The 144,179-nt window shown below is 38.6% G+C and overlaps 6 protein-coding genes, 1 long non-coding RNA gene and 1 pseudogene across 16 annotated transcripts in view; 6 read left to right on the top strand and 2 right to left on the bottom strand.

Moving 5' to 3' along the window:
• The window catches only part of LOC104602188 (uncharacterized), a 15,379-nt gene extending 10,215 nt beyond the window's left edge, over positions 1 to 5,164 (top strand). For both annotated transcript variants that reach the window (XM_088901847.1, XM_010265790.3), the window contains one exon: positions 4,540 to 5,164. In XM_088901847.1, coding sequence (XP_088757973.1) covers positions 4,540 to 4,979 — 440 coding nt within the window. In that variant the 3' untranslated portion in view covers positions 4,980 to 5,164. The remainder of the gene's footprint in view (positions 1 to 4,539) is intronic.
• Positions 5,165 to 24,666: 19,502 nt separating this feature from the next.
• Positions 24,667 to 25,684, top strand: LOC104602187 (uncharacterized). 2 transcript variants are annotated; one of them, XM_088901785.1, is made up of 2 exons: positions 24,671 to 25,133; positions 25,176 to 25,684. In XM_088901785.1, exons 1-2 carry the CDS (start codon positions 24,797 to 24,799, stop codon positions 25,349 to 25,351), a joined length of 513 nt encoding a protein of 170 aa, XP_088757911.1. In that variant the 5' UTR covers positions 24,671 to 24,796; the 3' UTR covers positions 25,352 to 25,684. The 2 variants fall into 2 exon arrangements, with proteins under 2 accessions (XP_010264090.1, XP_088757911.1); XM_010265788.2 differs by having other exon boundaries at positions 24,667 to 25,684.
• Positions 25,685 to 32,094: 6,410 nt separating this feature from the next.
• Positions 32,095 to 32,681, top strand: LOC104602186 (uncharacterized). The gene has a single exon (XM_010265787.2). The coding sequence runs from the start codon at positions 32,176 to 32,178 to the stop codon at positions 32,428 to 32,430; it is 255 nt and encodes an 84-aa protein (XP_010264089.1). The 5' UTR covers positions 32,095 to 32,175; the 3' UTR covers positions 32,431 to 32,681.
• Positions 32,682 to 35,571: 2,890 nt separating this feature from the next.
• LOC104602185 (uncharacterized) lies at positions 35,572 to 38,489 on the bottom strand. Its single transcript, XR_736046.3, has 2 exons — positions 37,934 to 38,489; positions 35,572 to 37,804 (listed from the first exon to the last, which is right to left on the bottom strand). It is a non-coding gene; the product is annotated as an uncharacterized LOC104602185 (long non-coding RNA).
• Positions 38,490 to 40,833: 2,344 nt separating this feature from the next.
• Positions 40,834 to 41,190, top strand: LOC104602235 (protein FAR1-RELATED SEQUENCE 5-like). The gene has a single exon (XM_010265849.1). The coding sequence runs from the start codon at positions 40,834 to 40,836 to the stop codon at positions 41,188 to 41,190; it is 357 nt and encodes a 118-aa protein (XP_010264151.1).
• Positions 41,191 to 49,385: 8,195 nt separating this feature from the next.
• Positions 49,386 to 50,021, top strand: LOC104602184 (uncharacterized). The gene has a single exon (XM_010265786.3). The coding sequence runs from the start codon at positions 49,580 to 49,582 to the stop codon at positions 49,853 to 49,855; it is 276 nt and encodes a 91-aa protein (XP_010264088.1). The 5' UTR covers positions 49,386 to 49,579; the 3' UTR covers positions 49,856 to 50,021.
• Positions 50,022 to 74,444: 24,423 nt separating this feature from the next.
• On the bottom strand, positions 74,445 to 127,633 carry LOC104602181 (putative serine/threonine-protein kinase PBL26). Of its 8 annotated transcripts, none has more exons than XR_016083910.1 (7): positions 126,645 to 127,627; positions 108,566 to 108,765; positions 108,264 to 108,453; positions 107,658 to 108,049; positions 87,947 to 88,295; positions 77,062 to 77,198; positions 74,445 to 74,753 (listed from the first exon to the last, which is right to left on the bottom strand). XR_016083910.1 is itself a non-coding variant. In XM_088900701.1 (6 exons), exons 1-5 carry the CDS (start codon positions 126,790 to 126,792, stop codon positions 87,957 to 87,959), a joined length of 1,269 nt encoding a protein of 422 aa, XP_088756827.1. In that variant the 5' UTR covers positions 126,793 to 127,627; the 3' UTR covers positions 74,445 to 74,753; positions 87,947 to 87,956. The 8 variants fall into 8 exon arrangements, 6 of the variants coding, with proteins under 6 accessions (XP_088756827.1, XP_010264085.1, XP_010264081.1 ...); XR_016083911.1 differs by having other exon boundaries at positions 77,087 to 77,198; XM_088900701.1 differs by lacking the exon at positions 77,062 to 77,198.
• A 1,074-nt stretch (positions 127,634 to 128,707) lies between these two features.
• Positions 128,708 to 129,766, top strand: LOC148801252 (uncharacterized; annotated as a pseudogene).
• Positions 129,767 to 144,179: the final 14,413 nt, after the last annotated feature.

Raw genomic sequence — 144,179 nt, 5'->3', positions numbered from 1 at the left:
CCATTTACACCGAGATTTTTGCCTCCAGCTAATTTCCTCCTTGTGCAGGCAATCCTCTAACTGTCTTCTCAATTCTCTCATGAGGTCATTGTCTTCCTCTCCAAATTCTCCCCTTTCCTCTTTAAAGTTAAGGCTTTCAATCTTATTCATCAAGTCTCCCTTTCTTTCTTCTGTCCTCCCAAACTCCATCAAGTTCCACTCTTTAATTCTTGCTTTCAGGAATTGTAGTTTCTTATGGAATTTTATCCCCTCCCACTCCACCGACGGGTTACACTCATGCCACCACTCCCTCACTTTGTTAGTAAACCCTGGATGCAGTAACCACATATTTTCAAATCTAAAGGGGGTAGGACCTCCACACCTTCTTTCTTCCTTGTATAACACTATGGGCCAGTGATCCGAGGTCACCCTTGGGAGAGCCCTAGCATCCAAGGTTCCCCAATGTTCTTCCCAATCCAAAGAGAACAACAATCTATCCAGCTTAGAGCAAATGGGTCTAGATTGGAGATTTGACCATGTAAATGCCTTATGCGCTAGGGGAATCTCTTTAAGCTCAAAGGCATCCACAAAACTGTTAAACTTCCTCATGCTTTTTGTCATCCTCTGGTTAATCTTATTGGACTCTTCCAAGAACCTTATCACATTGAAGACCCCACCCATGCACCAAGGCCCATCCCACAACCCTCTAACATCAGCCAGTTCCTCCCACAACTCCTTTCTCTCTCTGTAATCATTCGGTCCGTAAACATTTGTGAGCACCCACATATATTCGTCCTCTTGCTGCTTAAACTTCATGTAAACCGAGTACTTTCCGATCAACTCCTCCATCCCTTCAACCACATCCCTCTTCCACATTGTTACAATCCCCCCGGAAGCACCTCAGGATGGAGCCGCCACCCAACTAATCCCCCTAGCTTTCCATACACTCCTTGCCCATTTGTCACTAAACTCCATTCTCTTAGACTCTTGCAATAGCACAATGTCTGGGTCATACCGTCTTATTACCTCTTTTATTGTTGCTCTCTTCTTCACACTCCCGATTCCCCTCACATTCCAACTAAGTCTCTTCATTCCGCTTCTTTTTACAAACCCCTTGCCACCTACCCGCTATTTTCCCCCTTTCCTTCTATCTCTTTTTACCTCGAGCTTCTTGTCTCCTACATCTCTCTTTAGTCTCTCTACTTCACTCAACCTCCTCTTCTTTGTTATGATCTGCATCTTCCTCTTCTGTAAACTTTATTTCAACTCGTTCAAATCCTCTAGCCTACAACCCAACTTCCCTACAAATTCTGCTATCGTGTCTTCTCTCACCGATTCCACCACCCCTACCCTTCCTACAGAATCCCCTTCATCTCTGTCCACCTGCCTTTCCTTCCTCTCCTCTATTCCTACCTCAGTTCTTTCCTCTCTAACCTTCCTCCCCTTATTGTTACCTCCCTCCTTCCTTGCTTTCTCCCCGTAAACCTCTCCATCTCTACCCTCATTCCTGTCCCTCCTCTCCATTAACCCCTCCTCTCTTCCTTCCTCCCCTTCCCTCCTCCATATCAGCTGCCCTTCCACATCCTTAAACACTCTTTCAATGATTTCCCACACTTGTCCACTTCTATACCTTTCTTCCCGCACCTCTCTACAATCCTTCCTTCCCCTCTCCCCCTCCTCAGAGAGCCCGCCTACTAGCTCGGCTGCATATTCATGGGCTATAGGACATGGTACAGGTACGGAATCTGGAACCAAAGACACATGAGACACATTAGTAGCACAAACCGAAATCACATGGTTACCTGGGCCTGAAGGACAAGCTAGAATAGGACTGCTCCCGGCCTCCTTCTCTTGTTCCGAAGGTTGGTAAATAATTATCTTCCTGAGTTGGTTGGGAAGTACTTCTGTCCTTTGGTCAACCTGGTGATCTTTCCACTCTACCCCTGGGTCACCCCTAGATAGCATATTCCTGCTCTGCTTCCGGTTCTCCCAATTTTCTCCTTCCGAAAAACCTTGCGCACTCTGTGGTCTTGGGAATGAGATAATCCGATTGCAGTCTTCACCCTGGAATAATCTTCCAATATTCCACCCTTCCATATCACCTCCAACACAACTGCCTTCATCGTTTACACTGCCCATGCTAGAGCCATCGACAGAAAAGTCCTCCGGTTCACCATCGTCTTCAGCGCACTGCACCCACCCTTCAAACTTCTCTTTCTTCTCTTCAGTTCTTCCCCTAGTGAAACTTAGCTCCGGCCTCTCTGAGAAGCCTCGCACGGGGCTAAGCTCCTTCAAGCTGCGTCGGGAGACCCATTGTAACGCCCTCTTCTTTCCTGGTTTCCGACGCTGCGCGCATTCCCCCTTTTGGCTCGCGGCTGGGGACGATGATAGACCGAAACCGAAGTCTATCATAGTTGAAACCCCAGTCACGTGTTTCTTTAGTGTCTCACGCGCCTTATAAACAATCTGGGTCGGACCCGCTGGCCTGTTTGAGCCTTTAAGAATACCCTTTGCAGCCCACATGGGCTTTTGCTTTGGCCCATTTGTAAGCACCCGCGAGATCATGTGACTTTTAAGAAGGTCACGCGCGTCCAGCCCCGACCCCAGTTTGGTTCTAACAGGTTTAAGTTCAAATCTTCCTTGGCCCAACCCCTTTTCCCTGTTCAGAACAGTCTTGGCTCCAGTTACAACCTGTGCAAAGGACCTGCCACCCTCCAGACTGCTCACTTCTTCCACACGCGAAAATCCCACCCCCTGCCTACTACCCTTTTGTTTCTCCAGCAAATGTTTTTCCATTTTAGTGAAAGTGCTTTTCTTGTTTGAATCCTCCAACCCTTTCTTGCCACGCAGCTCTTCTTCTTCAACCTTCTCATCTCCCTCTATTCGAGCCTTTTTCCAGAGCATCGATTCAGTGGATGAAGCCAGCTACACTGAGTAGCACTGCCTCTCGACTAGCACCTCTATCTTCCGAGGTATCTCCTCAGGTTTTACTCTATTCAATAGAATGGAAACTGAACAAAGGTCTCCCCAAAAGGCCCCTCCTAGTGATCCTCCACACATCAAAGCAATGGCTTCAGCAGTTTCTTGCTTCCACAAATGAAAGGGAAGACCTAGCAGACGCACCACCACTCCATCTTCAACAAAGAGATCTTTGGAGTTTGAACCCGGACACCATCTTGATACTGTGAAATTTCCAAGTTTAGCTTGGATGTTTAAAGCCTCAACTTCTACTCTGTTCTCAAACAAATCCAGCAAAGCCTTGTTCTTCTCAAAGGATGTTAAAATAAATGTGCTCTTCAACTTTAACCTTGCTGTTAACAGATCTGCAACTTTCCTCCAGTCAAGAATGGGATCTGAAGCTTCAACTATCAATTTTCTTTCCCAATCCCCTCTCTGTATGTTTACTCCCATTCTGTAATTACCTGCCCCAGCTAACACTAAAGGAGGCTCTTAGTCTTGTTCACCAAACTACTAGACCTGCTTATCTTCCTTTTTACTATTGCTTCTCTTTTTACACTCGTGCGTTTCAGCAGTTCACATAAGGCGTCAAGAACTGCCTTCCAGCCCTGACTCTTCCTTCTACCCTTGCCAAAAAATTCTATCAAGGAAATAAAATAACCTTTAAGGTTTCTCTTACACTCTACAACAACCCTTCTTCCAGCTTCTGAGAAAAGCTCTTTCCAACTATTTTGCTTGCCTTTGTTACTTGCACCTTCCACAAACTCCTTGAGCCCTTCAATTACCCCCAGTCTTTCTAACAGCACCATCCCTCTCTTTGCTTCCCTGATCTTCAAGCTCAGCTGACCATTTAATCTCTGTTCCTCAAATAGGAGTTCCTTAGATTCAATCTTCAAAACTTTTTTCCAACGGCCTACCTCCACAAAATCTCCCATCTCAGCTCCTCCCCTTCTCCCCCTCTCACCAACTCAGACAATGGCACCAGATGAAAACACAGTTCCTCTCCCTCTCACCCTCTCAGCAACCTTCTCTTTGCTTCACCCTCTCATCCTCTCACCATCTCATTTCTCCCCTTGCTCATGTTTAGACTTGATGATGAGGGTGAATTTCATTCAGGTGGTGTTGTGGGACGAGTTGATCTTTTTCTTCAGCATAAAGAGGGTCTAAGAGTATTCTAGCAATCAGTTTAATTAAGAGGATCCATGTAGAAACTAAAGTGCATGCCCTTCAAACTGGACCATTCCATAGAATTTTCTACAATATGAGAAGAAGAGAATCTTAAAATAGCTTTGACATTTACTCTTAAGTTATAACTTCTTTGCTTCAGCTCCTTTGCCCAATTGGATCTATAATTTATTGCGTTTATACTTGCATCATTGTTGCACGATTAGAGGCAAAGCAAACAAAAGAAAAGTGAGCTGATCATCTTATCGTTCCATGGAAGAACTGGTTTGTTTGCATGTTTGGGTTGGGAGGAATTAAGCGCCTATCATTTTTCTTTCATTAGCAGATTTTCTCATTTTATTCGCAAGTAAAAGTTCATCTGCTTTTATTTATTTCTTTAATTCTTTATTTACTTGTGTTAATATTGTGAATGTGCAGTGCCCATGATACAGCAATTGGAGGCAACTTTGAGGGTTGGTGCTGTCCCACAAGCTCCTCGGTTTAGACCTACCTTGGTGGAGTCCTCCCAGAAGACATCGGCCGTCAACTCAGACGGTAGCACCAACATGCCTACAAGGGAACCAACCAACAATGATACAAAGGTCCCTTCGAAAACAGATGAAAATGTGTCTGTAGATTCTGGAAGGACTTCACAGGAGGTTCTCAGTTCTACCAACCAACCTACTGCCAAATCAGCTGGAACAAAGGTCAATGGGGTTCCCGGGGATCCTCTTGGGGATGCCCGGAGCAAGGTGCAGGAGGAAATAAGCAGTGAATTTGCTGCAATTATGGCTACTGGAACACTTCGAGCGAGCGAGGCAGCTGCACTTGCTACTAGAAGAGTGATGGAAAGACATGGGAGATTGAACGTCGTCTAAAGGAACAGAGAAGATCCTTATAGAGAGCAAAAAAATGCAAAATTTACATGCTGTGTCTCGGTAATTGGTGACATGGCACACAAAAAAAAATTCATTTTTCTCTTTTCATCATGTTCCGAATTTTCTCTAAAAAATTGACAAGGTGGATTTTGTATTACAAATTAAATCCATAAACAGTTCTTGCCCATTGTCATCCCTTAATTCTCAAGACAAAACTAGTAATTTTATTGTTGAGGATAGATACATACATAAATGTAGATGGACAGGCATACTTATGTAATGTTCCTTTCTCATTTGAGTATGTATATGCTACAGACGAAAAGTATACGCGCATTGTAAAAGGTTGGGTCCGTTTGGCTCATAGGCTGACTTGGACCATTCTCAGGCTATCCACAGCCTTACGACAAGCCCAAACTGACTTGGCTGGGACCAAACAAAAAAAAAAAAAAGCAAAACCATAGGATTGGGACCGGGAACAGGCGAACAGTCGAGTTGGGGTATGGTTGGTGCCCGTTTTAGCAATGAATTCACGTATAAATCAGGCTATTTATCTTTAGACTGATGTTTAATCGGACGATCGGGTTGGAACTCCATTAGGATTTCACATCACTTTTAGTTTTATTTCTTTTTTCTCTCGCTTTTTGTTCAGAAGCTTACAACTTGCTGCAATTTTTGTATTTAATTCTACTATTTTCTACCTAATAAAAAAGCGGAGATATAAGACCATAAGGGTTGAGATATGATCAAGCTATTGTTTGGCTGAAAGTTACAATTTAGAGTGTTTGAGAAATTTAGAGTTCAGTCCACCTGGAGTTAAGATTTCTACGGTGGAATGACTGATTGTGGATTGATGTCAAATCTAGGGCAGGATACGGTTTATAGGGGGGGCTACTAGTAGACTAGGAGGGGGCTGCAATTTCAGATTTCTGAGGTGGATTATAGTTCACCTAAAGGTTTTTATGGGGTAGACTGAACAATGAAAACCCGAATTTTTAAGAGTGAAATGGAAAACTCATCATATAACAGTTTCTGAAATCAAACAAAAACGTGCCGGAATAAGCTTGTTCATATGTTACAGGGTTTGTTCTTACAAGTTTTCTTCAGTCGAAAGGAAGCGGTATTTCTGTTTTAACTAATACATTACATTAATAATAAACATATTCAGAGAAGAATCTTAAAAACATACCACTTTACCATTTAGGATTTATGGCGATTGAGCTTTTCGACCATCTTAGAGAGAAAAGTTGCCCCTATCTACACTTGTAAATGAGTTGTATCGAATGTTTTAGCTTCAAAACATGTTTGAATTTTTACTTGGGTTTTACTAACAATCGGTGAAATTTGATTCACCTAAATCTTGTTTCACTTTACATTTTGGCAAGTCAGGGCTTTAGGTCGTGTCATGCATCCTGCCTTCCTAGATCTAAATTGTTCTATTTTGATTTGCATCCTGCCTTGTTTTGATTTACATATATGAGGTTTCTAGCAACGCCCCTATAATTTGATTTATAACAAAATAAAAAAAAGGAATTACGTATCCAGTGTTGTAAGACTCGAACCGGACTAAAAATCAGAATGCCCCACAGGTCCCGGTTAATTGGGTGGTTTACCCGTTCAATCCATGAAACTTGCCAAAACCATCATTTAACTGAGACCCAGAAAGGTCATCAGTTCGAGACCGGATCTGCTCCTCACAAAGGGCGCCTCACACCGACCTTACATGCACATCCTACCATGCATTGGGAACATCTCCCGTACTTATAAGTTATTATTTACGGGAGATGTTCCCAATGCACGGTGAATGTTCCTGTGAGGCGCCCCTGTGTGAGGAGCACCCATCAGTTCCTGATTTTCACAATCCGATTGTCCAGTCTAGACTGAGTCTTGCAACACCATCTTCTAAAACTTGTTCTTTTTGGTGCTTTGATTTAGGGGTGTTCATTTGTAGGTCCACAAATTTCCGGGCTTGGGCCTAAGTTTTGAGTCCAGGGCCTCCAGGCTCAAGCTCACATCAGGCCTGGAAATTCAGCCTGATTGGTTATCACTTCTATGAGGCCCGTTGGTTGGTTATAAGTTTTTTAGTATCATGTCTTTCTGGTACCATACTCAAACTCATATATGCATGTATATGTATGTTTTATTTTAGAAAAACATATACCAGAAAGACTTATAACCAATCAACAAGCATCATAAAAATTGTAATCAATCAGATGGGTTTTCATCAAAATCCATGGGGATTTTCATTGGTCATAACCTTTCCAATATCGTATCTTTCTTCCTGCAAGTAAAGTGAGGTGAGGTCAAATGACTTTTGAGTCTGCTGGGCTCTTGTTTCTCTCCCAAGTCTAATAGAGTTCTCAACCCAGAACCACTAACCAGGCCGTCACTTTCACCTTTGCTTTGTTATTTACTATTGCAATTGTTATTAACAAGGAAAACCATTATCAAAAAGACAAATCCATACATTACGAGTCGCCTTTTATTTTGCCTACACTGAAAACTTTTGATGAAAAAATTAAATATGATGTGATCTAGTACCGAAAATTTGAAAAAATTGAAAATACTTCAAGATTGTTAAACCAGAATAAACTTTCTCTCAGAATTGAAGCAGAACACAATAATTAGTTATATCAATAATTAGGTGGCAAATTGATGAGGGCGGATTTGGCCCTTCAATGATATTGTGACACATGGCACCTCAGAACAACTATGTGACACCCGAAACCACTTTGGCAACAACTTGCCTTAGCCAAGTTGATGGTGTCCCACCTGGCGGCCTGCACATGCACAGCCTGGCACAGGCGCGCCCTGGCACAGGCACAATTTGGCACAAGCGCGACCTGGCACAGGCACGAGCTGGCACAGGCGTGACTTGGCACAAGCACGACCTGGCACAGGCGCGACCTGGCACAGGCGCGACCTGGCACAAGCACGAGCTGACAACCTGGCCCAGGCACCGACCTGGCGACTTACAAGACGTGCACACCGACAAATTCGGAATGCATGTCCTAACACTCCCACGATCCTTGGAAGTTGGACCAGGTGCTGAACGATCTGGAGGGTGGTCAACGTGCATGGCAGTTACCTTCAGGAATCTCGAACCACTTAGATGACCTCGCAGAAATCTCGGATATGGTGCGTGAGTCCCACGCCAAACAATGCCTATATAAAGGTACCAACCCCAAGGGCAAGTAAGCAAGTAGGCATATCCTAGCTCTCATATTTTATGATTTTTAGCTCACAATCTACAATGAGAGTACTGACTTAAGCATCGGAGTGACCTCGCTGGGTTAGCTGCCCCGGGTCCTCTGACATTTGGTTCCTTGCAGGACTCTAAAGACCAAGGAAGCTCGTCACCTAACCTGCCCAGCCCGACACTTGGTCAGTTCGGCACCTTCCCGACACTTGGTCAGTTTGGCACTTGCCTGACACTTGGTCAATTCGGCACCTGCCCGACACCTCACAGGCAGCTTGACACCTCATAGGCAGTTCGCCACCAGGTAGCTCACCACCAAGTAGCTCATCAAGGTAGCTCACCACAAGGCTGTTCGCCACCAGGTAGCTCACCACCAAGCAACTCATCAAGGTAGTTCACCACCAGGCAGTAAGCCACCAGGTAGCTCACCACCAGGCAGTTCGCCACCAGACAGCTCACCACTAGGGAGCTCCACTTCAGCCACTGAGTCACAGGCCACTTGGGAACAGACGTCACTGATGAGGTACTTACCCAAAAAATTGATACATCACAAAAAAATTGATACGTGACCAGGAACAGTTACATCATTTGGCGTCGTCTGTGGGAATCGCTACAAAAAGCTAAGTTCTCCTCCTCTAAAAAGCTAAGTCATCTTCTTCCAGAAAGCTAAGTCCTCATTCCTTAGAAACAAAAGCTCTCGCTTCATACTTTCCATTTTTTATGAACTCAAAGACTATGTAGGGAGCTAATAGACTAAGCAGCTCTACCAACTTTACTTTCAATTCAGATAAAATCTCATCAATCATCTTTGTGAGGTCTCCTCTACAAAGATGAGCTCTTCATGGCTTCCGTGGAAGTTGGCGGCCAACAGACTACATGGGCGCCCTTGCTGGTCGAGCCTTCCAAGGCTCCCATGTGAGCTGGCGACCCAAAGTTAGTAGTGCTGCCCCCGAAGGTCAAGCTCCTAGTAGCTTCTTGTAGGAGTGGGTGACCGGCATTACGAGGCTGATGCAACACCGTCATTAGCTCTAAGGCACCCTCCCGGTGGCTAGCGCGCGAACCGTTGCGGCCTGGTGGCCTGACAGCCTGGCACATGCGCCGACCTGGCGCGGGTGTCAACCTAGCGGCCTGGCTAGGCGCGAACTGACGAACTGATAAGAGGCTTCCTCGTCACAAGACCTAGTCGCCTCTTCGGCATGGGCAAAATCAAATACCAAGGAGAGTGGACTACGAGTCGCTCCCTGAGCCTAAGGGCCAAAATACCAAACAAGCGAAGAACTCCTCACCATATAAGACCCAGTCGCCCCTTCGGCATGGGCAAAATCAAGGAGTGGACTGCGAGTCGCTCCCAGAGCCTAAGGAATTGAATTGATGCTTACGAGCTCATCGAATTATTCATTCCGGGCCAAAAGGAGAAATCTACTCCCTTCGTCGAGTTACTTTCGGCTCGAGAGTGGAGGGCAAATGATGAGGGCGGATTTGGCCCTCCAATGATATTGTGACACATTGTTACGGTTCAACACAAGGCTAATCTTCAGGCGAACAACCAAAAGCTTTCGCCTGTAAGATTTTTGGGAGAACTGATGTCATCTTCAGGCGGACCACCAAAAGCTTAACGTACTCTTTGAGGAGGGGTGGTCGACCTCCTTGGGTGCCTAACCTTGGCACTCCTAGACCTTCATCCCCTTGCGGGGCGGCCCTGGTTAACGGCTAGCATGGCTACCAGGGTTCCTCATGGGCGCACACTTGCTCATGGGGACAGTGTTGGACCGACACTGTGCTACCGATACTCAAGGGAGGCTTGGCATGCGGGCTTGGCTCAAACATGACCCTTCACCATGCCAGCCCCTTGCCCAAGCTGAGTGGGCTATCCCGTTGCCTCTAGCACACGGGTGTGTTTCGGCCCAAGCGGTTGCCTATCATCATGGCACATAGGTGCCTGTCATCATCGGCATACAAGAGACCCTTCACATCGGTGCCAAGTCACCTCATCGGTGCATGGTCGCCTTGCATTATGGTTGTCCCCCTTTAGCACGTAAGCGGCGCCTCCCATGGACCGGTCTGAGCCAGGAGAGTGCCCCGGCCATTGGACTTGAGGTCATGATCCAGTGCTACTGACTTTGGTGGAGCCATTCCATCAGGCAACTCCTAGCCTCTAAGTGCATAAAGGCTTGTCCTGGCCTACCTTGGCCTGGACGCCGCACGGGTTTCTTCCACTGTAGAACTACCCCCGTGACAACATGGCACCTCAGAACAACTAGGTGACACCCGAAACCACTTTGGCAACAACTTGCCTTAGCCAAGTTGATGGTGTCCCACCTAGCGGCCTGGCCCTGGCACCTGGCACAGGCACGAGCTGGCACAGGTGCGACCTGGCACATGCACGAGTTGGCACAGGCACGAGCTGGCAGCTTGGCATAGGCGCGAGCTAACAGCCTGGCATAGGTGCGACCTGGCATAGGCACGAGCTGGCACGGGTGCAACCTGGCACAAGCACGAGCAGGCAACCTGGCCCAGGCACCGACTTGACGACTTAAAAGACGTGCTCACCGAAAAATTTGGCATGCATGTCCTAACACTCCCACGATCCTTGGAAGTTGGCCCACGTGCTGAATGATCCAGAGGGTGGTCAATGTGCATGGCGGTTACCTCCAAGAATCTCGAACCACTTAGACGACTTCGCAGAAATCTCGGATATGGAGCGTGAAACCCACGCCAAACAATGCCTATATAAAGGCACCAACCCCAAGGGCAAGTAAGCAAGTAGGCTTATCCTAGCTCTCATACTTTATGATTTTTAGCTCGCAGTCTACTATGAGAGTACTGACTTAAGCATCGGAGTGACCTCGTCGGGTTAGCCACCCCGGGTCCTCTGACATTTGGTTCCTTGCAGGACTCTAAAGAGCAAGGAAGCTCGTCACCTAACCTGCCCAGCTCAGCACCTAGTCAGTTCGACACATGCCTGACACCTCACAGGAAGCTCGACACCTCCCAGGCAGTTCACCACCAGGTAGCTCACCACTAGGTAGCTCGCCACCAGACAGCTCGCCATCAGGGAGCTCCACTTCAGCCTCTGAGTCACAGGCCACTTGGGAACAGACGTCACTGACAAGGTACTTACCCAAAAAATTGATACATCACAAAAAAATTGATACGTGACCAGGAACAATGGCGTTGTCTGTGGGAATCACTACAAAAAGCTAAGTTCTCCTCCTCTAAGAATCTAAGTTCTCTTCTTCCAGAAAGCTAAGTCCTCATTCCTTAGAAACAAAAGCTCTCGCTTCATACTTTCCTTTTTTTATGAACTCAAAGACTATGCAGGGAGCTAACAGACTAAGCAGCTCTACCAACTTTACTTTCAATTCAGATAAAATCTCATCAGTCATCTTCGTGAGGTCTCCTCTACAAAAATGAGCTCTTCGTGGCTTCCATGGAAGTTGGCGGCCAACAGACTACATGGGCACCCTTGCTGGTCGAGCCTTCCAAGGCTCCCATGTGAGCTGGCGACCCAAAGTTAGTAGTGCTGCCCCCGAAGGTCAAGTTCCTAGTAGCTTCTTGTAGGAGTGGGTGATCGGCATTACGAGGCTGATGCAACACCGTCATTAGCTCTAAGGCACCCTCCCGGTGGCTAGCACGCGAACCGTCGCGGCTTGGTGGCCTGACAGCCTGGCACATGCGCCGACCTGGCGCGGGTGTCACCACCAAGTAGCTCATCAAGGTAGCTCACCACAAGGCAGTTCGCCACCAGGTAGCTCACCACCAAGCAACTCATCAAGGTAGTCACCACCAGGCAGTTCGCCACTAGGTAGCTTGCCACCAAACAGCTCACCACTAGGGAGCTCCACTTCAACCACTGAGTCACAGGCCACTTGGGAACAGACGTCACTGATGAGGTACTTACCCAAAAAATTGATACATCACAAAAAAATTGATACGTGACCAGGAACAGTTACATCATGTGGCGTCGTCTGTGGGAATCGCTACAAAAAGCTAAGTTCTCCTCCTCTAAAAAGCTAAGTTCGCCGAGTTACTTTCGGCTCGTGAGTGGGGGGTAAATGATGAGGGCGGATTTGGCCCTCCAATGATTTTGTGACACATGGCACCTCAAAACAAATAGGTGACACCCGAAACCACTTTGGCAACAACTTGCCTTATCCAAGTTGATGGTGTTCCACCTGGCGGCCTGGCCTTGGCGCGACCTGGCACAGGCACGAGCTGGCAGCCTGGCACAGGCGCGACCTAGCACAGGCATGAGCTGGCACAGGCACGAGCTGGCACAGGCGCGACCTGGACATGCACGAGTTGGTACATGCGTGACCTGGCACAGGCACGAGCTGGCATAGGCGCAACCTAGCACAAGCACGAGCTGACAACTTGGCCCAGGCACCGACTTAACGACTTAAAAGACGTGCTCACCGACAAATTTGACATGCATGTCCTAACACTCCCACAATCCTTGGAAGGCTGCCCACGTGCTGAACGATCTGGAGGGTGGTCAACGTGCATGGCGGTTACCTCCAAGAATCTCGAACCACTTAGACGACCTCGCAGAAATCTCGGATATGATGCATGAAGCCCACGCCAAACAATCCCTATATAAAGGCACCAACCCCAAGGGCAAGTAAGCAAGTAGGCTTATCCTAGGTCTCATACTTTATGATTTTTAGCTCGCAGTCTACTATGAGAGTATTGACTTAAGCATCGGAGTGACCTCGCCGGTTTAGCCACCCCGGGTCCTCTGACATTTGGTTCCTTGCAGGACTCTAAAGAGCAAGGTAGCTCGTCACCTAACCTGCCCAACTCAGCACCTGGTCAGTTTGGCACCTGGTCAGTTCAACACCTGCTTGACACCTCACAGGAAGCTCGGCACCTCCCAGGCAGTTCACCACCAAGTAGCTCATCAAGGTAGCTCACCACCAAGCAGCTCATCAAGGTAGTTCACCACCAGGCAGTTCGCCACCAGGTAGCTCACCACCAGGCAGTTCGCCACTAGGTAGCTCGCCACTAGACAGCTCACCACTAGGGAGCTCCACTTCAGCTTCTGAGTCACAGGCCACTTGGGAACAAATGTCACTGACGAGGTACTTAGCCAAAAAATTGATATATCACAAAAAAATTGTTACGTGACCAGGAACAGTTACATCACAAATGATTCACAAATTCACATTTAATTTGATTGAATCAGATTTGGATACCCATTTAGTCATATAATCAGATAAATCAGATATGAAAACATGATTTGTTTATTCATTGTATCTAAGTCGGATATTATTTGATCCAATCTGATTTGATTATATAAATATATAGAAATATTAAGAATTAAGTTGATGGATTTGGGATTTAGATAATGATTCGACTATGATACCAGAAAAACTTCTGACTCTCGTATCAATAATTAATGCACCTAAAGGAGGGAGATCAGATTCAGTGCTCACAAGTCCATGCTCACACTGTTCTGTGCATTGGGAATATCTCCATATTTCATGGGAAATATTCCCAATACAAGGCCGCAAGAAGCTTGACAAACGGTGTGAGCACAAACTTGTGAGCACTGAAGCCGATTTCTAAAGGAGAATAAGTCTATGGGAATGGATGTGGTTTGATGATGGGTAATTCTTATCAAACTCAATGTTGATGGGTAATTCTTGCTCCCCTAGGTAATTTTTATGGGAACAATGCACTAAAATAGAGGCTGAAATTAGATTATTGGATATGGTTCGAATAGCTCAAGATCTCAGATTTAGTTTTGAGAGTTATCATTGGAAAGGAGACATCTTGTAAGTTGGGTTAATGGTAGCAAGGGGTGTCCATGAAAAACCAAAAAATTGAAAAACCGAATTGAACCGCAAAATGCGGTTAACCGAACCGGTCGGTTCGGATTTTTTGAAAAACTGAAGGACCGGTTTGGTTTTCGGTTAACCTATAAAAAAACCGACGGTTAATCGAACTGACCGGTATATATATTTATATGTATATTATATATATATTTTTAATATATGTCACATATTTTCTATGTATTTTATATAAATATATATTTATTATATATAAATATATACTTATATTATATTCATAATGATCTATTTATAAATATATTATATATTTTTAAAATATATTATATATCATTTATTATTTATAATATAATATTATACATATATTTATATAATATATTATAAATATAAAAAACCAAAAAACCGAAGAACCGAACTGATAAAAAACCGAAACTGATGGACCGGTTAACTAATGGTACCGGCTCAGTTTTGATTTGGCGAAATGAAAAAAACGGTACCACCGGTTTGGTTTACAAAAGGGGCCATGGTTCGGTTAACCGAACCGTGGACACCCCTAATGGTAGCCTAAACCCTGTGGAACTTGCCTTGAAAATTGAGTTCTAGATTATATAAACATCTATTATCAAGTGTAGTACAACTGAAAGTGAAAGTAATAAATTGTAAAGAATCTACTATCTTCAATCTAGACATTCTCTAAGGAAAAATCACTAATTGGTTTTTCTTGAGTAAAGCTCATCTTCCTAGCATGTGCAAATGATCTCTTATTTCCTCATTTCAGAACAACTATCCCTTGGAAAATTCACCTCTCTCTCTGCTGAATAGTTTGTAATGAAACATCTAATGTACATGGTTTTCTAGGAAATTGAATAGTTTCAATTGTATGGATTGGTTTGGTTTTCTAGAGTATTAATCTCATATTTTAGATTATATCATTTATGAAGTCTTAAAATGAATCCAAAGGCCACTACTAAAGCTATAAAATGTTTTGGCACATTCAACATTTTACTTTGTTTTTATGTATATTTTACTTGCTTTAATAATTTATTATTATTATTATTATTATTATTATTATTATTATTATTATTACTATTATTATTGGTAGTAGTAGTAGTAGTGGGGACCCGTGTGATGCATGGGATTTGTCAAGGAAATGTGAAACAATAGAAATTGATAATTATATTAATAATTTTAGTAATTTGTTACAAAAAATAATTTTGTAATTTAAATTAATTATATTAATAGTTTTTAACAAAAATAGTTAATTACTACTAATTACTTAATATATAATTATTTTTCATATTACTCGTTAGTATTCTATTTTATTTATTTTACCTATTAATAATTAAATGATATAATTAAAATAATCCATAGATTAACCTTTTTAGTCATAATTAAATTAATCTAAGCCCAAGGTCAAGGTTTAAGACTTTAGGTTAGGCTTTGGTTGATACTTAACTTGACCCAACCCCTTAAGTTGCACCCTTAGGAGCAATGTGAAATTTGTAATTAGATTGAATCAAATCTAAGAACAACCCATGCATGCATTATTTTTTGGGTTTTTTTAACTATTTTTAAATAAAAATTATTAATACTGAACCTGAAGGAGCTATGGGGGTTGGGCTACCCCCATTGTGTAGCATAATGAACGAAAAAGATAAAAGATCTCAAACCAGGTTTTGATAATTTATTAAAAATTTTATAGGTTGCGTAGCCCAGCCTTGCCCACACCCTAAGCATAACAATACTTGTTTGGGCTTGGGATAGGGACAAACTTGCCCATTTTAATTATAAAACTATGGGCAATGGGGTGGGGACCATACTCCCTGTCCTTGATCCTGGTTCGAAACAAACCCCCATCCTTGACCTTGATCCCTGCCAGTAGGGCTACAAGTCAAACTAGGTTAGGTCGGGTTGAGGTCAACCCTAGCCCAACCCTAAGTTCTAACCCCCCAACCTTAACCCTAACCCAACCCAACCTACCTAACCCTAACCCTAACCCAAATTAAATTCCTTCAACCCTAACCCAATCTGAATCAACTTCGGGTTGGGTTGGGCCCAACCCAACCTTCTTCCCATCTCTTAAAACCTCCTAGAACTTCTCAATTTTAGATCTTAACTTTCACTACATATATTAATCTTATTTTTTTTATTAATATTTGTTTGTTGACATTTTATTGGTTCTTTTGGTATAAAATTTAGAAAAATAAGTGTTTGAAATGACTATAGTTTATTATGAGTAATGACTTATGATAGATCTCTTATGGGTTGCAAATAAAATATTCAGGAAACATAAAATATGTTAAAGGTTTTAGTCTTTACTATTAGGATTAAGTGAAGTGATTATCTTAAAAGAAATACATCATACTATGTGGTGGGGGCTATACAATTATCATGCATCTAAACAAACCAATGTATGATATATTACATATAACATATATTTATATATGACATGTACTATAGACCTGGGTTTGGGTTGCCCGAGGGATCAACCCTAACCCAACTCGAAGTAAAGTCAGGTTCATGAATTTTAACCCTAACCCTAACTTGAGCATCAACCTGACCCAACCTAACTTGACTTTTTCAGGTTGGGTTTAGGCCAACCTGGCCCAAGTTGTAGCCTTACCCGCCAGGCATAAATATGACCCTCCATCCTTGATTCCTAACGGAGACGGGTTCTTTGTTGGGAACCTGAATCCCCAGAATTTTTAAATTAAAATTATTTTCATAAAACATATTTACTTAAAATAAGGGATTTTTTAATATAAAAATATTTTAAATAGATTTTGATGTAAAAAATATCATAAATAATATTACATATATAATCAGGGTTAGAGCGGAGTGAGGAATTCACTCCCCCATCTTCGTCCCTATCCCCAGTTGGGTATCACTATCAATTATTGTCCCTGCCAAGGCAATCTCCATCCCTGACCCAATGTTGAGTAACCAATATGACTAAAACAACTAATCTATAGATTAATTATGGCTATAACTTAACTTTATATATTTGTTTATATTCAAGTATTTGAAATATTTAAGTAACATTTACAAAAAATTATAACATTTATTCATTAATAAAATAAAATAAATAAAATAGAATAATAATTTATTAATAAAGTAAAAAATTAAAACATTTGATCATTAGCAATAATTTATTATTTTTGTTAAAAATTATTAATATAATTAATCAAAATTAATAAATCGTAGCATTAATAAAATAATCATTAATTATTTTAAACAACATAACATTCCTTATAATAGTTATCATTTTCCATTATTTCACTTTTGGTTAACAAATTCTATGCATCACAAGGGTCCTTTCTAGTAAAACATAAGCTAACAAATTTCTTAATTAGTGTTTAAATTTCTTATTTTTATTAGTTTTCATTAAGTTTGATTTTTAAGTGAAATTGAAACACTTTTATTTAGAGCTTTAAGGAAACCAAATAGATAAATGGTAGTGAGAAAGGATAGCCATGCTACACTATATGTCTTATTATATATAGGGCATATCTGGATCCGATTCAACCCAAAGATCCGGTTAGATCTCACATATGGTGATTCAAATTTGAATCCATTAAGGAAAGTCAGATACTCAATTTGGATCCAATCTTTAATATGTTGAGGTTAAACAATAGAACATAAAACAACAAATTTCTTAATTAGTGTTTAAATTTCTTAATTAGTATTTATTAAGTTTGATTTTAAGTGAAATTGAAACATTTTTAATTAACATTTGAAGGAAACCAAATTTCTTAACTTTTATTAACTACTATAAGATAAATATATTTTTAATTTGTACTAAGTTTTATTAATAATTGGTACAATATTTTAAAAACAGGATTGGAATCAGAAATAGAATTGAAATCGGAATCAAAATTAGAATCACCTATTCCTAATGCCTGTTTGGTTCAATTAGGAACTGAAATTGGATTTTCATTGTTGTTGTTTGATTCATTTGGAGTTGTTATTTTATTATTACTTCAATACTTTATTATTTTATTACGTTTTATTTTCTTATTAGTTTTGTAATATTCTGTTAATTTATACTATTATTACTTTTATTATATTATATCAGTATTATCATTATTACTTAATTATTATATTAACTATATTATATTAATAATTATATTATATTATTAGTAATATTATTACTTTACATTGTATAAATAAAATATTTATACATTACTATATTTAAAAATTCATATATTTTTTCTTGTTATTAATTTATTAATATTTTATTATAGTACCATTATTTTATTACTATTTTACTAATATTTTGTTAATAGTCTATTAATACTTTATCATACTTTTGTCATAAGTCTCTTTAATTAAAACTCTTGAATATGAATTCCATTCTCTAGGGGGGCCTAAAATACCCAAATGTCCCTCTCTAATAACATATTGCATTATTGCTCTCTTGAATAATGAGAATTCCATTCCCTCGGGGGCCTAAATTATCCAACATCTCTCTATCTCTCATTAACACACTCTTAATTCTTTCTTTCTCTTTCTCTCTCTCTCTCTCATTAATACACTCTTAATTCTCTCTCTCTTTCTTTCTCTAATAATATAATCTCTCTATCTCTAATAATATAATATATTGATAATAGTGTAAAGCTTTATTGATGACATGATAATAGTGCACAACTTTATTGATGACAATTATTATTTTTTTTATATTTTTAAAACAAAAAAAGAAAAAAAATATAAAAATTGAGAAAATAGATAAATTATTATTGACATGACACGTCTAATTTTATTATATATAAATTATTATTATTATTCGTGTTTCTATATTTATGTTTTTTTGGGTATTTTTCTATCTTATTTAATTCCAGAGGGTTTTTGTTTTGGTAAGAAAAGAAGCTAATCCATTAAATCTGAAAGAGCGTTCTGGATACAAGAAGAGAAATTAAACTGAGAAAGCAAACCCAATTCCAGAGGGTTTAGAAAGTGATCCCTTGGCAACTGATTTATGGGAGTTGGTGGTGTTTATGTCTTATAGGTAGGTAGAGGCAATTAAATGCATGTGACATTTTGTTTTTCTTTTATTAGTAGTGGAGTCATTAATGGTATTGTTTTTTTTTCCTTAACCTACTTTCTTACTTTCTTTCCTTTGTAGGGGTGTTCTTCAATGTGGAATCATTTCAAAAACAAATAGGGTAAGTTGCTGAAACCTACTTTGAAGTTTTTGGTTGTTTCCGAAACCTTTTTTGAAGTTTGGTAATTGTAATTATCTCTCCTGAACTTTCTAATATAGTTGCAAGTAGACTCTCTTTGTTAGAATCTTCTAAAAAGAGACATGGAAATGTCCAAAATATCCATGCAGTTACTTTTCACCAAAATGTTTAATTTATTTTTCAATTTTCTATTCATATGAATTGTTAGCCCAAACCCTTCCAATCTATATTTTGAAATTGATTTGCTTTTTTAAATTTGCCCTTCATATCAATTGCTCAAATATAAAGCTGCAACTTTAAACTCTATTTTTTATTGCCTATAAAGTTTGTACTTTTTCTGTGGAAACCAGCTTCAATAATAATTGCATAGGCATTTTGAATATTTTTGTGCCTTTTTTTAGAAGATTCTAACAAAGGGGATCTACTTGCAACTGTGTCAAAAAATTCAGGGGAAGTGATTAAAATTACAAACTTTAGAGGGGGTTTCAGCAATTTAGCCAAAAAAAATAAAACCAGATGGATTGAAAATAAATTAGTTCTTGAAACAAACACACAGAAAGCGTGTTATATATATTGAAGGAAGGTTTCAGCAATTATGTTTTTTGTTTTCAGAACTGAAACCAAAATCCCATGGTCGTCAATTCTTCATAGTTCATACCTCTCCTTCAATAATTCTTTGTTTCATTGTTTACAGCACTGTTTTCAAAACCGGATCGGACTGGATGGTTGGACCAGAAAAATCGGGAACCAGTCACCTGACCTGACCGGTTCCGTTTTCCTCCAAAACCCCTTTTTCCCCCAAAACTGTTGATTTTGATCAGTAAACCGTTGAACCGGCTGGTTAATCATTCGAACCGATCGAACGGTTTTAACTGTTTTCTAATTATTTATTTATTTTTTTAATTTTATTATCAGAACAGGTCAGCTATTCAGATCAAACGATCGGACCATTCGAATCGATAACCGGACCCTTGACCGGTTCGTTTTTAAAAACCATGGTTTACAGAGTACTTTCCAATGGGGTCCTTTTAATGCTTTCATTTATGGCTCCTGTACTATTTCTCAATGGAAGTATGGAACCCACCTGCCTACCCGTGATAATAGACTAATGGGACTGTTAATTAGTTGGTTGTCCACACTCCACACTACGTACCATACCAGCACGGCCACACCACAAAGCCTGGAAATTTCTAAAGCCTGGGCCCATATTTTTTCTGTAAAGCCCATCCCTGTCCAGCCTGAGTCCAGATGCTTAGCCCAAAGCTAGGCCGGGCTGGGACTGATCCTGTACCCCCCCCCACCCGCTACAAATCTTGGCCCAGACTCCACCCCAGATCTTGATTACATCCTTCCTTTAAACATACCTTGATAGGTGCAATGGATTCAATTTCTCAACTATTTGGGTTCATAAGAATAAATTCAGGAGCAGTTATTAAGATGATTCAATTCTGCCCTAGACAAGGCAGAAAGCTTCACCAGCCATGGTAGAGCAATACCTCCCATGGATGAGGATATTGAGAGTGGTCTATGAACTATGAAGGCAACCCTAAGGCAGAAGCTCATGTTGTGAGTTAGAGAACTGTCCATGTTGAGAATCCAGAGGTAGAGAACTGGCTCATTCCTTCATGAGCCAGAAAAGCCTCATTAATAAAATAACAAGGTTCTTATGTCAAACCATTAATGGAGATATCTCATTGATGGAACTGTTCTTCCTTTTCCCTGTTGCAATGTATATGAAAACTAGAATTCTTATTCTAGGGTCTCAATCCATTTCTATCATCATAAACCAGAGATAAATTAAAGCGGCTGTACAGCCCAGATGTTCATTGTATTCTGCTGAACTTGAGAAGCATGCCTCTTTAAATTCAGAAGGAAAACTCTTAATAAATCTTTCCATTTTCTACTTATTACACACTTTTAATGTCTTGAATTCATCTCTCTCTTGTTTCTCTCATTGTTCCTATACATAATTAATTCTACTCTAAATTCTATATTTTGTTCTTAAAATTAATCTCCACTGCCGATTTTGCTGTTTAGGGATATTGGGAACAGGTTGGCTCCATTCATTTGGGATTTCGGATTTGTATTCTTAGAATATATAAAATCAATAATCTAAATATAAAAAACTATAAGGTACTACAAAGTATCAATAAAAAGTAATTAAAATTTATAAAGTTTTGCTTTTGAAAAGATAATTTATGAACTAATGGTCTGAAATAGCCGAAATTTTTGAGATTTAAAACCATGCTTCTCATAGAAGACAACGCATAGAGAAACAATGGTGTGGTTGTCATCCACAGATTGCCAAAGACATATATCCCTATTCCAATCTTCTCAGCTATGGAAGAGGATCAGAGAAAGAGTTAGCAAAACATATAATCACAAGTCACAACCTTTCTGCTTATCTACTCTGATATATAAGAAGTGCTCTTCCATTTGCATGTGCAAAAGACATGCTGCTTAATTAGTCCTTGCATTAGGGCTGTTGATAAGAATGTCCAATTCGACCAAATCGATCAACCCGGACCGACCCAATATGAGTCGGTCGGTTTCGGGTTGGGCAAATATATAAACCAATATATCAGGTTGGTTTCGGTTTTTTTGTATGAAAATCGAAACCAACCCGACCCGAACCGAATTAGTCTTCTACTAGTTCGGTAGTTCCTAGTTTGAGTAGTTTTCTACTTAATTATAACTAATCTTCTACTAGAACTAGAAGGTCCATTAGGCAACTACAATTAGAATAGACAATCTATCATAGTTTCTAACTTTCTATAATCTTTTATACCAAATAGGCAACCCATTAGGCAATTACAATTAGAATTCAATTAGGTGTCCTTTTGTACAGGAGCAAAACCGAAACCGACCCAAACCGATCCAACCTGACTCAAACCGACCAGGTTGGTTTGGCCTATCAGTGGGTCGGTTTCGGTTTCCACCTCAAGTAACCCGACCAGGTTGGGTCGGTTGGGAAAACCCCAATAAACCGACCCAACCCGACCTGTGAACACCTCTACCTTGCATGGAAAATGAGTATTCTTCTTGGTTGTTTAAAGCAAGGTTTTTAAAACCGATTCGAAGAACGAATTGGTCAGGGGTCCGGTTCTTGGGTCGAGTGGTCTGACCGTTCAAACTGAACGGTTGGTCCGTTTTGACAAAAAAATAAAAAAAATAAAAAAAAATGGTCAAAACCGTTGAACGGTTTAAACAATTCAATCACCCGGGTCAGTGGTTTGTTGATCAAATCAACATTTTTTTGCAAATATCTAGTTTTGGGGAAAAACAGAACTGATCACCACGGTTTTTCCGATCTAACTGTCTTGTCTTATCCGGTTTTAAAAACCATGGTTTAAAGTTTTAAATGAAGCATAAAATGTTTTTGGCTTGCAAACATGTTAAAGAAAGAAAATATAAGTAGACTCTGTTCTTTTAAAATTTACATTCGATAGGTGGGAGTATTGGTTTATTTGGAGTTCAAACATCTAATCTTCTACTTGTTTTAGTGCCCGTTTGGGAGGACTTTTGGGATGCGGCTTCTGACATTCTGAATTGGGCTCCACATTGAGATGCTAGAAGTTATCATTTGTGAAGATCTAGAAAGCCAACATGGGCTATGTATGCGTAAACTGCAACTAAAACAATGGCAAGATTTGAACCTTAGTCATTAGGTTTCAACAACTGTAAGTCACTACTAGGCCAAATTTATATACTAATAAATATTAATATAAATTGATGTATACACAACATTTATATTGGTTATTTGAAAATTGATCTATACACTTCATATTTTAGTTTTTCTTTTGTTTTCTCACATTTTATTTATTCCATCATTTTTCAACAATTATTAATTGTAATTATTTACAATTAAATGATTGTAAATATGGATTTTTACATTTAAGTAACTTATTTGCAATTATTTAAAACTTGTAATTATTATTAATAATATATTTTTAGCATATATTTGAATTTCCTAACATATCTGTATCTATGCGTATCCAAAGCGTATCCCAATAGATCTCTTAAAATTTTCTTTTCAATACACCTTGTGTTTCCGATATTTTGAATCCTAAATACTCATGACCAAAAAAGTCAGTTTCATCCTTTCATTATCATTTTTTATTGCTATAAGTATTGGTAACAAAATGAAATGTTAAGCGAAAGATCCTTAATTACATTAAGAATCATCAGTTCGCCATTGTCTTGACTAAAACGAAAAATTATTACAAATCTAAACTTTGAACACCAAATCCATTACCACAAAAAATCATGAAGTCTATAGAAACGAGAAAAGATATGCTTCATGCATGCTTAAATAGCATAATAACCACGTGTAATTACTTATCGAATTACATTTATGCAAATATTTTATAGAATTTCAGTTGTTATTTAGGTGAGAGAAAAGCTATAACGCTTTGTTTGGTAGAATAATTTATATATCATTATCCAAAAATAAACAACATGAATGAAGGAAAAGTTTACATGCATATTAGATAGTATTCACACTTCTGCACCTGATCTTAATATTGTAAAATTGAGTAATTAAATAATACATCCACCTACATTGAGAATGACATAGCAAACTGACGTGGTTTCATTCATCACTTACTATAAGAAGGCAAAGGTTAAAAAGCATTTATTCTTTAGGCTCAGTTTGGAACCATCCAGTCATTAAGTAGTTCCACGTATCTGTATCCCAATGGGTCGGGCCAAATTACCTTTCATCACTACCTATTATATATACTCAGTATTTGGCTAATAAAACTTTTCCTCCAAACTCCAACCTAAGTTTATACAACATAACCAGCAATTAACCGAGGCTTTGAAAATTGGAATTTCGGTCATGTTTCAATTATGGTCCAAGATGATTGAAAAATAACTATTTATGGTAATTTTTCATAAAATTTAATTATTTTGTAATATTTTTATAGTATTTTTATATTTGGGGGGTACTCTCCATTAATCCTGAAATAGTTATGGCCTGTTATGGTTATTTTTGGTTTGTCCAGACTAGAAATTTAATTATTTTGTAATAGTTATGGTCTGTTAATTCAACATGCTCCGTCTTGGTTAATCTATTACTATTAGGTGGGACCAAATTAACAATGCATGTGTGGTGCAATCTCATACACTATGAGTGAACTACCAACTCTACTAACTTTCAAATCCCATTTTAATAAGTAAATTAATAATAAAAAAAAGAAAAAAAAGGTGATAGGTTGTTGGATGATCACGAACGCCATTAAAAAAAGTCAGTTAGGAGAGCGAAGCTTTAGTGTGTTCAGCTTCAATTCCATGTCTCTTTTTGTGAAAATTGGCCAACTACTGGATCCATCAGTTAACTAACTGAGGGGTCCGTGGAATTTAAGAACCCCCAATACAGATCGTTTTTAATTCTCAGTGTTTGGAGTGGAGTAGGACGGTTGGAAAATAATTACCTGTCCGTTAACAGATGAAGATTCATTTACCCAGTACTGGTGGGTGATAGAAGACTCTCGCAGTGTGTGAGTGTGTGTGTGGTAGTAAAGGCGTCCATCTCTCTTTTCTTTTTTGCCCTCTATAAATAGTACTACAAGACACCCACAGTTGCATCACATCTTGAAATTACTTTGCTTTCTTGTCTAGGGAAATTGGGCTTTGTGCTTGGTGGTGGGGATGGTGCTAATTAAGATGAGAGTCGGTCGTTATGTTGCAGCTTTTGTTTTCCTTGCTTTTCTTGTTACCGACGTAGCTTTTGCTGATGCTAATGGTGTTGGGGATGATAAGCACTTCTTTGGACGTCGGTTTGGCTTTGGGTACAAGGGGGGTTTAGGCCATGGGATTTATAAGAAGGGATTTAAGGGGTTTGGTAAGGGTGGTGGACTAGGGGGAGGTATAGGTGGTGGTGGCGGTCTTGGTGGAGGAGGAGGTTTAGGTGGTGGTGGTGGTCTTGGCGGAGGTGGTGGACTGGGTGGTGGTGGTGGTCTTGGCGGAGGTGGTGGACTGGGTGGTGGTGGTGGTCTTGGTGGAGGTGGTGGACTGGGTGGTGGTGCAGGTGCAGGTGCAGGAGGTGGATTTGGGATTGGAGGAGGTTTTGGAGGTGGCGCAGGTGCTGGCGGGGGCCTAGGTGGTGGTGGTGGGTTTGGTGGAGGTGGTGGTGGAGGTGCCGGTATTGGTGCTGGATTTGGAGGTGGAGCAGGCTTTGGTATTGGTGCTGGTGGTCGTCATTGACTTCTTCGTCATTTAAAATATCAGTCATATTATGTGAAGAAATTAAAGATACGTAAAGTAGATGCATGCATGCATGGTTCCTACGAATAATTCATTAATCGTCGTCGTTAGATATCTAAGAAAATTAGGTCATCAATCATGATGACTAGTCCCCCACAAACTTCCCAGCAGCATTTTGTCATAGAATTCATCTTCATTATGTCATATTATGTGTTGACCTTCTACTTGGAGTGTTTGAAAGAAATTTGTTGTGAGATGGGTTGAATTACCTAAACTGTAACAAATGTATCCATTTCATCATCAATAAATTAGTGCCTCTAATCTTTTGTCTAATTACTATTACTTTTTATTGATTTAATGATTAATTAATTGTGATTCTATGGCAAGATGGATTGAGTTTGGTTTGTGAATCCAGTTGCACTAACTATGGCTATTCATAGAAAATGCAGTTGTGGTAACTGCTGCAAGGCTCAGTTTGGAAAGAGTACAAATACAAAAATATGTATAATACAAAATACAAGGTTTTGCATCTTGAGGTGCAATAAACCCCGAATCTGGATCTATTCACATAGCATTCAACTATGCATTAGAAATATCTCTCTTACATGTAAGGTTCAAAAAATTGATATGTATTAATCTGTATCAATTGATGCGTATCGTATTGAGAATACTCCGATATGTCCTTATAGAGGATGTATTGGGGTTTTGACCGGTTCAAGAGGTGGAGAAACCTTAAACTGCCCCTCCTCCCAAATTGAATTTGTAAAAAGTTAAAAAAAGTATCGATACTGCCCGATACGCCTGATACACACCCTTACTGGCGTATCGGGCATGTTGCTATTTAGAACCTTGCTTACATGTATGCCATGTTCATGGTAAACTGCCTGTGGATTGGAAGCTGTTATTGCATGATGTATAAAATCAGGGTTCCAAAAGGATCTCTCCCTCTCCCCCTTTTTTTAGGTGTGGCACATTTTATGTAACAGATTATTTTGTATGGTCCTCTTGGCATATGAATGTCCAACCCTTGTCTTATATATGGACAAACAAGGAAATTCATCATTCATTGTCTAACCATATGAGATCGGCTACATGACTAAGTGAAAAAGTACAATCTTTAAATCTCGCATGGAGTGTGGAAGGTTTTGATTATTTTGTTGTGTACAAACATCTCTTCTTTATGGTGCTGATATTAATTAAAAAAAGTACTACAAATTGTAAAACTTACACAATCGGTTGTAGATGAGATGTTGCATTGCCAATACCATTATCGATCATTGTATGGTATAACCTCTATATAGACAAACATGATTAGACTTCAATGAGAATCCTCTAAATTGGGACTTAATTATGCCAGTTTTCTAATCTATGAAAATACCACACTCCAAGACCCAATCTTCAATCATTTCTTGAGCACTCATAGGTTGAACCCTAGGGATCAAGTGCCCAGCCTCTAAAACAACATGAGTCAAACTCCCCCATTTATAACCCACAAGTAATCCATCTACTTTCTAATTAAATCTTCTTCCTAGCCATTAGGAGTTTCTTTGATTAATCATCCCATTTGAATTTATTAATCCATGCTTTGTTGGACCATGCACTTTTCATATGATCTTCTAGCAAAGGTAGTTCACATACATCAATGTTGCATGCTTTTTAAATTATTTAAATAATGATCATTCCTAAGGCAAAACCCATTAATTAAAGTCGAACTTTTGTTTTTCATTAATTAAAATCGAGAAATAAATAGTTGTGGGAATTTCAGCCAATTGGGTAATAGGGTCTGTCCACTTATTACCAATTACAATTCCCCTTAGGCTATGTTTGGCTTGAAAGAAAATAAAAAGTTGAGGGAAAGTTCTTAAGGAGTTTCATAAATTTTGTTAAAAACTTTCTCTTAACTTTTTTGTTTCACTTATTTTTATCAAACCAGACATAGCCTTAAATTTAATTGGTGGGAAGTAGTCACAAGAGAATTTTGTTGTAGAATATTCGACCTGATTGCAGAAATATACTTTCCAGTGTAGCTTTCACCATTGATATAAATTGGGACAACACTATTCATATCCCTTATTATTTCTTTAGGCCGGTGTTAAAGTAATACTTACACTTGTCCCAATTGGATTATCACGGAAAAGTAAGACAAAAATTTACAATTCCAAGCATTAGAATTTGATTTCAAACTTGGATTAAATAGTAGGAAGTCTCTGCTTGGGTTGTTCAAAATCCATGATCCAAAGGACGATGTCATAAAGGTTATCAAGCATGGAATTGCAACCTGGGCCACCTTGGAGCCAAGTAAGGAGAGGTGATTGAGATAGAGTTGAAATTGGACTTTGGGTTTCATAGAATGCATAAAACATGGAAAAACTAGACTTTGGGTTTATTGGAAGGTAGCAACTTTTGGTGGGAAGCGCTTCTTTGGGAAGACAAAGGTACCTACCAAAGAAATGTAGAAAAAGGAATAGAGAATAAAGGACAAGAATCTAGTGGTGAAGTTGGGATTTAACTCCATTTGTATATGTTATTTGGTGCAAGGAGATAGGTTGGTTTGTTGGTAGAATGGAACCTACAGATGCATAGAAGAGATTGATATTATTAGTAGCAAGTGCTTTTAATTATAAAATAAATTATATTTAGATGGATATTTTTAAAGATTCAAGAAGTGAGGACTATTAAGATGTTAGAAAGTGTATAGCCTTAGCTCCATAAGAATGATGTATACTAACAATTATTATTTCAAGTTTATTTTGGCGTGTTTTTATGCAGTAGTTCTTGTCTATACATTTATAAGACTAAAAGTTCTTAGTAGGTTGATAAATATGAGAAGTTTATCATGCCAAGGTTGGCACTCTTATGCTATCGAATTGGTGAAGCAGTTGGTTTCAATTAGTTGATTTAGACCTAAGAAGGTACAATAAGTGGATGTTTAAGAAACATTGAATGGGATCATTTCTAGTTTGACCCTAAACCATGGAGACAAAAGTAAAAAATTGGAAAGTTGCATTTAATCTCCTGACTTGATAATGGTACTTTACTTGATATCAGACTGATTTGCTTTTGATATGCTAACTAGTAAGATCATTCTAGGATCAAATACTAGGTATTTGGAGTAGATTGGAAAGACAACTGAGCACTGTGATGGGATCAACTATTTTGTTAGACAAAGAGAATACCTCATAGTACATTCTTTTTAATGGAAACCTAAAACTATGTACCACGATTTTACAAAGTTTTGAAATTGTTTTGTAAAATGTATTTATGTAAATAAATATTTTATTTTGATAAAAGTTGCAATTTGGTTATAATCATGGAATCCATTTGAGTAGAGGGTATAACACTTTATCTTGCAGGCGCAACTCGCAATCAAGGAAGATGTCCTTCCCTGTCTATAGTGTCTGGATATTATTGGTTGAGAGATTAATTACAAATTTCTTATTGGGCCAATAACCTATTGGGCATTTCTCAATTCAAACTATTGGACATGGGCTCATATGTTGAAACCCAAGTTAAAGTTATAACACTTTGCTGGGCTGAATTTGGGCCTAACATGTATTAGGACAACTCACTAGTATGACCTAGTGAATTTCGTTCTATTTATTTTAATATGTGGACTGAACCCTTAGGATTTGGATTGGGAGTTGGGACAACTTAATAGGTAAGTTAATTTCCAACTTCCTAGTTTGACTAGATGGTTATCTAGTTAGATTAGATGGTTAGTTGGAAACTTGTGGTTGAATTAGGAAACCTATTAGATCTCCCTTATCCCAAGTAAGTAATTAGGGTTGTTTCCTATTCATCTAGGGAAGTAATAGGAAACTCCTACTTGGATTTTAAGAAATCATAGCTGTAGAAGTTATAGAAGAGGGAGAATAGGTTAAGCAATCCTTGCCATGATTAATTGCAACATTAATTTGATCAAAGGGAAAAGAGAGCTTTTTTCTTCTCCCACCTCAGATGTTAAATAAAAACTACAGCCTCTTTAGTGGATAAAATAAGAATACCATTACTGAATTGATCAAGCCTGGAGAGTGCAAATTAAAACTCTACATCGATTCTCCTTCATAGCTAGCAAGTCAGATCTCCTTTGTCTGTGCTATGTTCAGCTTGGGATAGATCTTGGACCCAATTCTTTGAGTGTGTTAACCACTTAGGAGCTGCATTTGTGTACTTTGGATTAGGTAATACATTTTCCAATTTGTTGGAAACCTATTTGGCGTGATTGTTTTAAAGTAATTTTAGAGAAAACCAGTTTTCTTACATGAAATACTGTTTTCTATTTGGGTCGATTTTGGAAAATTTGAAATTCCATGTTTTCCCCATAAAGATCCCATCTTTATGTGAGATTATCAGCCCATTCTTCAGTGGTACCAGAGCATATGGTTCTGATTTAGAATTGGAAATTTGGAAAATTCAGTTTTGTCAAAAAAGCGCTTAGAATGGTTCTAGGCAAAATGCTAGTTTTCTCCTTTCTCTTTAAGAATTTGATTCTCTACTAGTATATACAAAAGTTACATCCACATTCTCTTCTTCTTCTTCAAATTTTACAACATCAACATAATTTTCTGTGTAGACAGATAAATTGGTCTTGGATTGAAAGGGAAACAGAATTTAGAGAGGATTTTCCACAATTTCTTTCTCATTTTGGGGTTTCATTAATTTCATGGCACCAAAATATACCAAATCGATTGAAACCCTTAACTTTTCTCCATCTTATTTTCCAATTTGTTAATATTGGTTTCTTGTAAACTGACCTGTTGGACATATATTCTAGCATCTTATCTGTGTTTACAAGACAATGTGTCCATTTTTTTTTCTTGGTTAAATAACAGAGAAAAATATCATAATTTTTTATTGTCTGATGTTTTGTTTCCAACAAGTGATGAACACCATAGGGCAATCATGTTTTAGATGGTCTTTGGTAAGGGAAAATGTTAATTTTCTCAGGAATCACAATTTCCTGTTGCAATCTTAGAACATTTCCTTAGAAAATATTTACACATTTGGTAGAAAGGATTGCTGATGTGGCATTTTTCTGTGTTTTCTCGAGAAACATGTTTGGTATGAAAAATTTCAGTTGATTCCTGAAAATTTCCACTTTTTGATATGGGTTTTCCACATTTGGCAGAGCTCCATCTTTTGGTGCTTCAAGAAATGCTCTTGGATATGAAATTCAAAGTGACTGTTCTCTCTACTGATTTCTGAGGAATTGGGCATTCCAAATATGATCTATATCTCAAGTGTTTTGATGAATCAACTAGATGTATGAAGTTGAAAAAGTGAAAATATAAAGAGAACTTTTTGTTCTTACCAAACAGCATAGAGTTGAATTCACTAAATCATCACTCTTTACAATAGGATAGTATCAATAGTGCTAAAATAATCAATAAAATTATTAGTCATATATGTACGGGCATGCATTTGGTTTTTCCTGCAGTTCTGTTTTCTGGAGAATGTTTGTCATCTCTCTAGATCTGCTTGTATGAGCAGGATTCAGTGTTTATTTTTTTTTCCCTGCAGAATGCTTGATTTGCTGATTAAGATTTAGTGCAATGTTATATAATAGCTACAGTTCCAAACACCATCCTAGTGTACCAAAGGCTTTGCAATTTAAGTTGCATTTGGAAACAGTGCAAATGTGTGAATGTAAATATGTAGAGTGTAAAACGGTTCACATAAATTATAAAATTGGGTTAGTTTTGCATTAACAAATTCACCTTCTTACCAAACAGACTTTTAGCTGTAATGGATGCAAATACGAATTCCAGTAAAGTATATGTTTTTTTTTCTTTTTTTTATCAAAAGCAGAAAGCCCACTTGAATGCAAATTTAATTCTTTTTTATTGATGTACTTCTACATCTTATTATCAATGTAAATATGCATTAGTCTGTCATTTGTCAATGCAAAAATGTAATACTGCTAAATACAAGCAAAAGTGAATCAGACTATAAATTTACCCTGAACTGGGATTTACACTCTATTTGCATCATTTCCAAATACAGTCTTAATTGTAATTGAGAGATTTACTGGTTGGATGAACTTGGTATTATTGTAGGGCTTTATAGACATTGTCCTCTATATTCTGGTTTTTTTTCAAAATTGGCCTTTGGTGGACATGAATCGTCCCGAAAATGTTGGAAAGAAGCAGGTTATAAGAGAAAACCATGAGCTAGTTAATACCAATAGTACACCATGGTCCCCCCTCGTCTACTTGTTTGTTTGTGAATTGTGATGCCACTGTTCAATGGCTGGTTATTTCCCTCTTGCTCTTTCTTTATTTCCCAAAGTCATTTTGAATCAATTTTGAGCAATAGTATATGCAATAATGCCATTTTTTTAATTTGATTTTTCAATGCTATTCAATACCCATTTGTATCCAAACTGAATTTGAATCTGAATACAAACAAACCAAATTTGGATCTACATATATTTGATTGATCCAATCCATTTGCTAGCTAAGCCAGCCCCACTTCTATCTATATTTTAAAGGGGTTCACTTCATTAAAGTGAAGCTCAGGCATGTGACTCTCTCTGCTTTGGTGGATAGTTGTGTCCCCATTTAAAGACAACAACTGCTTTTAGTACCTTTGTGGCATATAATTGAATGCATCCAAAACCAAAACCGCTTGCTTTTCCAAACCACTGATAAAACTGCCCCTGGTTTTTACAAGAAGTTGGAATTCCCAAGAAGTCATCATCTTTATCTTCTTCACCATCTATATATATAGCAAGCTAACAACTTTCTATCCATATCAATCACCACCCATCAAAGACTGTTTCACAAACTTGAGAGAGGTTGCACCTCAAGAAAGAAGAAAGGAAAATGAGTTCTACTAGAAGAGCATGGATTGTAGCAGCTAGCGTCGGAGCTGTTGAAGTATTGAAGGATCAAGGGATCTGCAGATGGAATTATGCTCTTAGGCGTCTCCACCAACATGCCAAGAACAATATGGGATCGTTCTCTCAGGCTAGGAGTCGTCTCGCTTCTCACAAGGCCCTGAGAGACCATGAGAAGATGAAGCAATCTGAAGAGTCACTCAGGAAAGTAATGTATCTAAGCTGCTGGGGTCCCAACTGATCTGGCGGAGAGAACACCCCTCTTTACAGTTTTGGAGTGTTTAAATTGGGCAAAGAAAAGAACAGGAAGAGAAATTGGAGATGACGAGTTCTAATTGAAATGCCCAAAAGCCTCCTTGGCTCTCTGCAATGAGAAAACAAAAGCTTCCTTGACTCGGCATGAGATCTAATGTGTCACTGTTGTAAATTATTGTATATGCCCCTTTTACACAACTATATATATATATATATCTCCACTTCTTCTTCTTCAAATTCTATCATCGGAATCGGAATGGGATCGGAATTGGAATGGTCTATTCCCCTTACCTGTTTGGTTCAGTCATGATTTTCAATTCTGCCCCTAATAAAAATAAAAAAAATGCAGAAAATTTGCAGATTTGAGGAAGAATATACATTCTCGTGATTTGTATATCCAAGGGTCAATTATAAATTGAAAAAATTGGATTATGAAATCGCGAAGCATAATTTTTTTTTTTTTTTTTGAGTTGGATCAACATTTCCAATTGAACGAGTATGAATAAAGAATCCATGGATAAATCTTCAATTTAAAGTTCCGAATTAGTGGATGCTGCCAAAGGGAGTGGCGATGCCATACGCAGAATGGAAGAGACTCATAGAATGGCAGAGACAAATAGAGCTTTTGCACATTTTCGTTAATCCATGAACAAGATCTATATAGACACATAGATCCATGGATCCATACATCTCGATCGAAAAAGAATCAATAGAGAAAGAAAGAATCAGAATTGATCGATATCTTTCTCGAAACAAACGAAAGATGAAACATAAATCATGGATCAACTAAGCCCTCTCGGGGAAAAGGAGTAAAGAAAGAAAAAAAGAGTTTTTTCCATTGATTATCAATCGATTTGGCAATAACCAAAGGATAGTAATCCGTGTCGCTCTCACTAAAGTCCATATCTATTTGGATATCAATATAGCACTCGTGTCTCTTTTGCAACAAACACGGCAATTATAAATCGAAATGGTTTGAATGAAATCATAAGAATATGTATGCTGTACACCTTTCAAGGCGGAAGCTGAACTCTGCGCAAAGTTTCCGCCCGTGATATGAGTTACCACCCCTTGATCATTTATACTACCCCAAACATCCCATTGCATTTTTCAACTGAAATGGAATATTACTACCGAAATTGCATTGTACATCCAGAATAGACCTAAGAAGACATGATCCGCTAGAAATTACAATAATTTTGTAGCAAATTCAGAAAAATGCATGAAAATACTCAAAATTGTAGAAATTGCAAAAAAAAAAAAATGTAGAAATTTTGCAGGAAAAATGCAGAAATTACAACAATTTTGCAGCAAATTCAGAAAATGCATGAAAATACTAGAAATTTTGCAAGAAATTGCAATAAAATCGGAAAATTGCAGAAATTACAATAATTTTGCAAAAAATTCAGAAAAACGAATGAAAATATCAGGAATTTTGCAAAAATTGCAGAAATTGTAAGAAAATCAGAAAATTGCAAAAATTACAATGATTTCGCAAAAATAAAATCAGAAAAATGAATGAAAATATCAGGAATTTTGCAGAAAATTGCAAGAAAATCAGAAAATTGCAGAAATTACAATAATTTTGCAAAAAAAAAATCAGAAAATTGCAGAAATTACAATAATTTTGCAAAAAATTCGAAAAAAAAATGAATGAAAATAAATGTCTAGGATGCTTGTGAATCATTTGAAATCATTACATAAATATGTCTCTGTGTGTGTGTGAAGATTCACAGCATCATACATATGTACAGACCGTCATGAAAATGTAGTGTTAATAGGAACTTCATGATTGGTGAACAAAAGGGAGGAATGGTGCACATGCTGAAGATGAAACTTAGACCAAACAGAGTCCCTAGAGGTGGGAAAGGTTGCAGAAAATTATTGGAATTTAAGATTTTACAAATTACAAAATCAGATAGGACACAAAAATTGTATTTCTTGAAGTCTACAGGGATGTTAAATGAGAAATGAACAAACTCAAAAGTACAACTGAGAAATATAAATGTGTAATGTGTAAGTAAAAATATCGGGCAAAGCTACTTTTGTCAATCACCAAGAGAATTTTACAGAGAAAGAAACAATAAAGTGCAAGCTCCCCTACCAAAAAAGCAGTAGGGGAAATGAGCAAATGCATATTCCAATTTCCTTTCATCCCAGCTTAGTGAAACTTTAAGAGGTACAAACATCTTTATCTAGACTCAAGTCAAGTGTGGATGGACAAGTTGTTGCATACACAATTTACACCAAAAATCGGAATATCCAACATGACATAACACTCATATACAGGTATCCAGATTTCATAGGTGACAAAATGTTTAACCATTAAACCGTGCAAGAGACACTTTTCAACTAAACCTGCAAAACAATTGTTTTCAACAAATACCATGTAAAGCATAGAGAAAGCTACTGACTAGGGCTTCTAAGAAAACCTTGTGCCAGAAAAGCAATTTCTGAAATTGAGAAATGGAAATATGTGAAGGACAACCACTCAATCAGGATCTTGACCACAAAAGGAATTAAAAAGGCTAATACCAGTTTTGGAATCTCAGGTGGAATATCCACCCTGGATCCCTGGTTTCCAAAAAGAAGCATTGTTGAACTGCATTCTCTAGTTGATTGATCAGTCAGTTGTTACTTAACTGAATATAGCCCATGATTTGAGAATGTAACTCTTGCTCTTACTGGGCAATCCAACAGAATGATGCCACACTAGTAATGTCAAAGTGGAATAGATTCTAGAACATTGACCAAGAATACGTTTGATAAATATAACCAACTATATTACACTACAAGCACCAAACATAGCTGACCAACCACAGTGCAACGACTACAAATGTAAGGGAGTAATAGTTTTACAGGATTCCACTAACCAAATGGTTATTATCCTTCCATTATTTTGGAACTGAAGGGTGTTACAGAAACCATCTAATTAGTTAGTTTTTGCTGTCACATACTCTCAGGATCAGGAGCTGGGATAATAAGTCCTACACCTACACGGTAGATCAGGAGTTGGGGTTGGCACCAAAGGACACAAAGAGTCAACAGTAAAGGAAACAGAATTAGAAGCAGCAGACATTAAAACCAAGAACTTCAAAGCTTTTTTTTTTTTTTTATTTATTTCCACTTATTCTCATCAGATATACAGTGATATACATAGAGAAAAGTAATAGACACACCCTTCGTGAACTGCCCAAACCATTTGCTATGTGGCATTCTAAAACTTGCTGCCTAAGAAATACCAAATTAATAAACAAAGGTTTTCTAAAATTCCAAAACAATTCAAACCCTTGGGTGGGGATGCTGAACTATACAGATAACCTTCTATATCTCCAAGACTTTCTTTAAGAGATATTGAAGAAATAGCATCTGCAGCCTGTGAGTTGATATGTTAAGGCTGCTGGCTTGATCTTCATAAGTTTGACCTTGGGTTTCCACAAGTTGCATCTAAGCTTTTAGAATATACTATATAGTACTAGCCAGTGATAGATAAAACAAACTGTTGCTAAATGGAGCAGTTTTATCATATGCAGTGATATCAAAGCCCATGAATTCTGCAGTAGATTATCATCCTCTTCATCATAATGAGCATTTTCTTTGTCAAGAAAGATAATTAACCCCAGAAAGCTCATTCTTTTGAGCTTCCTTTGATCTGATCCTGAACAATTTAACAGTGCTGAAATAAACAGAAAAAGTAGGAGACTTAGAGACTGGACTCAAAATGAACTGGATGCTTTTTCTGTTTTTTTGAGTATTTTGTATCCTACATTCTTCATGCTCATTTTATATTTCATGGCTGACTTCAAGAGAACAGTCCCTTTCTTCTTCATGACATTATTCTCAGTACTATTGATTGTAATAACAAGCCAAGTAGAGAACCTACAAATAATTTAACTGGTCGTCATCTGTCAAGTCAACAACTAATCTGATCTAATTCTGTACTTAGGGAGCAGGGGAACTCTTTGGTGCTGCTGTTTTAAGCATCAAAAGAGCTGGGATGATTGCCTCTTTGGTCCTAATGTTGTTTCTCCTCACTGGAGGTTACTATGTCCAGGTATTCAATCATACTTGTTTAAATATACCATTCCGCTTCTTATTATGTCAGTTAAAATTTTCCATTATTACTGTTGTTTTCCATTTATTTCATCCATGGCCTTACAAAAACTTTGGACCTATCAATGAAAATTCATTTCTATATTGGCCTATTGAAACCCTAAAGGTTAAAAAAAAATCATTCCCCATTCCTTAAATGCCTAAGGGTCAATTCCTTTCATGCTTTCTATTTTATTTGTTATCCTTTTTTGCAGCACATACCAGCATTTATGCAGTGGTTGAAGTATATATCCTTCATGTACTATGGATTTCGCCTTCTATTAAAAGTTCAATACTCTGGAGACCAATTATATGAATGTGGAAACAAAGGTGGATGCCGAAGCTTACAGAGTTCACCCACATTTGACACAGTAAACTTGAATGGTGGCTTGAAAGAAGTCTGAGTTCTACTAGCGATGGCACTGGCTTATTGATTGTGTGCTTATGTTTGCCTTCGCAGAAGAATAAACATGTGTTATCTTTGATAGATTATTACAAGAAAAAGACTGATGTTTGAACTATTTGTGTGCCTTATTTGTATCAACAACAGTAAATGAAAATTTCCTTAACAAAGAAATATAGAAAAACAATGTTCCAAATAAGGGAACAAATACAACAGCACCAGGCCCCCAAAGCCAGATTTCCCTTGTTATCTTTCTTATTGTTTAATTGTTCAGATTTATTAAGAAATGTATAAAGAATAGGTTTGATTACAAAGGAAAGTTTGCCTAGAACCTGTAAAGATACAGACCAGCACTGATGGCTAACCCAAAAGTTCCAATTTTTACATTCCTGCAACTCCAACCCTTCTGCTCACTTCCTGCCTAGCTAATGCATGTCATTCTGTTCATTGATCTCAAAGTCCATGAGAAAATTACTCTTAATTCCCTAGCTAAACTTTCTACTTCCCACAATATATGTCTAACTGCCATGTTCCAATGTTGTCGTTTTTGAGCCTGCCAATTGTCCCTTGCTAACCCTTCTGCACTGCTATTTGCCGCTTTTGGAGTCTATCAGAAGGAGCCGTTCAGGCTTACAGTCAAGGGGATAAGGTGCAAAATAGGTCATAAAACCAGAGCTATAATCAAACCAAACAAATGTATGGAAAATCCTAAAACATATGTACCGGCCGATCTCCCAGAGCTATAATCAAACCAAACAAAACATATGTCTCACCAGAGTAGGAAGCAGATTAAAACGAACAAAAATAGGGCAGCTCTGTAAAATGAATCACAGCAGGGCAGATCCGAAGTGGAGATGGGGCGGATCTATAAAATGAACCACCATATTTTACAATAGTTAAATAAAAAGGATGAGGAGGAGCAAGAAGAGTGGTAGCTGATTTGGAGGAAGAATGAGAGGAGGAGGAGGAGAAAGATGGTTGGCAGTGGTCTTACCTCACCGGAGATGGCAACGACAAGTGATTCTTCCTTTTCACAGCAACTCAATCGCAGGTTGGTTTGGAGGGGCTTTTTTGTCAAAACTAATGGCGGAATGGGAATCACATTCCGAGGGAGGGGGTCGGGAATGGCCATTCCCCATTTCACCTATTCATTCCCGTTCTGGTCGACCAAACATTCAGAATCGAAATGACCCATTCCAATTCCAGGGTCTTATTCCCTCGAACCAAACAGATCCTAAATCTATTTGATTGGAAAATTTTATTCTTCAGAACTGATAAGTTGTATCGAATTTGTGGCTTGATACCAGATTCCAATACAACTGTTTCAGTAAAGAGATTTAGAACACAATATACAAATCCTATATTCTGTCTCGAAGAGAATATGCAATTGGGAAGGGAAACAAACTTGAGCAATTCAACTCCCACAATTTTGAATGTTTTTGGGCTTCATTTATTTTGGCTCCAACATATGTTTAGTCCCATAAGAACTGAATACACCCCAAGTCTCATTCTTTACAGTAGGATAGGATCAGTAATGCCAAATAAGTGACAAAGTCACAAGTCACATAAGAATGGGCATTTAGTTATTTCTCCACTTTGGTTTCTTGGAGAAACCATTGAAGAAGGTAGCATAGAGTGAGTGATCTTTTAATATAGTGTATTTATCCTCTTTTTTTCTTTTCTAGTAGGGCTGTTCATGGGTCGGGTTGGGTCGGTTTACTGATGTTTTTCCAATCGACCCGACTTGGTCGGGTTACCTGAAATTGAAATCGAAACCGACCCTGTGTTAAGCAAAACCGACCTGATCGGTTTGAGTCGGTTTGGGTCGGTTTCGGCTCTACTTAGTGGTGACTTAGTTGCTGTTCAAGTGTTCATTTCTGGCTCTACATTCCCAAAGAAAACCAACGTTTCCTTAATGTTTTGTGGCCCATCCATGGATCCAGTTGTAGAGGGAGCAGAGTTTGAGAGACAACTTAGTTAAGTAGGTTGTAACTAGGATAGAGACAACTTAGTTAAGTAGGAACTAAGTATGTTGTAACTACTAACTAGGAACTAACTACTAAGTCGGTTCGGTTCGGGTCGGTTTCGGTTTTTACACATGAAAATCGAAACCGAACCGAATCATCGGTTTATGATTTTTTTATAACTCGAAACTGACTGGTGCTGAAGAAAACCCGACCGACTCGGGTTGGGTCTTCTTATGAGCAACCCTATTTTCTAGTTTTCTGCAAACTAGTTGGGCCCTTAAGCTTCAATCTAGGAGAAGAATGAAATGCAAACCGTAGGGATGCAACTTTAGCGAGCCAACCAAAAAACTGACCCGATGGCCATTAGCTTGTCCCGTTAGCCCCAAAATGAGTCCAAAAACATCTTCATTTCAACATTCCTGCCCCCTCAACCTCAAATCGTGCCTGACCCTATTCTACTCCCCTCCGCCCGAGCTTGGATCCAACTCCCTCTCTGGCACTGACGATCGTTCCAGCCAATTCACCGTCACCAAGTACTCTCCAACCCTCGTATTCTATTTTGATATTTTGTTTTTTCATTTTAAATCAGAGAAACCCTCTTTCTGATATTTTGTTTTTTCATTTCAAATCAGAAAAATCACCGGCCATCAGTAACGACCATTGACAACAGTGCTTTTTTTCTCCTCTTCCAACTCCCTCTCCGGCACCGGCAATCGCTCCGGCCAGTTCACCATCACCAAGTACTCTCCAATATTGTTCATTTCAAAGTTGTGTTGTTGAAAGGTACTCTTCCATCTATTCATTTTTTTCCCATTTGCATTGTCCCCAAATTGTTACTCTGGGTATATGTTGCCAAACATAGAGCGGAAGAGGAGACAATCGAGTTCAAAATCAAAAGACAACATATACCCAGTGTAACAAAAAGATTCGTTGGTGTGTGTCTCTGTCCAACTTTGTTTGCTCTCTTTATATATTTATCTCCTGCCTCTATTTAAAAAATAATATCTTTTTCTTCTTTTGAAGAAGAGATTGCTCAATAGTGTAGTACCATTGCTAGATCTGTAAATATACAGAGCATTCTTGCTTTCTTTAGCCCAATAGTGTAGTACCATATTTCATATAGATTTCTATGTTGTAAATTATTTAATAAACCACCTGTATGCAGTTGGGTATTTGAATGCTTCTACAAGGACCATATCATTTGTTATTTGACATGTTGGTTGTATTTATAGAATATGATCAATAGTTCTTTGATGTTCCATTGCTCATTAGGAAACAATCCATGTTTGAGTCTGCAACAAGAAGCGATATTTTTTTTCCTCCTTTTTCTTGTATAATTATGCATGAGTAGAAACTTTTTTCTTTTGCTTTTGAAAAAACTATGCGCATCTTTTTGTTGATTTATGTGCTATCTGAATTCCATAGTTTTTTCAACAAGAAATGGAAGGCACACCAAACTCTATGCGAAGGTTGGTGTTTGAACTTGATGGAGATGAGGGTGAACCGTCAAAACCTTCATCTAGAATGGGTAAAATGTAGGGTACCAACATTGTCAATGCTTTTGATGAGGTAAAATATTTACCTAACATAAGTGAAGAACTAGATAAACTCACTAATGATTTGCCTACATGTGAGGAAACTAAAGGCATTGATGCAAGTTTGAAAGAAAAGTTAAGTGCTATTCCTAAAGAGTGTACTCTAAAGGTTGGCATGATATTTGAAACAATAGAGGAAGCATATGAGTTCTATAATAGATACGCTGGGAAGGTGGGGTTTAGTACTCGAAAAGAAAATAGAGTTGTTGACAAGCGGATTAACCAAGTAAGATATTGCAAGTTTTGTTGCTCTAGAGAAGGCAAACGTAGAGCAGATAAACATACGGTCAGTGTAAAGACCAGTAGACCAATGACAAGATGGTATGGCAACTATGAAGATAAGTCGTGTGAAAGATGGTTATCGTGTCATTGGTTTTGATGAGATGCATAATCATATAGTCATAACCCTTTCCAAGTCGCATATGTTGAGGTCACAAAGAAAAATCAATGAAGCACAAGGTAATCAAGCTATAATGGCAGATGATGCAGGAATTGCTCCAAGAGCAGTAATGGAGTTGATGGCCAACGAGGCTGGTGGGTGTGAAAATATTGGGTTTACTTCAGTGGGTTTGATGAATTACTTGCGTACATATCGGACTAGAAATATGGAGAAGGGGGAGGCAGGTGGTGTTTTGAAATATTTTGAAGATAGGCAATCACAAGATCCATCGTTTGTTTATGCAATATAACTTGACCAAGCTGAATTAGTTATAAATCTGTTCTGGGAAGATGCTCAAATGATTGTAGATTATACTCATTTTGGTGATGTGATATGTTTTGACACAACATGTAGAACAAACAAAGAGAATAGATCATTTGCAGTATTTGTTGGGGTGAATAGTTATAGGCAAATAATAACTTTTGGTGCTGCATTGTTGTACGATGAAATTGCAGATACTTTTGAGTGGTTGTTTAATGTGTTTGTCAAAACCATGGGAGGAAAAAAAGCCTAAAACAATTCTAATTGATGATGATGCAGCTATGTCCAAAGCAATTGGTTTAGTGCTACCAGAATCACATCATCGGTTATGTGCATGGCATATGTTCCAAAATGCTGCGAAACACCTTATTGGTGTGTTTGAGAAATGTAAATCATTTTCTAAAGATTTTAGTAGTTGTGTGTATGATTGTGAATGTAAACACACAATGTTAGGATAGTAGTACTTATAGGTTTGCTAGGGCATGCGTAAAATAATCTTTGAGGGTTAGTACATGTCTCTGATACACGAAGTATACATTTTTTTCCACACTTGTAGATATGGATTGAGAACTCATTCCTGTATTGATAGATGAAAATTAATGCTTTATGTCTCAATTTTATCTTCCAAAGCTCGAAGCTTAAAAGCAAATGCTTATCCAAAATCCAAATAGAGCCTTAGTTACCAAGAAACAAACATGCAAAGATAGACATCTTATATCGACCGTAGTGCATATGAATTCAGCATAGTAGAAAACATGAAACCAAAAGTAGATATTAGCAATAGGAGTGCTATAAAACAGCTTCAGCTGCACATGAATAAAAAATAAGGGCTATAGAAACCAAAGAAAGGAAATGGAGGAGAAGGAGGAAGGCATTTCTCTAAATTAAATCATTATGATATCAATGTCATGTTTCAGACAAACTTTCGTTCAAGAGAAACACTTAACTTTCACCAAATCTCTGAAAACAAAACTAATAATTAAAATGAATTCATCTTTTTGATGAAGAATAAGCACGAGGAACTCAGTTTTGGACTATAGTGCTTGAATAGGGGTAGTTGTGTTCAAAATGATGAAATGGCCGGAGTGAAGATGGTCTGTTTTCTATTACTTCATTTTCCAGGATCCTTTCAACAACACAACTTTGAAATGAACAATATTGGAGAGTACCTGGTGATGGTGAACTGGTCGGAGCAATCACCGGTGCTAGAGAGCGAGATGGAAGAGGGGAAAAAAGCAATGTTGCTGGTGGTCGTTATAGATGGCCGATGGTTTCTTTGATTTGAAATGAAAAAACAAAATACGAGGGTTGGAGAGTACCTCGTGACGGTGAAGTGGCCGGAGCGATCGCTAGTGCCAGAGAGGGAGTTGGAAACGAGCTCGGGCGAAGGAGAGTAGAACGGGGTTCAGACACAATTTGAGGTTGAGGGGGTGGGAATGTTAAAATGGAGTGGTTTTTGGGCTCATTTTGGGGCTAATTGGACAAGCTAATGGCCGTCTATTAGCCTTGCATGTGGGACCGTCCCACCGCGTGCAACTAGACTTCTGGCAACCACTCGTTGTGTGGGGCATTTGTGGGGCGACAGGCGGTGGGGCGGAGATTTAGAGGGAGAGGGGGGTGATTTAAAATGAGGCTTTTAAGGAAAGAAAAATAAAAATAAGTGGGAGAAGCATTGCTATAGGAAACATGCCAACTAAGAGTGGATAACATTTTAGGAAATTAATCAAGTGGGGTTGATTAAGTGAAAGAAAAAAACAAAAGAAAAAAAATCCAAAAAGTGAGAAATAAGAGGAGGGAGAATGGAGCAAGGAGAGAGCATTTGATGTAGCTCTTCTTCTATCTATAATATAGAAAGTGCATACTTGCCTAGGTTCCACAAAGATCATAAAAGCTAAATCCAAATATCATGTATCTATCTATAACATATAAAATGGGTACTTGATTTGGGTTCCATGCAAATCTTAAAAATTAAATCAAAATACCATATCTCATATGGGTAATATTTGTTTACAAGCATTAACAAAAAAGAAAAAGGAAAAGAAAAAGACTTACTTGCACATGTGCTACATAGGAATGACAACGGGTAGGGTACCCATGAAAATTGCCCTTCCCACCCAAACCCACCTAAACACCCTTACAAACCTGTCCCATCCCAAACCTATCATCCCAAAAGTGAAATGTGGTGTCCCTTTTAAGCAAAAATGGCATGGTATGCTAATGATGAAGACACTTATGTTGCAAAACAAAGGGAATAATTTGAATCCTCATATATACATATATATATAAAATCAAACATATAAGGTATATTTATTAGGGTTTGACTATGATATCATAAGAACTTATGACCAATCATCTAGTATCATATAAGCGGTTAAAAATCAGATTCTTTGTATTAAAATTCATGGGTGTTTGGTATCATGACTTTCTAGCATAGATTTTTCCATGCTTAATAATAATATGCACGTGTTTATAATCAGGTAATGGGAGACCCACAGAGTCTTTTGGGTAGCCTACAAATAGGCAACGACTGGTCTTGGATTCCAAATTGTTTGCACTCGTTCTTTTAACGTGTGTTGGACAACCCCAAATCTTCAAGTGTTTGACACTTGGTTTCTTTCCGGTCCAAAGTTCATATGGAGTGTTCGGAACCGATTTGGTTGGAACCCGATTCAGCACGTAAATCGCAGTCTCTAATGCATAACCCCAAAAGGATGTGAGTAACTCTGAGTGTATGAGAAGTGACCGGACCATATCTAATAAGGTCCTATTCCTCCTATCTGAAACACCGTTAAGTTGAGGTGTAGCAGGAGGAGCCAACTATGATACTATCCCATTATCCTTTAAGTAGTCCCTGAATTCGTTAAAGAGATACTCGCCACCTCGATCTGATCAAAGGGCTTTAATTTCTCTCTAACTGTTTATTGACCTTTTGTTTGAACTCTTTGAACTTTTCAAAGGATTTAGACTTGTGTCTCATTAGGTACACGTAACTATATCGTGAGAAATCACCGGTGAAGGTGATGAAATACACGTGTTGATTCCGTATCCTAACACTCAGGGGACCACATATCAGTATGTATAAGGTCAAGTGTGCCTGTACATCTTTCAGGCTTACCGTTAAATGGCCGTTTCGTCATCTTGCCTTGTAGGCAAGGCTCACAAGTGGGAAGATCTTCTACGGTTAGAAAATCCAAAGGACCATCATTTACAAACATTGTGATTCGGTCAACACCGATGTGGCCAAGTCGGTAATGCCACAGGCACGTGGGATTAACTGTATCACAGAATCTTTTCTTGCGGATTTTAACCGATGTAGTTTCGGTTATGTTAGTTTCTAGAAAAGGATGTAGAACATAGAGACCGTTCTCCAGTTCCCCGTATGCGATGAATCTGTTATTTCTTTTAATAGTAATCGTATTACTAAAGAAGACAGAATAACCATCTGCACATAGTTTTGAGACAGAAATCAATTTTTTCTTAAATTTTGTACATAAAGACAATCTTTTAGTACAATAGTTCATTCTCTAAAAATTAACTCCACGGTTTCTATGGCCGCAACTGCAACACTTAGAGAAGTACCCAAGTAGAGCGTAACTTCTCCATCACTCAGCCTTCTGTTTACCTTGAACCCCTACAGTGAGTTACACGCATGAGTTGAAGCCCCGGAGTCAATACATCAGGACGCAGAAGCTACCAATAAATTGGTTTCAACAAGCATAGCTACAGGCTCATCCTTTTTAATCAGTTCTTCCGCTCATTGCAACATATTGCTGAGCTCTTGTATGCTGACATTCAGCTTATTCAGGTTATAGTTCATGATGAACGGATTAAAGGAAGGAGGCAAAGAATTAAGGATAGTGTCTATCTGGGTCGCAAGGTCCAATTCGGATCCAAGAGCTTCAAGCTCATTGATGTAACCCATCATCTGAAGACAATGGTCATGAACTTGTTACCCTTTGGACATTTGTGTGGTCATGAACTGTTTCAAGACCTTTTGTCGAGTAGAACGATTCTGCTCTTCATACATCATTTTGAGACTATCCAATATGTTCTTGGCAAGTTTGATCTGATCGAACTGCCTCTATATTGGATTGTCCAATGAGGCAATGATGTAACATCGGGCAAGGGAGTTTTCTCCTCCCAATCCTGATAGTCTCTCCTTCGGGCCTCAGAAGTCCTATCACCCGAATGCTCCGGGGCAGGATTTTTAGCCACTTTGTCTAACTTTTCAGATGTTAGGACTAGCATAAGGTTCCTATACCAGTCGGCATAGTTTGGGCCCTTCAGCTTGTTGTCATCAAGAAGCTTTGCAAATTGTCCGTTTGCCATTTTCTGGTAAAAAAGCAAACATTAGTCCCCAACCTAATTTGATTCATGTTCATTACATAGATATTGATTTTAATCTACGTCCCATTCCCATTTATTCATCTTTGAGATTTCCCTCCCATCTTAGTGACGGAGACTGTGAGTTGTCTCTGGAAATGTGGGAAATCACATAGGGTGCATGGAGCCAACTGTTTCAGCTGCATAACCCCACCACTTTTCTGTGAAGGATCACATCCACTCATCATATGAGCTTTCCCTTTGGCCTCTGTCAGACAAGGTTCAGAGCCGTTTTCAGGTAAACCTTTCTGTCCAGTGAGTGCTTACCCATCATATTCGTGAACGCCAAGGTATCGTGAGAGAGTTCTCATTTTCTGGTGAAGCCCCTCCCACATCGGTCTATGACGCCTCTATCATCTTATGAAACACTCAGACAAGCTCAACAGCAAATGGATAACTCATTTTCTGGTGCGTTTTCTCATTACTGAAGGATCCATCCTCATGCTATTGATGGAAGGCCTTTAGAGAGTTCATCATATGAATCTCCCTATCACATGCACTTATATTAGCTGGAGGGAATAGTAAATTTTGCCCTATCTTTGATCTAGGTCAAACCAAAGTGGCTCCTACTGACTTTCATAAAGCCAGATTTTGGTGGGCCCAAATCGGCTAGGGTTCCGCACGTAACCTCTCCATGAGGTGTGGGCCCACCACTGAGGGAGGTCATCTAATGACCAAAAGGGACACTATGGCAATGATGTGCATTCAGCCATGGTGTGCGTAAGAGCCACTATCGATTCAGCATGGGCCAAGTACTTATGGCCCATGTACGTAGCACATTACACATCCATACATCACATGAAAGGATAAATTGATCCAATCAATTAAATATATGTAAAGTCCATATGAAGCCCATGTTTAATCCATAATATTAACCATTAATATTATCTAGGTATATGGGCTAAATTAGGGTTGATCAGTTCGGCCCATATAGCTTAATCCGCGAAGTGGGCTTTTAGTAGTTTTAACAACTTAAAACTAGGCCTTTATAGGTTGGGCCGAATTAAACATTCAATTAATTATCAATCCTCAAGCCCATTTTGGGAAAATTTAGGGCTGACATTCAGCCTTGATCGAACCCTAGATTCGGTCCAAACAATTTGAACCAATCTTGGTTCGAATGGGTCTAGGGTTTGATCTTTAATTAAATCTTTAATTCAAGAAAATAATCTGAAATTAAATAATGATAAAAGAAAAACAAGAATCAGTTAAACAAGGATGTTCGTACAATCCATCCTGCAAAATAGAGGTTAGATCACAGGTTGCAGTTTCACAAACTGCAAATCGCAGATAGCGATTCTCCCATCTGTGAAATCTCCTTCTCTGCGCCGCCATCTTCGATCCAAAATAATAAAATAAATAGAAAACCTAATTTCTATTAATAATTACATTAGATCGAATGCCTATACATTCAGTCTAAAAAAATAAAAAAAATATTTTACAGACCAAATGTAATAGAATAATCATGAAACTGCAAAAATCGCAGGTTCCCTGCACAAATCAAGATTTCGATCTCCTTTTGTACGAACAACCCATAAATCAAGAAAATCATAAAGAACAATTCTAAATAATAATTAGATTTATATAAAAAATTAATTTCAGATTATTCGCCCATAATTTTGGGAACAATTTCCCAAAACCCTTATCTGCGCAAATCGGGTAGAACGCCTTCTGCCCATTTGCGCAGGTTCAGATCTGAAATAAATTCGTTCAAGATTTGAACTTGGCTCTGATACCACTGAAGTGATGAGAGATCCATCGTATGGACACCCCAATCTTGCGGAATAAGGTGGGCGAATTTCAAAAAAAATTTCTTTCCCTTCAGTTGGGAATCACATTCCCTATTTTAGAAAATCATATTTTCAAGGATCAATCTTGAACCATAAACTGAACCAGATCTGAACAAAAGCGGTAGGAGAGGATTATACCTGATACGGAGAAATAATATCTCCCAACGAAGGAGTTCACGCCCAAGGAAGGATCCAAAGACTGCTCCCACTGAAGATGACACAGTGTAGAATGGAGTAGAATCAACAGTGTTCTCTCCAAGAACCTAGTCCTTCGCAAGAAATAGCCGGATGACACGTGAGCACAACTTCCTATCAGTCCCTTCACAAGGAACTGATGTCAAGATCAAACCTTGATTTCTCCCACTGATCCATTCCCAGAATTCGCCCCTTATTTAACTACTTAAATTAGCCCAGTTCGAAATGGGCTTTAGGCCCATTAAAGTTATGTGCTCACTTAGCCTTCGTAACTGCTGCCCAGTTGGGCTTCCTTATATAGCGTGAGACCCAAACATTGATCTACACATTAGCCACATGGGTTCGGCCCAACCTTTGTTATAAGGCTTAGCCGAATACACTGTTATGGACAGTACACCCCTGAAACCCATCACATGGGCTTTATAGGCCCAACACTTACCCTAAGTGGTCCCTGGGCCAAGCCACCTTGTAACACCCAGGGATTGTGGGCAGATGCAAGATTAGCCTATCAGGTATTACCCTCTATGGTCTTACAGTTAGCCTCTCAGCCCATAATGATCAAACACTACCTGACAATAGAGGACCTCTCCCTCGGCTACAAGGAACAATGTTGCACTCTCTGCTTATATGGATCCCGGGAATTAAAACCTTTGCAAACATTTTAGAAACCATAATATGTATATACTTTTATATCTCGTATAAAATATATTTTGCAAAATAAATCTCAACGATTGAAATCGGCTGCCGGCAGTCTTGGTTTCCATCAGAGAGAGTGCATCCCGATCATCCGACAAAGGGGCTGATCCTGTCACTATGATAACCCACTTAGATGAATTCTCAAACTGTCCCAACATACCCAGGTTTTGACCCCCGCTAAGGATCTCACTGATTGGTACATCAGGTTTTGACCCCCGCTAAGGATCTCATAATCGAGTGTAGGGGACGAGTGTAACTTTCCAGTTTTACCCATTAATCTCCAAGGTCCAGGGCAATACTGGAAATCTGGTCCGGTTCAAAGATTCAATTAATCCTACACTGCATGTGCCTTGGGTCTCACCCTGGCAGTTGAGATAGGCCACCCCAACCGACTTGGTGACACATCAGGATAGGTCTCTCCAGACCGACCCACTGGCTGTGAACATTCTAAACTAATACGAGTCTCATTAAGTGTCCAGTTTAAGGGTATTACACAGAAACACACCAAAGGAACATGAATCAAATATATACTTTATTCATTTACAATAAACTCATAATGTACATCATTTTGATTGAAGCTAAAGATACACAAAAACTGTCTAACAGTCATTCCGTACTGGCTCGTAGACCTGAAACCCCAAGCCCAACACGGCCAAGACCATCATGCTAGGCCTAGCATGGCCCATGTTCCGTAGTGCCGACGGCCCAGCCCGATTTACACCTCTACGCACCTTCAAACTTGTCCCTTAGAACCAAACCTTCCCATAAATGTAAGGAGACTGTACGGCTTCGCGTTGTTTCTTTTTTTTTTTTCTATTTTAGAAACAGATACTGTTGTTTATTTTCTAATTTTTTTACTTTGATCTTGGATATGTATCGCTATTGGGCAAAAGTGGATTATAAGATAAGAACAAAAAATCAGGATAAAAGCAAACAACCAGGAGGGCTGGTCACAGGTGGTACACCTCCCCCCAACCTCCCACGTACTCGCTTGTTTTAGACGTCACGTGAATTCAATGGTTGGCTTTTGCCCTCTGGCTTTTTTTTATTTATTTTCCTCGGAACCCACCCAATTCTTAATTCTCATGTCTCTCTCGACCCAACCTCCCACGTACTCTGGTTTCTTTCTGAAACCACTGGAATAACAGCCACTGGTTTTCTTGAAAACTAATTTCATGAGCTTATTTACCTCACTTCTTCGTCTATATATAACAACTCTTGAAACCAAACTCAGTCAGATCATCAAAGATTTACCGCCTTATCTACTGAAAAAACAAAGATCTCTCAAGAAAATATTTTGATAGAATTAGAAGGATGAATTCAACAAGCAGAGCATGGGTTGTGGCTTCAAGCATTGGAGCTGTAGAGGCATTGAAAGACCAAGGCATCTGCAGATGGAATTATGCTCTGAGATGTCTCCACCAACACACAAAGAACAACCTCGGATATTTCTCTCAGGTTAGGAGGAGCCTCTCCTCTTCCTTCGCAATGGCTAATTATGACAAGTCTTTGGAAAGTGAGCAGCAGATGAAGCAATCTGAAGAGTCTCTCAGGAAAGTTATGTACTTGAGCTGTTGGGGTCCCAATTGATCCTTCTGCAATCGACATACTGAGAGAGTTTGTATAAAAGTTTTGGCCACAAATTGAGAAATGGGAAATGGGGGCAATGAAACTGTAGAAGAACCCATTGAAAAATTATATTGTAAAAGAGAAATACTGAAGCAATTTGTTCGCTAAATCAAGTTGAGACTGAAAATGTTCCATCTGGCGTTTGTTCTTGAAGATTGAACTTTTAAAGGATTAGTTCATCCTCCATACATAAAACCATTAATCAAAATTGCAATTAAAATTGAAAATTCTATGGTAGAATTTAAATGGAATTAGATCCATAATCGGTTTCTTATTGGGTCTTGGGCGTTTGAGTATCCTGGTAGACTGTTCAAATTAATCCAGAAAGTTTACTACCACACCAATAACATACCTCAACAAAGACATGAACCATGAACCATGACCATATTATTAATTAAAGTCCGGTCATTCTCATTTCAAAAGTTACTGTAAATGATGAATCCGTTTTACACTATATTAAATGGACTAGAATTGGGGAAAAATAAAATCATTTAATCCAAGTACTCCCTAGAAACTTGAGAAAGAAAAAATAAAATCATTTCGACTAGGGCTGCAAATGATACTCGCTCAGTCGCTCATCCAAATTTGAATTCAATCCTGTTAAGTGTGATCTGGATTTAATCCCTTTATAATTGAATTTAATATCGATCTGCCCCTATTCTGTTTTCAATCTCTAATATCTTAAAAGCAAAAGACTTCAACCATTATTTTTTTTTTATAATTCTTATTTTTCAAACATCAAATATTAGACTTGACAACATTTTTATTATTTGTCCCCCAAATACACTTTGTGCATTCTTATTCATTATTTATTATTGGTAACACAACTCTTACTATACTAAAAGTTTATAAAAAAATAATACTAAAATAATATTTTCATATTCATAATGTATTATTCAAATAACAAATATTATTTATTAGCATAATAATATTTATTAATAAAATATGATATATTATTATTATTATTATTATTAGTAAAATAGTAAGAACTCCAAAATATTTCAATTATTTAATTATATTTTATGATTTATTTATATAATTATATTTTTAAGTTTTTTTAATTATTTTCCATTTAATTAATATTTTTATTGTTTTAATTATTATTCCATTATTTTATTATCATTACTATTTGTTTCATTATTATTCAATTATTTATTATTAAAATGATATTATTTTCATACTATTTTATATATGATTTTATTATTTTTCTTTATATTTTAAATATTGTAATGGTTTTATGAATTTTACTCTTATTTGTTTAATTATGAATATTTTTTTTATTATTTATTATTTAAATAATAGTAGTTTAATATTATTTTATTATTACATTAATTTTAGTAATTATTTTAAATATTATTTTGTTATTTTGATGTTAGTAATTATTTATTATGCACTTAATTATTATTGTTATTATTATTATTATTATTATTTAGTGATTTATCAATAAAATAATAATAATTTATGATTATATTATTTTAGTATGTTAATAATTATTTAATATTTAATTGTTACTTTCATTATTAATTTTATTATTTTAAATTATTTATTATAATTATATTATTTTTTGTATTGTCATTATAATTATTTAATATTAATTTTAGTTTAAAAAATGATTAATATCATTTTATTTTTGTTAACTGTAATAACATCTATCCATTCTCTTAATCAATTGTGGGGGCAAAATTGTAACGTAACCATATTCAGCATTCGACATTCAGGTTTCAACTCAACATTCTCTACATTTAGATATTAGATAAAGCAAAAAAATACCAATTTCAAAGTACTTTTTTAGAGTGCTTTTGCTTTTTAGACCACTCATTACTACAAGTAAAGTCATTTTAGTTCATTTTATTTATAATATATAATAATTTTGATAGTTTTTAATTGAACTTAGTAATTCTGTTCAATATCTGATTAGAATCTAATTCATATTTGGCTATTCTAAATATAGCTCAAGGAATCATTCAACCTAAAAACTTAGGCTGTTAGGTGAGGTCTCTAAATACATTTTTATTCTCTAATATACCCCATCATGTGTGAAAAAAGCCCATCGAACTTGAAGAGGGGACAAGTATAGGCCCACCAATATCTTGTGCTGAAATTTAATTAATTATAGCGGTGATGACAAGGATCAAACACTGCACTACTTTGTCAAAAAAATAAAAAACTCAAATACCATCTTAAGAAGCCGTTTAACCTAAAAATTAAGTTGTTAGGTGAAGTTCTTGAATAGGATTTTATTCCTCAGCAATATAAAGAATCAAATTTAGATGTACCCTATATCACATTTAATTGGACCCATTGGTTCTTCTAGCCTTGGCCCCTATGTTCTTTTAAGGGGAGGTAATTCATTACAATGAAGCTTGAACCCAATAAAACCCATACGGGTGCAGGGCGCTCTATTACCCAATGTTTTGAAACCACTATTGACCTGACCGATTGAACCGTTTAAACCCTCACCCGACCTTGATTCTAGGTCTAGTTCTCCCAAAACTAGCATTTGGTCAAAAAATGTTGACCTAGCTAAAAATCATCTGACTTGGGTGGTTAAACCATTCACTCATTTGACATAGTCACCAGGTCACTTGTTGCATGTACAAGCTTTAAGAAACCACAACTTTGCGCTCAATTGTCCAATTGAAATGACTTTTTTTATTATTTTGGATAACTTGTTAACTTCAAATTGCAATTTTTAATATTTTTATAAATAAAAATTTAAAACTGAATTAAAAAATAAATTAAACATAAAGTAATATTTTTATATACATATATTACAATTAAAAAATAATTATACAATTTTATTGATAAAATATATGTTTAACCCATTGGACCGTCCCACGACAAGAGGCAAAAGTCATTGGACTTCCCTAATCAAATTTTAAAGCATTGTTATTAGCCCATTACCCTTATTCTGTAGTCGAGATGATCATTTACCCTTCTAAATTGGAGTTCTAGCATAAAACCCGCAAAACCACATGGTCTCAGAGGACACCAGTATGGTCAGTAGACGGTAGACCACACGTGCACCCTTCTCTGCCCCACGGCCCACCCCACCATTCTCCATATAGAATTGGGATCTTCTCCTCACATAAGGCGCCTCATCTCATGGGCACATCTTACCATGCATTGAGAAATGAGAATATCTCCCGTGTATGATAACATATGCCTGTAAGATCGGTGTGAATCTCCCCCATATATATAAAAAGACACAAAACAAAAAAATAAATAAATGTTTATTCCCATTCAATAACACAGCTGTTTTTTAACCTTTTCTTTTCATATAATTGAATGCATCCAAACCCAAAACCACTTCAATTTCCAAACCAATGGCAAATAAGCCACTGGTTTTCACAAAAAGTTAAAACCCCCCAAGTCATCATCTTTATCTACCTCACCCTCTATATATTGGAAGCTAACAGCTTTCTATCCATATCATCTTCACACAAGAAACAAGAAAGACAAAATGAGTTCTACTAGCCGAGCATGGATTGTAGCAGCCAGTGTGGGAGCCGTCGAAGTATTGAAGGATCAAGGGATCTGCAGGTGGAATTATACCCTTAGGTGTCTCCACCAACATGCCAAGAACAATATGGGATTATTTTCTCCGGCTAGGAGGAGTCTCACTTCTTCCTTGGCAATGGCTAATAACAAGACCCTGAGAGCCCAGGAGCAGATGAAGCAATCTGAAGAGTCACTTAGGAAAGTTATGTACTTGAGCTGCTGGGGTCCCAACTGATCCATCCTCTCAATGATGACTGTGATCTGGTAGAGAGAACACCCCTCTTTACAGTTTTGGAGTGTTTGAATTGCGCAAGGAAAAGAACAGGATGACAAAATTGGAGATGAAGTCCTAATGGAATTGCCCAAATGTCTCTTTGGCTTGGCATGAGATCTAATGTTTCGCTGTTGTAAATTACTGTAAATGCCATTTTTTTTTGGAAAAAAGAAAAAAGTAAATTTCAGGCACATTCTATTTGATGTCAGATTGGAATTGAATGCAAACATTTCAAGTTAACTGATTTATAATCATCATCATCATCATCATGGGATCATCTACATCATACCATATCCATCATTAAATTATGGGCATATAGATCATTTCTTATTACCATGTAAATAGAGTTAGAATACAATATCTAAATGCTAGGTTCTGTCTTATTAACACAATGCAATTGGGTGGGGAAACAAACTTGAACAATTTCCACAATTTTGATTGTTTTTGGGTTTCAATTTTTGGCTTCAAAGTATAATTAGTCCCAAAATCATGGATGGTTTCTTTTTAATTTTATTTGCCATATCATACCAATATTACCTCGCCTTTGAATAGTGGTGGAATTGGCAATTGGTAGTGGAAATTAGGGACTCCAAATTCATTTTTCATCACTTGCGTTTTGTGCAATTGACATTCTCCAATTCTAACTGATACCAAAGAATGCCATTTGCAGTTTTGGGAATCCCTATAACAAAATTAACTGATTTTACAATTCCAACAGATCTCAAGTCTGCCACAAAGGCTTATATCAAACCTGCTTGGAAGCCATCATTGTCTCAAGGTTATAACCAAAGCTTTAAGCAACAATACATCTATTGAACAAATCATCTCTAAGGAATTAATTTTGTCAAGAAGATCAAGAAGATAGCAAACTTTAGATGAATTGTTGGAGAATAACAAAACCAAAGACCATAGGCTTTTGGTTTCTCAGTCCATGCATTCGAAATTAGGAACTCAGTAATTTTTTTTTTTATATGGTCTTTGTTTAATTCTTACTCAAGAATTTGAAATCAAAGAGAGATCGAATTACTTTAAATGATTATTTTTATAAACTATATGGTAAATTTTATATGGAATTATGAACTCATTAGGTAAAGTAAAATCAAAGTCAATAACCTAGTTCAAGTGTGTAACTGTCTAAGACCCTTTAGACTTTCTACTCTCCTTTCTGAGAGATGATGCACTGATCTATTGATGAATGGAATCAGCCTTGGGGCCTTCAAATCTCAACCGTACATGGAGTGCCATTGACCATATAGCCTTGGTGGTTAATTGGCATTTCTCCCTTTTGAGTCCTAGGCTCAAATCCATAGAAAGGAAGGTTCTCTGCATTATAATTGTCAGTGAACTCCACACTGCTGTCCTTTAATACACTAACAAGGTCCAGTGTAACATCATCCCTTTTGCGGGCCATAAAGCCGCATTTAAAAGAGAAAAAAAATAAAAAAAAAGAGAGGAAAGGAAAGATCAATCTTTCCACTGTAATTTACATCCAACTGATAATAGTGAGAATCTTTATGAATTGATAAATAAATAATTTTGAAGGTGCAAACTACCTCAATGGGTATGGTCTTTGGCAGGTTTTACTTGAGACTTGGGATCGGTTGGGGGTAGGGGTGAGCAAGAAAATCTGAATAACTGAATCGAATCGAAAAACCGATAGAAATCAGACTGAAAATTTGGTTAATTGAATCGGTCTGTGCGGTTTCAGTTCGGTATTTTAAAAAAAACTAAAGGTATATAAAAATTGATGATTAATCTATACATATATTTCTATATATTTATGGATGTATGCATATTATAATATATATAAATATTTTATATTTTTTATATATTATAAACTAATAAATATGTATTATATATATTTATAATATATAATATATTATTTATTATTTAAAACCAATAAACCAAACTGACAGTTAACCAAATTGGTCAACTGATTATCCAATCCGCTTTAGTTCGATTTTAGTTACTGGTATTCCAGAAACCGATAATATCATTTCGATTTTGAAAATAGGCATACGGTTCGATTAACCAAACAATGAACACCCCTAATTGGGAGGATTTAGCGGTTTAGCCCCACGAAAAAAATAAAATAAAATAAAATAAAGGTGATTTCACTATGATGAAGATGGACCCCATAACTTTCACCCTTGTGGTGGTGGTTAGTGGGGAGTCCTTTCTCTTTGAGGCTTTCACCCTTATGTCCTTATTCACATAGATAGAGATGCCTTGATTGCAATACACCTAAAGCCACTAGTTTGCTCAAGCTATCGGTAAAACCGCCACTGGTTTTACTAGAAGTTAGAACTATCAAACATAATCTTTATCTACTAGTAGAGCACGGATTGTAGCATCTAGCATTGGGGCAGGCAGGAATTATGCTCTGAGGTGTCTCCATCAACACACCAATTATAATTTGGTCAGGTTAAGAGGCGTCTCACTTCTTCCTAAAGGGATGAGAGATCAATCGTATGGACACCCAAATCTTGCGGAATAAAGGGGCAAATTTCAAAATTTTTCTCTCTCTTTAACTGAGAATCGAATTTCTTATTTAGAAAATCATATTTTCAAGGATTAATCTTGAACCATAAACTGAACCAGATCTGAACCAAAAGGAGTAGGAGAGGATTATACCTGATACAGAGAAATAATATCTCCCAACGAAGGTGTTCACGCCCAAGGAAGGATCCAAAGACTGCTCCCACTGAATATGGTGCAGTGCAGGATGGAGCAGAATCAACAGTATTCTTTTCCAAGAATTCTGTCATTCGCAAGAAACAGCAAGATGGCACGTGACACAGCTTCTTATCAATTATTTCTCAAAGAACTGATGTCAAGATCAAATATTGACTTCTCCCACAACTGAAGATCGAACTGAATGTCTGGTGGCTGTAGGAAGGAGGCAGCAAGAAAGATCTTTGCAAGGATTGCAGAAATCTTTCTTCTCTAATTTCAGCTCTGAAGAGGATCTGATTATGTGATTCTCCTAAAGGCTGCCGCCCCCTCCTTTTGTAAACCCAAAGGATCAACTCCTAATCCAATTAGGAGCTGCTAATCCAAATATGTTGGATCAGACATCTCTTTATGTGATAAGGATAAACCCTTATATTATTTGTAGATTAGATCAGCCTTCTCCTAATCTCATTAAGAGGTTTCTAAATCTGAATCATATTCAAATCTGGACTCTTTGAGTGGATAGGGTTAAGACCCTATTCTATTTGTTGACCCATCTCAGAATTCGCCCATATTTAACTTATTAAATAAGTCCAGTTCGAAATGGGCTTTAGGCTCATTAAGCTTATGTGCTCACTTAACGTTCCTAACTGTTACCTAGTTGGGTTTCCTTGTATGACGTGCGACCCAAGCATTGATCTACACATCAGCCACATGGTTTCGACCCAGCCTTTGTTACAAGGCCTGGCCGAATACACTGCTATGGACAGTACACCCATTGAAACCCATCAAATGAGCTTTATGGGCCCAACACTTACCCTAAGTGGTCCCTAGGCCAAGCCACCCACACCCAGGGATTGTGGGTAGATGTAAGATTAGCCCATCAGGTATTAGCTTCAATGGTCTTGTACTTAACCTCTCAGCCCATAATGATCATACACTGCCTGACAAAGAGGACCTCTCCCTCGGCTGCAAGGAACAGTGTTGCACTCTCTACTTGTGTGGATCACAGGAATTAAAACCTTTTGCAAACATTTTAGAAATCATAATATATATACTTTTACATCTCATATAAAATATACTTTGCAAAACAAATCTCAACAATTGAAATCGGCTGTCAACATTCTTGGTTTCCATCAATGAGAGTGCATCTCCGATCATTACCTTTGTTTGACAAATGGGCTGATCCTGTCAATACGATCACCCACTCAGATGAATTATCAAACTGTCTCAACATACCTAGGTTTTGACCCCCGTTAAGGATCTCACTGATTGGTACATCAAAGACAGTCCAATCTGGTACCTAGTGCAGTATCATAATCAAGTTTAGGGGTTGGGTGTAATTTTCCAGTTTTGCCCATCAATCTCCAAGGTCCAGGGCAATACTGGAAATCTGGTCCAGTTCAAAGATTCAATTAATCCTACACTGTATGTGCCTAGGGTTTCACCTTGACAGATGAGATAGGCCACCCCAACCGACTTGGTGGCACCACAATGTAAACCTTATTAGGATAGGTCTCCCCAGACTGACCCACCGGCTGTGAATATTTTAAACTAACACGAGTCTCATTAAATGTCCAGGGTATTACACAAAAACATAATAAGGAAACATGAATCAAATATGCATTTTTATTCATTTAAGATAAAGTCATAAAGTAAATCATTATGATTGAAACTAAGGGCATACAAAAGTGTAAGCTTCATTGGCAATAGGCTATAGGCTATTGTGAGATTCCCTTTAGGTCTGGATGGGGAAGATGATGGTTCGAACACCAGTCTAACTCAGAAACGATGGTCCGAAGGAATCTTTTCCCGAGCTTGAGTTTCACGGAGCTGATGAGCGGAATGTTTGTTGGAGCTAACACTACGCACTGCCGTTTTTCTTTTTTCCTCCACCGGTTGGAAATACTAATAGAGAACTGGTGATCGTGGGGTGAAAAAGGATGAGTAGAAGAAATGGAAATGATGTGTGGGGAGTAGAAAGAAACGGGGAGGAGAGAGATTTCCTGCCGCCGCTACTCTGTTCTTCGTCTCAAGGGAGGGAGACGATGTACAGTAACTCTTCGTCCCTCTCTTTTTATCTCATTGAAGAAAATGGGAGAACGGGGGAGGGAGATGCGAGAAAACGGCGAGAGGCGGGAGGATTGGAGGTGGGGGAGGCCGCCGCTGCCGCTGCTGTGTGTCGAAGAATCGAAGAAGATGAACAGTGCCCCTTCCAATTGATTTCGGCGATTTGGTCGGCTGATGCCGATGGAAAATAATGGAGGGAGTGAGGGAGAGAGGCCGGAGATCTCTCGGAGGTGAACGAGATTGTCGCCGCGGCTTAGGTTTCTTCGAAGGAGGGAGGAGATGAACAGTAGATTAGGTTCAATAAGAAACTAGCTTGAAATTTATATTCGGGCATAATGGCATTTTCGTAAATTTTAGGAATCCTGAGGGTATTTTTATAATTTTAGAAAAGTTGGGTCAAACCAAGGGTTATTGATGGACGAAGGAGATTTTGAATTGGAAAACAGAGGGCTGGGATGGGTTTTTGGTCATGGAGAGGAGTTTCGTGTGTGTGGGTCTGTGGGATTGGCCAAAACAAATCTTTTTAGACAAGTTACCAAACAGGGGTATTTTGGGTTGAAATTTGGTAGGATGGGGGTTTTGTACGTTCTGAGTCGATTGGTGAGGTAAGATTCGCCCAATTGGGCAAGGATCGAGAAGTTTTGGAAAGGGTGTGATTCAATCAATATGAAGTCTCAAAACAGAATCTAGGTGCGAAGGAGGGGTAAATAAAGTGTGTTTTGGGCTGAAATTTTACAAGCATATATTTGGAAATGTTCGGGATCTGATGGTGATGTCTGATTAGTCTTAGAGGGTCAAGATCATAGGAATTTGGGTCAAGGGGATGATCTGAAATGAAATCTTGGTTTAATGGAAGGGCAAATGGGGGAATCTGAGGTTGAAACTTTATGGGAAGGTGTTTTGACGTATCCAGAGTTTAATGGTGTGGTTTGATCGGTTCGGATGTGTTAAGACCAAGGAAATCTAGGTTCTTACTGTTTAGGCTAACAAGAGGCATTGGAATAGAATCTTCACTTGATGAAGGGGTAAACAGAGAAATCTTGAGCTAAAATTTTATGGTTAGGTATTTCGAGAGGTTTTGAGTCTGATGGTGGTGTCTGATATGAGGGTAAAAGTGTGGACGGGGGTTGATCGGGGCCATCAGATTGGTATTGGATGGGTTTAACGGTGAATTTAAGGGCTTTTAGGGTTGAAAGTTGGGATTTTTGGGTTTTTAGGTGTTTTAGAAGGATTGAAAGGGTCTGATCCAGATTTTGGGGTGAAATGGGGGGTTCAGGCGGCGGATCAAACAAAAAACCGAGGATGAATGAGATATATTATGTCAACAATCTGCCCATTGCCATGTCAGACACCTAATATGGCTTTGGAGATTACCTTGCATCCTGTTGTTTCCTGTTTAGACTATTGCATATGATAACAAGAGGGTTTGAACAAGAAGGAAGACAAATAGTTTCAAGGTGTTAATCGAATAATCGACCCCTACACCAAAGAGTTTCTATTAGATTAAATGATTATGTATAATTATAGAAATGTCCATAAAGGGCTAAAAAAGAAAAGGAATAAATACAAATACTATAAATTATAATAATACTATACAAAAGGGACTAAAATTATACTAGTCTTAGAATTTCCATACTTCCCTTCAAATTGATGAGTAGACATAAACATCAGTTTGCCCACAAGATAGAGATGTCAAGCCTAAGTCATGGCCTTGGTGAAAATAGCAATCTACATGTCTAAGGCAACATGAGGAAGAGAAATGAAACCACTAGTGAAAATATCTTGGATGAAATGATAGTCCATCTCGATATGATTAATCCTGTTATAAAAGACAAGATTTAAGGTAATCTTGATGGCACTCGTATTGTTGTCATAGAGATGAATAGGAGTGGAAAGCTGAATACTAAGGTCCATAAAGAGAGATTGTAAATATACAATTTTATTGCATAAGGAAAACATTGCCCTATACTTAGATTCAATGGAAGATTTGGATACTATTAACAACTTCTTACACTTCCAGGAGATGAGAGAATGACCTAGAAAAATACACCATCTAGAAGTGGATCTATGGGTGCGAGGCAGCAAGCCTAATCAACATCAATATACACTTTCAACTAAATGGGAGAAGAGAAAGAGAAAAAAATGCCCCTATGAAGTCATGCCTCTAACATAACAAATGATACAATGAACAACAGTCTTATGAAGCTGAAGAGGATTAGAAACAAACTAACTGACAACCTGAACGGCATATGAAATATTAGACCAAGCCATAATGAGATAGATGAGGGACCCCACAAGTTGGAAATTTAATGTAGTTTCTAGAAGTAATGGACCATCAAATTTAGATAACTTAACATTCAACTCCGAGGGTATATCAATATAATTTTGCAGTATATCAATATAATTTTGCTGACAAACAAAATATCCTCAATCAGTGTAATGAACTTTTAATCCCAAAAAATTAGTGAAAGGTCCAAGATCCTTTACATGGAAGGGATTGTGAAGTTGGAACTTCAATTCAAAAATACCTTCATAATTATTCCCAATTAGTAGCATATAATTAATATACAACAAAAGAATGGCAATACCCTAAGGTCGTCATCTAACAAATAGGGAGTGATCAGAAGAGCTCTAGTTATATTCTACCACAACTATAATATCTTGGAAGTACTCAAACTAAGCATGGGGAGAATATTTCAAATTGTAGCCTTGGGAAACTAATTGAGCCTTATATTGATCAATGGATCCATCGGATTTTAGCTTGATGGTATAAACCCAATGGCTCCCAAGATGGCAGCATTTGAAGGAACAAGTACAAGATCCTAAGTGTCATTCTCATGAAGAGCCTTAAGCTCAACATCCATAGCCTCTCTTTAATGAAGATTCCTAGTGGCTTGCTGGTAAGGTCGAGGAATATATATGGAAAATAAAAGAACAAAAAATGAATTATGGCTTAAAAAGAAACCATAGCAGTCAATAATCCAAAAAAATATGAGTAGAATGACGAAGAGGAATGGAATAACTAGCAGGTGGGACCGGGTATTCGAGGAAGGTATCTCACTTATAGGGAAATTAGAGGGCTACTATGTTAGGCCAAATGGAAATAGGGCACACAAGTAGGGTTTGGAGTGCAACTTTGATCTCACTACTTGTAAGGCATCTCAAAGGTTTCCCACTAAATGACTTTTTGAATAATCATCCTTCTATTATCATGAACCTCATTTCTTTCCTTTTAAGTTTTTTTGCTACTTTTGTATATGAGGGGAGTATTCCATCATTGAGGTAGACCATAAGGCTGCCTCCATATTCTTCTTAAATTATTAGACATTCATGTGTATTTACTTGAAGCAAGTAGCTACTACACCCTTGCCACGGGTTTCTCTTAGGGCCTCCTAGGCTTCCTCTACTACTAGGCACCATGCTATTACCCCTTATGGCATTAATACAAGACATTGCCGACTAATTGGTATTTCTCTAGAAATTTCCCCTTTTCTATAGAGTTTGTTGGTTCCTTTAGCTTTATTATTATTTCTATTCTCTACTCCACCTCTCAAATTATAATTGTGCTATTTACTAATGTTACTAACACTCCCCAATTCTTGGTGTTTCCTTTTTGTGTATAACTATTACAACATATCCTTCAAAGGTTGTGTGAGACCCTATTGGGGCAAGTGAATCTCCAAACTTATTCTTGGTTTTTCTTAAATTTTTGAAGGTGACATTGGCATCTTGGTACAATTTTTAAATCAGTGTCTTATAGGGTAAGAAGATTAACTTTTTTATCTCTTCCTGTAATTGTTTGGGTGCAAGGCAAACCTCATCCCATATACTCCATGGTATATGCTTGAGTGTCTACAAGGCTTTGATTTGTTAAAAAATTAGTTTTTGTGATTTTAAAGTTTGGTTTTTTTATTAAATTTAAATTTTATGTTTATAAGTACCCTCTTGTTCTTGTCCATGTTCTTTGAGTTTATCCTTTTGTCCTTTTATTTTCTAAGCCTTATCCATAGTATAACAATACTGAAGAGATGGCACATTCTATACTTAATATGTTTTTATTAGTAAATTAAAAGGAAAAATTATTAATAGAAAAATAAGTACATTTGATAATGATAATGTATCACTAAAAAGTTGAGCTACAATGGAGAGTGGAGCAAGAAAAAGATCACTAAGAGTGGGGTTGTAGCTTTGCTGCCAAGGATGGTTGAATACATTTTGATAGAACACAATATGTGGAGGTGGGTTTGTCTTGTTATTGTTGGCCTTCCTCCCTCAAGTAGATAACATCCCGACTCTCATATACTTCTTTTAGCAACAATGTATAATAGGATTCATCGTTTGTCTTGGTGATCTACACATAGCGAGTTCCCCTGATACTCCTCTTATTGATTGTTGGCTCCTATAACCCTAAACAATAGGGACATGTATAGTCGGCATGGGCTCTTGCAATTGTAGACTATGGCTATTGACTAGTAACCTTCAATTCACTAACTAGTTTCTAGTCTTCATGGCAAGCTCTGTAAGAGTACACTACTACGTCATGAAAATATGCCTTTAATACCACAAACGAGGCTCTTATTCCTAGAATGCGAATGTGAATTTGTTTCCCCTTATGCATGCATGCCTTTGATGCACTAATGATACGGGGCTCTTACATCTTTTAGCTAACTCGCATTTGATTTAAGGTGTGTGGATGCATTGATACTGTGTTGACTAAGCTCCTATGATCTAGTTGGACTCACCTAGCTTCATAGCCATTTAACCTCAATATGACATACAATGACTTATGCTCCAAGTCTTCAACTAGCATGTCTTCTAGGTCGAACATGATCACCTCTTTATCTCCCTCTTTGCTTTACCTCACCATCACCATCAACCTCAACATTTTTTGTTTCATGCACCTCCTCCAAAATGGCTTATATTTGAAAGAATTGTTGTAGATGTTGGTTGCTACTGAACATCTCTACCAAGGTTGCATTGTCAACGCTATTGATGGTGCTTGCTGGTAACAAAGTGGATAATAAGGTTTATATGCAATATGGTGGGATAGGGTCCCTAATTAGTAGGATGCAGAAGCTTTGGAAAGTTCCCAAAAACCACTGACTATAAGCACTTTACTATAGCTAGTTCTTTGGTGGGATGTTAAGACTCTCCCTGTCCACTGCTTTGGCCCCAAGCCCAGATTAGTGGCAATTGAGGACAATAAATGATGTGTTGTTGGTGAAGGCTACTAAGGTGATGACAGTCTTGGTGGAACTTTTGTTTCTTGATGAACCTTGGCCGCTCCCAATGTTGGATGGCCTCCTATGAACATTGCTGAAATTAGATTTATTGAATCTGGTGGTGTCTGGATTGCTGGTGTTATTGTTTGAGTTTTTGATGTTGTGACATGACTTTATAGGAGCAAGAATAGATAATCTTGTTTTTGTTCCATCAAGCCTGTCTTGCAACTCATACATTTTTTTGGCCAGACTAGCCCGATTATCATCTTGTATCGTGTCTTCTCCTTCTTCTTCTTCTTCTTCTTTTGTCAATGAGATCTCCACCTCCGGAGCTGGTGGATCTACTTTTGCTAGATCTTTTAGCGATGGTGGAGGAGTTGGTATGCTTTCGTAGTTCATGATTGATGTGCTTTTTGCAATGACATATTCACATTCTCGAGCCAAAAATTAAACCAAAGATTCTTGATATTAAGCCAATAGGGATAAAGATGGACTCAAAGTCTTGGAAGCAGATAGGAAGATGCCACCAAAAGGAAATAGAACTTAGCTAGGAATGGGATGATGTTCTAATCCCCATCATACAGAATGTCTCCCCTCTTTATAGAAGCAAGGGGACATGCTATGTTGCATGAAGCAAAAGTTTTGGAATATTCTCCAACTTAGGTAATGGCTAGGAACAAATCCCATCCATTTTTCCCCTCGAGATAGAGGTCGAATTAACCTTTCCTCGTGAGGCGAGATCAGATTAGTTTTGCCTCATAAGGATTGGTTTGCAAGGTCTACCCTACACCTCACAAGGCTTGACTCTCGAGGCCAAATTTGTATAGCCATGTGAGGTTTGATTATTACTCTTGCAAGCTCCCATGCTTTGGCCTTGAGAGGGTGCGCTATTTTGTTTCTTAGGCTCCATTTGGAAGGAGTACAAATACAAATATGTAGAGTGCAAAACCTTATATTTTGTATTATTTTATATGTATTTGTACTATACATATTTGTATTTGTACTCTTTCCAAACTAAGCTTTAATGCACCACAAGGCATTAGTTTTATCATTTATCATAAGTCTCATTGTAAATGTTGGCGGTGTTTTACCTCTTTACCATTGAATATATATCTATAATCCCACATTTGGTATTTGTCTCTGCACAACCAGATCAAATTCCATTTAATTTATGCTTAGTTTTTCCATCCATTGAATCAAGACTACTATGTACAATTACTTGGAGATTGCAACAATTTAAAATAGTTTAGGCATTTGTTATCATTGTAGTAATTTATTAAAATTGTTGACATATTGGAAATTCAGCTAGCTTTGGAAAATTTCTCCCTTAGTTTCAAAAACCAAATTGATTTGTCCAAATGTAAACACATAGTGAGAATATGCAAGAAGCACTATTGCTAAGGTATCTCAAACTTCTCATTCATGGCACACTACTACATGTAATACTGATGAGTTCCTTAATAGAAGTATCTTTAATTTGCAAAGCAACTTCTTTCCACTTATTCTATTATTAATTCACGGGTTCAATAACGTCTAGTAGAAGGAATGGTAGTGCCTAGGGTTCCCCCAAGGAATCCCCTGGGATCTACCCTCTTGTATTTTTCTTCCATGATAAAACCAACATCAGCAATTATGCCTGTTGTTCCAGATCTCATCGACATTGTAGTTAAGAAGAATACGTTGTAGTTTGGAGGACCCATGTCCCTCCCTATAGGAGATCAATGACTTCATCAAGGGTTCTTTCAATATGAAGAAAATCTTGATTGTGAGTTTGATGGATTTTAAACACATTTTGATGTGGTTTAAAGAGGATTTCCTGTGAGTTTATCATCTGAGTGTTTAAATGGTCACCATCCGTTGATCTTGGAAGAGTATTGAAGATTGATCAATCGATGATTTCCTTAATGAGAACTATTGTATCTAGCTAGGATTTGTGTTGAACTTGATCTCCTTAAAGAGAATCCTAAGAGCCTTAATTTGCATAGGACTTGATAAAGATGGATTCTAGTAGCTATGAAGATCTACCTTCCTATTGTGTTTTCTATTGTAGAAAAGTGAGTGTCACTTGATAAAGCAGGAGAATGAAAAGATGAAAGGTTATACTAATGAAGACCTTTCAGGGCTGCATAAGGAGAATACGAGACCAAATCAGCCCCCCACAACGTCCCATAGCACATCCCCGCCATGTATTGGGAACATCTCCCAATGATAATCCCAGAAATGATGATGTCATTATTGGGAGATGCTCCCAATACATGGCGAGGATGTGTTGTGGGACGCTGTGAGGGGCAATCTTGTGGGGGGCTGATTTGAACTCAGAGAATACCAACCGATGATTAAACCGACATTCCATTCAATGGGGGTGCTGGTGGTGTCAATGGAGAAGATAGTGTTGGAAGGGAAGATCCTAGAAGTATAAATTCTTGATTAGACGACGGTTGGGGATGGTGGAGCCAAAGATACTATCCATCTCATGAGAGGAAGCTTTAGAGGAACCTTTGGGTCAAGGAAAAGAAAATTATATTCTCTTAAAAAAGATTGCAATATTATAGAAGAAGAAACAACTTTAAACTTGACATCCAAATCTATGTAGGCTTAAGAGCATAGTTGTCAAGGCGTCTAGTCAATTCTAGGCGCTACTAGGGTACCTAGGCAATAAGAATTTTATAATATAAAAAATAACTTTATGGCTAGATGCCTACTTTTACATACCATTCAACAAGCATATTAATTAAAAAAATAGCAATTCTCTTTATTAAAAACATTAAATTTCCTCTAAAATTGTGATACATTAGCATATCGAAAATATTAAAAATATTTTAAATAGATTAATTTCACTATTTTTAAAAATAATAATGCTATATTAAATATTTAATAGAACAATTTCATATCAATTAGCAACTAAAGGAGGTTATTAAGTTTATATGATAAAAATTCAAGATAGAAAGTAAAATAGGAAAAAAAAAAGGATGCAATTGTTGTTTTATTTAATTGAAGAGAGAGGGGGGAGAATAGAAAAAAAAAAGAAAAAGAAACATCTATACGTTTATTATATGTTTCTTTTCATTTCTTTCTTTTTCCCTCCTTAAAACCTTTTAATCTTTTAAATTTCAATTGTAAGACATCAAAACAAAGTATAAATGATATATAATATATAATAGAAGATATTTACACATATTAATAAGACATCAAGATAAATGATATTATAATAATAAAGTGCTTAATTAATTAACTACCTTATCAATTTTGTCACCTAGGTGGGTGTTTAGTCGCTTAGACGGGAACCTAGTTGACATAAGTTAAGGCACGATGATGCTTTGACAACTATACTTAAGAGGATGGAGAGAATGGTATTTGACAAAATATCGATATGAAATCTAAGAAGGATAAGAAGTTAAAGACGAAAGAAGTTGTCAAGATGGTGAGATGTCACATAGGGATAATGACAAAAGGCTGGTTTTAATTCTTCCCAAAGTAAATCAATGGAGTCTAGATGATGTGGAGATTGAAATTAGTGAAAAATTACAATATCTCTTTACAAGGTCGTGCCAAACTATAGTACAAAATTCCCCCAAAGCAACTCAAACAATGAACACGAGAGTTGTGGACATTCATGTCAAGAACACTAACAACAACAGTAAGGGTCCGATCGAGAATGTTGCTTAAAAAGAAAGAAATGATCCAAAGAAAAAGAATCATAAATCTAGGCACATCTTGGAGATGGTCAAAGTTCGAAGTTTAACAATAAAAAACAGGGTTATAACCCCTGATATACTTCTTGAAATTTTTTGTTCCATAGTTTAGTTGCTAGTACTTAGAGCAACTTACTTCTTATGTACATTTGAGGGTCAGGTTTTATGCACTCCTTTATTTATTTTCATTAATAAATTAAGGAAAAAAAAGAACTAAAAGACTTAAAAGATGTAGGAATGTAAACTACTACAAGATACTTGTAAGAAATAAAAGGCACAATTTCATGAAATTCCATAGAATCTAAAAGCTACAAATTGTAAGAATCCAATAGGATCATTGATAATGGGTCTTATTGGAAGTAGAAGAGAGAAAACAAAGAAGCAGAAAAGAATATCTTACAAGGGTGTGGTGGTGACTTCGGTCCTTCAAAACAACTCTTATCTTTAGGTAATGAAATCAAGCATACAAGAAAGATTCTTCTGCACCCTGCTTATTTGGATCCCAAAAGTTCAAGAAACATGCTCCCAACTTTTCAATAACTTTCTCTAAAAGTTAGTTCCTAGCATTTGTTCCTATTTTAGGAAGTTGGATCAATATTGGCCACTCATAAATTCATAATTCGATCATATTTCTTCAAATTCTTTCTTTAAAGTCATACTCTAAAAACTGGTTCCTAGAATTTTAGAGTCATGACTCATGAGTCAATGACTTGAAATTTTCAACCCTACCGTTCAAATGTTATTAATTTGCCAAATATCTGAAAATGTTCATGATTCCCCTAATATTTTCACAACATATTTCCATTTCCATGGGTAGTGATAGTTTTACCGAAATTGACATATTCCCTAATGAACACTACTAGAATTATGTTGAGTACAAGTGATAATTTCGATAACATACTTCCATGGGTTGCAACATGAAACTTTACTAGAATCGACATATTCCCCAGTGAACACTAGCAACATTATGCGGAGTATAAGAGATAGTGAGATAGTATTTATAACATAAGTTGGTAATTAAATTGTAGATATGTGGAGTAGCAATGTTATTACCCACCTAACTTACATGATTATCACTTTTAGCTAACTCAATATTCATTTCAAACATGAAATTAAATATTAGTTTCTATTTGTCTGATAGATTATTTGGTTGATCTATTACAACCATTTACATTTTCTATGAGTTCAAATTTTGCTTTAGCTCATTTGTGAAGTTATAAATCTTATGGTTTACAACACAACTTTAGAATGTATTCTTTTGTTTATAACCTTAGTTTTTTAGCTTTGTTTAATGATTTGAAACAAGAAATAATATAAAAAGGTCTTCCTATGATTATTTTATCATTTCATAAAATATTATTCTATATTTTGCATATTTTACAATGTTTCTACCATGTCTATAATTTTTACAATATTTTTAACATTTCTAACATGTTTCTTATATTTGAACAATTAACATTTCCACCGACACCAACACTTTAAACCTTGTTTCTAATATAGCATATAACATGCCTGATATGGATCAAATTCGAATAAAATAAAACATTTTTGGCCTGATTAGATCTAGACCCATGTCATGTTAAATAGTGATTTAAACAGAGGCGCACCTAGGTGCATAGGCAAGGCACATTTTAGGGTATGCGCCTATACCTCACCTAGGTCCCAAATGGAGTATTTCCAAAAGGTATGTGCTTGGTGTGCTTAGGCATCCACCTGGTGTGCCTTGCACTTCAGCCTAGGTGTGTACCTTTTGAAAATTTGTGCATTTTTTTTTCTTTTTTTCTTTTATGTTTAGCATTCTCTTCACTCACTCACCAAAGCTCCAAAAACCCGATATTTATTAATGTTGTCCATTCATTCATCCTAATAAAAGATATTTCGAAAGACACTTTAAGTTATAAAACTTTCTTTTTATAAGGATTAAGAATTTAAGACTCTAATATGGACTTGTTTGCATTTGCCTCGTGGGGCTCGATATAAAAGCAGCTTGTAGAATCAAGAATGCATGATGTTTAACAGTTTACATGCTTGAATATGTTTTATATGTTATGCTTGATTTTATTTTTAAATTTTCATTTTAAATATTTTTACATGTTATGTTTATTTATTTTAATTTGAGATAATGGGTTTTTCCAAAGCATTTATTTTAAAATTTAAGTTTATATTTTTAATTAATAATATGTTTAATATTTTAACAATTTATATTTTTTTGAATTTTTTGGCATTTTTAAAAATTTTGGCAATTTTTAAATTTTTTTAGAAGTTTTTTTTTCTGCATTTTGTTGTGTTGCTTCAAAAAGGTATATGCCTCACCATGGGCCTTGTGCCTTGCACTTTGGGCACAAAATAGCCCTTGCGCTTTTTTTGCACCTATCGCTTTTAAAACATTAGGGTTAAGACAAGATCCAACTCTACATGTAAATTCCCCAATCTAGGTGGACATGGAGATACACCTAACAATGTTGTCTTACAGTTCATTATTATAATTAAATGAAGACTTAATGATAATTTCATAGTCTGATAGTATTACTATTTTAATAAGTTTTGCTTATGAAGCTACGTCCAAGGCACCAATCAAGGCCCTAATCTAAACATCATTACTTTCACATGCTCAACATGTATTTCGTTCTACATTTATGTGACTGTTGTTGGGGTGTTTGAAGACGAAGGCTCATCTTGCAATACCTATAGAAGGATCATGTAAACCAGCAAATATAAATCAAAACATGACCCAGCTAAATATGCAAAAGGTTCAAATGTGCAGGCTGATTTGAAATGTGCTTGTATGTCTACACCAGGGAGACAGGTTGCAGCTTTTGAATAACATTTGAAGGTGATGGTTGGATACCCTCATATTTTCTTATTTCTTGCCTCCCAAATTAGGTATAGAAGTATAGAGAACCTGCCAAACAGCCCGTTTATTTCTATTTTGTTGATTGATAGTTTTAGGTGATTGAGCCAGTCCTGCATTGTTTGATGTATAGGGGCTTGGGCTGCAACATCTCAGGGTTAAGGCCTATTTGGGCCTCACACCAAGCTACCCTAGCAAATGGGCACTTAAAAAATAAATGAAAGAAAGTCCCTTACTTCTACTCACACAGGCAACAATATTGATCCTGTAATGTCAGCCATCTATCCACCTCATAAAGCCTTCCATATTGGATTTGGAAATCTGTAAGGTATCTTGAGCTTCCAAAAATGGTTCCAATTGAAATGTAGTTGAGATGAAGATGGGAAGAAGTTAAGAAATGTTCCGTAGGCTGACCTTATTGTGTATAGCCCTGTGCTGTTGCATTTCCACAACTTATCTGAATTCAATTCAGATGATGCTTGAAAATACTGGTGCAAACAACTTAGATTCCATGACCTGGTAGGGTGAAGTAGATCTTGAAGCTGTTGGGTAGAGGAAGTTTTAATTGATGGGATCCAAGGGTCATGAAAGACATGGATATAAGTACCATCCTTAACCAACAATAAAAGAGTAGGCTTGTTCACTTGAGAGAGTAGTTTAGAGCTCCATGCATTGATTCTAGTAGTTCCTTTTGTGAGCATATTTTTGATCTTCACACTCACTTTAGAACCAAGATACTTTGTGCCCTCTAAAGGCTTTTTGTAAAACTTGTGAGAGGTACATTTCTATTATACATGATACTTGATTCCCAATAGCTTTATTTTTGGCCTAAATGGATTGAAATCTTTCTAAAATTTGACAAGAGCTACTACCTGATTGATGTTAAAACTAGGTTAAGTACGGACAGGGCCATTTTAGATTTCTGAATTCCAGCCCAACCTGACAAGCCCATTTCAGATTTCGATAGTCAAATACCTATTAGTCACACCGGTGTTCAACTAACAATTTCTAATGCTTCAGTTAGGGCTGGCTTCAATGTATTAGGGAAAACCCTAGTGTGGAGTTTAAAAATGAAAATACTTGAAGCGCAACTCAAAGTTACAGGAGAGGGAGAGCAGGAGAGTGAGCGAGAGAGAGAGAGGGAGGGAGGGAGGGAAGAGTGAATGAGAGAGAGAAGAAATTTTTGGAACAAAGTTGTAGGAAGAGATTTAAGAGTGGAAGAGACAACGAAAGAGGAGAGGAAAGAGGAGAGAGAGGGAAAGATCAATGGACCCTTCTTTTCTTAAGCAGGATCATTTCAGTCCTTGCATGTCAAGGGCAATTTCTAAATCAAAACAGATTTTTCGAAATTAAAAGAGAAATAAGGAAGAATTTGATGTGGAATCCACGTTGTATTGCCATCTCATAGGCATATTAATAATGCTCTGTTGGCATAGGAATCTGTCTTAAGTTTTCAAAAATTGTATTTGCATGTCTTTCTGGAATCTGCATCGCCTAGATTGGAATTCAGAAATCTGAAATGGGCTTGTTCGTATTTTTCCCTTAAAACCATGTAAAACAATATGCAGTGATTGGCAAATAGAAGATGAGTTATAGGTGTACCTTGCCAACATAACTTAACACCTTCAATTTGATTTCATTAACTGCTTGTTGTAGAAGCTGATTAAGAACTTCCATTCATGTGATAAACAAATATGGAGATATATTTTTTTTATATCTTTTTAAGGGCTACACAACAGGGGGTAGCCCATCACCCAATCCATAAGCCTCCCAACCCAGGTGCAGGTGGGGTTTGATCCCAAGTCTCCACTACAAGCGGAAGGAGACCTTACCAACCAGTTGGTTGGCACCTTGCAACAAATATGGAGATATTGGGTCTCTTCGCCAAAGACCCCTTTACAAATGGTTCTCTCCCTTAATTTAATTGAAAATGTAGGAGTCGAAATATACTAATAAATCATTTGACACCATTTGCTAGGGAATTTCATCCTCTGAAGGACATCTTTGAGAAAATTCCAGCCCATTCTATCAAAGGCTTTGGACATGTCCAACTTAAGAGATATCCAACCCTTTTCTTTTTCTTGAGTTCTCATCAAGTGAAAGATTTCTTTCACTAACAGAACATTGTCTATAATTTGTATGTTCTTTAGGAATCTAGATTGAAAAGGGGAGATGAGCTCTTGAAGAAGCAAAACCATCCACATGGAAATGATTTTGTAAGCTACATTACAATAACTGATTGGTTTGTAGCTGGATGGATCTACTAGAGATTGATTTTTGGGATGAATGCAATGTTGGTACTGTTCATCTCTCTTGGCAAATGTTCAGAGTTAAGAAAATGGAGCACCATATTGAAGATATCATAACCAATCAAATGCCAAGAATGCTGATAAAAGAAAGCTGAATAGCTTTTGGACCTGGTTCTTTGTGTGGAAGCATCTTTTGTTCTATTGTATCGCTTGAGTGACTTTATAAAAGGTGGGGGGTAGAAGCAAATTATCACTTTGTGCATATGATATCTGAGGGACATTGGGGGAGTAAAGCATAGATGGATCAAAAGTTTCAGCTACACCCCCTATATGATGAAAGCACTTTGTGTTCTTGTCACCTTCTTGCAGCCATAGCTCACGAGACTTTAATATCCGTAGTTGCTCTTCCTTCAACAACCAGTAACAATACTACTGTTATAGAGATTTTATTTGATCTTCAACTACAAAAGAAGAAAACTATATTTGTGGTGATGAAATCTGATTTGATAGCCTGTTAAGATGATCCTGCATGTTACCAAATTCTGTTTATTCCAAAAAATCAAGGATCTGTTGTAAGCTTTGAGCTTTGAGGGAACTTGAAATGCTGAAGTTTCATGGATCAACTCACCCTAGTTGGTTGCTATTATTTCTTGGTATTTCAGGTGATCTGTCCAAAATTGGAGAAAGTGAAATTCAGATTTGCAGTGGACTGATGAAACGGTGGTGTCCAATTTGATTGGATCATGATCAAAGTAATTAGAGAGTCAGAAAAATTTGAATGAAACTTTGGGTTGCTACTTGGTAAAATCTTTCTAAAACTTTTGAAATTCCTTGTTGCCCATTATCCCAAGTAAGGGGAGAACACAAATAAATCTGTAAGCTGATGAGATTGTAATAAAGTTCCTCATGGATTTGGACATCTTCGGATTGCTATTTCTATAATTCTTTTGGTCTTGCCACAAGTAAATGCCATACATGTTGCTGAGAACTCAAGGAAGAGAACTCCTGTCCTGTGAGTCTAACAGATATCTCCATATTTCTTTTCTACGATGTCTTTGAGGATGACCATAGAAAAGGAGTAACTGGCAAGGACAGTTTGGAGGGGAATTTTCAATCTGAAGATGGATTATGTTAGGATTGGTTGGATGTCATTGGGACTGGGCTTGGTTGACGTGGTTCTCAAGTCTAACAATGGACTGGTGTGGGATGAATGCAAGGGCCATTTGGTCCGTTTTGGCAATCTTTCCATGACCTTAAGGAGTTAGTTCAACCCTTGTGCAATACTAGTTTCTGCAATTCCATAGGGAATGACTTCCTTCTCCAAAACACTCCCCCTGAGAAGAACCCCCCGAGAAAAAAGGTGCGTACTCAAAAAAGGTGACATCCATGGTAACATACCGACTCCCGGAGACTGGATCATTATAACAATACCCCTTCTGATTTCCTGCATACCCAAGACACTTATTTGCCTTAGGATCTAGCTTTGAGCGGTGATGACCAAGAACATGGACAAAAGCATACACATCCAAACACCCTTAGAGGAACATGGAATGTCTCCCCCTTAGGAAAAAGAAGGCTGAATGGAGTGCTATATCCAAGAACACGAGAAGGCACCCGATTAATCAAGAATATTGCTGTAAGAATTGCATCACCCCAAAAATGACCTGGAACTGTAGAGTTCAACATCATGCTTCTTGCTACTTCCACAATATGTTTGTTCATCCTTTCTGCTACACCATTCTGTTGTGGAGTGTATGTACAACTGCTTTGATGGATAACTCCATGCTCCAATAGGTATAATGACAGTTTTTTCAAAGTATTATTTAGCATTGTCTAATCTAAACACTTTCACTTGTACCCCAAACTGTGTCAGCACCATCTAATGGAATTGTTGAACCAAAGGCGGTACCTCATCATGGGATCTCATCAAATATCTGAGAATAATCATCCACAAACAAAAGAAAATACCGATATCCACCCATAGAGGAAACATGGTATGGCCCCCACAAATCAATATGAACAATATCAAAAACAAAAGAGCATCTCTTATTACTTGCTTTAAAGGAATGTCTACAATGATTTCCAAGTTGACAACCCTCACACTCCAAATTGGATAAACTGACAGATTCAAACAAATTGGGAAATAAAAAACGCAAAGAAGCAAAAGACAAATGTCCTAATCGATTATGCCAAAGCATAATCTGACCCATTGACTCTAACTCAATACTCCTGCTAGCATGATGACTTTAATGATTGGGAAGTGCATCAAGAAAATAGATTCCATTCACCTCAAGACCACTCCCAATCGTCCTCTCTGATTCTAGATCCTGCAACACACAATAACCAAGGGAAAAAATCACAGAACAATTCAAATTCTTTGTCAAGTTACTAATAGATAAAAGGTTAGTGCTCAATCTAGGAACATGAAAGATAGAAGGTAGGGTAATGGTATCAGTTATCCTGACAGATCATTTCCCAGCAATGAGAACATGTGATCCATCAGTTGTGGAAACTCTACCTCTACCAGAGCATAGGTGGTAGAATGACTACCTCCTGATCCACCTGCACCTTGCTGCCCACCTGGTAATGAGTTGGAACTAGTTGTATCCTTCTGATTCAGGAACTGCCCATATCTCTCCAATTCGGCATCATTGCAACTGCTGTAACAGATTCTAGATAGGTTGTAGTAGGTGGCCCTAATAAATCACCAATCACTGCCATATTCACATTTCCCTTCTTATTTTTGAGCCGGCTCAGTACAAGGTGTGGGTAAAGCTTCCAGCAGGTATCTCTGTTATGTTTGGGTTTCTTATAGTAGTCACAGATCATATCCCTTTTGTCCTCCTTCCTCGGTTCATTTCCACCCTTGTCCCCACTCGGCTTAGGCTTCATTGTGCTAATCTCAAGGCCTAGGTTCCTCAACATCACATTCCTCCTACTCTCCTCTCTAGACACAAAGGCATATGCCTAAGAGAGAGTTACATTGTCTCAAGAAAGAATATGTTGTCATGCAATATTATACTCAAGGTTAAGTCTAGCTAAAAACTCAAAAACCCTATTCTTTTCTACCAATTTCTAATAAGTTGCTACATCTTTGCTACTTTCGCAAACCATAGTCTCCAAATGATCTATCTCCTGCCATAAGGTTTTGAGGGTTGAAAAATAAATAGCAACAAACTTATCTCCTTGCCCAGTAGCAATCACCTGGTTTCTCAACCAATAGGCTCTAGCAACATTCTCATTCTATGAATACGTTTCTGCTACTCCATCCTAAATCTCCTTAGCTATGTTAGCCCATAAAAAGTTCTTACTTGTATGGGGCAACATGGAATTACACAACCAAGTCATCACCATGTAATTCTCCTATACCCATTGGGAATGGTTAGTTTCAAGTTTCTTTTCCTCACCGGTGACATACCCCAATTTTCCACGAGCACCAATGGCCATCTTTGCAGGTTGTGACCATTCTAAGTAGTTTGTACCATCCAACTTGACTACAGTGATAGTTCTGGCCCCGAAGAGGTCTCCAACACCTCCTTCCCAGGATCTCATTTCTCCTACAAATTTGTTTTCAACTCCACAGCCCTCCATAACTCCCAAAATAGATTAGGAAATCTATTTGAGATGAAAAAAAAATAGGTATTTATCTCCTTTAGAAACCTCAAACACCCTCCTGAAACCCTAGAAGCCCCTCCCTCCAAAGATTCATTTTTCCGTGAGAGCGGGAGAAGATAGAGAAGGGGTTGTCGCCATAGTTTTCAAGGCGCCAAGGCGAGGCTAGGCGACTAGGGGGCGCCTTGTCGCCTAGTCGCTAGGCGATGGATTTTTTATGTTAAAAACATAGATCCTAGGGTAGTTCCCTAGGTACCATAACCATATTTCTTTAATAATTATTCATAATTTTCATAAAAAAAGTATGGATTTCATATTAAAGTATAGAAAATCAACATACTCATGAGAAGAAAAGGAAGAAGGAAAATAAAATTCAAAAAATAAAGGGCTGAACCCATATTTTTGTTATGGGAAAAGAAAATAAAAAGTATTGGTAGTAGTAGTAGTAGAAGAAGAATATATGGAAGAGGAAAATGTGCTGATTAGATAAAATTTTAAGTTCTTCCTTACTTATTAGTTCAGGTTTTTAAGTGTTTGAGGGTTCAATATAGCATTTAGCAATGTTTGTGTTGATTAAACCCTAATAAATAAGAAAATAATAAAAGGAAATTAATATATAAACACACAAAATGATTATTTTAGTTTAATAATGTCTATTTTATAATTATAATCTCAAAGGAGAATGAACAAAAAAGTATTTTAAAGTAGGGAGTAGAAAACTGCTTGGCAATTAGGCGAGGCGAGCCTCAAAGGGCGCCTTGTCACCTAGGCACCCGCCTAGGCATTGCCTTAACAACTATGGTTGTCGCTCCCTCCAGAGACCTCCAAAAAGGCTGGGACTTGAACCACCCCCTTTAGAAAACCTCAAGGAACCCTAGAAAAGTAGAGCGCCACTTCCTAGGTCAAAATTGAATAGTCTTACTAAAACAAGACTCTCCTCCTTTCTCCAGTTCTTCTTGATTTTGGTGTAAAACCCTAAACCAGCTACAAGGGATTGCAAAAAAATCCAAAACCTGGGATTACCTTAAGTCTTCAATCAGCCCTTTACCTTATCATGTAGTCGGCTGATCTAGGGTTGCATGATGAAGCAGCTCAAGAAATCTTTAAACTTGCTTTGATACCAAGTAGAAAAGTTTGGACAACCCGTTTTGATATAAAAACTGTAAAAGAAAGAAAAGAAAGAGAATAAAAGGTTTCAGTCGAGAGAGAAGAGAGATAGATGAGAATGGGAGAAGCTCATAATTAGGTCTGGCCACCCCTTTCATTAGATTATATACTCATAAAGTCATAAATAAAAGAGAGTACAAAGACAAGTATGGCCTTAGTAAGTGTAGAAAAAACTAATGTGGACCCCACATTACTGTGTTTGTATGACAGCAATAAGTTATGATTAGGATTAGGATTAGTCTTTTAGTAGGATTAGTCTTTTAATTATGTTTATCTTATCTTATCTTATCTTGCCATGTAAGCAAATAAGTCCTTTTACAATTAGAACACTATGTATATAAGTTTAACGAGTGGGGCAGCTATTTCAATAACAACCCACTCTCTCTTTCTCAGAAATCTCTCTCGTGTTCTCTCTCCTTCCCTCTTCTCTTTCTTTTTCTTCTTCTCTTTTAGTTTCTGTTCAAAACCTAAGACCAGTTGCAATCTTGTACGACTACTTGGTATCAAAGCACTCGATCTAGGTTTTCTCATATGGAATTAGTCAGCCGACCACATGAGAATTATTTAGGGCTGAAAGTTTAGAATTTTTTTTTCATTCGGCTGATTCTTGGAGATTGCAAGAAGACTTCAACAACTGTCCAAGGATTGGAGAGTGCTCCTTGTAATCATGAAGAATCAGAGAAGAATTAAGTGATCAAGGTTAGGTCTTTGATCAAGATTAGAGGTGCCGATCAGATTTTCTTTGTTCTTTGATCAAGATTGAAGTTTTCAAAGAGGGTTTTCTCAAAATCAGTTCGTTTTCAAAAGTTTCTGGGATTGATCAGAATCAAGATCAGTTTTTTGAGCAAAACTGAAGTTGGCGATCAGAATTTCAAGAAAACTTTTGAATCAAGATCAGATTTTTCAGAAATTTCTGGGCAAGGTTTTTTTCTTTCTTGAGATTGGCAGCAAGGATAGCTTAATCTGAGAGGTACAGCTATAAATTTTTTTTTTTCTGATTTAGGGTTTAAGAAGAAAACCCTGAAATCCAGGACTGTTACTGTGTCCGGATAGGAGATTAGACTTGTTTTTTTTATGAGAGTAATATCAGATTTCTGTTCTTTATTCTCTGTTTAGAAGTTCTGTTCTCTGTTCTTTCAAAAACCAGTACTGCTGAATCTGATTTCTGTTCCTAGGCCAACTGTTATTAGATTCAGTAGGCTGACTAATACAGTGATACAGAGAATTGAAAAGTGTCTTTTTTTTTTTGTTGATCAATAACACTTTCATTAACTCATCAAAAGAAGATTTACAATAGGAAGACAAACATGCTTATCTTCCAAGAGCAACAAAGAACCTCAAGAAAAGAAAAAAAAGAAAGAAAACACACTATAGTTACAGCTTAGCCCAAAAAAGTGAATCCCTTTCTACCCCTTGTTTAGCTAAACCATCAGTTAGGAAATTAGCCGATCTTTTAACCCAAAGTATCTTAACTTCCATCTACCGCACCAGCCATTTGAATTTCCTCCTCTCATTATTGTACTTCCATAAGCCATTGTGATATTTAATCAGCCACCCTATCACCACCTCTGAATCCCCTTCAATTAAGAGTTTCCTGATGTTCAACTCCTTAGATTTCTGTACTCCTTCCATAACTGCAAAGATCTCAGCTCTAAGGGAGTCACCCACTCCAATTGGGCCTGAGAACATAGCAGAAATGACCCCATTTTCATCCCTAAAAATACCCCCAATCCCCGATTGTCCCGGATTTCCCCTGCTACACCCATCAAAGTTTAGTTTCACGAATCCACTAGGTGGAGGGGTCCAAGTCACACTCATTACTGACTTAGTCTGTGTGCAATTTGCAATTTCACCCCACTTCCTCAACATGTCATCCACAGTGTAATCTGTGAAAAGCTCCAAAGATTTCAGCCACTGTACCACCCTAATATGAATGATAGCCCTCAGATCTACTGCTCCTCTCTGAGCTTTTGAGAATATCCTGGAGTTTCTTTCTTCCCAAAGTGTCCAACATACTGCAGCCCTTAGTCCTCTCCACATTGTCCTTCCCTTTTTTATCCGCCACCTGAAAAGAGAAGGGGAAAAAAGGCCTTGCAAGTCTGATGGGGTATTCCAACTACATCCAAATAGGGACAAAGCCCATTCCCAAATTGACCTCACAAAATGGCAAGACACCAGTAGGTGAAAACCAGTCTCCCCATCCGCTTTACAAAGAACACACCACTGAGGTGACAAACAAGTATTGGGTCTCTTCTTTTGGAGTAGATCACCAGTGTTGTTTCTTTCCAGATAAGCTTCCCAACAAAAACTACCTAGGAGGTATTGCTTTGCACCAAACCTCATCAACAGGAAAAGGAGGGAAGGTAGGATTGGTGGACCGACTTAAGACTTTGAAGAAAGAAGCACAAGAAAAAATGTCGTTCGGAGAAGGTGTCCAAATTCTAGAATCCTCCCTAGTGGGGTCTAAGACAACGTTATCAAGAATTGCAATAAGGCTCAAAATAATGTCAAAGTCTGAGTCCCTCAAATCCCTTCTTAGACCCAAGTTCCACCCAATCCCAGAAGTGGAAGAGGACGGGGTGGTAAAAGACGAGATTGGCTCATTTTTCAGATCAGAAAGAGCAAACAAAGAAGGAAACCGATCCTTTAGATGGGCACTCCCCACCCAGGTTTGTTCCAAAAATTTTATGAAGTTACTGGAATTCAAATCATACCTGATATTAGGGGAGAAAACTGGTAACAGGTCATGATTGGCTTTCCAAGGAGAATTGCTTGTGGTCCTAGCTCTGATTCCAGCGTCCCATCCATTATGCTCCAGCCCATGAATATTTGCCACTATTCTAGCCCATAGCTTCTCCTTCTCCAAGGGGAATCTCCACAACCACTTTCCCAACAGTCATATTCCTTCTCCTAATATTCCCAAGCCCCAAACCACCACATGTCTTACTCCTACAAACTATCTCCCAGCTAATTCTATGATCCCTCTTTTCCTCTCCCGATTCCCATAGGAAATCTCTCATTAACTTCTCCGATCTATTAGCAACATTCACTGGGATTTTAAACACCGACAGGAAAAAGATAGGTAAATTAGCAAGCGTGGCCTTAATAAGAGTAATTCTCCCACCAAGAGAGAGGTAGTTCTTTTTCCAAGACACCAATCTTTTTTCAAACCTTTCCACCACCAGGTTCCAAAAGCTCTCTCTCATAGGATTATCACCTAAAGGCAACACTAAGTAGTTCAAAGGCCACCCTGAGACTTCACACCCCAGCACTTCAGCACTCTCCCTAATCTCTCCCTCCTCCAAATTCACCCCCACAACACAGCTTTTCCCAAAGTTACCTTCAAGTTGGATATTTGCTCAAACAGTTGTATCACCGACTTCAAATTCCTGATAAAGCTCACATTACCGCCTTCACAAAACAAAATCGTGTCATCAGCAAACTGCAAGTGAGTAAGGGGGGTTTCCACCCTCCCAACTCTCCAGCCTCTAATAAGCCCCCTAGAATCTGCTCTTATACCCCTACTGGCTGGAAAGAAATCTACCACTGTCCCATTAACTAGCACTGAGTAATGACAATTCCGGACACAACCCATAATCCACTTACACCACCTATCCCTGAACCCAAATTTAGTCAAAACTTTCCTCAAAAATTCCCAGTCCACCAAGTCATAAGCCTTTTCCAAGTCCAGCTTACAGACCACTCCCTTCTTCTTATCCCTCTTAAAGTTCTCCACACTCTCATTAGCAATTAAAATTTGATCAGTAATTTGTCTTCCATTCACAAAAGCTCCTTGGTAGTGTGCAATGATATCTGACAAAACATTCTTCAGCCTCAAAGACAACACTTTTGCAATTATCTTATACAAGCTATTAACCAAGCTAATTGGCCTAAAATCCTTCGGGTGAGAAGCATCTTTCTTTTTTGGAATTAAGGCTATAAATGTAGAATTCACACCCGGATTGACAACTCCTCTCCTGAAAAACTCCTCAAACACCCGCAAAAGATCATCTTTCAAAATATCCCAACAGTCCTGATAAAAAGCCATTGTGAACCCATCCAGCCCTGGGGCTTTTGTTCTATCCATAGAGAATACAGCCTCCTTGATCTCTTCTAAACTAAAGCTTCTCTCCAACCTTCTCCTATTCTCCACCCCTACATTTGGCCAATATCCTTCTACCCACACCCTTCTACACACAGGCCTTCTTAGAATAGATTTGAAGTGCTCCACACAAGCCCCAACAATCTCCTCTTGATGTACTAGCTCAACTCCATCTACTACCAGTTTGGAGATCAGGTTCTTCCTTTTCCTGCCATCTGCTAGAGAGTGGAAAAACCTAATGTTTCTGCCCCCCTCTTGCACCCATTTACACCGAGATTTTTGCCTCTATCTAACTTCCTCCTTGTGCAGGCAGTCCTCTAACTGTCTTCTTAAATCTCTCCTGAGCTCATTGTCTTCCTCTCCAAATTCTCCCATTTCTTCTTTAGAGTCAAGGCTTTCAATCTTATCCAACAGATCTCCCTTTCCTTTTTCTATCCTCCCAAACTCCATCAGATTCCACTCCTTGATTTTTGCTTTCAAAAATTGAAGTTTCTTATGGAATTTCATCCCCTCCCATTCCACCAATGGGTTACACTCATACCACCACTCCCTCACTTTGTTAGTAAACCCTGGGTGGAGTAACCACATATTTTCAAATCTAAATGGGGTAGGACCTCCATGCCTTTTTTCTTCCTTACATAACACTATGGGCCAATGATCGGAGATCACCCTCGAAAGAGCTCTAGAAGCCAAGGATCCCCAATGAAAGAGAACAAGAATCTATCCAGTTTAGAGCAAATGGGTCTAGATTGGAGATTTGACCAAGTAAATGTCTTATGGGCTAGGGGGATCTCTTTAAGCTCAAAGTCATCCACAAAGCTGTTAAACTTCCTCATGCTTTTTGTCACCCTCTGGTTAACCTTATTGGATTCCTCCGAGAATCTAATCACATTGAAGTCCCCACCCATGCACCAGGACCCATCCCACAACCCTCTAACATCCGCCAATTCCTCCCACAATTCCTCTCTTTTTGTAGTCATTCGGTCCGTAAACATTTGTGAGAACCCACGTAAAATCACCCTCATGTTGCTTAAACTTCACGGATACCGAGTACTTCCCGATCAACTCCTCCAGGCCTTCAACCACATCCCTCTTCCACATTGTTACAATCCCCCCGGATGCACCCCAAGAGGGGGCAGCCACCCAACTAATCCCCCTGCCTTTCCAAACACTCCGTGCCCAATTGTTATTAAATTCCATTCTCTTAGACTCTTGCAACAGCACAATGTCTGGGTCAAACCGTTTTATTACCTCTTTTATTGTTGCTCTCTTCCTTGCACTCCCAATTCCCCTCACATTCCAACTAAAAATCTTCATTCCACCTCTTATTTTAATCCCTTGCCACCTTCCACTACTTTCCCCCTTCCCTCCTATCTCCTTTTACCCCGAGAATCTTGTCTCCTACATCTCTCTTCAATCTCTCTACTTCACCCAATCTTCTCTTCTTTGTTCTGATCTCCTTCTTCCTCTTCTGTAATCTTTCTTTCAACACATTCAAATCTTCCAACCTACAGCTCAACTTCTCTACAAATTCTGCTAACAAGTTTTCTCTCACCGAGTCCTCCGCCCCTACCCTTCCTACAGAAACCCCTCCAACTCTGTCCATCTGCCCGTTCTTCCTCTCCCCTGGTCCCACCTCTGTTCTTTCCTCTCCATCCAACCTCCCTCTCCTATTACCTCCCTCCTTCCCTATTCCTTTCCTTCCATCTCTACCCTCAATCCTTTCCCTCCTCTCCACTAACCCCTCCCCTCTTCCTTCCTCCAAATCAACTTTCCTTCCACTTCCTTAAACACTTTTTCAATGATTTCCCACACTTTTTCACTCCTATAACTTCCTTCCCTCACCTTCCCACTTTCCTTCATCCCCCTCTCCCCCCTCCTCGGAGAGCCCGCCTTTTAGCACGACTGCATAATCATGGGCTACAGGACATTGAAAAGTGTCTTTTAATTACTACTTGGTATTTGAATTCTGCTTCTAGACCTACTGCTATTAGTTTCAGACCCAGTAGGCCTATTGTTACATTAATTAGAAGGTTTTTTTGATTAACCCCTAACCAAGAATGGAATTTAAGAGCCAAGGGGAGGATGTTTTTGGGACTGGTTGGTAACATGACTGAGAACACTTTCCAGATTACAACTGTTAAGTTTGATGGATCAGACTACTTAGAATGGGTCCAATTAGCCATGATGGCCATTGGGGGTAAAGGAAAACTGAACTATTTGTTGGGGGATATGAAGGAACCAACTAAGGAGAATCCCACTTATGCTAAGTGGATTCAGGAGAATTATTTGGTGATGACATGGCTGTGCAACTCATCATTCCAAATTTGATCCTAAGACCTCAAAATGTATTTTCTTTGGTTATGCACAAACTCAAAAGAGATATTGTTGTTATGAGCCCACTTCTTGGAAGAGATTTGTCTCAATGGATGTCATTTTCTTTGAGGATGTACCCTATTATCCAAGGGTTTCTCCTCAAGGGGAGAGTAGTGAGGTCGGGATTAACTCATCAAAAGGTCATTTACCTATCCCATTAAGTGAAGAGGAGTGTAGTGGGGAGGGTGGTCAAAGGTGCAGAGATGTGAGAGTTTATCATAGACGGTGGAGGCAGGTTGATTTTGGTCACCAATAGTCCAGGTCAGTCCAATTCCTTCTATAGATCCAGATCCAGGTACCACAGTCTCTTCACCAGATACTACAAATGAGAGACCTCCCACCATGAAACCTTCACCTTCATTGAATGACCTTGACCTTCCCATAGTAGTTCGTAAAGGCAAACACCATTGCACCACATCCACAACTCACTGCATTTCCCAATTCTTATCCTATGATCATTTGTCTCCCTCCTACAAGTCTTTTCTTGCATCCATTGATGATATTCCCATTCCCAGATCAGTACAGGAGGCCTTGTTAGTTCCTGAGTGGAAAGGTGCAATAAAAGAAGAAATGGATGCCCTCATCAAAAACGATACGTGGGAGATAGTTGATCATCCTAAAGGAAAGAAACCGATTGGATGTAGATGGGTGTTCATTGTGAAACATAATGCTGATGGTTCCGTTGACAGGTATAAGGCTCAATTAGTTGCAAAGGGATTTACTCAGACAAATGGTATTGACTATTTAGAAACTTTTGCATCAGTAGCAAAGATAACCACTATCAGAGTCCTATTATTTCTTGCAGCCAATTATTCTTGACTGTTGTATCCAATGGATGTTAAAAATGCCTTCTTCAATGAAGACTTATAGGAAGAAGTTTACATACAGTTGCCCCCTGGATGTTTTGATATAGAAAAAGGAAAGAAGGTTTGTCGGTTGAACAAAGCCTTGTATGGAGTAAAACAGTCCCCCAGAGCTTGGTTTGATAGATTCAGACAAGCTCTTGAAAGGTTTGGATATGTACAGGCCCAGTCAGACCACACCTTGTTTATTAAGAGAGTGGATTCTTCCTTAACCTTGCTTGTTGTATATGTGGACGACATTGTAGTAACAAGAAGTGATATTAGTGAGATTGAGTCCCTTAAGCAACTCCTTTATCAAGAGTTTGGAGTAAAAGATCTAGGAGAACTACGATACTTCTTGGGCATTGAAGTAGCTAGGTCCAAGCATGGGATTTTTGTTTCTCAAAGAAAGTACGTTCTTGACCTGTTAAAAGAAACAGGAAAGTTAGGTGTTAAGCTTGCTGACACACCTATTGAACAGAAATACAAGATCAGTACAGAGGGTGGAGAGCCTCTTGAAGATAAAGCTACGTTCCAACGATTAGTTGGAAAACTTCTCTATCTTTGTTTCACACGACCCGACATCAGTTATGCAGTCATTGTAGTTAGTCAGTATATGCACTCTCCTAGAACTACTCACCTCCTTGCAGTTGAGAGGATATTAGCATATTTGAAAGAATGCTCGGCTAAGCATGGACTAATGATTACAGCTTTAGGAATTGAAGAAAACAAGAACAAAATAAGCAAGAAGGTTTCTGTAAATGCACCTACTGACAATGGGCATTGCAAAAGCAGGAACCTAGATGATGAAATTGAAGAAAAATGATGGCTTAAATGCCTAAATGCAAGGACTATGCCTAGAACTTCCAACAAGTGCAAAACAGAATTCTAAAAGGGAAATAAGACAACTAGAAGAAGAGAACAATGCAAAACACTATGAATGGATCTAATGGTAAATGAATTTCCTAAGGCATAAAGAAGATGATAAATTTTATGCAAAAAGGTGCAGGAAAATCTAGAGAAAAAGAGTGATATGAAGACTATCAACAACCTAAGAGAAGGATAGCTATTCTAGATGCAATTCAAAAATCTACAAGATTACTGTAATGCAAACACCTTAAATGCAGATATATGCACGACCTAAATGAGTGGATGACTGTCCAACTAAACTTAACTTTTACCTAATATGAGATGTTATAAAAGCCCTAAATCGTGACATAAATGCTAAAAGCAAATGCAAGTGGAAACTATTCAATGCAAATAAGAATTTAGTTTCCAAGAGGATGGAGAAGAAATAAGAGAACTAATTACATGAAGCTAGAATCTAACCTAGTTATGATGCACGCAAAATAGAACATATAATGAAAAAAAAATGATTCCCTAGGCTAATGGATGACCTAAAATTGATGTGAAATTGATCTAGGAAACTAGGATGAAAATCAAGAAAATAGAAAGGAAAGAAACTAAACACTATGAAGAACAAGAAAAACTAAGAACGCAAACAGTGAAATATGTGAATAGGATAAGAACTTGGCTACTCCCAAGGAATGTGCTAACTACCTACACAACTAATGGTGTCGTTCCACCACAAATTAGCTCAAAAGAACATGGGGTTGAAGGCTTACCTGTTAAAGAATGTGGTAACCCGATACTCAACTTGCAAGAGCTCCTTGGTGTTCTTTCAGCTTGCTAGGATTTGCTAGCAATTCTCTCCTTTAAAGAAGCCTTGCATACGAGTTTGTTATGTTCTCAAGCTTATAGGTCACTCACAATTCCTTAGCCAAATGTCCCCCACTCGTTGGAAGAGGAGGCATTTATAGAAAACGGGCAAAATCTTAGTAGGAGATTAGGATTAACGCATTCAACAATGACCAAACAAAGAAAAAAACGATCAGAGAGCAACCTGCTCTGATAATATGCTAGTTCCAATTGAGAAAGTGAGAAAACAAGAGAGAAAATCAATGGTGGGGTGTGTTCAGTGAGTCACACACTCAAACAGAAGGAATACATATTAATGTGTGAATGGACAATTCTGTCCTTACATGAATAAGTAAAATACAACAGTGTACAAGAGTATACAAGAATTATGATACAAAAGAAAGATAATACAATGTTATACTATTAACCCCCATTTTCTCTACAACTACTGCTTGTCAATATTAATAAACATGTGATATCCAAACTCATCTTCTGTTCTTTCCAACATCTGAGCAGCCACTTGTCGCTTTATCTCAAAGAACTTAAATGTAAAAAATCATTTATGTTCTTCAATTCTTTACTAATTTTTACTTGTACCAAGGCATCCCTTTCTCCACCTGTCAAAAGGGAAAAAATAGACAAGAAAAAGGCAAAACAAAGAAAACAGGATGTGGTTTCTATCCTTGGATTTATATGCAACTTGACCACGAGTGGCTAGGAGTTGGTGGTTCAACTTTTCATCTTATTACTAGCCTATTAGAAAATTTTTCAATCTTAACTATTCAAGGCCTGAATCTGCATTCGATGTAATCAAGTTTAATAGTATTAAATTATCAGCCTATTTGAAGGATCTAGAGCAATCATAAATGTTTTACAAACATGTACAAGTAACACATTCTCGTTGGACTTACCTGATCTATTTCTCAAAAAGCCATCATCCATGCTTATGCTTTTGCATGATGACTGTCATCATACAAGCAACTCCAATACCTGTATTGGATCTAAAATTCTCTGTTTAAAGCTAATATATAGCAAGTACTTGACTGATCTAGCACAAAGGTAGTGAAGTAAGCTATGCTCACCAAATTGCTTAAGTACCTTAAATTGATGTTCACCAAGAATTCTTGGAGTATATATTTTTTATCTTTAAGAGTATTTATCTCCAGATATTCAGTTCTAAGTCATGCCATTATGAGAATAGAATTATAGTTTACTTTATGGGATGTTTGTGAAATCAACTGTTTTTCTTATCTTTAAAGACCACCACATATATGTAACTGGTTGTCAGTAAGCTTACATATATCAGCAATTTATCATATCAAAACCTTTTCATACTCTGTTTAAGTACCAATTTCAGTAACTTTCTGCTAATGCATGTCATTAGATACATCACAACATGTATCTTGGGACCATGGACATTTGGTTAGTATACAAAAAGTAAGCCATTTTGAATCATTCGCTATAAAAGAAGGATAGACAACCACCCTGCAACTTTAAACAAACAGGAAATAGTCTCAGAAACTAACCTCATTCAAAATCAAGCTTCCCTCATATATAGTGTAATCCTCAGTTAAATGTGATGCCACTGTGGCCATCTTATCATTCTTACTGTGGAACAGATATATATGATATCCATAGGCCACAAGACTTTTGGCTCAGTAAAAGCTAACTTAGATATACTTGATCACAGAGCAGAGCAGAGAGGCTAGAATGAAGAACTTACACCCTAAGATCTATTGTTGTTTTGCCCTTGAACCCCATTCAATGGCTTCTGCTACAGCTCTTTTGCGTGCTTCTGCACTGTCTATATCTAGATCCTTACTTGAATTTTTCTCCTGAGAAGCTAGATGCTGAACAGGAAGGTGTGAAGAAATCTCCTGATCAGGATCCTCTGATAGGCAACTAAGAGCGGAGACAACATCACCAATCGAAGGACGGGCAGTTGCTTCCTCTTGAAGGCACATCGCAGCAACTGCAACCGCTTGATTCAAACCTTTAACAGGGAAGTTCCCTTGAAGAAGTGGATCAGCCAGCTCTGTAGACCTACTTGGGACATTGAGAAAAGGTTGTGCCTGTTTAACAAAACAAGAACGTCCATTTGAACAATCAAGCATGAATAGAGAAACAGCCAAAAGAAAAAAGGAGATATAAATTCATTAAAAATAACATAGTAGTAAACACTCTAAGTTAGGCTTTGTTGGGGTATGGCTTGAAAAGCACACCAAGCAAAAAAGAGAGAAATATAAAGTAACCTTTTTAGAGTGTGGTGATCTTTTTTAGGAAGCAACTCTTTTTGGGTAGTCCTTTTGTCTTTTTCTTTGGTCTCCAATGTGAGTACATGTGTTGGTGTGGATAGAGCACTTTGTGTGAAAAACAGAGTGTGAGAGGGAGACAGATGTGTGTGTGTGAGACTTTTGGAGAGACCATTCTTGGGGTTCTCTTTGTGAGAGGTTTTTAGCCCATGGGTTCTCATTTTAGATAACTGTTTCTGGAAACTTTATCAAGGGTTTGCTTAAGGTTAAAAGAGTGTTTCTTTTGCGAAGAAGGTTGTCTTTTAGCTTTCTGGTTTGTATTATTGCTGTAATATCGCTTGGTTTTAGTAGATTGAATTTGTTTCACCTTCGCCCATGGATGTAGACAGTTTGCCAAACCACATAAATCTTGAGTGTTTTTTTTTTTTTTGATAAATCACATAAATATTGTGTTCTTGCATTTACTTCTTTATTTTCTCTCTGTGGTGCTATCATTTCTTAGATTTATTCTTGTTGTTGGAATAGAGGTATTTCATATGAAAATAGGGTATTCAGAACTAACATAATAGAGTATTTAACAGCTGTTGGATACTCCATATTATTCCATAACAAAGTACTATGTGGTTGGGATTTCAGTGACATTCAAAGTTTCAAACACGCATTTTTTTAGTAATAAAATATTTTTTATTAAAAAATAAGAAAGATTCAAGCGACCAAAGGTCACTGAAATAAGAAAAGTGAAACCCCCTCCAACCAACCTCCTGAAACACAAAAGAAAAAATACAACTTGGCCCAAATACATAAAGACCCCCAACAAACCACCAATCTTACCAAACTCAAACTCCAACCAGCGCCCAACCAAACTCAAGCAGGCAGTACCAAACATTGTAAAAGAAGCGCCAACCTGATCAAAGAAGAGACTTTTTTTTATAAGTAAAGAGTCATATTCCATTAATTCAAAGATCGGTTACATGAGAATCCCCTTAGAGAGGTGTGAGGTGCTGCCTCTCCATACAGAAAACACAGAAAACATAAAAACTACATAAAAAAAAAGCATGGCTGTTACAAAAGACACAAATTACAGTTGCACCCAGAACAATGTTTCCCTGTTTGTCCCTTGTTTTGCCAAGACATCAGCAAAAGCATTAGCTGATCTCCCAACCCACTGTACTGTTACAGACATATTCCTTGTCAGCCATTTGAATTTCTTTATCTCATTCGTATAGTCCCACGTGATATTCTCCGGATTATTTAACCAGTTCACCACTGTCTTAGAGTCCCCTTCAACCAGAAGCTGCTCCACACCCATTTCTTTTGCAAGAATTATTCCTTGTATTGCAGCTAACAGCTCTGCCCTAATAGAGTTACCAACACCTAAAGGGCCAGAGTATAATAAGACAGCCTCTCCAGTCTCATTCCTCAGTACACCTCCCAAACCAAAGGGACCCAGGTTGCCCTGGCTACTTCCATCAAAATTCAGCTTCAAAAGACCATGAGGAGGGGGGGGGGACTCAGCTTGTCATTACCTTTATCTTTGAGGAGGAACAACTTGCTACTGATAACCAATCCCTCCAACAGTCAATAAAGGAGAAATGATCAAACAAATCCAGAGTCTTTAACCAATGTATTGCCCTATACAAAATGCAGTCCTTCAAGGCATGACTGCTTCTCCCCTTTTCCTGGAAGATCCTAGCATTCTTCAGTTTACAAACCTTTCCTTGAATCTCCTTCCCATACACCCCTGGAGGTAAAGACATATAGACCTCTTCATGTAGGTCCCCGTTCAAGAAAGCATTCTTTACATCAAATTGATGAAAAGGCCAATCAAAAGCTATAAAGAGAGCAAAACTCGAACTGTAAGTCATCTTGGCTACTGGGGCAAAAGTTTCCAAGTAGTCAATACCATACATCTGAGTATACCCTTTAGCAACCAAACGGGCCTTATATCACTCAACAGTACCATCAGAATGATACTTAATAGTCAACACCCACTTACAGCCAACTAGTTCCTTTCCCTCAGGCAAATCCACAATTTCCTAGGTATTGTTCTTATGCAAAGCATCTAGTTTAGTCATCATAGCATTCCTCCATTCTGGTTTGGACAAGGCTTCTGGGACAGATCTAGGAGTCACATGTGTGGAAATAGAGGCAAGGAAGGAATAGTAGGAAGTGGAAAGAAGGTTGTAGGACAGGTGTTTGAAAATGCAATGAGTTGTACATTTCCGTTTGCCTTTGCGAAGGGCAATAGGGAGATCAAGGTCAGGGAAGGTATTTGAAGTGGTAGAAGAGGGCTGACCTGTTACCTCAGTAGTGATGGGAGGAGCAAGAGGCACATCTGAAGGCGTGGAAACAACTTGCATGTCTCTGAGTCTTTGTCTCTAGTACCACCTTTGGATAATAGGATGGGAAGGAAATGTGGGAGGAGGAGCAGGAGGAGGGGGAGCGGGAACATGAGAAGAAGAGTCAATAGAGGACTCGATTGGAGGAGATTCCATAGAAGATCCAATGGGACTTGGAAGAAAACACAGATGGTGACAATGCAAACAACTCCTCTAAATGCTCCCCCTCAGGAGAAGTACCAAAGAAAGGAACAGACTCTGCAAATGTGACATCTCTGGAAACAAAGCGAGTGCCACGAACCGGATCAAAATAACAGTATCCCTTCTGTATGGAGGCATATCCCAAAAAGACACACTTGTGTGCTTTAGGCTCAAACTTATGTCTTTGATGATTGTGAACATGAACATAGCAAGTGCACCCAAACACTCTGACAGGAAGAGAGAAGAGATCCTCATTTGGCAAAAGCAAGCTAAAGGGAGTTTTAAACCCCAGAACCCGGGAAGGCATTCGGTTTATCAAGTATGTAGCTGTAAGGACAGCATCCCCCCAAAACTTACAGGAACTTGGGAAGCAAAAAGGAGGCTCCTTGCAACCTCAACCACATGTTTGTTCTTCCTTTCTGCCACTCCATTTTGTTGAGTGTAGGAACAGGAACTCTGATGAATAACTCCAAAGGTATCAAAGTAGGAGGAAAGACTCTTCTCAAAATATTCCTTTACATTAATAGATCGGAATATTTGGATCCGAGTGTTATACTGGGTAAGTATAAGTTCATGAAATTTTTGTACAATATTTGGTACTTCATCCCGGAATTTCATGAGGTAAATCCAGGTGTAATGGGAGAAATCATCAATGAAAAGAATGAAATATTTGTAACCCCCCATAACAGGTAAATGATATGGCCCCCACACATCAGAGTGCACAATATGGAAAGGAGAAACAAATCTTTTATTACTCATTGAAAAAGATTGTCTACAATGTTTTGCAAGTTCACATGACTCATAATGAAGACTCGATAGGGATATTCCCTTAAACATTTCTGAAAACAAATGACTCAAAGCAGAAAAAGACAAATGACCAAATCTGAAATGACATATCATGACTCTATCAACTGACTCTGATAAAACAGACTCCAAAGCTATTGCACTAGGTAATCCAGAACTTTGATCAGAGACATCCAGCAAGTATATCCCATTCGCCTCATGGCCACTCCCAATCGTTCACCGAGACTTCAGGTCCTGAAAAACACAATAAGTAGGAAAGAAGGTTATGTTGCAGTTCATTGATTTTGTCAAACTGCTAATAGATAAAAGGTTAGTGTTGAGTTTGGGAACATGAAGGACAGAGGATAATACAAGTGAGTCAGAGGCTCTAACATCCCCCTTGCCAGAGATGGAAGCAAGAGACCCATCGGCAAGAGAAATCTTCTCTCTACCCGAGAGGAGCTGGTATGAACAAAAAAGGTTGGGTAAGCTAGTCATAATAGTCTGATGCACCAAAATCTATAACCCAAGGAATTATACGATTACCTGAGGTTGTAGCATGATTTGCAGAAGCACGAATACCTAAATGGGCAAAGGCGGATATAAAGGGGGTGCCTGAGGAGGAAGACTAACCATAGCAAATTTTTCTTCACTTTCAGATACTGTAGCAACATTTGCATTCTTGCGCTTTGTAGACTACCACCCTTCTTAAAATTGTTGTTGTTCCGAAACCTTTCTAGAAGAAGATCTGGATGAAGTTTCCGACAAGAATCCTTTGTATGTTTCGGCTTCTTGCAATATTCACATATCACTTCCTTTGTTTCAATTACCCCCTTTGGTTTTAATCCAGCATGTGCAAAATGCTTTGGGGGAGGTGGGGTCTATAATTGTACCTGCCTCCTGCTCTCTTCACTGCTCACCATAGAGTATGCCTGAGCAAGTGACACTTCATCCTTGGCCAGAATATTTTGCCTTGTAATATCAAATTCAGGATTGAGTCCTGTAAGGAATTCAAACACTCTATTTCTTTCCACAAATTTTCTGAAAATTTCTGCATCTTTGGTGTTTTCCCATACAAATGCTTCCATAACATCTATCTCCAGTCATAGTGATTTCAACATCGAATAGTAAACAGCCACACTTTTCTCCCATATTTTAAATTTTTCACATCATTCTTCAGTTTGTAGGCCCTTGCAACATTTAATTTCTGAGAGTATGTTTCTGTAACACTATCCCAAATCTCTTTGGCTTAAGTCATCCACAGATAGTGTTGACTTATGTGGGGCTGCATAGAATTTACCAACCACCCAATAACTGTGTAGTATCCTGCATCCATTTCTCATATGTAGGATCAGTCTCTTCTGGCATCACCTTACTACCCGTGAGAAACCCTAGTTTACCTCTACTACAAACCTGGATCTTAATGGATTGTGCCCAAGCAAGGTAATTTGTTCCATCAAGTTTAATTGTAGTCACTACTGTCAAAATGGAATCTATGAGACCAACCCCCGACACCGGGATCTACTTCATCTCACTTCCAGATTGCTCCATCGATCAAACGAAATCAAAAAACAATGTTTTCAACCTTTATAAACCTAACTAAGGTCAGTCAAACAATCAAAAGTCCCAAAACTAGGGTTTCACCGTACCTAGCCTCCGGGGAGAAAGAGAGAAGAGGTAGTTGCTCAAACCAGAGCAATCCAAACCACTTCCATTTGCAGCCGCCCACTTTTGGAGATAAAAAGGAACCCTCCAAGCCTTGAGTGCTACACCCAAACAGCCTCTTCAACCCATAACTGGAAACTCTCTAGTCGGCTAGGGTTTTGGGAAAATAATCTGCAATTCCACTTTCTTGGCAATCTTCGGCCAGCTTCTGACTCTCCAAACCCTCTACCAACTAGGCAAACAAGATCTCTGATTGATCATCAATTTATCTCTCCATACACCTTTCAATTAGAAAAAAGTGTATGGGAAAAAAGGGAAAAGCGAAGGAGGACCTGCTCTGATACCAAGATGTGATTCAAACCAATAAAATTAGCAGAAATATTTAGATTAGAGTAGAAAGAAGGAACGAAGAAGAGGAAGACAGCAAGAAGAAGAAGGAAAAATGGAGAAGGAGAAGGAGAAAGAAAGGAGGAGTTCGATAATCTCCTTTTTCCCCTACTCTAATCTTTTTATTAAACTTACTTAAGTTACATAATTTACAAGGAGGCCCTTAAGTAGGCGACCACATCAGCAATACACCTAAAAAACAAAACAGAAGCTAAAGGCCCATAAAGAAAGAAGGCCCAATAAGAAAACATAACAAGAAGGATCTAATAAGAATGACACTAAAGGACTAGGGCCCATTCGGCCCAGTCTCTCTACACTCATTAATTCTCTGATTCTCTCAAGCTCCAACACTACATTCTTCTTGAAAAACTAATCTCAAGCTAGAGCTCAAAGAGAGGTAATTGGTAAGTTTGACTTCACCTGAACATCCAACAATTGATTATTGAAGGAGACTCACGGCTGGTGTTAAATTGGTTAAGGAAGGGTAATGGTTTTTGGATCTATGCTAATGAGAGAAGAAAAGTTAAGTGGCTGCTGAGGGGAGTGGAAATCCAGGTTCACTTTTGATAAATAAGAAGGATAAATTTCATTAATAAAAACTAATGCAATTACAAGCTTCCCGTGGAGAGGCACGAATTGCGTCCTCTCCTAACAGTAGGAAGAAAGACAAAAGATAGAAAACATATTCAGTCTACAATTGAGCCCAATACAAACTTTCCCTATTTACCGCTTGCTTTGCAAGACCATCAGCCATAGAGTTTGCTGATCTCCCCACCCATTGCATTCTCACTGTCAAGCTTCTTGTTAGGCAGTTGAATTTTTTAATTTCATTCTTAAAACACCACACTATAGATTCCAGATTTTGTAGCCAGCCCACTACCACCTTGGAGTCCCATTCTATTATCAACTGTTCCACACCTATCTGCATTGCTACTGTACTCCCTGGATAGCGGCAGCAAGTTCCGCCTCAGTAGAGTTTCCAACTCCTATGGGTCCTGAGAAAATAAGAACCACATTCCCACTCTCATTCCTCAGTACCCATCCCACCCCTGATGGACCTGGATTACCAAGACTACTTCCGTCGAAATTCAGCTTCAAGTCAGGAGGGGTTCCCAAGCCATACTCACTTTAGTCTTTATTGATGAACAATTAGCCACAAGATCACCCTATTTAGAATGCAATCCTTCATCTCTTTTGGGCTTCTCTCCTCTTGGAAAATTCTGGTCCTTTCTTCCCACACGGACCAGATCAGCGCTGCTCTTGCACACCTCCACATAATTCTTCCTCTTCTATGATGCCAAGGGAAGAAAGCAGGATAAAAAATCAAACTTGCACCTGCTGGCCTACCCAACCTACACCCAAACAATGAGAAGAGTCACTCCCATAACTCTGCAATAAATGAATTGTTAGCGTAGGGGTATTTCTGTCTTTATACATATATTAAGGTTGCTGATCTGTAATATTATGTTAGAACCAGTGCTCCTTACTTAAATAAGGGCACATATGTCTTTTCCATTATTTTAATAATAAAAGCACATGTCTGGCCGAATGGGAGTTAGGTTTTTTGACTTCTAGTTCGAACCAGACTTTCTCCTTTTCTCTCTCTCTCTTTCTTCCACCTTTCTACATGACTGATCTCAGACAAATAGAGGGCTGAAATCTAGGGTATCAGAGCAGGTTGAATCTGCCTAGATTTCTGTTCTCTGTGCACCCAATCTAGGGTTTCTCTTGTTTTTCCTGCATTCAACTGGAGATAAGGGAAAGGGCTGAAAAGAAGTGATCGCCCTCTCCCCTTGGAGGTTTCTATGCCTCCAGTCGTGTCTTGTGTGGTCGGTTGCTGTGGTTTCTAAGTCCTCCCCTAATCAATGTAGGGCTGATTCGTGTAGTGCAGTGGGTGTCTTGTGTGGACTGATTTTCTTCTCGTGTGGTTGTTCCTTTAGTGATAAGGTAAGAGATTTCTATGCATGATTTCTGTTGTGGATCAACTAGGAAGTATGTTTCAGATCATATGCTGGGGTTTCAGACAGTAGCGTGCTAGGGTTTATGCTGTTTTTTGTGTATTTCGAAGGAAGAGTTGTGATCATATAGTGGTGAGATTTCAGGTAGCTGTAGGAGTAGGGTTTGTGGTTTAAAGAGTACAATTTTCAGCAACAAGTGCTGAAATCAGTGTGACGAGTGTGATCTAGTCGTGTACAGTGTGCAGAATTCAGTGATAATAGAATTCAGCAAGTGTGCAGAATCAGTGATAATAGAATGGGAGATAACAGTGATTGTAAACCTAATGTGATGGTGCCTACAGACTACCTGAATGTTCAGATGACCTCCATTAAACTAAATGGAGAGAATTATGTGGCTTGGGCTAAATCTATCGAAGTCTTTCTGAAGGCAAAGAAGAAGGTAAAACACATAAGAGAGGAGAAACCCTCCACTGAATCTCACGAGTATGAAGACTAGGAGCAAGAGGATGCTTAGATCATCACATGGTTATGGAATAGTATGGAACCCAGGATTAGTGTAAATTTCATGTTTCTTGACACTGCCAAAGATGTGTGGGACCATGCAAAGAAATTGTATTCGGGTCAGGACAATACAACCAGAGTGTATCAGCTGTATCGGGAGTACTTTAATCTGCAACAGGGCAATCAGAGTCTTGAGGAGTACTATGCCAGTATGAGAAACATACGTAATGAGTTGAATGTCTATCACCCTCTCACTTTTGATGTCAAAATTCAGTAACAACAGAGAGAACAACTTGATGCAACTCGACTTTTGGTGGGACTGAAATCTGAATACGAACCAGTACGGGTTCAGATACTAGGTGGATCAGCTCTCCCTTCTTTAGAAGAGGTATTTGCTCGATTCCGGAGGACTTCTACTGGATCTACTGAGAACTCTAATATCTTAGATAGATCTGCCTTTGTTGTGTCGAGAGGCCGTGGTGCTAGAGGTGGAGCTCGGGGAGCTCAGTCTGGCCGTAGTGGTAGTAGTGGTCCGGTGTATGGCCGAATGGTGGGCCTACTTATAATCATGGTGGTGGCCGTACTGGGGTAGAGATTCAGGGGGAGTCCGTGGTAGAGGATGTGGCTCAGGCCCGAGGAGGTGTACTCATTGTGGTATGGATGGACATACCATTAACTATTGTTATGATCTACATGGTGACAGATTGTGGTGTTGGTAATGTTGACCTAGACCCTGTATCCCTCTCCTCAGTTTTGTATGTTCCTAAATTGCCTTTTAATCTTATGTCTGTTAGTAAGCTGACCAAATCACTTAACTGCTCCATTACTTTTTATCCTTCTATGTGTGTTTTTCAGGATCTCAAGACGGGGATGAAAATTGGTGGAGGGCATGAAGCTGGTGGACTGTATTACCTTGACGGTGGTGGAAGAACTTCAACAGCTCTCTAGTCATCCCTTTCTCCTCTCCAGTGGCACTGCCGATTTGGTCATCCGTCGCTAAAAGTTTTGAAGTCTTTGGTTCCGTCTTTGAGTCAACTTTCTGTTTTGGATTGTGAGTCGTGTCAGTTTGGGAAACACCATCGTGTTCCCTTTAGTTCTAGGGTTGATAACTGTGTGTTGAGTCCTTTTTCTTTGATTCACTCCGATGTTTGGGGTCCTTATAAAGTGATGTCATATAATGGATATAGATATTTTGTCATTTTTGTAGATGACTTTTCAATGATGACATGGCTCTATCTAATGAAAGAAAGAAGTGAATTGTTTACCATTTTTCAGAAATTTTATGCTGAGATTCGTAATCAATTTGGTATTCACATTAAAGTTTTTCGTTCTGATAATGGTCGTGAATATTTATCCTCATCATTTCAAGAATACCTGGACCAACACGGCATTATACATCAAATCTCATGTACCTACACCCCACAACAAAATGGGGTGGCTGAGAGAAAGAACCGCCATCTCTTGGAAATAGCACGATCCCTCGTGCATCACATGAATGTTACCAAACCCTTCTGGAGTGATGCAGTGCTTACTTCTTGCTTTCTGATTAATCGGATGCCCACGTCCATCCTTGATGGTCATTCTCCATTTACGATCTTGTTTCCCGCCTTGTCTCCGTTTCCTCTTATGCTTAGGGTATTTGGGTGTGTCTGCTTCATCCATAATCTGGGTCCCGGGAATGATAAGTTCGATGCCCGTTCTCTCAAGTGCATATTTCTTGGCTATTCTCGGACCTAGAAAGGGTATAAGTGTTAGCATCCCAGTTCTTGACGGTCCTTTGTGTGTGTTGATGTCACCTTATTTGAGTCTACTCCGTTCTTTTTGGGGTCCGGTGATGCTTTTTCCTCCTCGTCACCTCCTCCTCTTCTACTTCCCGTTGCTGACCTTCTTCCCCTTGTTCCAGCCGTGACCAAATCCTTGCCTCCAGTGCCACCACCTGTTGACCGCCCACCTATCCGTCAAGTGTATACACATCGCCCACGCGTACCAACTACTACTCCTCCGGCTACATCACCGTCGACAAATCCGGCTCCAAACCCGAACCCTGCATCTGAACTTGATCTCCCCATTGCCTTGTGGAAAGGTAAACGTACTTGCACCCTTCATCCTATTTCTAATTATGTTTCACTTACTCACTTTTCTGCCTCCCGTTGCCAGTTTGTCACCTTGTTATCATCAGTTTTTGTCCCTAAAGATGTCCAGGAAGCCCTTGCCTCTCCAGGGTGGTGCCGTGCGATGGAAGAAGAACTTCCATCCCTTCATCATAATCATACTTGGGACCTCACCGTTCTTCCTCCTGAGAAGCAAGCTGTTGGTTGTAAATGGGTTTATACAGTTAAGTATCTGCCTGATGGTAGTGTTGAACGCCTGAAAGCACGATTGGTTGCAAAAGGGTACTCCCAAACCTATGTATGGTATTGACTACATAGAGACCTTCTCACCAGTTGCTAAGATAGGGTCAGTTCGTGTTGTGATCTCTCTTGCAGCTATGTATGATTGGCCGCTATATCAGCTTGATATCAAGAATGCCTTTTTGCATGGTGACTTACTCGAGGAGGTCTACATGGAGCAACCTCCAGGGTTTGTTGCTCAGGGGGAGGATGGTAAGGTGTGCAGACTAAGGAAGGCTATATATGGGCTTAAACAGTCTCCTCGAGCATGGTTTGGTAGGTTCAGTGAGGTGGTAAAGAAGTTTGGTATGAAACAGTGCCAAGTTGATCATTCAGTATTCAGTCATGACTCTTCGGGAGGAAAAATACTGTTGGTGGTGTATGTAGATGATATTGTTATTACCGGGAATGATAACATGGGTATTGACAGGCTGAAAACTTATCTACAGGATCATTTTCAGACAAAGGATCTTGGTAAACTGAAATATTTATTGGGGATAGAGGTAGCAAGATCTAAGTATGGTATTAATCTGTGCTAGAGGAAATATGTGCTTGATTTGTTGGAAGAAATAGGCTTGTTGGGTGCTAAACCAACTGAAACACCTATGGACACAAATACTAGGCTAAGCAGTGATATGGGTGAAGTGTTTGAAGACCCCGACAGATACCGATGACTTGTAGGTAAACTGAACTACCTAACCATTACTAGGCCAGACATCTCATTTGCGGTTAGTGTGGTAAGTCAGTTCATGCAGAAACCTTTGATTCCTCATTAGAATGCAGTTCTGAGAATTGTGAGGTATTTAAAAGGGGCTCCGGGTCGCGGTTTGATATACAAAAGTGGCAAAAACCTTGAACTAGAAGGGTATTCTGATTCTGATTGGGCCGGTTCTATGTTTGATAGGCGGTCTACCACAGGCTATTGCACTTTCCTAGGGGTAACCTGGTGACATGGAAAAGTAAGAAGCAGACAGTCGTGGCAAGTAGTGCAGAAGCAGAATATAGGGCTATGGCGCATACTGCTTGTGAAATAGTGTGGCTAAGGAACCTTCTACAGGAAGTAGGGTACAACATCAATACTCCAATGAAGCTCTATTGTGACAATCAGGCTGCAGTTCATATTTCTTCTAATCCGGTGTTTCATGAAAGAACCAAGCACATTGAATGGAGAGCTACACTGCATACGTTAATACAGGAAACCAATGGGCAGACTTATTTACAAAAGGCTTGAGTCGGGGAAGAGTGGACTACATATGTAACAAGCTGGAATTATATGATATATACTCACCAGCTTGAGGGGGAGTGTTAGCGTAGGGGTATTTCTGTCTTTATACTTATATTAAGGTTGCTGATCTGTAATATTATGTTAGAACCAGTGCTCCTTACTTAAATAAGGGCACATATGTCTTTTCCATTATTTTAATAATAAAAGCACATGTTTGGCCGAATGGGAGTTAGGTTTTTTGACTTCTAGTTCAAACCAGACTTTCTCCTTTTCTCTCTCTCTCTTTCTTCCACCTTTCTACGTGACTGATCTCAGACAAATAGAACTCCAAGGCAGGCCGAATCATAACAAGAACAAGATATTAGTATATGGCTATAGTCCTCACCATGTGACCTGCAAAGAATACACCAAGAAAGTGAGAGACAGAGAAAAGGTCTTCTCTTTTGTAGAATGTCTAAGGTGTTTATTTTCCCATAATACACTTCCCAGCAAAAAGCCATAACCTTAGGGGGGGACAGGCCTGCACCAAATTTCCTTAAAAGGGCAAGGCCGGTTGGGGGTAGACTGAGTAATAGATTTAAAGAAAGAAGCGCATGAAAAGGATCCATTCCGCCGGGGTGTCCAAATCCGATTATCAGGTTCAGAAGGGTCCAAACATACTGTATCAAGTAGACTTCGCAGATTTGTGAGAGACAATTTCCTCTTCCCTTAAACCTCTATGAAACCCAAAGTCCCAATTTGGTGTTAATGGATTATTCATAACATAAAAAAACTTTGACACAACATGCTTTTTATACCTTGAAACAGAGAACAAAGAAGAGAAGAGGTCCTTCAATGGATCCTCTCCAACCCAAGTATCCTCCCAAATTAGGACTGAGTTACCATTGCAAACATCATACCTGACAAAACTAAGAAACTAAGGAAGAATGCCATGAATAGCTTTCCAAGGTGTTGCCAAGGTTGCCCGCCGTGATACTCTAGCATCCCATCCATTTTCTAAGCAGCCATGAATACTACCCACCACCTCATGCCAAAGTCTCTCTCTCTCCACTGGTCACCTCCACAGCCACTTCCCCAGTAGTGCTTTATTTTTTTTAATCAAATTCCCTAACCCCAATCCCCCTTCCTCTTTATTATGGCATACCACCTCCTATTTTATCAAGTGATCCTTCTTACTTTCCCCCGACTCCCAAAGAAAATTTCTCATCAACTTCTCTAGCTTCTTAGCTTCCCTAGGTGGTATCCTAAACACAGACAAGAAATAGGTTGGTAAGTTAGCAAGCGTGGCTCTTATCAACGTGATTCTACCCCCCAAGGATATATAGTTTTTCCTCCACGATGTTAACTTCTTTTGGAACCTCTCTACCACTGGACACCAAAAGCTACTCTCCCTAGGGTTTGCCCCTAGAGGAAGCCCCAAGTAGGTCATAGGCCAGGGCGAGATAGAACATCCTAAGTTTCTTGCTATAACCTCCACCTCCCTATCCTCCAAGTTAACACCAGCTACACAACTCTTTTCAAAGTTGACACTCAAATTTGACACTCAAATTTGACAATCTCTCAAAACTTCTAACCAGATCCTTGAGATTTCACACTTTCTCAATATCACCCCCATCACAGAAAATCAGAATATCATCTGCAAATTGGAGATGGGTGACCGGAATACCATCCCTACCTATTCTCCACCCTTTAATCACATCTTCTCTATCAGCCTTTGAGATCATTCTACTAAGCACCTCTGCTATTAGAGTGAAGAGGAAAGGTGATAGAGGGTCCCCTTGCCTGATACCTCTACAGGTTGGGAAGAAGACCTTCACCACTCCATTAACCAAGACAGAGTAATGGCAGGAACTAATACATCCAAAAATCCAACTACACCACTTATTCCCAAATCCACAATTTCTCAATACTTGTACCAAAAAATGGCAGTCCACCAAATCATAGGCCTTTTCTAGATCCAACTTACAAACAAAGCCTTTTCTTTTAGATCTTCTCATATCCTCCATGCACTCATTAGCAATTAGGATCTAATCTGCTATTTGTCTCCCTTGTACAAAGGTTCCTTGGGCTTGGCTTATTAAGGATGGGAGAACTACTTTAAGCCTCAAAGACAACACCTTAGCTGTTACAGGCCCGTGAATAGGATCTCGTTACGGGTCAGTCCACGGGGAAAACCTCCTGTTTTCCCTTGTTCCTCCCTTTTCTTGAGGAACCTATCTTGGCGCCTTAATGGTGATTCGTTCAAGAGATCACCAACTCTCCTCTACTCTGTCTTGACTGAGAATTTCGATGCCTCTATTGAATATCATTAGCTCCTTTAAATAGGAGATTACAAGAAGATAAGAATCCCACTTTTAGGAGGACTCCCTACTGATCTATACTACTGAATTTAGATAAGAACACTGAACAGATAAGACTCCCTACTAGATAAGATAGAACTGTATCTAGCTAGATAAGATGAGTACACTGAATTAGATAAGATGAAAACACTGAATTAGATAAGATGAGAACACCGAGTTAATCGCCCATTACAGTTGTTGTCTATTAAACTCTGAATTAATCGCCCATTACTGCTGCTATCCATCACTGCTACTGTTAGCGGCTGTAAAAGCATCCACAACATTACTCCCCTCTTGGACTAAGAGCTTGTCCTCAAGCTTGAATTCAGGATGGGTGTCTTGAAACACAATCAAAGGATTCCAAGATAGGAGGAATGATTTTGCCCTCCTGGATCGGGTTCCAATGAAGAGGGTTCATCCTCATCTTCCTCTTGTTCCGGCTGAGTAAAGTTCATCACAATTAAAACACTATCCCCTCGCCCTGCGTTCTGCCATCTCAGCCCTGGACAAGTGCTTAATAGGGGGTGCCACCACGCTGCTTCCCAAACTGGATGCCGATCTGGAATCGTGGCTCAGCTGTGGTTTCTGTTCCCGGCTGGCTGCAAAAGATGGGGCCATGCCGAGTGGTTTTGGAGGTGCCCATGCTGTTTGAGGCCTCCCCATACTGATACTTTCGCGGTTGAGTTGCAGCTTGTGTTCAAAAGCGCGAGCCAAATTCATAGCAGTAACCGGATTGGGGGGATTTTGCATCTCCACATCCACCCTCAAAGTTTCCACTAACCCTGCGGTGAACATGTCGACCTGCTGGTCTGGTCGTACCGATGATGCTCTTGCAAGGAGGGTCTGAAACTGATGCTGATATTCAGCCACCGTTCCCGTCTGTTTGAGGTTGATTAGTTCGCCTAATGGGTTGCTTGTTAATGGGGGCCCAAATTTGAGAAGGCAGTAGGATTTGAATTGGGTCCAACTGAGCCCGGGTTCCTCTTGCTCTAATCTATAAAACCAAAGCTGCGCCTCCTCCGTCATGTGGAATGCGGCTAAGCTTACCTTGTCTCTGTCCTCTGCCCGTTGGTTGCGGAAGAACTGCTCACATCTGTACAGCCATCCCAACGGATCTCCCGCGCCATTATAGGAAGGGAACTCCAGCCTGCTGTATTTGGGAACGATCGTGGCTCCCTGGGTGACGACCTGCCGCTCGCCGGACGATTCTGCCGTGTCTGGACGGCGGTCGTTTGTGGTTGCAGCCCCTTCTGGATTCCTCTCCTTGCTAGAAAAATAGAGTTCCATTATGCGCCTTAATTCTCGGACGCCTTCCTTGATCTCGCGCACCTCCGTGCTGTTTTCCACGAGCTTGAGCTCTAGTTCATGAACCCTAGTTGTCAACTGCTCAAGGTCACCCATGACGCCTTGCTCTGATACCAAATTGTTATAGGCCCACGAATAGGATCTCGTCACGGGTCGGTCCACGGGGAAAACCTCCTGTTTTCCCTTGTTCCTCCCTTTTCTTGAGGAACCTATCTTGGCGCCTTAATGGTGATTTGTTCAAGAGATCACCAACTTTCCTCTACTCTGTCTTGACTGAGAATTTCGATGCCTCTATTGAATATCATTAGCTCCTTTAAATAGGAGATTACAAGAAGATGAGAATCCCACTTTTAGGAGGACTCCCTACTGATCTATACTACTGAATTTAGATAAGAACACTGAACAGATAAGACTCCCTACTAGATAAGATAGAACTGTATCTAGCTAGATAAGATGAGTACACTGAATTAGATAAGATGAGAACACTAAGATGAGAACACTGAGTTAATCACCCATTACTGCTGCTGTCCATTAAACGCTGAATTAATCGCCCATTACTGCTGCTGTCCATCACTGCTGTTGTTAGCGGCTGTAAAAGCATCCACAACATTAGCCAAGATTTTATAAATGCTAGTTACCAAACTAACTGGCCTGAAATCCTTAGGTTGGATAGCATCTGATTTCTTAGGGACTAAGGCTAAAAAGGTGGCATTGAGTCCTGGACTTATTATATGATTCTCAATAAATTCCTCAACAGCATCACATAAATCCTCTTTCAAAATGTCCCAACAATCTTGGTAGAAATCCATAGTAAATCCATCCGGACCGGGCTCCTTAGATCTATCCATCATAAACACTGCCCTTCTGATCTCCTCTTCTTCAATTTTCCTTTCTAACCACCTTGCTTTTTCTCCATCTAATCTCGGCCATTCCAATCCTTCCAAAGGCATCCTCTCATTCAAAGTCCTACTAAAGATGGCTTTAAAATGATCTACAAAGGTCCTATCTATATCCTCTTGATTGGTAATTACCTGGCCTTCTAGCTCTACTCTAGCCACTAAGTTCTTCCTCCTACCATTTTCCAACTCATGAAAGAACCTAGTATTCCCATCCCCCTCCTTGATCCACTTGTGCCTTAACTTCTGCCTCCAGCAAATCTCTTCTCTGAGTCAAACCGCAAATGCCTTGGTTGATAACTTGGCAAAACAGGGGGTGGGTAGAGGTCAATTGTTTTGGGCAATTCTGTAATCTTCTTGTTGTTTTGGGGGAGAGTTAAGTAATTTTATCTCTCCCTGAAATCTTGTACATATTCTTGATTTCTTTTAATAAAATTGAATTCTGTTATTGATCAAAAAACAACTTTAATTTTACATTTCCCTAAGAACAACTTATAGGAAGTGAAGTAGGAAGAAGGCATACCACTCATGTGGTCATTAGCTACAAAATCAACAATCTAGGAGCTAGGAGAAGAGGCATGGCAAGCAAACATGGTACCTAATTTTGCAGAAGCACTAGAACGAGTGCTTGAACTAGCAAATGTAGTCTAAGGCTATGTTTGGTTTGAAGGAAATGGTAGGGAAAGGAAGGGAAAAGGTAGGGAAATCCATACAAGGTTTCTAAAGGTTTCCCTACCTTTCCTCTCATTTCCCTACTTTTTTCCATCAAACCAAACATAGCCTAAGTTGCAAAAGTCTGGCCATTACCCTAATCTCTTTGATAGCAAGAGAATACCCACCACCCCAATCCACAAAGCACTCCTCTTTTCTCTATGAATTGTTCCTGCCGCCGGAAACCACCAACCCAATATGAGATTCCAATTCCTTAGCTTTGAATTTTCCCAATCAAGAACCCACTCTGCATCCAATATGTTGTAAAACATAAACAAAAAAATCCTCTGACAAATCTCCTCACCCCCATCACCTTCTCCTTCCCCCACTCTAACATTGCCTAGGCTTCAACCTTTTTTCTTCCAACTCAACTCCCACAAATCTACCAATGAGACTTGCCTACAACACCTTCACCCTTTCACTCATCTTCTCAACCTCCCTAATGTCAACATGACATTGTTTCAGATTGCAAGCTATTCTAATATTCTCCACAAATTGGACTTCTTGTTTCTGTTATAGCCTTGGCAAGTTTTAATGGTGGGTGAACAAAATAAATGTCATACTAATTCATCTATGAAAAGAAAAAGAAAATTCTATTTATTGGATTCTCTAATTTTGACCACACATATAGGCCTATAAAGGAGTATCCACTGAAATGCCTAGGAAATTTTGGATGCCAACTGGTTTTTTGCAATCCAAGAAAAATAACAAGTTCTGCTTTCTGAAAACCTGAATACACATACCCAAGCAAACATCTAGTACCAGTTTGTTTACATAGTTGTGTCTTGAGGAATAGGATGGACCTATCTCACCCAGCAATAGGGGGTCGATCCAAGAAAAGATTGAAGAGATGACTTATTCCAATACCTGACCTAATTGAGCCCCAACACATTGATTCTACTTTTCTACTACACCCCTATACAAATGGGGAAGTTTATCTGCTGTAGTAACATAGTGATGTTACACTACTAATTTCTACATAGATACAGATGAGATGAAAATTGAGAGGTGCTGTTTAAGATCAATGCGAATTGCAATGAAACAGAAAGGATAGATAAAAATCAGAAGTTGTATTAATCAATCATAACGTGCATATAAATAACTTACAAAAAAAAACAAAAAAGCAAACCTTAACAGAAGATATGACAGAAGCCCACCTATAGTTTACTAGATCTTCTCTGTCAAATATGTAGTTGATCACTGTGAGATAAAGGATAAAAACAAAATCCCAGACAGGAATGAGTGTGTGTGTGTGTGTGTGTGTCTGTGAGAGAGAGAGAGAGAGAGAGAGAGTTCAAGGAATCTGAGTTGCATAAAATAGATGATGGAGGTCAATTGAGAAGGGTGAAGATTTTGAGTGGAGACAAAATTGATTCAAGTAAAAGGAAATTGATACTGAATAAAAGGAAAAGGAAAACAAATTGCTTGTGGGCGAGTAGGACATTGGACCTAAAGGTTGTACATAATATTGGTTCATTAGAGGCCATTAAGTCTATTTCTTTCATGTTTTCATTGTTCAAAAATACGAAAAAAAAGGAGAGAATGTTAAGGGGTCAGGAAGCAAAGAAAGGAGAGAGAAGAGGTTGATGTGGACAACTGCATATAGATAGAAAGAAGAGAGAGAGAGAGAGCTATTGGCTATCATGTTGTATGCTGTTCATCATATTAAGATGTCTTGACCTAAAGATTCCTATTTTTCTTTCCACAGAAGAAATGGAGAAAAGCATGAAATATTCACTTTCCCGGGAAAAAAAAAGGTTTCAACCATATGAATCCGGTTATACAGTGGGTGGGGAGGGAAGCTAATACTTTGGTTGATTCTTTAAGGGGTAATGAGGAATCAATTGTACTGGGCACACTTGTAAATTTTATGCTGCTTTTTCTTTCAGAGGAGGCTGCACGCCACACCTCCCTTGAGATGCTTGTAACAGTTGTTTATCCTTATTGATTTGAATGAAATTTGAATGAACTTTTATTTATCAAAAAAAAACTTTTGGAGGACCCAGATGACTTGACCACCCAAAATCCACCTTACTTGTAACAAAGATTTCTATGAAGAATGTCATTTGAGAAGATGAATTTGTGTTCCAAAACGGTAATTGAGTAACAGAATCCTATTCTGATATCCATGGACAATTAAACAACCAACCAATTAACTTTCATATTCTCAAAGGATATTATAAAGAAGTTAAATTCTATCTTTTGGCAGCAAAATGATCCAGATATTCTTTACTTGACCCAGAATATTTTAATCTTTTTCATTAAACAGGATATGTTTTCATCAAAATTACCCATTCAATATAACTAAAAATTCATGAACAGTGGATGTTCTTTTTATCATCTGTAAGACTTCATTGTAATTCCGATTCTGTCATTTCAACCTACACAGAGGGAACTCTAATACTCTATAAAGTGGCATTCAAGCAAACATTTCTTCTTCAATCAAAGGGAGTTGAAAAGAAAAGGGAAATCAAGAAGTTACCCAAGTAACTAGATTTTGCTCCTCATTCGACCTGGTTGTGTCTATGACTCTTCTCCCTGTAATTAGCTCCAACAAAACTACTCCAAAACTGTAAACATCCGACTTTGCAGTCAAATGACCAGTTCTTAGATACTCTGGGGCGCAGTACCCATATGTTCCCATCACCCTTGATGATACATGTTCCATATCCCCAACAGGTCCAAGCTTGGCAAGCCCAAAATCAGAGAGTTTTGGATTAAACTCTTCATCCAGTAAAATATTAGATGATTTCAAATCGCGATATATAACAGGAGGGTTGGCTTTGTCATGTAAATATTCCAGGCCTTTGGCAGCACCTGTAGCTATTTTCATTCTCGTATACCAACTTAACGGCCTTTGCTTTGGTGAAATAACTGCAAATTATATGTGAAATATCAGTTACAGACAAGACAACTATCAGGCTATCAGATGCTGCCCAGATAGCTGGGACCAACATGGCTTTTTAATTTCAAAGGAATAGAAACTTCAAATATCAAGAAATATCTGCTTACTTTCACAGGCATATATGTCAAGTTGTTTCAAACTGAACCAATATGCCAAAATGATTAGAATGAAATGAAAAAGTACCAAGAAGGTGGTCTTCCAGAGAACCCAATGGCATGTACTCATACACCAGAAGCCTCTGATCTCCATCAGAGCAGTATCCTACGAGATTTACAAGATTTTCATGGTGGAGGAGACTCAGCATTAAAACCTCAACAAGGAATTCTTTGTTCCCTTGTGATCCATTCCTATCCAATTGCTTCACAGCCACCAGCTGATCACAATGTCCCAAAGTCAGTGTACAGTTCTTTTAGCAGAAAAAGAACGGAAGAAAAGAAAAGAAAGGATAAGTCCTACAGTAAGCACCAAATAGATATATTATTTACCTGGCCATTCTCAAGCTTCCCCTTATAGACTCTTCCAAATCCACCTTGACCAAGGAAGCATTGCTGCCTGAAATTCTTTGTTGCTGTAGCTAATTCACGGAATGTAAATGACAGTGCCTCAATATTACCACTACCATCTTTGTGAGTGGCATCATTTTTTTCTATGGTTTCAACTGAAGCCTTTGGTTTTGGCTTCTCTGCTATATAAATGGAGGAAATAAGTATTTTTTTATCAGCAAAACAGAAAAGATTTCATTAAATGGTTAAAGAGAAAGGGGATACAAGAGGCTGTAAATGCCACTGGAAAAAAAAAAAATTACACACCCCGCCACCATGTTACAATTGTGTCCAATACATTTGCTGTTTGTGAACACCTTGTTTAGCCAAACCATCCACCAGACAATTAGCCGATCTTCTTAGGCCATGTTTGGGAGTGCTTATTGAATAAGTGCTTAAAAACAAGTGCTTATTCGAATAAGTACTTATTTACATTTGGCACCCAGATTTCATATTGGGCGTTTGGTGGTCCTTTTCTCCAATAAGCAATTGTGACTCTTTTGTCCTTCATTTTCTTTCAAATTTTCAAAATACCCAATACAAAGTGAATGAATAAATGTACTCTGATAGGAGTGCTTTTATAAATGTACTTTGAAAAAAGTGCTTTCATAAAATGTTTTATTTTGAGAAGACCTTTGGGTTGGGGATGTGCCTCTTATGGTTAAATTCCCGGACCTCTACTCCTTATCAAACCATAACAACAAACCTATTGCTAGGTTTGGTTTGCTTTCAGATTTGGGTATCTCTTGGGATTTTGGATTTAGAAGAGGGTTGAGGAAACAGGTTTTCTCAGAATTCTTTGAAAGAGGGGTGATAAATCCAGGCCTGAACTCTACCTTTATTGCCTTAATTCCAAAAAAGGTGGGAGCTTGTAACCCTAAAGAGTTTAGACCCATCAGTTTGGTAAATAGCCTCTATTAGATCATTGCTAAGGTGTTATCCAAAAGAATTAGAGAGGTGTTTCCCACAATCATATCCCCTAATCAAGGTGCTTTTGTGAAGAATAGACAAATTGTAGACCGAATCTTAATAGCAAATGAGAATGTGGAAGATTTTAAAAGAAGAGGGAAGAAAGGGCTGGTGTGCAAATTGGATCTGGAAAAGGCTTATGATTTGGTTGATTGGTCCTTGTTGCTAGAAGTATTAGAGTCCATTGGTTTTGGGCAAAGGTGGTGCAAGTGGATAAAAGGGTGTATCAGAACATGCCATTATTCTATACTGGTGAATGGCAGGGCGATAGATCATTTTCCAGCTACTAGGGGTATTAGGCAAGGGGACCCCCTCTCCCCCTTCCTTTTTACCCTAATTGCTGAAGTATTAGGGAAGCTTATTGAAAAAGCAAATTCTAGAGGCTTGGTAAGTGGTTGGAGAGTTGGGATGGACAGGGTTTCAGTCACTTATCTACAATTTGCGGATGACACAATTCTGTTTTGTGGTGGGGAGGAGATTAGGTGGGTTAGTAATTTAAAGTTGGTGATCAATGTGTTTGAACAAGTGACTAACCTCAAAGTAAACTTTGATAAGACTTGTGTGATTGGCATCAATATGAGTGTCAGAGAGGGGGAAGAAAGGGCTCAAGTTTTGGGTTGTGAGACTGCTCAATGGCCATTGAAATATCTGGGGCTTCCACTAGGGGATAACCCTACCAAGAGGAGCTTTTGAAACCCGGTGATTGACAAATTCACAAAAAGGTTAGCCTCTTGGAAGAAAAACTATCTATCTTTGGGTGGTAGGATAACTCTGATTAAGTCAACCTTGGCAAACCTTTCGGTTTACTTTCTGTTTGTGTTTAGAATTCCTGAGGGAGTATGTAGGATTTTGAAAAAATTAATGAGGGATTTCTTATGGGAACCAAGGGAGGAGAAAAGGGATCATAGAGTTAGGTGGGACTTGGTTACAAAAGCCAAAAGTGATGGTGGACTGGGTTTGGGTAACTTACAGAAGAAGAATGAAGCTCTTTTGGGGAAATGGTTATGGAGATTGAATAAAAGAAAGGGAGAGTTTGTGGGCTAAAATAATCCCAAGTATTCATGGGCAAGAGGTAGATGGTTGGGATACGGGGATCTCATCTAGGGCTACAAGGGCTTCTCCTTGGAAGTCTATTCATGCCATCCTTCCTTCTTTTCTTCCTTTTATCAGGTGTGACCTCTGTTCTAGTATGTCTATGAGATTCTGGGAACATATTTGGGTGGGTGACACTCCTTTGAAAGAGCAGTTCCCCTCTTTGTTTTCTCTCTCAAGGTTTTTAGAACTCAGTGATTCTGAATTGGATTCCATTTCTAACTTGCTTAAGATTCTGGAGGAGGTAGTTATTGACCCCTCCAGAGTGGACAGTAGGGTGTGGTCTCTTGTTCCGTCGGGTATTTTCTCTTGCTCTTCTTTTTTCAAAGAATTAACACAGTCCAATCCGGTCCTTGGTTCTCCTTTCCCAGTCTTAGAAGTTTGGGGTAGACCAATTACTCCTAGAGTAGGTGCTTTTTGCTAGGAAGCTATCCTAGAAAAGTATAACACTTGTGACCTACTTCAAAAGAAAAGGCCTAATTGGTGTTTATCCCTGCAGCGGTGCATTTTATGTAAGAAGAAGGGTGAGATTTGTTATCACTTGTTAGTTTCTTGCCCCTTTGTATCAGAAATCTGGTGTTGGTTTTTCTCTCTTTTTGGTTGCAGGTGGACCTTCCCTTCAAGTGTGCAGATCTTGTTTAGTACTACATCAGTGAGGGGTTTAAAAAAGAGAGGTAAAATCTTGTGGAGATGTGCTAGAGCAGTTGTATGCTGGACTGTGTGGGAGGAAAGAAATCAAAGAACTTTTCATGAGAAAGAAAAAAGTAGGGAAGCCGTCATTGAATTAATATATGTTAGGGTGGTTCACTGGGTCAAGTCTATGAAGATATTTGAAGGTTATTCAGCAGGAGACATCATTCGAAAATGGAAACAAGTGGCTTGGTCTGCTCCCTAGACTTCTTCCCCTAGTCCAGCTTGGACTCCTCCAGCTTCGGGATTCATTAAATTGAACTTTGATGGCAGCAATGAAGGAAACACAGGCCCTTCAGGTATAGGTGGAGTGTTTAGGGATGAAAAAGGTTGAATTACTGCCATGTTCTCAGCACCTATAGGCTGGGGGGATTCATTGAGAGCTGAAATTTTGGCAGCTCTGGAAGGGATCAAAAAAGCCCAGCAATTGAAAATCAGAAATCTGTTGGTGGAAGGAGACTCTAGGCTGACAGTAAGCTGGTTGCAGGAGGAAGATTCTAATCTGTGGAAGTTCTCAAATGAAAAAAAAAAAAAAAAGAAAATCAACCAGATTACTTGAAACATGCAAATTCAGGTTCAATGGAACAAGAGGTGTACCAATTCTCTAGCAGACTCTTTGGCCAAACAAGGGGTGGGAAGAGCAAATCTCTTTTGGGCTGTGTTGTAATCTGACCTTTAATGTTAGGGAGGGTTAAGTGCTTTTACCCCTCCCTTCATATTGTATTTTTCTATAATATTTTTTCTTAATAAAAGTTACTGTTATTGATTAAAAAAAAATGAATGCAAGTCTCTAGTGCTTTTGATCTCAACACTTGAGAGGGTCTACTTGGACCAATCTATAGCCGATAGTAGAGTTTGGTCCCCAACTCCCGATGGTGTATTTTCCTATGCATCTTTCTTCGGTTTGCTTACTCACACTGATCCTATGAGGGTGAACTTCCCAGTGAGAGAAATCCGGTGTAAACCGATCCCTCCAAAAGTACAAGCTTTCCGTTGGGAAGTGTTTCTAGGGAAGGTAAACACTTGTGGTGTGCTATAGAAAAGGAGGCCAAACAATTGCCTCTCTCCTCATGTGTGTCCTTTGTATGGATTGTGATGAAACCCTAACCCACTTACTTTTGTCCTGCTCTTTTGTTTCTGGTATTTGGAATGTTGTTTGATATCTCTTTGGATGCAGATGGGCTCCCCCACAAGATGTGGTAAGTCTTTTGAGCCCATCCTTCCTAAGACAACAGAGGAAAAGAGAAAAGTGCTTATGTAAGGCAGCAAAAGCAGCTACAGTATGGACTATATGGGAGGAAAAGAAACCTAAGAATTTTTCTGGAAAAAGTAAATCAAAGGAGGAAGTTATTGAAGCCATAAGAATCAAAACTGTACATTGGGTGAAGACCATGGAGCTATTCAAAAATTACTCCATGAATGAGATTCTAAGGTGGGCTGAAGTAGCACAAACAGATTCACCAAAGTAATTGTGAGTGTGGAATGGAAGCCACCGGCACTGAAGAAACTAAAACTTAACTTTGATGGGAGTTCCTTTGGCAACTCAGGAAAGGCGGGCATAGGGGGTGTGTTTAGAAATCATCTGGGTGTGGTGGTGGCACTCTTCTCAGGACCAATAGGTATTGGTGACTCAATACAGGCTGAATCTCTAGCCCTACTTCAAGTTCTAAAGATAGCTGAGCAGATAGGAATAACAAACTTAGAAATAGAAGGAGGCTCACTACTGGTCATTTCTTGGGCTAAAAACATCACATCAGTACCTTGGAAGCTCAAATATATCTTTAGAGAAATTGGCATACTTGCAAGGAGGATCAACTCTCAGTTTGGTTGGGTTAAACGGAATGCAAATGGGATGGCGGATACCCTAGCAAAACAAGGGGCAAATAGATCTTCATTGTACTGGGCAAAATTGTAGCTGATTGCAAGTGGTTGTAGATTAGATTAATGCTACTTTGCAACCCTTAACTATTGTAACTGATTTTCTCTATTATTAATTAAAAAAAAATTCTTGCTAATAAAAAAAAAGTACTTCCATAAAAATATTTTTGTAAAAGTGATTTTATAAAAAAACTTATGTAAAAGTGCTTCTATAAAAGTGCTTTCGTAAAAGTGCTTTCATAAAAGTGCTTTTGTAAAAGCACTTGCATAAAAGTGCTTTATAAAAGTACTTTTGTAAAAGTACTTCTGTAAAAGTTCTTTCAGAAAAGTACTTTTGTAAGTGTTTTCATAAAAAGTACTTTTATAAAAGTGCTTTTGTAAAAATACTTTCCTAAAAGTGTGGTCGTAAAAGTACTTTCCTAAAAGTGCTTTCGTGAAAGTACTTCTATAAAAATGCTTTCATAAAAGTACTTTTCATAAAATTACTTTTATAAAAGGGTATAATTGGTATTTTAAAAATTTACCAGGGACAATTACGGGAGAAAAAAATTGAATAAGTGCTTATTGTATGAGCACTTAAAAAAAGCTGAAAATTTGGGCTTAAAAAATAAGCCCTTATTTTTAAAATAAGCACTTATTTCGGGCTTATTTCCCAAACACTAATAAGTGCTTAATGGTGTGGTCTCCGCCCAAATAAGCACTCCCAAACATGGCCTTACTCATCTTATTTGAATGTTCATCTCTTTTGAGAACCACTTAAATCATCTAATTTCATTTCTGAATTGCCACACCACCCCCTTACCTCTACTCACCCACCCTATTACTATCTTTGAATCCCCTTCAATGCAAGGTTTAAAATGTCAATGTCAATGGAAATGTCGCTTACCAAAATATAGGACATATGTCGGAAATGTCGTGGGGAAATATTGTAAAAATTAGAGACATTGTGGAAATATTATGAAATATGTGGAAATATGCAAAGATATTTTGTAAAATGATAAAAGAAGCATGAATACATATTTCTAGACTATTATCTTATTCCCAACCATTATATAAAGCTAAGAAACTAAGAACAATAACAAATTAGTAAATGATGATTTACTGATTTATTATGCATTTTGATGTTTTTACAAGGTTATCTGATATTTTCTTTTCTTATTTTTAATTCTGATTTATTATTATAAAGTCTAATGTATTTATTTCACACTAGTAAATAGAAATACATTTATTCTGATGTTTTAAACATTAAAGAAAGTTATAATACATTATGTTTTATTATAAATTTAATAAACTGATTCTCCTTTTTGTAGGATTAAGATTATGATAAAGTCTGATTTCTTATAAAACTTAATGAATTTATTATGATTTTTAGTACTAAATTTATAATAAATTATGATTTAGTATAAAATTTATTAAATTTATTCTATATTAAATGTACAATATGATTTATTATAAAATTTAATAAACATTTTCTGATTTTAATAAATATTTTATTACTTGAAAAATATTTTATGCTTTATATTATAAAGTAATTAATTTATTCTTTTGTTTTTATATTTTGTTAATTCTTTTTTATAAATATTTTGTTTGAAATATTAAATGGAAATATTATTAATGTACATTAGTCGACATCTTGTCGAAATTAGTTGACATCCTGTCGACATTAGTCAACATCCTGTCGACATAATAGGAAAAACTGCAGTTTTTTTGGTTATTTGGACCGATTTGGTCGACATTTCCGAAATATAGGAAATGTCAACCGAAATAATGTAATTTTTATATTACCATCCATTTTCATGTCGGTGAGCCTCTACATTGACATATGTCGGGCGACATTAGTGACATTTGGCGACACTTGAAACCGTGCTTCAATGATCAGCCTTACAATTCCCATTTCCTTAGCTTTTCCTACCTGAAAACTTCTTCCAGAAGTTCTGCCTTTACTGAATTACCTTCTTCAATTGGACCCAAAAACAAAGCACAAATAGTTCCATCCTCATCCCTTATCACCCCCCCCCAATTCCTAAAGGTCCAAGGTCCAGGATTGCCCCAGCTGCTGCCATCAAAATTTAACTTCATCCACCCACCACTTAGGGGTGACCAAACCTCAAGGATTTTTTGTTTCCTAGAGGAAGAGTCAGCCATTGCCCCCCAGTTCCTGAAGAAATCCTCTACTGTAAAGTCCAAGGAGAGTTTCAGTGTCTTCACCCAATGTGAAACTCTTAACTGTTATAGACTCAATTAGTTTCTCCTTACTTCTCTCCTTCCCCCAAATATTCTAAAATTCCTCTCTTCCCGATCTGTCCAGACCAGTGCCACCCTTGTACATCTCCACAAAATTCTACCCCTTCTTTTTGTGCTCCTCAAAACAGGTGAGCAAAACAACCTATCAAAAACTGACAGGGGGCTCCACCTGCAACCAAAAAGAGAAGAAAACCATTCCCCAATACCAAGCACAAAAGGATAGGATATTAAGAGATGGTAAGCAGTCTCACCATTCAACTTGCACAAGGAACACCAACTAGGGGAGAAGACCCAATTTGGTCCTTTCTCTTGCAATAAATCACAAGTACTAATGCATCCATGAAAACTTCCCAGCAGAAAGCATTGACTTTAGGGGGGGATAGAGAGACACTATGCTTATTTTTTTATTGAAAAGTAAAAGAAAAAATTCCATTAAAAAAGAAAAGAAGGGGTTACAAGAGAAAGGTGATAAGACAATACCCAAAAGCAGAAACAGAACTCCCATAACAGCAGACAGCAAGAAAAATAACCTAACAGTATAAATCCAGAGATTAAAAAAAAAAAAAAAAAAAAAAAACCTATTGGGCTACAAGACCACACACAACCATCTGACACTGATGAAAAAAACAAGGGTTACAAGAGACACCGTACTTCTTTCACAAGAAAGGAACGAGAAGAGGATGTGGCTACAAGTGCATCAAGAAAATATTTGCATGAAAAAGAAAAAAGAAAGAACAGTGAGGCTACAAGACCACACACAACCATCCAGCACTAAACCATCCAAGAGGCTAAAGGTTATACACAGAGGAAATTTCAAACTCTCTAAAGTTCCTAGTTAAGCCCAAATTCCAATTCAGTCCAAGAGAGGAAGGGGCGAGACTGGAAGAATTCAGACAGGTCTTTCTTTAAAAATGGAAATATAAAACAGAAATTGAAATACATCTTTCAAGGGAGACTCCCCAATCCAGACATCTTCCCAAAACCTAATCCTACTAGCATGGTAACCCATGCAGTGCATGGGATTCAATAAAAATTTGGTATGAGTACATAAATCTACGATGCTGAAAAGCCATGATACTGGCCAATGACCCAGTAACTGAGATGGTCACTCAGCATCACTCCGATTACGGAGGCATGGGATCAAACCCGCATGGTTGCAGGCTCTCTGGAAGGTCGGTGGACCCTGCTCTATCCCCACCCCTTGATCCCCCAATACAGTAATTCATAACACCAAAAAAAAAAAAAAAAACATGACAGCAGAAGAGATTTGACCAATCAAACCCTCTCATCAAATTTTTCACGACTACCAACCAAAATGGAGCAGGTTAATCCAATATCATCCATGATCCTTGCCCATATTTTACGGGTTTAGAAGATCAATAGGATAGTTCCAAGCAAAGCAGCTAAAATACATGCTTGAAAATATAACACATTTCTTTATTCAATTTCAAAACCCAACCATGAAAGCAAAATCAAAATACAAAAATGCAGAATATAAGTGACAGAGACAAGTGCATATAAGATTTTAGGTAAACACAAAATCTAGGAGAAAGTAAAACCTTATTTTACCAAAAATAAATATAAAAGAAAAATATGCTACATAAGTTAAATTTTTAATTAAATAATTTATGTAAGGCTTTATCAACTGAGGAAATATCTTTATGAGCATTGCCACCAAGGTAGTTATCTCTATGGACATGCTTGTGTAGGCTAAAGGACGGCGACCAAGTGCGCAGGTTAGAGTGCCGCTGGCAACCAGGTGTGCAAGTTAGAGTGTCGTCATGTGTTCCCAACTCGTCCACTGCAACAAGAGCCCTCGCCCTCTGTGATCTCACCCTCGAGGGTTGTACCAGCACTGATGGCCTTCTCCATCCACGCCGGTGGCCGCAGAGCAGATTCGTCCATTACCGGAACGGACGGGAACCACCCCGTTCGGCCATAAATTACAATATTTCATTTAAAAATCCATTTTGATATTTAAATGAAATGTTCAACTTCTTCTGCATGACATTTCCAAGAAGAATTCAACCTTTCACCCGCTTCCAATGCTTTCACCTTTTACAGATATCTTCTACTTTCAATGGTGCTCCGTGGTTGGTTTACCTGAATTGGGCAGTTGGGGGTAATGTAGAGAGAAAGAATTAGAAAAGGGGGTCTCAGGAGAGGAAGAAAAGAAATCGGAGGAGTTGCCGACATGCAATGTTCACATCGTGAGGTTGGGGCATAGTTGTCAAGGCGACGCCTAGGCAACAAGGCGCCCTTTGAGGCTTGCCTCACCTAATCGCCTAACAGTTTTCTACTTCCTACTATAAAAAACTTTTTTATTCATTCTTTTTTGAGATTATAATTATAAAATAGACATTATTAAACTAAAATAATCATTTTATGTGTTTATATACTAATTCCTTTTTATCATTTTCTTATTTATTAGGGTTTAATCAACACAACATTGCTAAATGCTGTATTCAACCCTCAAAGACTTAAAAAACCTGAACCAATAAGTAAGGAAGAACTAAAAATTTTATCTAATCAGCACATTTTCCTCTTCCATATATTCTTCTTCTACTTCTTCTTCTTCTTCTTCTTCTTCTTCTACTACTACTACTACCAATACTTTTTATTTTCTTCTTTTCCTATAGCAAAAATAAGGGTTCAGCCCCTATATTTTTTTTATTTTCCTTCTTCCTTTTCTTCTCATGAATATGTTGGTTTTCTATACTTTAATATGAAATTTATACTTTTCTTATGAAAATCATGAATAATTATTAAAAAAATATGGTTATGGTACCTAGGGAACTACCCTAGGGTCTATGTTTTTAACATAAAAAATCCATCGCCTAGGCGGCGACTAGGTGCCCCCCAATTGCCTAGCCTCGCCTTGGCGCCTTGAAAACTATGGGTTGGGGACAACAATAGCTGGACTAGAGGAAGAGGAGATTTTGAATTAGGTTAAATGAGGAAGAGATTAAGGGCAAAAGGGACATTTCATCATTTCTGTTGCAATTTAACGGTGATGACAATTGCCAAAAATAGTAGAAATGGTTTAAGACAATAGTTAAACAATAAGGGTACAGTTTGTTAATTAACTAAATACTAGGGAAAGTTTAAGAAATTTTCCCTTTTTTTATTTTATCAACAAATTTGTAGTATCACTTTTTTTAAATGAAATGTAAATGGATATCAAATTATATGATTTAATTATAAAACTAAAATTTTCTTACTTTTTTGTTATTTTATTATTAAACATGTATTAATTTGTATTAACTTTTTTAAAATAAAAACTTATATTAATAAAATCATTTTTATTAATTCACATTATTTTTTATCTACAATTTTTATTACATTATTAAATTAACTAGTTAACAAATTTATTAATTAGTTAACTAATTAAATAAGCTTTAGTAATTTAGTTAACTAATTATATAATTATCTTATTATTTAATTAATATTTTTAATTATAAAATCATTTTCTATGTTAACTAAATTTGTTAAGTTAATTAATTTAATTAAGAAAAATAATAATTTCTTACTTTAATTAATAAAAGTTAACTAAACAAAAGTAACTGATTAAATACCCTGTCCATGTTAGGCATACACAAAGTAAACTAATAACTAATTAATTAATCTTAGTTAATTAATTTAATTTAATTAAGGTAGTGAAGTTAATTAGTTAAGGTAATGACTTTAAGTAAGTCAGTGAAATAAACTGAGTTAAAACTTAGTTACTTTTTTAAGTTAACTAATTGAAGAATTATATAATAATGACTTAATTATGTTATCGTTAATTCACTAAGTAGTTTATACATTTTTTTTATGAATACTAAGTAGTTTATACATTAAAAATAGTCAAAAGGATCACTTGTATGGTGATTGGGTTGACAGTCATTTGTCTTTAAAAGGGTAAATATTAACCTGACATAGAAAAAATGAATAGAACTACAAATGGTTGTATTAATTAGTTGAGTTGACCCTCATGTTAGTTGCTAAACCAAACCTTACTAAGTAGGGCCCTATTTTTATGGGAAAGTGGAAAGAATAGAGGAGAGTTGGAGATAATCAAGAGTTTATAGTATAAATCAGAGTGTAAATATGGGTGGGGCTCTAGTGAAGGGAGAGGATAAATAGGAATTAGAGATAATTTAGGAGAGAATAATAATCTGGTTTTTTGGAGATACAGTTGGAGAGAGTAAAAGGAAATTGGACTATCTATTGGTTCTTTGTAAAAATGACATGGAATAAAAAATAAAAAATTCAAATAAAAGGAGAAAAAAGCAGACACTTCCTTGTTTTAGTATATATGGATATAGATATAGATTACCAGAGGCCAAGTCATACTTTATATGAGTAAGAAACAAAAGGAGAAAATAAGTAGGCCCACAATAAGAATTGTAGAATGCAATATCACTTTGTAGAATGATTGGTGTAGGTTTGCTAATTTCTCAGCTGACCTCAATACATCCTTGATACCTAAAAAGCAGGAATATTAATTTCTTTGAAAATGGTTGTAGTTCTCATTATTTAAGAAATTGCATACAAGGAGGTCTTCTCCACATAACAAACTAATTAAAAGAAGCAAACTTATAAAATGAGGGTGTTATTCCAACAAAACACACACTTGAAGGAGCTTATGTCATTTTAAGTTCTTCACATACTCAGTTACTCACTTAAATGTTTGTTTTGATCATAATTCAAAAAAAAAAAAACCTTGAGTAGAATTAGGGTTTCCCTATTCAGGGTGTATAAGTATACACTATGTTTACTAACCCCTTAATTATATTCCTTAGAGGAAATACCCTTTGATTTTGATTTTATATGAAAGTTACTTTGTAAGGGTTAAACCCAATAGCAGGTATAAACAGTCCCATCAGCTTGGATTCTTAGTGGGTTATACCCATGAGCAGGCCCCATAATTGGTAGATAGGTCATAGAACCCATACACCATTGGGTACTTATGTATTTTAAACTTACACATCTTAATAGTGAGTCCCGTTAATCGGTAAAAAGTGGGACCCACTATATTGATTTGGTAGTAGGGGTGGCAATGAGCCGAGCTTTTCATGAGCTGCTCGAGCTCGGCTCAGCTCAGTTTCAACCGAGCTTCAAGCCGAGCTCGAGCCCAATTCACTGCTCGATTATGAAACGAGCCGAGCTTGAGCCTACTAGAGCTCGGCTCATGAGGCTCGCAAGCCGGCTCGAATATAGATATATATATAATAAATTATATAAAATAATATATATAATAAAAATATTATAATTTTTCTTAATTTTTTAAAAAATATTTTAAAGTGGGCATGGCCCACTTTAATGTTTTAACAATGGGCCCCACAAATAAATGGGACCCACTATACTAATCTGATAGTGGATGTGACCCACTTTGATTAACAATGGGCCCCGCTGATGGGTGGGACCCACTATGATAACTTGCAAGTGGGTGTGGCCCACCTTAATGTTTTAAACTTGAATATTTTAATAGTCAATGGGGCCACTATGATGACTTGTTAGTGGGTATGGCCCACTTTGACATTTTATACTTGAATATTTTAACAGAGGGCCCCATTGACAGGTGGGACCCACTAGGTTGATTTGATAGTGGTCATGGCCCACTTTGACATTTTATACTTGAATATTTTAACAGTGGGCCCGCTGACAGGTGGGACCCACACCCACTAGGTTGATTTGATAGTGGGTGTGGCCCACTTTAATGTTTTAAACTTAAATATTTTAACAGCCCTGCTGACAAGTGGGACCCACTATGCTAATTATGAGCTCAAATATTTAAACAATGGGCCCCACTAATATATATTGTTTAAATAGTGAGCATGGCCCACTTTAAACTTAAATGTTCTAACAGTGGGCCCCACTATACTAATTTGATAGTGGGACCCACTAATTCATGATAATTCACAACTGTCAATGATGGGGGTCAGATTATATATATATATATATATATATATATATATATATATAACTGAGGTGGATAAGATTATATTTTATTATAACTGAGTCTTCACTATTTTAGTTTTTATTCAGGTGGTAGTGTAACTTATCCTCTCAAGGTGGATAAGATCCACATCATATGACAGTGGGTCCCTCTGTAACAGTTAGCAGCAAACTGAAAACAGTGGGTCCCAAAATTTGTCAGTAACAAGTGGCAACATGTGCTGTTACAGGTAGTAGCAATCAGCACATCTGTCACCTATTCAGGTGGGTAAGATCCACTGACAGTGGGTCCCAGAGGTTTGCCATTTACAAGTGGCAATATAGACTGCAACAGTAATACATTTGTCCCCTTTTTAAGTGGATAAGATCCACTGACAGTGGGACTCAAAGATTTGTCAATTGATTGGATTAATCCATTGAAAGTTCTTTTGAGGTGGATAGGATCCACGGAACATAACAATGGTTCTTTTCTTTTTATCTGTTTTATCACATTTTTTGTGGTGGATGGGATCCACCAGATATATGTGTGTGTGTGTGTGTATATATATATATAAATTGAGATAAGATTTTGAGTTCTAACAGAACTCTAGAGAGAGAGAGAAGATAAGATAAGATAAGGATTGATAATAGATAAAATTTAAAGGGATAGAAGAAAAAGATAAGACCTGTACCTGTGTACACTTATCCTTGATCACTTCAATCGACAGAACTATAAGTTCCCTCCTCTATTTCCTCTCTTCTCTCCTTTTTTTCTCTCTTTTATCTCTCTCTTCTCCCTTTTCTCTATCTGCCACCCATTTTTCCTCTCCTCCCACCCTTATATAGAGGAGACAGTTATGGGTAGGGAGGTTAGAGCAACCTCCCCACTCTTCATACGTGTGGGGGTTGCTTAACTCCCCCCATAAGTAAAATAAATTAAATTTTAATTTATGTTAAGTGGGCCAGCTGTCAAATCTGGCCCCTCAAGCCTTATATTTTTTTTACATCATATATATTATATATTTTTAATCCTAAACAATGCTCAAAATCATTCTATATGGGCTATAAAAATTCAGTTCATTTAAGAGACAAATGAATTCCCTCCATATCGTAGTAAGGAGGAAATTTGCCTGAACAACTGTGTGCCTGTGTGGCCCTCACAGCCACACTCTCTAACAGTGCCACAACCACCATTGTTTCTACCACCACCTCTTCCTTCCATAATACCACCATGACTACCTCTAAAAGCGCAGCCAGAACCTCTAACTGCAATCATTCCCCTAACACCTCAACCACCACTACCACCCTTGGTTGCTGCTAAAGAGAATCTCTCTGAAACGGTAGAATGATCACTTTGGGGTTGGGATGTCCTTTGGATACAAGAAAACACCTTAGAAAGGCAAGGAAGATCACTACTACCCAAAATCTGGTCTCTCACATGCTCAAACTCAGACCTCAATCCTGACAAGAATCTAGTAATATCCAAATGTTCTCTCTGCATTTCTTGTACCTTCCAAATAGTAGAGAAATGCTAGCAAACATTCAGCTAATTCCTCAAACTGTTTAATGTAGCATAATATTCTTCTACACTTTTATCACCCTATTGAAGGGAAAAATAGTCCTGATATAGTTTGTAGATCCTTGTCAGATTGTCCTAACCTAAATACAACTACCTGGCATGCTCCCAAATTTCCTTAGCAGTATCCAAAAACATGATACTAGCACTGACGTTATTTCCCATACTGTTCCATAACAAAGTCATAATATGTGCGTTTTCTTGCACCCATTCCTTGTACCCTTCATACCCATATTTAGGTTGGTCTTCCTTGATATATTTTAACTTGCCTCTTCCAATTAAGGAGACTTCCACATATTTATGGTACATAATTTGTACCATTGAGCTTAACAGTAGTTAACTGAGTGTTCATAAGGTCGGATTATACTACTATAGCCAACTTGGAACTACCATTGGAAGCAGCCATAGGTAAAATATGGTACCAACCAACAAGGGAGATAGCTACAAACACCAAACACAAGACAACCAACTCGCTACAGCAATTTTAAGCCCAAAAATGATGAATAAAGCACCTTGTTGCGGTAATTTGCAGCCCTAAAACTGAATAACAAGCCACACAAGCATTTGTAAAGCACCAAATACCACATACACCATAGAAAGATAACACACGAAATCACACACTACAAACTGTCATAGAGACTGCACCAAGTACACATACCTGCTTTCATTGCTTGGACTGCAGCAAGGTGAGGACTGAGCACACCACCACAAACTCCTCAAACAGACCAACTTGAGGCATTAAAGCCTCTTTTCCTAAGGGGCGACCAGTCTTTTAAATCCCTTTTCCTATTTGAATTGAATATAGGAAGTTCTATATTCCTAGGGCGCAAACAAGGGATGTAAACGGTGAGAGTCAAGTTCACAGCTCTGATACCATATAGAACTTTAGATTTTATAGTAAAGTTTAAAAAGGGAAGAAAGGAGAGGAAAGTGATAGGAAAAGTGTTTAGTAACAGTAGAGAACAAGGAGAGGAGGAGAGAGAAGAAAAGTGTGAAAAGGGTCTCTAAGGATTAAGATTCAAACAAGTCTTCTCCTTTTTCGACCTAAACTTTGTCTCCCTTGTAATTGGTCGCACAAAATACAGAAATACCCCTGTTAAATGATTCTTAACAGGAGCCTTACAAAGACTTTTACAAAAAGACAAAAATGCCCCTTACAGGGATAAATTTTAACATACACAAACAAAGAACCAAAACCAATATCATCATTATTATCATCTAAACCTTGTCCTAACTATACAGGGTCAGCTACATGGATCCTGCTTCGCCATTTGTTCTGTTCGATGCAATATCCATTGTTGAATTATGAGTGCTTAAGTTAGGGGTGTTCACGGGTCAGGTTGGGTCGTTTGTTGGCTTTTTGCTCAACCGAACCGACCTAGTCGGTTTGATAAACAACTAACCCGAAACCAACCAGTTATAAGGGAAAACCGATCCAAACATGAAGGGTCGGTTTGGGTCAGTTTTTTTGTTTGGTCGAGCCATTTTGGGATGGCCAATTGGTCATCCTGGGTGATTTATTGATTTGCAATCTCTTTTTCCTATTTTGTATACTTATTGGCTGATTTGTCTCATTGCCTATTTGAGTCAAACACCATCTTTTTCTGTCATATAGGCTGCTGAGTGCTGCATCTATACTACCCCAAACCCAAAGATAGTTGCCATTTTTGTGTAAGTCTCTTCAACTTCAAGACTATTACAAAAAAGTAATGAATGAAGGGGAGTCCAATTGTCTCCAACTTCAAGACTAATGTAAAAAAAGTAATAATTAAAGTGGAGTCCAACTGTCTATATTTGTAAAAAGTATTGTGTAAAGTCTTAAAAGTGGAGAGAGTCCCATTGTTTCTGTACCAAAACCAGAAGTATCCGACTTCTATCCATAGTTGGTTCGGTTCGGGTTGGTTTCTATTTTCAGAGTGAAAAACCGAAACCAACGCAAGGGTTGTTTATATTTATAAACCGAAACCGACCAAAAGTTTTGAGAAACCGACCAGATCGGGTTGGATCGGATCGGTTTGATTGGTTTGGTTCTTCTTGTGAACACCCCTAGCTTAACTCATTATTTACTACTTCAACCCATGTCCTTTTCAGTCTCTCCCTATCTCTTCTAGCCCCTTCAGCTTGTAACAGATCACTTCTTCTTACAGGTGCTATAGGTGGTCTTCTCTACACATGACCAAACAATTTTACTGTACTTTCTCTCATTCTATCACCTAGTGTAGCTACTACTAGGTTCCTTCAAATGATGTCATTTCTGAACCTGTCCTTTCTGCTTTTTCCAATCATCGAGTTCAGCATTCATGTTTCTACCACATTTTTTGGATATGTTTTTTGGCCACCCAACACTATGCTCCATACAAATTGCTAACCATTTTAAAGAATTGTTTTAGATCAGTAAGGATAATTTTTATTAAACTTCAAATACAAGGAATTAGAACAAGTTGGAAAATTCTCCACCAGAAGAGACTTTAGATCTTTGCCCAAAAAATATGTTGTCTTGTAGTCCCTTGTTTAGCCAATGTGTCCGCCATCCCATTTGCTGTTCTTCTCACCCATCTAAAAGTAACATCATCTCCCTTCCTAAGGATTCTATTTCATTGATTGTATGCCTGTAAACCCATGGGATTTGGGTACTATTCCTTGTCCATGAGATAACCACTTGTGAATTCCCTTCCACTTCCAAGTTAAGAAACCCAAACTGCTTAGCAAATTTTAGACCCTGAAGTAGACTAGACAACTCTGCTGTCACTCATCACCATTGGCTATAGGTCCTGAATATAATGCAAGCACCTCCCCTTCTGAGTCTCGAAAGACCCCTCCCATCCCAGCTATTGCCTGATTGCCTATTTAGCTTCCATCGAAGTTGAGGTTTACACAGTTGGCTGCTGGGTGTCTCCATTCCATCATTGTTCTTTCCCTTTTTTTTTTTGATGAATATTGTTCTTTCCTTGTTTTAAGCTGACATAGCCACTTCCTTCCACTTTCTCGGAATATCATTTAGTGAGAAAGATTTAAAGTCCTCCATTGACTGTACCCAATGTGCTACTTTTATTTTTACTGTTTCCAGGATTTCCAATTCTGTCCTACTCTTTAAAGAATGTATTCGCCTATTACATAAGACTCCATATGCAACTCTCCACTTTGTTCATGCTGTCCTAGTTCTATGGGTAACATCCTCAATCCCTCCTTCCTTGTTATGAATCATTGAACCAAGGGAAGAAGTTACTTTGAGTTATCCCTTTTTTGGTATGAAGTATAAACATTGAGTTATCTCTTGAAACGTCTGTTTTATGGAAATTTGTCAAAACATCTGTTAGTTATGAGACTATACCGTCACATGGTTTGCCCATGAATTTCAGTCTTATATCAAGGGTTGCAAAGCTGGCTAGGAATTGAGAGGACTGAAGGTGAAGAGGGATTCGATAAGATGACAGAATGATGATTTAGGTGAGTTGACAAGATTCAAAAATATAAATTTCCTCTTAATACATTTGAGCATATTCTATGGGGTCCTTTCAAATGAACTTGTGATGGCTAAATTTATTAAGGATCTTCTTCATTTATTTGATGGACTGTTTAAAGGGGACAAGCAAGAAAATATCATACATATGAATATTAAAGCCGTAGGAAGAAGGAACGAAAACAAATACTTACCAGACTGGGAAGGTGGATCAGGTTGTTTATTAGAAGTCACTGATGGTTCTATCCTGCTGCTATTTGCTCTCTTTGCTGCCTTCTTTAGTTGGAACCTAAAACAAGGGAAGCAACCCATGTCTTGAAAGTAGTGAACCCAGAAACCCATAAACTATAACCGATTTCTCTGATGTGGCTCTTTCAATCTCCACTTCCCCCACAAGCCAGGAAGTCCAATCCAACCAGGGGAACCTTCGAACAATTTCTCTGAATCATTTAATACATTGAGGGGAAGATTTCATCGACCACCGAAAGAACACGAGAAATCAAACAGTGATCCAGAACTCAAACAGGGCAAGATTTCATCGACCACCTGATTAGCAACTCGATTCAAAGAGATGAAAAACATAACCCACCAAACCCCAGGTGTCAAAACTACCTTGTAGCTATGAATATTCAATATGTATTGCTGTAGTTCACCAATCTTTAGACGACCACGGAAACTGGAGACCAAGAACAAGTGAGGAAAGCAAAGCGGAGGTCCTTCTGGGAATGAATGACCCCGAAAGAAGATTGTGGAACTCAGAACAAGAAATCATTAACCGAGAATCCGAGATAGCCATTTTTGGGCATGGAAAATAAGGATAAAAAAATGGGATACTCTTCTTTCGGAGAGTCCTCCGGATAAAAAGGGAGCCATTTTGAAGGTGTCTAACCGAAAACGAGGGATCCAATTTTGCGGGTTTGGAAAGGAATCCTTGTGTTATTGCCGCTGAAGATTCTGGTTAATCAAGGTAATCAGAATTAAAAAATCCAACTCTAGCTAAAACCATACACGCGCATTTGACCGAGACGATTGAGGACACGGGAGAGACGAGATACATTAGTCCAGTATAGTCTTACCGCCATTGTCCAACATATATGTGACTGAGGTTGGAATATTCATACAGGGCGCATTTGACCGAGACGATTGAGGACACGGGAGAGACGAGATACATTAGTCCAGTATAGTCTTACCGCCATTGTCATATATGTGACTGACGTTGGAAAATTCATGTAGGGCGCAAACCCACCTCAGATTTGACGTATTGATTCCCATGCTTTTTAGAATGTTGTGGTTTTCTTTAAATTTTTAAAATATAAAAGTGAAATGTATATATATAGATATAGATATATACGTTTTATTTTAGTTCATCTCAATTTTGCAAACAACCAATAGATAAAAGTTTTTAAACTATAAAAGTGAAATGTTTATATATAGACATAGATATATACATTTTATTTTATTTCATCTCAATTTTGCAAACAACCAATAGATAAAAGAAAGATAGAGTTGATTTTTTATATTTATTTATGTGGTATGATTATTTCAGTTTCTATAAAATTATTGTCTATAGGAAAAAGATATTAGGGTTTATTGGTCTTAAAATTTATGGGTTTTTATTGTTCAGTCCACCTCTGAAATTCTAGTTCTACGGTATAGTTGGGGGTAGGTACCAGCTTGTAATTGATGCCAATTTACAGGCGGGTATGGGTGTTATAGGTGGAGCTGTTTATAAATTTGAATTGTTGTAGGTTTGTTGCTCATATCAAAATTCTGAGGTGGAATGCATTCTAAAAATCCCTAAAATTTATTGTTCTATGGAGTTATACAACACGGGGGTAGGGATGGCATTTTTCCCTATCCTCCCTGAGTACCCAACCTCCTCGACCAAGCAGAAATGGGGATGGAAACTATGTTAGCGGGACAGGGTGAGGATTGGATTAAATATGTGTATATATATATTATATTAAATATTTAGTATTGTTTATGCTATTTATAATAGGGAAATCTCTTAAACTACCCCTATTGTTTGTAATTGACTAACTCTATCCTCACTATTTACTTATTGTCTTAAAGTATCCTTAACTTTTCTGACAATTGACACGTTAATAAACACTAACGGAAAAAAATGAAATATCGAATTTGCCCTTCACTATTTATCAATTTTTCAAAATAAAACCCAATTGATGAAAAACCCCTAATTTCCAATTTTCCAAATGCAACCTCCAAAACCCAAAACCGTATTTGAGACATCTCCCTCATGTTACTAGTCCTCACTATCACATATATGTGCCACCTCAGCTCGAATCCTCAACGAACAATTGTCCCCCTCTAGCAATAGCACCGGAGGCATCCAATCCAGTTGAAACGGCAGTCCCAGATAGAGCACCTGTGTCCACTTCTGTCGCTGATGTAGCACCTATGGGCCCACCCGCCATCAAGCAACCAGATGCTACTCTTTCTACATCTACTACTAGTGCCACCATGGTGAATGCGAACCCCCAGCACCCATTATCCTTCTTCATGCATGACATACTTAGTGGGTTGAACCCTCTACCGGTCAGGTTCCCTTTACAGGCCAAATGGTGTGGTACTCCCCGTCAACAATGACATTCCCCTCAACAGCAACATCAGTGCAATTATCAACAATAACAACAAGCAGCTCATCAACTGTCATTCAGAACAATGGTAACAACATCATAAATGGTGGTTTTGGGGTTCCTTTGGTGAATGGAGCCCAACTTCCTACAGGGACCACCATCCAAAAGCTCAGTCTGGATTCAATGTATGAATCCAAAACCCCTTTTGGTCGATATACAAGGTTCTGTCCCGCTTCGGGTTGAGATGGTAGGAAACTCTGTAACAATCTTTATGTCACGGCCTATCACCTTGAATAAAAAACAAAGAACTTGAAAAACATTTATGGGACGGTTATAGATGTTCATCTGATCTGTTTCATGGGGAGGCTGGAGTTGGGGATTCTTCCTTTTTTTTTGGTGGAAGACACCGGACGGTGACTTGAAGTAGAAGACGCGTTTAATTTTTGGAGGTTTGCAGCCTTGTAGAGGATTCATTTGTAATCTTTTCCACCGCTAAAAGAACCAAGGGTTGCAGCTTTGCAGACATGCATTGGGAGCTAGAACTTGGATTTAGTACCCACAATAGGGTTCCTACAAATTATGTGGATTTAAAATCCTTTGCAATAGTGGTTTGGGGCAAGCTGAGGAGAACAACAGAAGGCAATTCAGAAGGTGTCTTCAACTTGACTGCAACTTATTCTTCACCTCCTTCTCACCAAACTTTTGTCGTTCAGAAGTGATGGTACGCGATTTGGTCACTCCTAACTGGAAGTGGTTGCGCTCCTATCTAGCGATGGACGAGAGATACTTGTGAGGAAGAAGATGAAGGAACCTAGGGGACTCACCCAGCGGGAACACTCCGATGGTTAAGTTAGTAACCAGATTGAAAGCTGGGAGAGAAAGAGAGAGTTGCAGAGAAATTAAAGAGCTAGAGTGATGATCATGCAATACCTTCGCCTCTGGGGGTCGGGGTCTTTATATACTGGTACCCTGACATGTCAGGTGCAACCGCCTCCGAATCTCTGTTGTGGCGATCTGCTGTCAAATAACGGCTTGGAGTGGCTGGCCGTTATTTGTCAGAACAGAACTGGCGGGCAAAGGTGATCGCTGCAGGGTACGGTCCTGTCAGACGAGGAACAACCTCTAGGGTTGGTAGACACGACGCTGCCAGGCGAGAAACGTGGGTGTAGTCTCCAGGTTTGGCAGGTACGGTTGTCAGGCAGAAAACCCCCTGCGATACGCCGAACTACTCTGCAGTGAGCTACCTTACACCGAGCTGCTGGTGATTCGCCGAGGTGCTTCTACCCGAGGCAGGTCTCCGAGGTAGCCTTCTTAGGTTTGGACAGGAGTGAGCTTATTCTAGTTAGGGAGCTGACGAGCTTAACTCGAAGTGTCTTCAGTTCGGGGTGCTCCATACTTGGGAGAGTCTTAGCTCGGGGTGCTCTCTACTTGGGAGAGTCTTAGCTCAGGGCAATGGTGTATTATCTTGTAGAGAGCTGCCATTTGCGGCGAGCTGTCAGGCTGGGTTATAGAGAGCTCGTTACGCTGAGTTGGAGCAAGCTCGTTATGTTGAGTTGTCACTTATATCGAGTCACGTCCACGTGTCCCCTCGTTATGAGGTCGGGGCCAAATCACCCTCCATCAATTGCCCCCCACTCCCCGAGCCAGGGGTCCTAACTTGCTCGAGGTTCAGGCCGTCCAGTCAGACAGTTCGCCAGTCGGACCAGTTCAGTTGCTCGGCTCAACCAAGTATAACCCAGGTCGCGTGTGGTTACGCGCAGACGTCACGCTAAACTAATTTTGACCTCGAGGGTCATGCAACCGGTTTTCTCAGGAACCATTAGATCTTCTTGATCTCGACCGTTGATCCCCTAACCTTGCGGCTATAAATATGAGGGGACCTGAGTCATTTTCTCCGCCATAAGTTCACTAGCATTCGCCTTGAGGTCGCAGTTAAAAGTTCTCAGCTCGGGTTTTCTAGTTTGTCGGTCTTTCAGTTCGGTCTTTCTTCTTGGTGAGTCTCCCCTAGCTTTTCTTTTTCAGTTTAGTTCAGTTCGTAGTTATGTCGCAACATAGTTTTGATAGTCTCTTGGATGAGCACTCGGGGTAGTCCGAAACGGTAAACAATATTCTTCCAGAAGAAATTCTGCACACTTCGCGCCGTGATCGTTGTGAGAGGTTCGGCCTCCACCCACTTAGTGAAATAATCAACTACTACCACTAAGAACCTCCTCTGTCCTGTCGCTGGTGGAAACAATCCGAGTATATCGATCCCTCACTGTGCAAAGGGCCATGGGTTGGTAAGGTACTTAGGTCGGCGGCGGGCTGGTGGTGGATGTTGGCATGCTTCTGACACTTGTCACACCTTCTCACGAACTCAATCGCATCTGCCTTCATCATTGGCCAATAATATCACTGTCGTAGCGCCTTCTGGGCGAGAGCCCTGCCCCCCATGTGTCCGCCGCACAAACCCTCATGAGTGTCGCAGAGCATGAGCTCGGCTTCGGAATGTCGTAAGCAACGCAGATAAGGGAGCGTGTAGGATCTTCGGTACAGCCGTCCGTCTATCATGACGTATTTGGCTGCCTGACGCTCTACCCTTCTGGCAGCATTATGATCTGCAGGGAGGGTCCCGTGTGGCAGGTAGCTCGCGAGTGGATCAACCCAGCTCGGCTCTACTTGTACGACAGGAGCGACCTCCTCTGCTCCCCCGAGAATGTTAGGCTGAGGCAGGTTCTCTATGTACACGGTTCTCATGGTGTTATCGCTTGTGCTAGCTAATCGGGACAGGGCATCGGCCTCAACATTCTCGGATCTCGGGATCTGCTTGATGAAGTAGGACTGGAAGTTGAGCAGAGCCTCTCTGACTTTGGCTAAGTAGGCGACCATGGTTGGCTCGCGAGCTTGATATTCGTCGGTGACCTGGTTGACCACGAGCTAGGAGTCACTGCAGATAACGATGTGCTTAGCTTTTACCTCATTCGCTAGGGCTAGCCCGGCTATCAACTTCTCGTACTCCGCTTCATTGTTGGATGCAGCGAACTCGAAGCGTAATGCGTACTCCAATTTCACACCACTTGGCCTGTACAGAACGATTCTAGCCCCGTTACCCTGCTGATTTGACGAGCCATCCACATGGAGGATCCAGGGCTCCTCATCCCAAGTCGGGTTCTGTCTGACCAAGAGAGAGGCCGCGCTGGTTGAAGCTTCCTCGCTGTGCTCGAGCTCATCCGACCTAGGGACTTCGGTGCTGAAAGTGCATTCTGCGACAAAGTCGGCTAAGGTTTGGACCTTGATAGTAGTTCGCGGCTTGTACTGGATGTCGTACTCGCTGAGTTCGATGGCCCACTTCGTCAACCTACTGGAGACCTTGGGCTTGAGCAAGACTTGCCTCAGAGGCTTATTGGTGAGGACGACGATAGTATGAGCTTGGAAGTACGGTCAAAGTCTCTGAGCTACAACAACTAGCGCGTATGCCAACTTTTTGTTCTCTGTATACCTCGTCTCTGCTTCCTACAACACCTTGCTAACATAATAGATGGGTCGTTGGATCCGATCTACTTCTTTTATCAGTACTAAGATGACTACCATGTCACTCGCGGAGAGGTACAGCTCCAAAATATCTCCCTCCTCGGGTCGGGTTAACACCGGGATGCTAGAAATCAGTACTAAGCTGACTACCACTTCGGTCCATTCGAAGCCCCTGCTTCTTTTAATTGCCTTGAAAAAAGGCATGCAACGATCTGCCGATTTAGACATGAAGTGGCTTAGAGCGGCTATGCGGCCGTTCAACCTCTGAACCTCCTTCAATTTCCGAGGCGGTCTCATATCTAAGATGGCCTTAATTTTATCAGGGTTGGCCTCAATGCCATGTCGGTTGACGATGTAACCTAAGAATTTACCCCGAGGTGACACTGGAAACGCACTTGTTCGGGTTTAATTTCATGTTAAACTTGCACAAAATTTCAAAAATAGAATGCGTATCTTTTATTAAATCATTCGAAAACTAGGTTTTGACGACCATGTCGTCTACATAGCACTCTACTTTTTTGCCGATCAGTGGCTCGAATAATCGGTTTACAAGTTTTTGAAAAGTAGCCCCGGCATTTTTCAGCCCAAAGGGCATGACCTTGTAGCAGTACAGGCCTAGTTCGGTTATGAAGGCCGTTTTCTCCTCATCGGCAGGGTCCATTCTGATCTGATTGTAGCCCAAGTAAGCATCTAAGAAGCTCAACAACTCATGCCATGAGGTCGCGTCCACCAAACGGTCTATCTTGGGAAGTGGGAAGCAGTCCTTCGGGCAAGCTCGATTCGGGTCAGTATAATCGATGCACATGCACCATTTACTGTTGGCCTTTCTTACCAGAACGGGGTTGGCTACCCAGAACGGGGTTGGCTACCCAGCTCGGGTAATGGACCTCCCTGATGAAATCGGCTGCAAGGAGCTTCCCAACCTCCTCGTCGACTGCTCTCCAACGCTCTATGGCTAGGTTGCGTTTCTTCTGTCTAACGGGCTTAACTACAAGATCGGTGTTCAGTTTGTGAGTAATGACTATGGGGTCTATGCCGGGCATCTCTGCCACAGACCATGCAAAAACATCTAAATTTTTAAGTTGAAAGCTTACCAGCTGAGATCGCAGAGGCTCCTCAATTGAAGCGCCGATCTGGAGAGTCCGAGCTAAATCGTCTGTTGAAGTAGGTGCAGCGACCGTCTCTTCTATGGGCGTAGCTCGCTCTTCATGCTGCTCCGCAGGTCGCTCCAACTCGAAGTCGTCGGTCACCTTGGCTTTCCCTTTCAGAGCGGTGACGTAGCATTTGCGAGACTCAAGCTGGTCGCCCCGCACTACCCCAACTCCGAAGTCCTTTGGGAACTTCATAGCCAAGTAATAGGTGGACACCACTGCACGTAAAGTGTTGGTGATTGGCCGACCTATTATGGCGTTGTACAGGGAGGGAGTCGCGACAACTAGAAAAGTGTGGTCGAATCTCACAATACTAGGCCATGTGCCAACCTCCACAGGTACTATAACTCTCCCTAGGGGCCTGACTTCCTCTCTGCTGAAGCCCACCAAGGGAGTGTTCGGGGGCTTGAGATCGCTTTCCCGAAGCTGAAGTTTGTCAAACGCGGCCTTAAAGAGTATATCCGCCGAACTGCCGGAGTCAACGAGGACGCGCCTTACCTCGAAATCATTGATTCTCATTTTTACAACGAGCGCGTCAGTCCTCTACCCTTGGCCACTTCGGGGGATTCCGCTCTTCTCTTTCGACCTCACGAGCCGAGGTCCTTGCTGCTGAGGTGCAGCCTGTGACGATCGATCCGCCGGTGATCATTTATATTGTTCCCCGAACTGGCCTCTCTTCGGGTGGCTGCCTCTATGGCTACTCATTTTACCTGTTGCTGGACTCGGGAGCGTCTCTACCTTGCTCCCCCTGCCGTCCTGTTTTATTATCACTTTGTACAAAATTTCTAAATACCCGCGACGGATGAGTTCTTCTATCTCATCGCGAAGGTTTTTACAATTTTCGGTGCTATGGCCGTGATCTCTATGAAAATGGCAATACAAATTTTTATTTCTAGTATTCGGGTCTCCTCTCATTCGAGGTGGCCACTTCACATAAGACGCATCCTTGATCGCCATGAGGATTTCTGCTCGCTTCGCATTCAAGGGCGTGTAGTTCGTCCTTTCAGCTGGAGGAGATCGGAAAGACTGGTTTGGCTTTCCTCCCCATGCTGGTTCTTTCTTCCGCTTATTGTCTCCATTGGTTGAGATCTCACCTTCTCTTTTCCTCTTCTCCGGTAGGTTCTCGTTCTTCTAGTTCATCTCCTCCTCTCTTTCGATGAACTGGGGCTTGTTGGCAACCACGTGCCACTTGAACTCTTTGTGCGTTATGCCTCTTTTGGCTCTTGTGAGCCTCACTGCAGGGTCTAGATCAGGTATCTGTAGGCATGCATCATTGAATCTCTTGATGTAACTGCGGATAGATTCCCCCTCCCTCTGGACTATGCCAAGAAGGCTTTCTTGGGACCTCGGACACCTCTTGCTGGTGATAAAGTGTGAGGTGAAAATCTACATGAATTGCGCCCAACTCTTGATTGTCCGAGGCGTGAGGTTTCTATACCATGTGCGAGCTACCCCCTTAAATGTAGTAGAGAAAGCTACACACATGCATGACTCACCTGCCCCGGCTAAGTGCATCTGGAACTGAAAAGAATCTACATGATCATTCGGATCGAATGACCCATCATACTTGTCCAGGGGAGGTACCTTGAAATCTTTTGGCATCAGGACGGCCAGGAGTTCGGGAGACAGGGGATGGCACAGAGAGGAGCGGAGTGGCCTTCACTGCTCCCAAGCTCGCTTCTTCCTTTCCTTTGAGGAGTTCGTGCAAGTTCTGGACTGTAGCTCGACAAGCTCTGCGGCGTCTCTGTTGCTTCTTGGTTGGCTCCGCATTGGTGTTGCTGGCCTCTGTGTTGTTAGGTATAGTTCTCGCGAGGAGTGGCTCAGACTGCTGGCAATGGCTATGGATTGAGGGACCTTGTCTAGAGTCTACGGCCAGGACCTCGAACCGGTTTTCTATGAGCGGGATCTCAAACTCTGAAAGCCGAGGTGAGGCAGGTCTGGCAGGCTAAGAATCTCCCAATCTGTTCACATGCTGCGAGGTGGGAGGAGTGGCCCGTCTCTCTCTTCTTCCGCGGGACGAGACCCGACTCCCAAGAGGGTTCTGGATTTAGGAGGTCTCTCCCCGGCGAAGGGGGTGTTCACTCTGATGGCGAGGCTTAGATTGTTGTGTGGCCGAATACCGAGGTGGAACCGACAGCTGGTTCTGAGGCAGCGGTGGAAACTGTTGTTGGTACTGATGCTGATAAACCTGGTGTAGAACTTGCTGCTGATACAGTTGGAGTTGCTAGACCTGTTGCATTTGAGCTTGCACAGCTCGCATGCAGTGTACCAGGTCTTCAAGTTGGTTTTGTCTGGTCATCGGGGGAACAACAAATGGTTCGACGAAGGTTGCACCCGTCGTGGAGGGGAGTGGAGCGTTCACAGGTGCCATGATCTGGGGCACGTTCAGAGTATGAACTCCATCCACAGAGAGTGGTAGGGTGAACTAACCAATGCACACCATCGGGATCTGAGGTTGCTCCCCGTAAGCATTCATGTCCGCACTACGTCAGGCGTTGCTGGTGAAAGCCATGGAAATTGAACTTGAAAGATTTGGTGGAAAAAGGCTTTTCGAAGTGTTTCCCACAAACGGCGCCAATTGATGGTGTGTGATCTGGTCACTCCTAGCTGGAAGTGGCTGCGCTCCTAGCTGGCAACGGATGAGAGATACCTATGAGGAAGAAGATGAAGGAACTCGGGGGGCTCACCCGGTGGGAACACTCCGATGGTTAAGTTAGTAACCAGATTGAAAGCTGGGAGAGAAAGAGAGAGTTGTAGAGAAATTAAAGAGCTAGAGTGATGATCACGCAATACCTTCGCCTCTTGGGGTCAGGGTCTTTATATACTGGTACCCTGACATGTCAGGTGCAACCGCCTCCGAATCTCCGTTGCGGCGATCTGCTGTCAAATAACGGCTTGGAGTGGCTGGCCATTATTTGTCAGAGCTGAGCTGGCGGGCAAAGGTGATCGTTGCAGGGTACGGTCTTATCAGATGAGGAACAACCTCCAGGGTTGGCAGGCACGACGCTGCTAGGCGAGAGACGTGGGTGCATTCTCCAAGTTTGGCAGGTATGGTTGTCAGGCAGAAAACCCCCTGCGATATGCTGAGGTAGCCTACTTAGGTTTGGCAGGTACGGTTGTCAGTCTCCGAGGTAGCCTACTTAGGTTTGGACAGGAGCGAGCTTATTCTAGTTAGGGAGCTGACGAGCTTAACCCAAAGTGTCTTCAGTTCGGGGTGCTCCATACTTGGGAGAATCTTAGCTCGGGGTGTTCTCTACTTGGGAGAGTCTTAGCTCGGGGTGCTCTCTACTTGGGAGAGTCTTAGCTCGGGGCAACGGTGTATTATCTTGTAGTGAGCTGCCATTTGCAGTGAGCTGTCAGGCTAGGTTATAGCGAGCTCATTACGCTGAGTTGGAGCGAGCTCGTTATGCTGAGTTGTCACTTATGTTGAGTCACGTCCACGTGTCCCCTTGTTATGAGGTTGGGCCAAATCACCCTCCATCAAGAAGTTACAATGGTCGCCGTTGCCTACGACGAATATATCAAAATCACCGCCACCACTACAACTTCTAATAGCAGCATGAACAATAAGCGTATTTTAGGAATTTTAAAATAATTACCACTCACGTGATACCACATATGAATGGAGTGTGACGAAAAATTAACGACAATGGAAGTTTTAGACAATTGTGAAAAAACTTAAGGGTACTTTAAGACAATATGTAAACAGTAAGGGTAGAGTTAGTCAATTTCACAAATAGTAGGGGTAGTTTAAGAGATTTACCCTTTATAATATCACTAGCGGCGATCTGTGCGATGCACTGGATTTGTTAAGTTAAAGATAAATAATAGAAACATGTATATATACACATGTTTTATATAATAATTAATAATCATTTATATTTTATATACTATTATTAATAATTTATATTTTATATACTACTATTAATAATAATTGTTTTATATAATAATTAATATTATTAATAATCATTTATATTTTATAATTAATAATCATTTATATTTTATATACTACTATTAATAAGTTTTTATAATACAAAAATAACAATAATTAATTTTAGATAGGGTTGTTTATCAAACTTAGGGATAGCAATTTTCCCCATTTCCCCAATCCCCATGGGGATCCACCCCGAATGGGGCGGGGATGGGGATGATTTTCCCCTCGCGGGGACGGAGATGGGGAAATTTTCATCCCCATTGGCGGGGACGGTATGGGGACGGGGAGAGCACTCCCTACCCCATGGGGACCCCGACCGCCGTCCCATGGGATTCCCGCTAACGCTAACATATGTATATATACACATGCATTTATATATGTATATATGTATACATACATCTATATGTTATTATTTTTAAAAATATGGTTGAATATGTTTGAATCTTTTCTAATAGGATTGTAAATTTTAATTATTTTTATTTTTATTTTTGAAATAAAATAACAACCAAAAACATAATGGTTGATATTATAAAGAATCACAGGGAGTGGGGATCTCTGTGGAAACGGGGATGGGGAGAGGCTCCTCATCCCCACCCTGTCCCGTTGCCATTCCTAATCAAACTAATGAAACTAAGCAACCCGATTTATAGTATTTCCAATCGGATTTGGTTCAACAATTTCCCAACCTGAATCGGTTAGATTAGTTTCGCTTTGGTCATTTGTAAACTAACTAAAATCGAATGATACAACCATAAAAATATATTAATATTTTATATTTTAAATATATTTTTTAATACAGGAAAGTAGGAAAATTCCAATGTTTCCTAGGCTGAAATATTTTATATCATAAATTTAATTTTTTAAATTTAAATTTAATTTTTTAAGTTTAAATCTTTTGAACCGGTCGACCAAACCGAAAATTGACCCAAACCGATATAACCTGACTCACCAACTCCACAACCTGACTAGGTCGATTTGGTTGGCCAAACAACTTACAACTAAACTGAACCAACCCCATCAACAATAGTTTAATTTGCAATAATTATTAAAAAATCATAGCGAAAGTACACAATAAATTAAACTTAAAAAGCTAAATAATAGTAGTTTAAACTCCAAAAATTATTGAAAATTTTCTATTGAATAACAATACAAAAATAGATTTATACATAATTATTCAAATATATTTATCATAAATAACAATAAATAATTATTAAAATACAATAAATATTAATTTTAGTATATATAAATATATAATAAATATAGATTAAGTTTTAAAATTATTATTAATAAACATTAAATATTTTGGAAGTTATTTTCTAGAATTATTAATTGGTATGAATGAAATTAGTTATTTACAATATTATTTATTTATTAAAACAATACCATTATTTAAATTTTAAAATATTAATTACTTGTTAAATTTAATAATCCATAAAACTATAGTACTACTAATACATAATTTTGTTATTTTAACTATTTAAAATATAGTTATGTTAAATATTTCATTATTTAAAATATTTAGTTATTTAACTAAATATTTAAAATCTTAATCCATGTATTATAATTGAAAGTTATTCAGTAACTATTTAAAATATATTATTAATTTATTTAATAATTACTGAAAATTTTCTATTAAATAACAAAAAAATTATATTTATACATAATTATTGAAAATATATTTATCAAAAAAATAATAAATAACTACTAAAATACAATAAATGTTGATTTTAGTTTATATAAATATATAATAAATATAGATTAAGCTTTTAAAATTATTATTAATAAACGTTAATTTATGAAAGTTATTTTCTAGAATTATTAATTGGTATAAATGGAATTATTTATTTACAATATTATTTATTTATTGAAATAATATCATTATTTAAATTTTAAAATTCTAATTAATTAGTGAATTTAATAATCCATAAAATTATATTACTGTTAATACATAGTTTTTTTAACTATTCAAAATACAATTATGTTAAATATTTCATTATTTGAAATATTTAGTTATTTAACTAAATATTTAAAATCTATATATTATAATTGAAAGTTATTCAGTAAATATTTAAAATATATTATTAATTGATTTAAATATTAATTTTAATACTTTGTTATTTAAGATATTTAGTTTTTGAAATATTTAAATAATATTCCATTTTTATTATTTGAATAACATTTAGATTGAATAATCCAAAAAGGGATAATTTATATTGTTTGTACATAATTTCATGATGAACTTTGTAAAAATATATAATTATTAATAACATGAATATTATTAAATTGATTATAATTATTTTTTTGTCTTTTTAATAAATATTTTAAAGTTATTATATAATTTTGTTAGAATATTTAAATAATTCTTAAATTTTTTATTTCAAACTTTCTTTAGATAGATGTAGATAAAAAGTGGGGGATAGTGGGGGAGGTTGTTTAAGAGAAATTTTAGGATATTAGATTATTTAGGTTATTGGAACATGTGGGAGGAGGGAGAGAGAGAAAGAGAGATTTTAAAAGATTTCTTTTAGAAAAAGTAGAGTTTCTAATTGGTAGTTTAAAAAATGACATGAATTAAAAAAATTCAAAAATTGAAAAAAGGGAGAAAATTTCTAGACTTCCTTGTTTTAATATATATAGATTTTATATTATATATAATATGTTTATGTATATAATATGTGTATATATATAATATGTATATATATATTATGTCATATATATTAAATATGTATATATATATTTCAAAATATATTTAAAATATTATTTGTATTTTAATTTTGGACAAATTTATTAAACTACCCCCATTGTTTAGCTAATTGACAAACTGTACCCTTAACTATTATCTTGCACCACCCCTATTGTTTCTAACAAATACATCTACTTTAAATTGGTATCTAATGACCAATAAGATAATTGTATTTCATTGATTAATTAGGGAGATATATATATATATATATATATATATATATATATATATATATATATATATATATATATATATTTGGACAAAATTCAAAGCACATGGAAGAAAATCTTGTAACTAATTCCAACTGTTGAAGTAACCGACTCCAACTATCATGAGATCACCTCGTTGTATGTAGTCACGAACAAAGTGACAATCAATTTCAATGTGTTTTGTTCACTTGTGGAACACAGGGTTGGTTGCTATGTGCAAGGCTGCTTTGCTGTCACAGTGGAGTGTTGGGACTTCAAACAAAGTAACTGTCAATTCAGCAAGGAGACATTTTAGCCAGATGAACTCAGATGTTGTGATAGCCATGGCTCGATATTCAGTTTCAGTAAACGAATGTGAGACTATATGTTATTTCTTGGTTTTCCAAACAATGGGGGAGTCTCCTAGTAATGTTAAGTAACCTGTGGTGAAGCGGCGAGTGAGGGGCCAACTCGCCCAATCAAAGTCGTAGAAGCCATGGAGTTGTTGTGAACTAGAAGCTGAGAAGAAGATGCCATGAGATATTGTGCCTTTGATGTAACATACCACTCGAAGGGCAGCATTGTAATGCTCTTGCTTGGGAGCATTCATAAATTGACACAAGCAATTGACAGCAAAGCTAAGGTCTAGACGAGTGGCTGTTAAGTACACAAGTCATCCAACAAGTTTTCAATATTGAGTTGGATCGGAGCACGAAGCATTGGAATTATCAACAAAGTGATTTTGTTGATCCATAGGTGTAGAGCAAGGTTTACATTCAATCATACCGGTGTCTTAAAGAATATCAAGCGCATACTTGTGCTAATTTAGGAAAATCCCAGAAGTTGATTGAGATACCTCTAGTCCAAGAAAAAATTTGAGTGAACCCAAATCCTTTATGCCAAAATGATCATTAAGATGTTTCTTGAGAGAGAGAATGCACATATTGTCATTTCCTATGAGGATGACATCATCGACATACAAGTACAACAACAAAAGAATTCCCAGAAGTGTATGTGAATAGGGAATAATCCAGAGAAGATTGACAATACCCTAGAGAAAAGAGTGCTTGAGTAAATTTCTCAAACCACAAGCGGGAAGTCTGTTTGAGGCCATAGAGTGACTTTTGTAGTTTGCAAACATGAGTGGGATTTGCTAATTCAAAACCTTAGGGAATACTGATGTATACTTCTTCATAGAGATCACTGTGAAGAAAGGCATTATTCATGTCCAACTGATGTTGATCCCAACCCTTAATGGCAGCTACAACAAGTAAGCAATGAACAATGGAAAGTTTGGCCATAGGGGCGAAAGTATCATGGTAACCGAGGCCTTCAACCTAGGTGTAGCCTTTTGCAACAAGTTGCTCTTTAAAGCGCTCTATGGTTCCACCAGCCTTATATTTGATGTGGTAAACCCATTTAGCTCCTATGGGTCGTTTTCCAGAAGGTAGAGGGTGATGATCCAAGTATTATTGCATTCAAGTGCTATGATTTCATCCGCCATAGCTTGACACCAACATGGGTCGTAGGAAGCTTGAGATAAGATTTGGGCACAACTTCAATGGAGGCTTGGTTTTGACCGAGAGATGGAAGGGGGAAGTTGGCAAATGTAGTCTTGAAGGTGTGTGGGAATAGTGTATGTCTGTTTGGCCAAGAACTAGTGGGAAGTAAAGTGTTGGGATGACTAATGGGTTCAGGTGTATCGACAACAATGGTGGGTTGACCTTGAGTGGGCTCGGTTATGGTGTTAGTGGGTCAATTATTATGCTGAGTGGGTGGTTGGAGTGGGCTAGGATAGTCAGTCATCAGAAGCAGATAAAGGAAGAACAGATTGGTGATGTGGAAAGACGATTAAGAGGCCATGTTGGAAGGGGAAGCGATCCTCATAAAAGATGATATCATGACTTGTAAATATTTTGTGTGTGTCAAGAGAGTAAACCTGGTACCCTTTTTGGCCGTGTGGATAACCCACAAAAATACAAGGATGAATTTGAGCTAACATAGACATCCAAAGGTTCTTAAGTGATGGTAGGAGGGTGGTTGGTGGAAGAGGACTTCATAACGAGAGATGTTGGAAAGTGAGGGAGTAGGTATTAAGTTTATTATACATGGTTGTAAGTATGCATTCCCCCAAAAAATGAAGAGGGAGGGAAACTTGAAATCTCAAGGCTCGGGCTACTTCTAGTAAATGGCGGTGTCTTCATTCTGCCACTCCATTTTGTTGGGGTGTATCTACGCATGAGGTCTGATGTCAAATACCTTGTAAAAAATATTGTTGAACAGGCCTAGAGAGAAACTCCAAACCATTATCAAAACGTATTTGCTTTACATTGGTATTGAATTGCCTGTTTACCATAGCACAAAAAGATATAAGAAAATGACCAGCCTTAGATTTATTTCTTAAGAGGTAGACCCACATATATCTCGCGTGGTCATCTACTATAGTCAAGAAGTATCTTGCCCCTGAATGAGAGGGGGTCTTATAATTACCCCATATGTCACAATGTATCAAGGAGAAAGGTGAGTTACTACGAGTATTGCTGACTAGAAATGGTAAGCGAGCTTGTTTAGCTTTGTGACAAACATCACAACAATTTTCCAAGTCGGCTGTATTGACTCCAGGAATGAGAGCAAGATGGCCTTGTGAGGCGTGGCCTAAGCGTATATGCCAAAGTGTGGAACTGATGATAGAGGTGGAATGGTAAGCAGTTTGTGAGTGGTTGGCGATGGAATGGAAAGTGAAGTAATACAGTCCATTTTAGAGCTCACCCGTCCCAATCACAGTCTTGGAGTGTGGATCCTGGAGAATGTAAAAGAATGAAAAAAAATTGCCACACAGTTCAATTGTTGTGTGATCTTGCTAACTGATAAAAGATTGCAATTAAATGAAGGAATGGAAAGTAAAGTAATACAGTCCATTGGTGTAGGTAAGGGAGCCATTCGGGAGTCGAATGGATGTGGTTGTAACAGTGGTGGGTGCACTTATCAAAGAACTATTTGACACCATAGGGTTTGAAGCGCCATTGTCGATGATCCATTCTATGGGATCAAAGGAAGAAGGCTTACCAGCTGAGACGGTGGCTACAAATTCAGTAGGTTCATTGCTTAGGAGAGAGATCAACTGAGTATATTGATGCATAGTGAGGCCTACCACTAGAGAATTGTGATTAGTGAAAATTGCAGATTCCTTGGTGTCTATGGAAACGCGAGAAGCTGCTCCCGTATTCCTTAAAGAGTCACCAGTCGAGGATGGACCTTTGTTATTTTGGCGATGACTCCAATTAGGCGGATAACCTACAAGGTCATAGCACCTTTCTTTTGTGTGGCTAGTGTGCTTGCAGTGATCACATCGAAGTTTGGATCGAGGAGCTCCAGTGCCTTTGTCCTTGGATGCATGAGGATGCTTGAATGGGTTATGTTGAAGGATTCATTCAAGCCCATAAGAAACTAATGCAACTTCTCTCTGTCTTGTTCTACCAAGAAAACCTTGGCCGCTCCACAGGTACATTCAGGACATACTGTAATGGTGCTGAGTTCATCCCATAATATCTTCAACTTTGTAAAGTAGCTACTTACTGAAAGGTCACCTTGCTGCAACAAGGTTAA

The sequence above is a fragment of the Nelumbo nucifera genome, chromosome 3 (genome assembly GCF_055504915.1).
Source record: "Nelumbo nucifera cultivar China Antique chromosome 3, China Antique-T2T, whole genome shotgun sequence".
In the NCBI taxonomy this organism is placed as follows: domain Eukaryota; kingdom Viridiplantae; phylum Streptophyta; class Magnoliopsida; order Proteales; family Nelumbonaceae; genus Nelumbo; species Nelumbo nucifera.
This window is presented reverse-complemented; position numbering and strand designations above follow the sequence as displayed.

Excerpts from the sequence above, each read along its gene's own strand:
- LOC104602187 (XM_010265788.2), top strand. The coding sequence starts at position 24,797 with ATGGTGCTAATTAAGATGAGAGTCGGTCGTTATGTTGCAGCTTTTGTT.
- LOC104602186 (XM_010265787.2), top strand. The coding sequence starts at position 32,176 with ATGAGTTCTACTAGAAGAGCATGGATTGTAGCAGCTAGCGTCGGAGCT.
- LOC104602235 (XM_010265849.1), top strand. The coding sequence starts at position 40,834 with ATGAAGATAAGTCGTGTGAAAGATGGTTATCGTGTCATTGGTTTTGAT.
- LOC104602184 (XM_010265786.3), top strand. The coding sequence starts at position 49,580 with ATGAATTCAACAAGCAGAGCATGGGTTGTGGCTTCAAGCATTGGAGCT.
- LOC104602181 (XM_088900701.1), bottom strand. The coding sequence starts at position 126,792 with ATGGGTTTCTGGGTTCACTACTTTCAAGACATGGGTTGCTTCCCTTGT. Across the intron at positions 108,454-108,565 it reads GGAAGCTTGAGAATGGCCAG|CTGGTGGCTGTGAAGCAATT; the intron begins GTAAATAATATA and ends CATTGTGATCAG. Across the intron at positions 88,296-107,657 it reads AGCAAAATCTAGTTACTTGG|GCACAACCTTTTCTCAATGT; the intron begins GTAACTTCTTGA and ends TTTGTTAAACAG.